The sequence below is a fragment of the Silurus meridionalis genome, chromosome 1 (genome assembly GCF_014805685.1).
Source record: "Silurus meridionalis isolate SWU-2019-XX chromosome 1, ASM1480568v1, whole genome shotgun sequence".
NCBI classification, from domain to species: domain Eukaryota; kingdom Metazoa; phylum Chordata; class Actinopteri; order Siluriformes; family Siluridae; genus Silurus; species Silurus meridionalis.
Window position 1 is genome coordinate 8,576,957 of NC_060884.1, and position 144,179 is coordinate 8,721,135.

The 144,179-nt window shown below is 36.8% G+C and overlaps 8 protein-coding genes across 11 annotated transcripts; 6 read left to right on the forward strand and 2 right to left on the reverse strand.

Annotated features, from left to right (window-relative positions):
• Positions 1 to 11,669: 11,669 nt before the first annotated feature.
• Positions 11,670 to 29,682, forward strand: vapb (VAMP (vesicle-associated membrane protein)-associated protein B and C). Of its 4 annotated transcripts, none has more exons than XM_046856359.1 (6): positions 11,670 to 11,949; positions 16,030 to 16,182; positions 21,663 to 21,766; positions 23,468 to 23,548; positions 26,454 to 26,561; positions 26,659 to 29,682. In XM_046856359.1, exons 1-6 carry the CDS (start codon positions 11,892 to 11,894, stop codon positions 26,821 to 26,823), a joined length of 669 nt encoding a protein of 222 aa, XP_046712315.1. In that variant the 5' UTR covers positions 11,670 to 11,891; the 3' UTR covers positions 26,824 to 29,682. The 4 variants fall into 4 exon arrangements, with proteins under 4 accessions (XP_046712315.1, XP_046712324.1, XP_046712301.1 ...); XM_046856368.1 differs by having other exon boundaries at positions 26,662 to 29,682; XM_046856345.1 differs by having other exon boundaries at positions 11,671 to 11,949; positions 26,382 to 26,561.
• Positions 29,683 to 32,057: 2,375 nt separating this feature from the next.
• rab22a (RAB22A, member RAS oncogene family) lies at positions 32,058 to 49,365 on the forward strand. Its single transcript, XM_046852653.1, has 7 exons — positions 32,058 to 32,514; positions 35,650 to 35,729; positions 36,483 to 36,564; positions 38,462 to 38,533; positions 41,763 to 41,869; positions 47,270 to 47,379; positions 47,734 to 49,365. Exons 1-7 carry the CDS (start codon positions 32,479 to 32,481, stop codon positions 47,832 to 47,834), a joined length of 588 nt encoding a protein of 195 aa, XP_046708609.1. The 5' UTR covers positions 32,058 to 32,478; the 3' UTR covers positions 47,835 to 49,365.
• Positions 49,366 to 55,358: 5,993 nt separating this feature from the next.
• npepl1 (aminopeptidase like 1) lies at positions 55,359 to 75,359 on the forward strand. Its single transcript, XM_046850734.1, has 12 exons — positions 55,359 to 55,594; positions 64,560 to 64,745; positions 66,188 to 66,355; positions 66,541 to 66,630; positions 66,727 to 66,808; positions 67,128 to 67,270; positions 69,064 to 69,141; positions 70,323 to 70,423; positions 71,059 to 71,182; positions 71,840 to 72,016; positions 73,536 to 73,646; positions 74,977 to 75,359. The coding sequence occupies exons 1-12, from the start codon at positions 55,445 to 55,447 to the stop codon at positions 75,139 to 75,141; spliced, it is 1,575 nt and encodes a 524-aa protein (XP_046706690.1). The 5' UTR covers positions 55,359 to 55,444; the 3' UTR covers positions 75,142 to 75,359.
• A 9,256-nt stretch (positions 75,360 to 84,615) lies between these two features.
• On the forward strand, positions 84,616 to 89,887 carry ctsz (cathepsin Z). Its single transcript, XM_046852932.1, has 6 exons — positions 84,616 to 84,777; positions 85,482 to 85,645; positions 86,126 to 86,305; positions 87,017 to 87,167; positions 88,189 to 88,351; positions 89,462 to 89,887. The coding sequence occupies exons 1-6, from the start codon at positions 84,668 to 84,670 to the stop codon at positions 89,588 to 89,590; spliced, it is 897 nt and encodes a 298-aa protein (XP_046708888.1). The 5' UTR covers positions 84,616 to 84,667; the 3' UTR covers positions 89,591 to 89,887.
• Positions 89,888 to 89,929: 42 nt separating this feature from the next.
• nelfcd (negative elongation factor complex member C/D) lies at positions 89,930 to 101,847 on the reverse strand. The gene is made up of 15 exons (XM_046852920.1): positions 101,688 to 101,847; positions 101,350 to 101,459; positions 99,504 to 99,613; positions 98,061 to 98,170; positions 97,789 to 97,896; positions 97,409 to 97,561; positions 94,434 to 94,564; positions 92,750 to 92,915; positions 92,365 to 92,499; positions 92,007 to 92,146; positions 91,736 to 91,850; positions 91,458 to 91,553; positions 90,945 to 91,085; positions 90,650 to 90,779; positions 89,930 to 90,286 (listed from the first exon to the last, which is right to left on the reverse strand). Exons 1-15 carry the CDS (start codon positions 101,742 to 101,744, stop codon positions 90,252 to 90,254), a joined length of 1,737 nt encoding a protein of 578 aa, XP_046708876.1. The 5' UTR covers positions 101,745 to 101,847; the 3' UTR covers positions 89,930 to 90,251.
• A 2,206-nt stretch (positions 101,848 to 104,053) lies between these two features.
• On the reverse strand, positions 104,054 to 119,691 carry LOC124392578 (angio-associated, migratory cell protein). The gene is made up of 11 exons (XM_046859721.1): positions 119,340 to 119,691; positions 119,034 to 119,168; positions 118,152 to 118,271; positions 117,920 to 118,059; positions 116,614 to 116,758; positions 110,697 to 110,780; positions 108,772 to 108,887; positions 108,346 to 108,440; positions 108,133 to 108,223; positions 105,716 to 105,870; positions 104,054 to 104,761 (listed from the first exon to the last, which is right to left on the reverse strand). The coding sequence occupies exons 1-11, from the start codon at positions 119,431 to 119,433 to the stop codon at positions 104,686 to 104,688; spliced, it is 1,251 nt and encodes a 416-aa protein (XP_046715677.1). The 5' UTR covers positions 119,434 to 119,691; the 3' UTR covers positions 104,054 to 104,685.
• Positions 119,692 to 121,051: 1,360 nt separating this feature from the next.
• On the forward strand, positions 121,052 to 123,049 carry LOC124388612 (small integral membrane protein 26-like). The gene is made up of 2 exons (XM_046853437.1): positions 121,052 to 121,278; positions 122,553 to 123,049. The coding sequence occupies exons 1-2, from the start codon at positions 121,164 to 121,166 to the stop codon at positions 122,732 to 122,734; spliced, it is 297 nt and encodes a 98-aa protein (XP_046709393.1). The 5' UTR covers positions 121,052 to 121,163; the 3' UTR covers positions 122,735 to 123,049.
• Positions 123,050 to 124,924: 1,875 nt separating this feature from the next.
• Positions 124,925 to 143,656, forward strand: atg3 (autophagy related 3). The gene is made up of 12 exons (XM_046852945.1): positions 124,925 to 125,178; positions 132,459 to 132,500; positions 132,604 to 132,653; positions 136,331 to 136,401; positions 136,521 to 136,628; positions 136,717 to 136,763; positions 136,880 to 136,970; positions 138,838 to 138,872; positions 138,967 to 139,122; positions 139,234 to 139,361; positions 140,171 to 140,239; positions 142,925 to 143,656. Exons 1-12 carry the CDS (start codon positions 125,107 to 125,109, stop codon positions 143,004 to 143,006), a joined length of 951 nt encoding a protein of 316 aa, XP_046708901.1. The 5' UTR covers positions 124,925 to 125,106; the 3' UTR covers positions 143,007 to 143,656.
• Positions 143,657 to 144,179: the final 523 nt, after the last annotated feature.

Sequence of the window (144,179 nt, forward strand, 5' to 3'; positions counted from 1 at the left end):
TTGCTTCAAACTGCTTCCGGTCCGAATACAGACGATTTGGCGTACTGTATGTATCCCTCCAATGCCAGTTGATGCATATTGACAGTTTTTCTCAGTTGCTTTGGAGCATTTCTCGAATCATCCTTAAGATTTGCAAATCAGTAAGTGCATTCTCAAAACAATGTGTACAAGCAGCACAATACATTGGATTTCTTGCCAAAGCCTGTTTTTTGCTCAAAATCCTTTGTACTTCTCTCAAAAGTAAGTATTTGTGTCAATGAACATATTATTGCCATCAAAATAACAAGTCCTTTTATCATTGTTTATGAACAAGATGGTCAAAATGTTCAGTAATTTTTTCAATATGACAATGCTTTATTTTAGTATTTCCTGATGTAAACTATGTTTTGGATAAGAATGGAAATTCACCAGGCTGAATTGGCAACTATGAATTTCAACAGCACAAATTCACACATTACTGTATGTGGGATGTTGATTGTAAGAGATTGGACAGGATTCACACTTTTTTATTTTTCATTACTAGTGGACTGACAAAAAAATTACAATATAATGTCATTGTGATAGAAAATAAAAAGACACAAATTAAAATTTTAAAAGGTAAACATTTCTTAGGCAGAACTGCGCATGCTGCACTATACAGGGAGTGCAGAATTATTAGGCAAGTTGTATTTTTGAGGATTAATTTTATTTGAGGATTTAATTTGAACAACAACCATGTTCTCAATGAACACAAAAAACTCATTAATATCAAAGCTGAATATTTTTGGAAGTAGTTTTTAGTTTTAGCTATTTTAGGGGGATATCTGTGTGTGCAGGTGACTATTACTGTGCATAATTATTAGGCAACTTAACAAAAAACAAATTCATACCCATTTCAATTATTTATTTTTACCAGTGAAACCAATATAACATCTCAACATTCACAAATATACATGTCTGACATTCAAAAACCAAACAAAACAAATCAGTGACCAATATAGCCACCTTTCTTTGCAAGGACACTCAAAAGCCTGCCATCCATGGATTCTGTCAGTGTTTTGATCTGTTCACCATCAACATTGCGTGCAGCAGCAACCACAGCCTCCCAGACACTGTTCAGAGAGGTGTACTGTTTTCCTCCTTGTAAATCGCACATTTGATGATGGACCACAGGTTCTCAATGGGGTTCAGATCAGGTGAACAAGGAGGCCATATCATTAGATTTTCTTCTTTATACCCTTTCTTGCCAGCCACGCTGTGGAGTACTTGGACGTGTGTGATGGAGCATTGTCCTGCATGAAAATCATGTTTTTCTTGAAGGATGCAGACTTCTTCCTGTACCACTGCTTGAAGAAGGTGTCTTCCAGAAACTGGCAGTAGGACTGGGAGTTCAGCTTGACTCCATCCTCAACCCGAAAAGGCCCCACAAGCTCATCTTTGATGATACCAGCCCAAACCAGTACTCCACCTCCACCTTGCTGGCGCCTGAGTCGGACTGGAGCTCTCTGCCCTTTACCAATCCAGCCACGGGCCCATCCATCTGGCCCATCAAGACTCACTCTCATTTCATCAGTCCATAAAACCTTAGAAAAATCAGTCTTGAGATATTTCTTGGCCCAGTCTTGACGTTTCAGCTTGTGTGTCTTGTTCAGTGGTGGTCGACTTTCTGCCTTTCTTACCTTGGCCATGTCTCTGAGTATTGCACACCTTGTGCTTTTGGGCACCCAGTGATGTTGCAGCTCTGAAATATGGCCAAACTGGTGGCAAGTGGCATCTTGGCAGCTGCACGCTTGACTTTTCTCAGTTCACGGGCAGTTATTTTGCGCCTTGGTTTTTCCACACGCTTCTTGCGACCCTGTCGACTATTTTGAATGAAACGCTTGATTGTTCGATGATCACGCTTCAGAAGCTTGGCTATTTTAAGACTGCTGCATCCCTCTGCAATATATCTCACTATTTTTGACTTTTCTGAGCCTGTCAAGTCCTTCTTTTGACCCATTTTGCCAAAGGAAAGGAAGTTGCCTAATAATTATGCACACCTGATATAGGGTGTTGATGTCATTAGACCACACCCCTTCTCATTACAGAGATGCACATCACCTAATATGCTTAATTGGTAGTAGGCTTTCCAGCCTATACAGCTTGGAGTAAGACAACATGCATAACGAGGATGATGTGGTCAAAATACTCATTTGCCTAATAATTCTGCACTCCCTGTACAGTGCAATCTGTCTCTACCCCCTGACGTCCCAGTCTGATTTTCATCCACATCACAACAGATATCATCCCTTGCAATACCATTGTGAGGCCATGATTGACAACATAGTCCACAATAGTGGCTCTAATTTAATCTAAAATGTGTCTATGTCTCTGGCCTCTTCTTCCTCTTTCTCTATCGTTCGTTTCGTATTTGTTCATCCATTTTCAACAATTGTAAATCTGTGTTTTGCTCTTTTTATATACAATCGCCAATTACAGTAAAAGTTTACGAGATTCAGCCTTGACCTATTTTAGAGAACTAGTTGAATATTGGTTGATCTGAAAGCGAACACGCCCCTTCATTAGTGACATTCAAGGTTCATCTGCACAATTAATCAATTCAAGACACATTTACCAAAAAAAGTTTAATAGAACTATGAAGAAGAAGAGTTTGACAAATTTTGATAACTGTTTTAAGCATTTTGCACGTAATGACTTGTGCAATAAACTGATGCCTAAATGTTTTTGGGGTTAAAACCATTTAGGTAAAACTACTATAATATATTTTGATCAACATGACATAAACAGCATATAAACATAATGTAGGAAAAAGCAGACATTTGTACACAATCGATTAAAAGATCTACCAAAGCATTCACAATTTGATCAAAGCAACGAGAAATGTTCTTATGATGAGCACAAATGACTAAATGATGTGAAGTTTGAACAAAAAGTTTTGAAAATTTCACTGCTGATCTGAGAAACGCTTCAAAGCAACTGAGGAAAACTGTAATACGTACTGTAGCAAATATCCTATTGGAAGCACTGGTTATGCCATCTAGCTGTCGTAGTGGAAACTACACCCACCTGATGAAAACAAAGTTTTATTGTGGCCGTGCATATGGAATTTGGCTGCTAATCTTGGGAAATTGTCCAAATTTGATCAAAGTTGTGCTAAAATTAAAAATAATTAATTGCTTTTCTTGCTGACATATCAGAATAAACTTTAACAAAAAGTTTAAAAGTTATTTGCAGATTCTGCTTTGTCGCATTTGGGATACATTAATCAATGTATGAATAATATAGATAATGAATAATATGCATATGAATAATATTGTATTTAGGTGCAATATGGTATACATTTTATTTCCTGTGCATAGATTTCAAATGTTTTGATGAATTTCGCTCTTAATGTACTTCTATTATTATTGTAAAAACAACAACAACATTCTAAAAATAGCATGTCCACCAACAGATTTTAATCCTATAACTTAACAAATCCTGTTTTTCACTATATAATTATATTAGTGTAAATATTTTTAAATAAATATAATAATTTAAGCAATATTACCTGGTCATAACACATTGGTATTTGTGGTTTATCAGAACTCTACATAAATATTTTGTACCGTACAAACTATACAGTGGCAATGCTTTATAATCAGTTAATATGTTCAATTTGTCATAAAATTTGTCATAAAAACATCTGATCCTTATCAAATTAACAAATTTACAAAATACACAATGTTTTTTTTAAATAACCTATTCCACAAAACACATAGTGTGGCTGAAAATGTGAATTTATATGTTTTTGTTACCTGAAAGTTGTAATAAGTGTTTATAAGTCTTTGTCCTGCAATTAAACTTCCTTGTTCTTGAGTCGTTCTTGAGGGTGTTGTTGAAAAAATCCTGAACATTCTTCAGTTTTCTGAAACATCTACATGGGTCATCTAGAGATTTGCCCCCTTCTTAATGGCATGATTTTGAGAACCATTTTTTCACTCTGTGGAAACAAAGCCATACACAACTCATACACAACTATTAAAAGTGTGAAAACAATAACAGATGCTCAAAGGCAACAAACTGCTTTGTCCTCCTTCAACTTTAGCACCTGTTGATGTTTAATGGGATTTGTTCAATAAAGATGAAAGACTATAATTGTTGAGGATCAAAGTGACATTGATGAGAATCATTAGATATTTTATATCTCCTGTTGCTAAGCTTTACAAAAAATATTTCCCAGTGGATAAGTCCACCTTCTCCCTTTGTTTTCCATCTGAAGTGTTTGTATTCACATGGTTTTAGCCTGTGTGGGAAAAGCTGCTGCGCATTTGTTAAGATATAAACCCTACAGAAGTTTAGCTGCACAATTTATTTATTTGGTTGTTTTCTTGAATTCAAATACAGGAAAGTGACTTCTTCAGAGGGATATCACATACTCTGTCATAAATAAACATAGTACAAGGTCAAGAAATACAGCTTTATATAACCCCAATTTCTATATAACAGCAGTGAATATGAATTATTTTATTAATTCATTCTAACATAACACATAAGCCTGTTTCGTAAGAAATTATTATAAATTAATTATTAACATATAACATCTTAAGGACATAGTGATTGTTTTGCATAAATTTGTACCATTTATATGTGATAATATACAGTATATTATAATTATGTAATAATTCTACAATGAAAAATGTAAATCCACAAAGTATGATTGTAGCAATCATTTCAGGATGCTGGAATGTGCCAATGTATATTGTGGAAATGTGTGATATTAGCATTCTTTTTAATAATGTGTTTAAAGCATTTAGTTGCACTGTTTGTAAACTATTTTTATTTATTTTGCTTTATACATGCCGGAATGTGCATAGTTTCGAATTGCATACTTTTTATTTATACATTTTCTACTTGTAATATTTTCTTTAAAATATTTTGGGAATAGCCAATAATCAACCCATGGGGCATACAACCATGGTTACAGTTTATCACATTCACAGTCACTGGCTTTCAAATTACAAACAACTAACACAATCACTATTAAACCACAAATAATGACACTAGTTGCACATTCACTCAGTGCATTCTTATTTAAACCTTCCAAACCTTTTTTCTCTGTATTGCTTTTCTGGTTTTGTGAATTTAGAGTTTGGCCTGAAGTTGATGTTTGTTGATGTCCGGACTTTTGAATCATGTCACTAGGATACTGTTATGGATCTGTTTGCCAGTTGCACTAATAAAACATCTAAACGTATTTGCATTTGCCCTAACCTCCCTCTTATGGCATATTTTAGATTTGCCAAATCTGAGTCACTGATGAATGGGTACAGGACATTCATGTTTAATTAGTTGCTGCATTGACAGAGCATTTTTAAAAAATAAGTAGCTATATACAGGGAGTGCAGAATTATTAGGCAAGTTGTATTTTTGAGGATTAATTTTATTTGAGGATTTAATTTGAACAACAACCATGTTCTCAATGAACACAAAAAACTCATTAATATCAAAGCTGAATATTTTTGGAAGTAGTTTTTAGTTTTAGCTATTTTAGGGGGATATCTGTGTGTGCAGGTGACTATTACTGTGCATAATTATTAGGCAACTTAACAAAAAACAAATTCATACCCATTTCAATTATTTATTTTTACCAGTGAAACCAATATAACATCTCAACATTCACAAATATACATGTCTGACATTCAAAAACCAAACAAAAACAAATCAGTGACCAATATAGCCACCTTTCTTTGCAAGGACACTCAAAAGCCTGCCATCCATGGATTCTGTCAGTGTTTTGATCTGTTCACCATCAACATTGCGTGCAGCAGCAACCACAGCCTCCCAGACACTGTTCAGAGAGGTGTACTGTTTTCCTCCTTGTAAATCGCACATTTGATGATGGACCACAGGTTCTCAATGGGGTTCAGATCAGGTGAACAAGGAGGCCATATCATTAGATTTTCTTCTTTTATACCCTTTCTTGCCAGCCACGCTGTGGAGTACTTGGACGTGTGTGATGGAGCATTGTCCTGCATGAAAATCATGTTTTTCTTGAAGGATGCAGACTTCTTCCTGTACCACTGCTTGAAGAAGGTGTCTTCCAGAAACTGGCAGTAGGACTGGGAGTTCAGCTTGACTCCATCCTCAACCCGAAAAGGCCCCACAAGCTCATCTTTGATGATACCAGCCCAAACCAGTACTCCACCTCCACCTTGCTGGCGCCTGAGTCGGACTGGAGCTCTCTGCCCTTTACCAATCCAGCCACGGGCCCATCCATCTGGCCCATCAAGACTCACTCTCATTTCATCAGTCCATAAAACCTTAGAAAAATCAGTCTTGAGATATTTCTTGGCCCAGTCTTGACGCTTTCAGCTTGTGTGTCTTGTTCAGTGGTGGTCGACTTTCTGCCTTTCTTACCTTGGCCATGTCTCTGAGTATTGCACACCTTGTGCTTTTGGGCACCCAGTGATGTTGCAGCTCTGAAATATGGCCAAACTGGTGGCAAGTGGCATCTTGGCAGCTGCACGCTTGACTTTTCTCAGTTCACGGGCAGTTATTTTGCGCCTTGGTTTTTCCACACGCTTCTTGCGACCCTGTCGACTATTTTGAATGAAACGCTTGATTGTTCGATGATCACGCTTCAGAAGCTTGGCTATTTTAAGACTGCTGCATCCCTCTGCAATATATCTCACTATTTTTGACTTTTCTGAGCCTGTCAAGTCCTTCTTTTGACCCATTTTGCCAAAGGAAAGGAAGTTGCCTAATAATTATGCACACCTGATATAGGGTGTTGATGTCATTAGACCACACCCCTTCTCATTACAGAGATGCACATCACCTAATATGCTTAATTGGTAGTAGGCTTTCCAGCCTATACAGCTTGGAGTAAGACAACATGCATAACGAGGATGATGTGGTCAAAATACTCATTTGCCTAATAATTCTGCACTCCCTGTAGTGAATGTTTAGCGTTAATGTTACTAGCTTCAGTTTTATTAACAGAAGATAAACATTTTATTTTACATGTGGTGTTATTCTTAACCAAATATAAAGTTCTTCTTCAGACCACTTGCTCAAACATGTCACTCAGATATAAAGAGACCGTCACATCCAAGTGTCAAGCACAGAGTGTAAGGTCAGTGGAGAACTCTGACTTTAAACAAACCAAACTACCTGCAGACAGTTGGCAGTTGCCATTGAGTTAAACTTGCTCCTGAGGTTCCAGTGACCACTGTTCCTGCCCATGTACTTGGATCTGCCTGCTTCATCCTGGCCTGCCTCTGGATAACATTAACGGCCTGGGGATCCATGAAATTACGGAGTAAGAACAGGATCTTTGAGGATGGATTTGGACTGTAGTTAATGCCAGCAGTCTGCTACACTGGCTCAGGACTACAGTTTGCATCTGATTACCTTCACTGCACACCTTCACATCATATAGCTGCAATAAATGGACATTCGGTGCCACCCAGATGAGGATGATTTTCCTCTTGAGCCTAGTTCTCATTCAGTTTTTCCTTACCACAGTTGCCACCAGCTTGCTCATTAGGGACAAACTTCTACTTATAGAGAACATCTTATTCATTCTTTATCACCACATTATCTGTGTAAAGCTGCTTTGAAACAATGTTCATTGGACTTCGATTTTGATATTTGGATTATGTTTTGGATTTGTTCACAAAACTGCCTAAACTGCAATAGTTTAGCTGTGTCAAATCAAATCCAATCAAATTTTATTTGTCACATACAAAAAATAAAATTTGTTTCGATTTGATTTGATTTTATTTGACACAGCTAAACTATTGCAGTTTAGGCTCTGTGTGTCTAAGCCTTCATTATATTAGAGATTTACTAATATATACAGTTGTACAGAGGAGAACTATTGCTTTTTGGCATTTATTATATACAACAATAAACTTAATATTTTTACGAGGTTGCCTGTTTTATTTCTTATGTATACACTCAACCTAACTGTTAAAAATTTAACAAAGCTTTCCTGTCATTTACCATGGTGCCTACATATATTTATTTAATCCAAGGCCTCCACACAACTTTTGTGATATCTACAATTTAAAAAATATTCAGTATTCTGATGAAACTTTGCAAATAATTCTTTCATTGTGCCCTGCTATTTGGCAGAATGTAAAACAAAACAATATTTGGCAGCAGTCAGAAAGATCCAGCAATACTGTTTTATCCATAGTTGAACATAGAAAACATATCAAATGTTTAAACTGAGGAAATTAGGAAACCATTATAATTTTTTTATTTGATGTCTGTAACATGTAAAAAAAACAGGACGTTTTGAAAGAAAAATATTGTTCTATTTGTGTCTGAGGATTCTAGCTGCTCAACCTGAACCAGTAAGAAATATATTGAGATTTTTATACCTGGTGAAAAAACATTTACTCGGCATGTGCTGAACAATTTGCCTATTAGGTCAAAATCATCCAAAAAGTTAAAGTTAGAGTTTAAAGTATTAACAGCATTATGCTTATGTATTGTCTTGAAAGTCATTCAGTTTTTATGATAAGTTGAATCTAAAGCTTAGATGAAAAACAAGATACTATTGTTTCTGTTTTAGTCTGAAAATTGAATAGTTGAATAGAAAATATCAACTGAAAGTTGAATAGAAAATATTATGATATGCCCTGTGGCAGCCATCAGGGCAAGCAAGAACTCCTCTGCTGGCTAAAACTCAATATTAGAATCACTGATTTATGTTTTAATATATTTTTATCAATGAATACAGTATGCCTTACATTTTTATAGTCTATACTACAGATACAAGTATATTAATAATCTAATAGTCCATACAATAGTCTATACAAGGAGCAGCACATCCAAGTGTCTGTTTACATTGGAGTTTCTATCCAATCAGATTTCAGCCAGCACATCACATGTGGCCAGGGTCAAAGGTATCTGATGTAAGGTCTGCAGGATCAGCAACTTCGGGCCTTTTTTTAGCTTCATGTTGCCTGAAGCTATTGCTTTAACCATTCAGGCTGCAACTTGGCCAGTCCAAGGCCCCCTAAAAGGCATCCAAATATGTTGGCATTTTCATGTCCTTTGATTGGATGGTCAGAGAATGCACTAGTCAGAGATTGCAACCCGATAGATAGATAGATAGATAGATAGATAGATAGATAGATAGATAGATAGATAGATAGATAGATAGATAGATAGATAGATAGATAGATAGATAGATAGATAGATAGATAGATAGATAAGGAAGTCATGTGTGCCAAAGAGGTATGTGAGGGTGGTGCAGAACATGCATGAGGATAGTGCGACAGCAGTCAAGTGTACAGTAGGAATGACATACTGGTTCAAAGTGGAGGTTGGACTGCATCAAGGTTTGGCTCTGAGCCCTTTCCTGTTTGCAGTGGTGAGGAGAGGAGTCTCCATTAACTATAATGTTTGTGGATGATATTGTGATTTGTGGTAAGAGTAAAAAGCAGATTCAGAAGAGCCTGGATGGGAGAGGTGGAAGTACTCGCTGGAGAGAAGGGGAATGAAAGACAGTAGGAGTAAGACAGAATACATGTGTGTGAATGAGAGGGAGGGCAGTGGAGTGGTGCAGTTGCGAGAGAAGAGGTGGTAAAAGTAGATGAGTTTAAGTGCATTGGGTCAACTGTGCAAAAGTAATGCTGAGGATGGAGCTGCGAGAAAGGAAGAAAAGAGGACGGCCAAGGAGGAGGTTTATGGATATGGTGAAAGTTGACATGCAGGTGGTTAATTTAAAAGAGGCAAATGTAGAGTACAGGGTATTATGTAGACGGATGCCTCTGTGGCGACCCTTAATGGGAGCAGCCTAAAGAAGAAGAAGAAGAATTTGTTACTGTACTTAAGTAGCTTTTTTGCGTATCTGTATTTACTGATTTTTTTTTCCATTTTAACTTCACTACATTTAACAGTCAAATATCGGACTTTTTACTCAACAACTTTTATTTTTAACTTAGTTATTCCTTTTTCTTTACAGTGGGGGAAATAATTATTTGATCCCCTGAAGATTTTGTAAGTTTACCCCCTTACAAAGTCCAGAATTTTTATAGTAGGTTTATTTTAACAAAGAATATAAAAAAATCCAGAAAAAAATACATTAATATGATATATAAATGTATTTGTAATTGATTAAGTAAAATAAGTATTTGATCCCCTACCAACCAGCAAGAATTCTGACTTCCATACATCCAAAGCCTTGTCCCTTTAGGAAAGTACTCCTAATATCAACTCATTTTGTGTATAAAAGACACTTGTCACAGAAACAACCTCTTCAACGCAAACTTCTCCACCACCATGGGCAAGAACAAAGAGTTGTCAAAGGACAAGCTTGTAGACCTGCACAAGGCTGGAATTGGCTACAAGACCAATTCCTCGCTTTGTGAGAAAGAGACCACTGTTGGCACGATGTTTCGAAAATGAAAGAAATACAAAATAAGTCCATTTCCCTCGCTCTGGAGCTCCATGCAAAAGCCAAATCTCATGGGGTAAGGATGATTCTAAGAAAGATGAGGGATCAGCCTAGAATTACATGGGAGGAGCTTGTTAATAACCTCAAGTGAGCTGGGACCACAGACACCAAGAAAACCATTGGTGACACACCAAGGTCTCTCTGCTCAAGAATGCACATGAACAGACCTGTCTAAAGTTTGCCAATGAACACCTGAATGATTCAGAGAAGGCTTGGGAGAATGTGATGTGGTCAGATGAGACCAAAATTTAGCTCGTTGGCATCAATTTGTGGTGATTGGAGGCAGAGAAATGCTGAAAATGACCCCAAGAACACCATCCCCACTGTTAAATATTGAGGAGGAAACATTCTGCTTTGGGCTGTTTCTCTGCTTAGGGTACAGGAAGACTTTACCACATGAACAGGGCCATGTAGATGCCTGTAGAATCTTGGATAAGAACCTCCTGGCCTCAGTCAGAAAACTGAAGATGGGTCCTGGATGGGTCTTCCTGCAGGACAATGATCCAAAATATACAGCCAAGGCAACAATCTGATGGTCCTGTAACCCATTCCAGCCTTGTGCAGGTCTACAATCTTGTCCCTGACATCCTTTGACAGCTCTTTGGTCTCTCTCTGTTAAAATAAACCCAACATTAAATCTCTAGACTGTTCATTCCTTTGTAAGGGGGTATGAGTATATAAAAACTTAACTGGCCAAGCATTCAGCAAGCTACCAATCAGGGTAGAGTGCACCCTCTGTTTTGAATTTATTTTGATTTCTCCTTGGTAGTATCTAATTAGCACAAACATACAGTTCAACGTTAGTTCAACAGCAAGTATAACATTTTCAGAGTAATAAATGATGGAAGAAACTCCTGACTATAACTTGCCACAACACCCCTGGCCTTATTAACTCGACTTTTTAAGTAGCTGAAGTGTACTTTATCCCACCACTGCTTATATAATGAAAACATTGCAGAATCAGTGGGAGCTTCATTTATCGATGCATAGAAAAAAAAAACTTGCGACCGGAACAAGTGAAGTTGGCAAAGGCAGAAGTGATCTTTTTATATAAAAAAATTCAATAAAAATGAAGTTTTTATTTGTTTTAAAGTTTTTATACTTGCTGTGCGGCCCAGTACCAAATGATTCACAGCCAGTTACCGGTGAATATGGACCCCTGGCCGCGAAGGTGTATCTTTGTGCTTCTGGCGCGGTCTCTCCAGAGGAGACTACGTCATCTCACCAGCTGTCGCTCACCGTCAGTGTGACGTCACGGTCTTACGCCGCCTTTCCTACCGCATCACATCGTTTTCAGCTGCCCACAGCTCGCGGTTTGCTGTCATCGCAGGGTGCAGTATCGTGGTGAAGGGTTTTAAACACACTAAACTGGTCCAGTGCACCGTAGTGGATCTGCAAGCGTCTTGCCAGAACTGTTTCTATATTGAGGTAACGCTTGCGCCCGAATCACGGGGATATGGCCAGGCCAGAGCAGGTCCTGCTTCTAGAGCCTCAACACGAGTTGAAATTCCGAGGTGAGTTATAGAACAGAGTCCTAGACCTAAAGCATGCGTATAGGTCATACTGAAAATAACCAAGGTGAACATTTACTGCCAGGAAAAGGATCTATGACATGGCGTTCATGACAGGCCGCAGTATATGTGGAATGCTGCGAATGTCGTGCGGTTCTCTCCGTTAGCTCATGCTCGGTAGACAAAAACGGAATTTGCTTCATAGTTGAATGTAAGAGTCATGAACACTGCTATTAATTTTAAGAAAGCGATCCTAGCTTCTGCAGCTCGCATAGCTAGCTTGGTAATGTATCTGTGTCCACAATGGAGAAACATTAGCTAGGCCCACTGTGATCTTTCCACTGGACACGCGATATTCCAAGGTCTCCATATGAGGGTTACTGGTTCTCTACACGAACACGCTTTTTATTCAAGACAGCAGTAAAACAGAGTTTAATATGTCTTACTGTGGTGTTAAAAACTGGCAGGATTAAAAACAAGAACTGATGTTTGGTTGAACACATGCATACACATGACCAATGAAATGACCAGTGAAAATGCACTGTTTGTCTTCATGCCTGAATGGATACTGATTTATCAGAAGTAATCAACGTTATCAGAATGAATATCATGGCTTGAAGGTGGAAGTTTACCTGAACATTAAATCCACTTGCTTTACCTGGTCACCTGAAACAGTGGATCACTATCTACAGGGATACAGTTTTAATCTTTCTGGGTTTTTTAATGCATTTTTTATGGAAAAAAAATCTCTGCATTGCAAGTTTTTTTTTTTTTTTTCTGGGACAGATGTGTTCGAATTCCATGTCATTTACCGTCAGATATTTTGACGTTTGAACAGTTGAGCTAGTAATTAATGTTTGCAACCATAAATTGCGAAATATCAGCTTAAATTTGAGGGTATATCCATCCAAATCAGGTGAATGCTTCAGGCACTATATTTGTGGTACTCTTTCACACCTGCTCCTTTAAGGGACTAAAAGTAATTTGGCAGTTGAAATGGTAATTGATTTCTTATTCAATATTATTTATTTTTACTTACAAGGACGCAGCTATAAGTAAGGCCTGGTGTTGATTTCAAATGTAGCATTTTAATTTAGAATCTGCTGCTTTAATATAAAACTAAATAAGAATTTGTCACAGCCATAATTTGAAAAATCCAAACTTACCCATCAGAGTTATAAAAAAAATATAAAGTATAGTTAAATCAACTATTTTGTACATTTCAATGGAGATAGATCATTCTGGTGTTCTCACGATCAGGTCTGAAAGACAATAATCAAATCATTTATTTTGCAGAATAGAGCAAAATTTCTATTTGTATTCTCAAATAGATCACTCGTGTGAAAAACTATGTACATCTTATGATTCAATAGCTGGTAAAACCACCTTTAACAGTTATAACTCGAAGTAAGTATGTCTTATCAGTCTCTTAAATTGTTGTGGAGGAATTTTATTCTTTGCAATGTTGCTTCAGTTCATTGAGGATGGATATATTTGTGGATATGTTTATGCACAGTTTTAGCTGTTACAGCATTTTAATCAGGTTGAGATCTGTACTATGATTGGGCCATTGCAACACCTTGATTCTATTCTTTTTCAGACAGATGTTGTTGGTGTAGTTAGGATCATTGTCCTGTTTCATTACCCAGTTTTAAGACAAGCTTTAGCTGTCAAACAGATAACCTCATATTTGACTCTGGAATACATTGGTTTATAGAGGGGTTCATGATTAATTTAGTGAGTGCAAAGTGTCCAGGTCCTGTGGCTGCAAATCAAGCCCAAATCATCACTCATCCACCACCATGCATGAGACTGTGCATCAAACATTTCCACTTTTCTCTTATCTCATTCATTGTTCCAGAAGTATTTTGGTTTATTCAGATGCAACTTTGTAAACCTAAGCCATGTTGTCATTTTCTTTTTAGAGACAAGAGGTTTTCTCCTGTCAACCTTTCTAAACAGACCGTACTTGTTCAGTCATTTTCTTATTTTACGGTTATAAACTTTGAGCATGCTAACGGAAGCCTGTAGAGTCTGAGTGTTTTTTTTTGTTGCAGTGTCTCTGAGCATTGCATGGTCTGACCTTGGGGTTAATTTCCTGGGATGTCCATTTCTGGGAAGTTTGTGAAATTGTCTTGAATGTTTTCCACTTGTGAATAATCTTCCTTACTGTAGAATGATTGACTTTAAATTGATTGAAAATGGCCTTATAACCCTTCTCAAATTCTCTAAGATCATTGTCTTTTCTCCTTCTTGTTGTTTTAACACTTATGAATGATCCAGCTTCGCAAACTGCTTGAGCTTTTAAAGAGGTGGTCACACTTGCAAATGATTAATTAAACAGGGACAGCACCTAGCTACTACTTAGCCTCCTATGTCCTATAGATGCAGTAAAAGTGTACTTTGTTTTTCAAACATGAATTCTCCATTTTGGCTTAATTTTAATAAAAAATATATAATGGCACAATGTAACATGCTATGTATTGTTCATCTGAGGTTGTATTTTTTCTATTATTTATTCAAAGACCTGATAAGGACCAGATGATTTTTCTTATGTTGATTCATAAAACCATAGAATTCAAAGAGGGTGTATAATTTTCACATGACTGTATGTATTTTGTTTTGTCACAGGTGAAGTGACATAAATTTATGGAAGAATTAAAGTAATCTATAAATGATATATTTTTTATTTATTTATCATCACAATAACAATTGTCTGGTCACCAGCGTCTATAAACCACCTGCTCAATATTATGTAGGTGCCAACAAAACAGCTTTAACCTGCTCTGCAAGGCCTCTAAAGGTGTAGCGTGGTATCTGACACCAAGACATTACCAGCAGATTTTTTCAGTCCTGTAATTTAGGAGGTGGGGCCTCCAAGGATCAGAATTGTTTGTCCACACATCTGTGATAGCACACATTTGTCAGAAATTTGTACTACAGTAGCTCTTCTGTAGAGTTGGACCAGACGGGATATTCTTTGCTCCTTGTAAACCTGTTTCAGATTTCTCAGGTGTCCTACGTTGGATCACGTTTGTTGGGTTCTAACAACTGCAAACTGGTAACACCCCACAAGAGCTACCATTTTGGACATGCTCTGACCCAGACCCACCCATTCAGGTCTTTCTAAGAAAATGGCCAAGATTAATTAAACATCAAGAAGTTTGTAAAACTGTAAAAGTATAACTTTTGACATTTTGGTATTCTGAAACAGTTAGGAGTCTACATCATGCCAAGAAGTAGAGATATAATATATGACCCCTAGAAAGGTGTTGGTACTAATAAATCTGGAAAGAGTTACAAGGTAATTCTCTATTCACTTTTCTACAGTTAGGAGGATTGTTTCAAATGGAAAGATTTATAGACGGCCATCAATTTTAACAAATTCAGCGAAGTCATTCCAAGTTCAGATTTATTTATTGCATTTTAAAACAGAGATGTACAAACCCAGTAGCTATATTATGTGACCTTCAGGCATCTGTTAGCACATAAAATGTTCATGACAGCACTGTCAGTAAAAGACAGAACATGTAGGGATTTTAATGGAATGGTTGCTATGGCAAAGCCAATTTTCTCCAAGAATAATATAGAAGAGTAACATATAGTAATATATTATATAGAAAACAGTAAAGAAATGTGGGCCAAAATTTCTTGGTATGTGAGTTTAGTAAAAGTTATGTTATACTAGTAAACTACAGAAAATATGTACCTCCAATTATTGCTGATTAAGGTGAGATATACATGTTAATGAATTAAAGGCTATAATAGGAAAAAAAATTCTGCACTTGATTGCTTGATGTTTAAAATTTTTCTTTACTTTTTGGGGGAAAATTGTATTACATACTGAAATCTGTTGTGTTATCACATAAGGTTATTTATTTGTCTCCAGAAGTTGGTCAGGATTGGAAAAATAAATAAATAAATGAGGAAATTCTTTTTTTGTTCATTCTATATAAATTAAATATATATTATACTAGTATTCTGAATGAATCAGAGTGAGTTGTATTGCAGGGAGATTAAATAGTGTGTTACCCAGTTGCAGCTTTTCCAGTAGTTTCTCATTGCCCTGTGTTTGTGTTTTAGGCCCATTTACAGATGTGGTTACCTCATCCCTGAAGCTTGCTAACCCCACAGATAGAAATGTGTGCTTTAAAGTGAAGACAACTGCACCACGTCGTTACTGTGTGCGTCCAAACAGTGGAGTGATTGAAGCTGGAACCTCAGTTAATGTTTCTGGTAAATATAACTCTCAATTCAGTTTTATGCATTATTTTAAATTAAAAAATATTTTTTCTTACATGAACAATTAAGGCCACAGTGTAGTAGTATTTGATTCACTAGTGAAAGTAATTTTTACTTTAATATGCATCATATCATGTCAATGCCCCTGAGCATTCATAATTTAGCTCATGGAGAAACAGAAAATAAATTTCTCACTTTTTAAAGTTTTTATTTGAAGAATACAATATTTTGCAAGTTTAATATCACCAGACTATACTTTCAAAATATAATTACTTTATTCATGTAAAAATTTACAACCTGTTTTATCATAATGACCCTTAAGGAAATGCCTGAAAACATTTTTCCTCTTTTATTCCTAGACTAATATTTTTCCCTTTTATTTTGAATCAAGACATTGAGCCAAGATGGACGTTCAAATCTGTAATTAATGTCTGATGATATCATAATTCATAATAATCACTTCTAACAAAGAACCATTTCCATGCTTTTTTTTATATATATATATACAGTATTTTAAGAAATGAGTACGAGGATGCTGCTTATTAAATTTGCATACACAGTGGATTCACGTTTATTATAATATTTTGAAAATAGCAGTTTAAAAAATAGCTCTTCGTATTCAGTTCAATTAATTTTTATTTGTATAGCGCTTTTAACAATGAACGTTGTCTCAAAGCAGCTTTACACAGATAATGTGGTGATTAAAACTGAACATGTTCTTAATAAGTAAGTTTGTCCCTGATGAGTGAGCCGGTGGCAACTGTGGCAAGGAAAAACTCCCTGAGATGGCATAAGAAAGCAACCTTGAGAGGAACCAGACTCAAGAGGGAACCCATCTTCATCTGGGTTGCACCAAATGTCTATTAAGAGCAGATATGCAATGTTGCGGGGTACAGTGATGATGAAAGGGAAAAGGAGTAAGGCCAGGAGCATTGGAGGTGGGTTTAAACTGTTTTATCATGGTGTGGATGGAAAGAGAAATGGTGTAGGGGTGATTCTGAAGGAAGAGTACAGTAAGAGTATAGTGGAGGTGAAGAGAGTTTCTGATAGAGTGATAAATGTGAAGATGGAAGTTGAAGGGGTAATGATAAATGTCATCGGTGCTTATGCAAGTGGGTTGTGAGATGAAGGAGAAAGAAGAAAGAACAAGTCTGGAGTGAGTTAGATGAAGTGGTGGAGAGTGTACCTAGGAATGAAGGTGGTGATTAGGAAGTGATGGGTAGGTATGACTTTAAGGAGAGGAAATGTAGAAAGACAGATGGTGGTAGATTTTGGTAAAAGAATGGAAATGGCAGTGGTAAATACTTATTTTAAGAAAAGGAGGAGAGTGATGACTAAGAAAAATAAGATGGTGGAAACTGAAGAAGGAATGAAGGAAGACTGTAGGGTGAGATTTAAAGAAGAGGTCAGACAGGGGCTCGGTGGTGAAGAGGTGCTGGATGATTGGACAACTACTGTAGAAGTGATCAGGAAGACAACTAGGTAGGTACTTGGCGTGACTTCGGAAAATAGAAAGGAGGACAAAGAGGCGTGGTGGTGGAATGAGTAAGTACAGGAAAGCAAAAGGATTGGGTTGGCAAAACAGAATTTGAATCGGCAAGGAGATGAGAAAAGTAAACTGGAGTACAAGGAGATGCGGGAACAGGTGAAGAGGGATGTGGCGAAAGCCAAATAAAGGCATATGAGGAGCTGTATGAGAAGTTGGAAGAAAGGTGAAAAGGATTTGTACCGATTGGCCAGGCAGTGGAACAGAGCTGGGAAGAATTTGCTGTAAGTTGGAGCAATAAAGGATGCATATGGAAATGTGTTGACTAGTGAGGAGGAGTGTGTTGGGAAGATGGAGGGATTATTTTCAGCAGCTGTTGATTGAGGAAAATGAGAGAGATAGAAGGTTGGATGATGTGGAGATGGTGAAGCAGGAAATGGATAGGATTAGTAAGAAGGAAGTGAGCGCAGCAATTAAGAGGATGAAGAGTGGAAAGTCGGTTGGACCAAATGACATACCAGTAGAAGCATGGAGATGTTTAGGAAAAATGGCAGTGCAGTTTTTAACAAGATTGTTGAACAAGATTTTGGAGGGTGAGAGGATGCCTGAGGAATGGAGAAGGAGTGTGCTGGTACCGATTTTTAAGAATAAGGGAGATGTGACGACCTGCAGTAACTGCAGGGGAATTAAGTTGATCAGCCACACCATGATGTTATGGGAAAGAGTAGTGGAAACCAGGCTGAGTGAAGAGATGACCGTCTGTGAGCAACAGTATGGTTTCATGCAGAGGAAGAGCAATAGGGACGCAATATTTGCTTTGAGAATTTTTATGGAGAAGTAAAGAGGAGGTCAGAAGGAGTTGCATTGTGGGTTTGTGGATCTAGAGAAAGTGTATGACAGGGTGCAAGAGAGGAGTTGTGGTATTGTATGTGAAGGTTTGGAGATGCAGAGAAGTATGTGAGGGTGGTTTAGGACATGTGGTGTGTACAGAGGTGTGTACAGTGTAAACAGTGTGACAGCAGTAAAGTGTGCAGTAGAAATGAAAGAATGGTTTAAGGTGGAGGTTGGACTGTATCAAGGATCGGCTTTGAGCCCTTTCCTGTTTGCAGTGGTGATGGACAGATTGACTGATGAGGTCAGACAGGAGTCTCCGTGGACTATGATGTTTACAGATGATATTGTGATTTGTGGTGATAGTAGGTAGCAGGTTGAGAAGAGCCTGGAGAGCTGGAGGTATGCGCTGGAAAGCGAGTGAATGAAAGTAAGTAGCAGTAAATCAGAGTACATGTGTGAATGAGAGGGAGGTCAGTGAAAGGGTGCAGTTGCTGGGAGAAGAGGTGGTGAAGGTGGAGAAGTTCAGGTACCTGGGGTCAACTATGCAAAGTAATGGAAAGAGTGTTAGAGAAATGAAGAAAATAGTGCAGGTAGGGTGGAGTGGTTAGAGATGAGTGATAGGAATGATTTGTGAGACAGGAGGTGGAGCTGGAGGTAGCAGAGCTGAAGATGTTGAGGTTTTCATTGGAAGTGATGAGGATGGACGGGATTAGAAACAAGTGTATTAGAAGGACAGAGCATGTAGGACGTTTTGGGGAAGAAGTGAGAGAGGTGTGATTGAGATGGTTTGGACATGTGCAGAGGAGGGACATGGGGTATATCGGTAGGAAAATGCTGAGGATGGAGCCACCAGGAAGGAGGAGAAGAGGAAGGCCAAGAAGGAGGTTTATGGATGTGGTGACATGCAGGTAGTTGGTTTGAAAGAGGCAGATGTAGAGGACAGGGGGTATGACGGATGATCCGCTGTGGCGACCCCTAATGGGTGCAGCCGAAAGAAGAAGAAGAATAGTCATTATCATTATATTTTTTTAAAATAACTGATATTTTAAAACGATGTGAGATCACTCTGCAAATACATTGTACCTTTTGTAGTACGCAATGCTAAAATATTGCATATACAGTGCTGATTTTAAGTTTGTTAACGCTATAGAACAGAGGTGCCCAAACTTTTCCCAGTGAAGGCCAAAATAGTAAATGTTGCGTTATACTAAACTGTATTAAATAAAAAATATAGCTGCCTTGGTTTCCCTTATTTATGGTTTCATAATATTTAGGAGGAAATAAATACATAGAAAACATTAATGTTGTCTATGTACATGTAATCTGTGTAACAATTGTTTTTTTTTTTGTTTTTTTTCTTTCTTTCTATTTTAAAAGTTTGGTTAGTACAATGAAAACATGCAATTTACAGTACATTTGTCAATACCTAATATAGATATTCAAACTATAATAACAATACAGCCATATGCTTATATTATCAGTGACCTGTAATGAGAGACATGAAGCTGCTTCTTATTTTTCAAAAGTTTTCTAATTTGGGCTGCGGCTGACTTACACACTAAGTATTCTGTCAGTTAGTTTACTTATCAGTTTGTTTAAATTCATCAGATTGAAAGTATTTTCCAAGAGGGAGGTATTGCCAACAATTATTCTGCCTAAAAATAAAACAAAAACCTAATTTTAGATGTTAAAATACAAATGAAAATCTGTGTCAATGGCATTTTCTTCTCGTTCCCCTCTTCTAGTACTGTATATACCATGATGGGCCATCACGGACAATGGTTAAAGGTCATCATGGGCCAACATTGATCTGCGGCCCTAATTTGAGCATAACTGCTATAGAGTTTTCTATATTTCTGCATAAATATAATCTAAAACATCATCAGATCTTCTAAAGATAGACAAAGTAAACTCAGTTAAACAAATCAAACAAACTTAAACTAAAAAAACGTAAACTTAACTCAAAAAAAATACTTCATTTATTTATTAAGAAAATTATCCAATATTATATATCTGAGTGGCGGAAGTATATGAACCTTTGCTGTCAGTATCTGGTGTGACCCATTGTGCAGGAATAACTGCACATAAACATTTGGTAAATGTTGATCAGTCCTGCACCGTGGCTTAGAGGATTTTTAACTTATTCCTCAATAAATAACAGCTTCAGCTCTGGGATGTTGGTGGGTTTCTTCACATAAATTGCTTGCTTCAGGTCCTTCCACAGCATTTCTAATGAACTAAGGAGCCAGGACTTTGACTTGCCTATTTCAAAACATTAACTTTGTTCCTCTTTGACCATTATTTGGTAGAATTACTGACAGATGTCATGACATTTTCCTTAAAAATTTGCTGGTATAATTCTGAATTTATTGTTCCATCAATGATGACAAGCCATGCTGGACCAGATTCAGCAAAGCAGGCCCACACCATCATAATAGCACCAACATGTTTCACAGATGGGATAAGGTTCTTACACTGGAATGTAGTTGTCCCTTCTCTAAGCATAACGCTTAACATTTCTATTTCGGTCTCATCTGTCCACATATCCGCTTGTTTGTCAACATAATTTTTAGCAAACTTCAGACAAGAAGCAGTGTTCTTTTTGGAGAGTAGTGGCTTTCTCTTTGCAATTCTGCCATGCACCATGGTTTTTCAGTGATATCCTGCTGGTGCACTCATAAACATTAACATTAGCTAATGTAAGAAAAGCCTTTAAGCCTTGGGTGTTTTTGTGACCTCACAGACTTTTAAATGTCTTATTGGTGTTTTGAGTTCATATTTATTTTTTTGAGGTCATATTTATGCAAAAATATAGAAATTTTCTCAAGGTTCAATACATTTCAATCACCACTGTATATTGTGATATTTATGATCATTCAAATCATTTAAATATTTCTGCAATATAATTGCAATTTGCACCCTGTTTTCATCATTCAATTTCATTCACAAATTTCTACTGTCAGAAAGCAATTGTTTATTGAATTATACTGCTTTTTTCTATCATTGGAATGACATCAGATAACAGCTACTTTAAGAATAATGCAATCTATAGCCAGGGATTTATTCTAGAATAAAAAAATATCCTGTCGTGTTGATTTATCAGTGGATAATCAAACAAACTGAAACCCATTTTCAAATCAATTTCTTTTTTCAGTTATGCTGCAGCCATTTGATTATGATCCCAACGAGAAGAGCAAGCACAAGTTTATGGTACAGTCTTTAATGGCCCCACCTGATATGACTGACATGGAGGGTTTGGTAAGTACTTAACCAGAGTAATTAGCAGTGTATAGGGAGTAGCTTTAATATTATTATTTCCCTCACAGTTTATTAGCGTAACCATATTATTGTATAATATAAGACCAGAATTTTTGGACACCTGATTCATATCCATGAGTGCTTTTTGAACATCCCATTCTAGAGTTAATCTATTTGTCTAGTATGGCTGCAACAGCTAATCGATAAAATCATTAATAATTGATAAAGAAAATTGGTTGACAGTGAATGTCATTATTGATTAGTTGGGCTGCTCAAGTTACGGGTTAGCATGACGGAAATGGCGGAGACATGACAGTTCAACGATTAGTCAGCATGCACAGCAGCTACTGGACTAGTGCAGAGCCAACAATCAGTTTCTGAATGTTGAAAAAATAAAAGAGATGGTTGTTGACACAGAGGGACTATTATCTGGGGAAAAAGCATAAATATTAGCACACACATACTCAATGAACACCATTCCACCTTCTTTGCAACTTTGCAAAGTCCTATTAAACTACTGCTAAAGGCACTAAAAATGCTGCTAACCATGTTCTACATTTACATATACAGTGGAGCCTCATTACTCATGACCTTGACAATCGCAACCTCGATAGTTTGCAACTTTTCATTTGTAAACGGACAAAGAGTAACTCGTGAAAAATCTGATAGTTTTGCGAGAAGTGGCTCGAAAGTTCGGAGTAAAATTTCAAAACAGATTTTGTACTAATGAATTACATAAAAATGTTTGAAAAACTATTATATGCTTTATATATATATATACTATAATATATTTATTGTATTATTCATTTAAAGTAGTAAATAAAATATTTATGACAAGTAATTCACAATTTTTGTTGAGTTTATGTACAGAGCATTACAATACAGTACAATTCCCCTTGAAAAATGAACATCACAAGGAGAGTCAAAACCTTGCGATGGTCATAGAACGTAACCCCCATGAGTATTGAGGTTGCACTGTATAGTATTTTATTGTTATATGGTACTAGCTTTGTACTTAACTCTTAAGTGCAAAAGCTACATTAAATTAGCACTTAAACGCTAGCTTTGTGTATTGATCAGTGCTGCACTGTCAATAACTGTCTATTGTGCAAACATGCAATTTATGTGGTCTTATGTGTAGGTCAAGTCAAGAGGCTTTTATTGTTATTCTACCATACACAGTGGTACACAGTACACAGTGAAAATGAGACAATGTTCCTCCAGAACCCTGGTGCTAGGGTTACATAGAGCTACAACACACAACATAAATCTACATAAAGTGCATCGAGTGCAACCTAGTGCAAACAGTGCAGACGAGAAACAGTACAGACAGACAACACAAGACAGTGTGGGACAATACACATAACACAAGATAGCGCCGACCACTAAACCTACTGTATACTCTGAATATACAATACTGTACAAAGAGAACTATAAAAGATTATAAAAAGGTCTGTTTAGAATTAGTTCTGTATTATTTTATGCAACGCCTTGGTCATGGATGAACATTTCACACTACCAGCTATATATGATTGAAATGACCTTGTCTTGTTTGAGACTGTGACAAAAGTCGAACGTACTGATGAGGTTACTGATAATTTGGTCCCTGGTTTGTGAAGAAAATATTCTTCACAAAATATAAATATAAAATGTAATAGACTTTTAACCCTATTTTCTCGTTTTTATGCTTTCCTTATGCAGTGGAAAGAGGCTAAGCCAGAGGAACTGATGGACTCTAAACTGCGATGTGTCTTTGAAATGCCGACCGAGAATGAGAAAACGGTAACTGTACTCTACTTGTTTAAAAAAAAAAAAAAAATCTGATCCCTCTGATCAAGGGACTTCGGAATTGTGAAGAAATATGATATACACCCAATTTCCACTTGCAGAAAATCAGGCAGTTACAGATCAACAACTTTTGGAAACATTCATATTATAGTATCAGAAGAAGAAAAATGTATCTCTGTGACCTCATTGTGGAACCTAATCTCTTTCTCTGCTGTTGGAGCCCATCCATCTTGAGGTGCAATGCTTTGAACATGCTGCTCAAGTTAATTTGGCCATTTTCCTCTGACCTCCTGACCAACAATGTTTCTACTCAATGTTTTCATCATTTTTTGTAAACTACAGGAGATCAACAGTTTCAGCCCATTTGGTACCAAAGTTAACTGAGAAATTGTTATTCTGATTTTTGATGTAAACATCTGAAGTTATTGGCCATATACACTATATTGACAAAAGTTTGCGGACACAAGTCATAAGGTCATAGGTATTGTAGGTGCTTTTTGAGCATCGCATTACACATTTAGACCTAATTTGCTCTTATAGTTGCCTCCACTTTTTTGGGAAGATGTTCCACTCCATTTCAGAGTGTGCTTGAGGACATTAATGTTCCTCAGGCATAATTGTGTTGTCAGGTACTGATGTAGGGAGAAGAGACCTGGGGTGCAGTCAATGTTCCAATTCATCCCAAAGGTTTTAAGTAGGGATGAGATCAGAGCTCTATAACAAGATCTTCCTCTCCAAAACATGTAAACCATATCTTCATGGAGCTCGCTTTGTGCACAGGGGCATTGTGATGCCCCAGTGCCCAAAGCGAGCTCCATGAAGATATGCTTTGTGCACAGGGGCATTGTGATGCTGTAACAAGTTTGGGTTATCAAGTTCAAGTGAATGCAAAGTTTTATTATACAGCATCCAAAGACATACTATACAATTGTCTGTGCCTCCAGCTTCGTGGTAATTGTTTGGAGAAGAACCACATATAGCAGGAAAGGTCAGGTGTCCCAATACTTTTGTCCATAGAGTAAATATCATTGTGCTGCTGCCATATGTATATTTGCTGCCATATGTATATATGTGGATTTGACCAGTCCATGAATCAGAATTGTAAAGGTGTTTCTAATAGACAGTGAGTGTATATTTTGCATTTCTCTCAAGTACATACAATGAGGAAAATAAGTATTTAAACACCCTGCTATTTTGCAAGTTCTCCCACTTAGAAATCATGGAGGGGTCTGAAATTGTCATCGTAGGTGCATGTCCACTGTGAGAGACATAATCCAAAAAAAAAAAATCCAGAAATCACAATGTATGATTTTTAAACTATTTATTTGTATGATACAGCTGCAAATAAGTATTTGAACACCTGAGAAAGTCAATGTTAATATTTGGTACAGTAGCCTTTGTTTGCAATTACAGAGGTCAAACATTTCCTGTAGTTTTTCACCAGGTCTGCACACACTGCAGAAGGGATTTTGGTCCACTCCTCCACACAGATCTTCTCTAAATCAGTCAGGATTCTGGCCTGTCGCTGAGAAGCACAGAGTTTGAGCTCCCTCCAAAGATTCTCTGTTGGGTTTAGGTCTGGAGACTGGCTAAGCCATGCCAGAACCTTGATATGCTTCTTACAGAGCCACTCCTTGGTTATCCTGGCTTTGTGCTCTGGGTCATTGTCATGCTGAAAGACCCAGCCTCTGAGGGAAGGAGGTTGTTCCCCAAAATCTCGCAATACATGGCCCCGGTCATCCTCTTCTTAATACAGTGCAGTCGCCCTGTCCCATGTGCAGAAAAACACCCCCAAAGCATGATGCTACCACCCCCATGCTTCACAGTAGGGATGTGTTCTTGGGATGGTACTCATCATTCTTCTTCCTAAAAACCCGTGTAGTGGAATTATGACCCAAAAGTTCTATTTTGGTCTCATCTGACCACATGACTTTCTCCCATGACTCCTCTGGATCATCCAAATGGTCATTGGCAAACTTAAGACGTGCCTGGACATGTGCTGGTTTAAGCAGGGGAACCTTCCGTGCCATGCATGATTTCAAACCATGACGTCTTAGTGTATTACCAACAGTAACCTTGGAAACGGTGGTCCCAGCTCTTTTCAGGTCATTGACCAGCTCCTCCCGTGTAGTTCTGGGCTGATTTCTCACCTTCCTTAGGATCTTTGAGACCCCACGAGGTGAGATCTTGCATGGAGCCCCAGTGCGAGGGAGATTGACAGTCATGTTTAGCATCTTCCATTTTCTAATGATTGCTCCAACAGTGGACCTTTTTTCACCAAGCTGCTTGGCAATTTCCCCGTAGCCCTTTCCAGCCTTGTGGAAGTGTACAATTTTGTCTCTAGTGTCTTTGGACAGCTCTTTGGTCTTGGCCATGTTAGTAGTTGGATTCTTACTTATTGTATGGGGTGAACAGGTGTCTTTATGCGGCTAACGACCTCAAACAGGTGCATCTAATTTAGGATAATAAATGTAGCGGAGGTGGACATTTTAAAGGCATACTAACAGGTCTTTGAGGGTCAGAATTCTAGCTGATAGACAGCTGATTTGCAGCTGTATCATACAAATAAATAGTTTAAAAATCATATATTGTGATTTCTGGATTTTTTTTTATTTTTTTTAGATTATGTCTCTCACAGTGGACATGCACCTATGATGACAATTTCAGACCCCTCCATGATTTCTAAGTGGGAGAACTTGCAAAATAGCAGGGTGTTCAAATACTTATTTTCCTCAATGTATGTTGCCATTTTCTTTTTTCTTTTTGGATGAGCAGACTTAATGTCATTAGTCCACTTTGTGTGTGTTTGTGTGCAAACTGTTAATAGCATGACATGGACACCAGTAAGATGATTTCATCTAGTTTTTTAAAATCGGATTCATCCTCGTTGTCCATGAAGATGGGGTCTGGAAGTCTGGATGATGGAGAGGTAAAGAGGATAATGGAGGAGTGCAGAAGACTTCAGGTGGAGGTGCAGCGACTAAGAGAAGAAAACAAACAGATTAGGGTAATGTTTGTGTCTTACAGACTAGCTATTGGATAGGTTGAAAGCTGAAATACTCTGAAACACTGCATAATTTGCCATTTTTATACTTCCTCCATAGCAGGAAGATGACTGTCTGCGGATGAGGAAGAACACAGTGATGGCAGCTCAGCATTCCACACCTACATCTGTCACAGTGAAGGAGGAGGGCTTGAGCATCAGGGTCATCGCTGTAATTGTGTTGTTCTTTGTCATCGGTGTCACTGTAGGGAAGTTGTTCCTGTAAAGTTCATGGAAAGATTAGCGACAGCATGCGTTGTGAATGAACAAACTTAACTAAACAAAAAGTATTGGATGCTGAATGTCCAGTTGCAATGCCATATCTTATGGATAGTGCTGGATCATCAAATTATATAAAATAAAAATAAGAAATTTTACCTTAAATATTCCACCTTGTGCAAAGAAAAAGTTGGGGAAATACATTAAATAAGCACTGTCCCTGTATTGACAAAATGCTGTCATTCAAACCATTCACTGAACTATTTTAGAAACAGTAGTGCTAAAAAATTCATACCAAGCTGTTATCTGATATACTGTCATCCGAACTGCAGAGTTAAATTAAGGTCAGTTAAAAGTTATGCCTGTTTGTTTAGACAGAGTGCAGAAATTGCAAGCTTATTACACTTACACTAAAAGCTCTTTGAAGAGTTGCATATGCATATTTTACATAGACCTTCAAATGTACAAATTCTCACGCACACACCTATGATCTGTCCATAAACTCGACTCTTGTATATCAAGTTCTTTATTTATGTCAGAGAGGAGTAGGGCATAGGCATGATGTCAGAAAAATGCTTCCAGTGTTGCTATTGTGTTATGGGCAGATCAACTTCCCTCTAATGTTGGTTTCAATATTTCTTTATCTTTTATTCTTTTAAAAGTGTGGGATTGTTGATGCATAAACTAGAGCATAAACCTTTTTTTTATGTTTGTCATTATGCTGTTTTTGCTGCCCCCCATAAATGGAATATATAGGTTTTTATTTGTTTATATATTATAATGTTTATACATTGTCTTAGCGATGACAGAGCTGTAGTTTCTGATTTATTAAAAGAAGTATGGTTGACTGGAGCTACCTTTGGGGACGCTCATCAAAAATAAACTTGTCCTTCGAAAAGTATGTGCAATACTTTGCAAACTAAGAAAACCTATAGGTTTATACTGTAGCTTTGACAACCACTACCCTACACAGTAATACCACCTGTATTAAGCACTGTTCATGTATAGTCAGTTCTATGAATATTCGGAGATTGATAAAGTTGTCATTTTGGCTGTTTACCACAGTAGAAATTAAATAATTAATAAGCACAACACTTTAATTTAAGGGTAATTACGTTCAAATAGATTAAACAAACCACCATATACTGGTGAGGCTTTGCCAGGCCTTCGCCAAATCTGTCTGTTCTAATTTTGGGGTTTTTATTGTACATCATTACACTTCTTTGTCTTAGAAAAAGTCTTGGATTTCTTCGAAAAGTGTTGTGATGGGTTATTATCTACCTACGCTGTAAAGCAGACTTCTGTTTGTTATTGAAACATTCGGCTGAATCAGAGCATAGAATATAACCAAATATTATTCAGAAATCGTTCTGCTGCAGTTTTATTATCAGTAAAAACTAGGGAACGAGTTCTACTGGTAACCATATATGTCCATGCCAGTAGATGAGGTGGTATGCTTCAGATTATGACCAGTCCCTTGCTTTCTCTATATTTTTCTCCATATTTTTTTATCTTTTTCCATCATTTTTGGAACAAATTGAAATTCATCTTGGAACTGAACAGGCTTTTTTTGTAGCTTTTTTTGGTTAAATCTGATGGTTTTTCTGTTTTCAGAGCTAAAGACAACCCTGATACACTTACCTTTTATGGCCAAAAATTTTGAGATACCTGACCATAATACTTGTATACATGAATAAGTATTATATATATATATATATATATATATATATATATATATATATATATATATATATATATATATATATATATATATATAAACACTTATATACATAAAACATACACACTTTTCAAACATTCTATTCAATTTATTCCATTCTATTAGACATGTTTATGCTTTTTGAACATTCTATTCCATATTTAGTTCCACACTTTACTGATGAAATAACTCGACTTTACAGTATGTTTTTTTCTCATTCAGAATTATTGAGATCAGGCAAGAAAGCCTAGGGTGTAGTTGGTTTTTCAGTTAATCCCAAATATGTTCAGTGCGGTTTAGAGATCTGTATAACCCATTTGAGTTCTTCCACTCCAACCATAGCAAGCCATGTCTTTTTGTGCTCTTAGATTTGGACCCTTTCTCTTTATGTGAAGAAGAATTGTAATTGTACAGCGTACAGGGACATCTGCTTCAGTTGTGTGCTTCCAAAGTCAGGTGTCCACAAACCATAGGCCTTATAGTGTCTGAGGGTGTTCTTGGTTTAGCCAAGTTGTGAAGTTTTTTTTTTCCACCAGCAAAATAATTCATGTCTGTGACTATGCGGAATTTTGTATTCATCATTAGCCATCAGTCTGATGATTGCTTGGTTGCCTTGTAATGATGACTGTTTGGACTTATAATGCAAATGCTAGACTCAAAACCAATTTTACACTTTTTTATTCACTCGAGTCTATTAGAAATATTGAGAGAATAACACCTGGTCATAGAACAGCTAAGCAACTACTTGTCCCTAAACAATAACACTATGAAATCACTATTTGAATGTAAATACCTTCAAAGTAAAATGAAACACTGCACTTTGCACTCTTATTCATTATTTAATTTCAACTCCATTATGGTAGACTGCCAAAAGACAAGCATTTTTGGACCTGAATGAAGTTTTAATCCAACGGATTTTCAGACAATTGCATGACTCATAATTAATCTTATGGCGTGTTTCTGTTGTATGTTATACACTGTTTATTCTGTTGCATTAGGCTTAAATGTTGTACTATTGGAAGACCTTTGATTTGACCATTTTCCATGTGTTTTTTGAGAGAGCCTTTCATTTAAGCTATGAATAAAGCCTTTTATTGCACAGCACTGTTTCTGTAAAAGAAATGCACTATATAAAGAATATTTTCTCAGTATCTGTCCATGAAACAGTTTTTTTTTTCTTATTTATTTAGTTTTTGAGACATGACATTGATCTATGACATTGTTTCTTAAAGGACAATTTATTATCTTTATTGAGCATCTTTTTGTGGGGGCAACTCTTGCAGTCCTTAATTCCACTTATTTTAATAATGTGAAATCTTTTATAAAGTAGTCTCATGTTGAGAGACTTACATGGAGTAAAGGTTGTAATTGATGTCTGCATTTTATTTGAATGGCTACATGGGCTGACTTGCCCACTCATGTGGCTCATACATTCTGTGTTCTAGTGCCCCCCACCATAATCATATAAGGAATTAGGTTAACTGTTTTGTATGAATGAATTGAACATTAATATATATCTATATAATGTGAAAAAAAAATTCCTAGTCAAACAGTCTATTATGGTGTAAGACTTCAGAATTTGTTGGAAAACAAATTGAATAAAGCCACAGGTGTTACATGGATTGTGTTCCATCCTTACAACTTCACAAACATACTATAATGCGAAAGGAAATTGTCTATTTTTAATTTTAATTTCACTCACTGGTAAAATAAGCAACAGAGAGATCTGTAATTTTCATCGTAGGTACACCTCAACTGTGAGAGACAGAATCTAAAAAAAAAATTAAAAATCCAGAAAATGATTTTTACATAATTAATTTCCATTTAAAAATGTATTTGATACAAAAGATAAAAAGAATTTAATATTTGGTATAGAAATATTTGTTTACGATTACAGAGGTCAGACATTTCCAGTATTTCTTGACCAGGTTTGCACACACTGCAGCAGGGATTTTGGCCCACTCCGCCATAAAGGTCTTCTCCAGATCTTTCAGGTTTTCGGGCTGTCACTGGGCAACACAGGGTTTCAGCTTCCTCCATAGATTTTCTATTAAGTTCAGGTTTGGAGACTGGCTAGGCCACTCCAGAACCTTGAAATGCTTCTTACGGAGCCAATCCTTAGTTGCCCTGGCTATGTGTTTGGGGTCATTGTCATGCTGGAAGACCCAGTCACTACCCATCTTCAATGCTCTTACTGAGAGAAGAAGGTTGTTGCCCAAAATCTCACGATACATGGCCCCATCCATCCTTCCCTCAATACGGTGCAGTCGTCCTGTCCCATTGCATTAAAAGAACTCCCAAAGCATGATGTTTCCACCCCCATGCTTCATGGTTGGGATGGTGTTTTTGGGATTGTACTCATCCTTCTTCTTCTTCCTAAAATGCTGAGTGGAGTTTATACCAAAAAGCTCTATTTTGGTCTCATCTGACCACATGATCTTCTCCCATGCCTCCTCAGGATCATCCAGATGGTCTTTGGCAAACTTCAGACGGGCCTGGACATGTGCTGGCTTGAGCCGGTTGGACCTTGCATGCGCTGAAGGATTTTAATCCATGATGGTGTAGTGTGTTACTAATGGTAACCGTTGAGACTGTGGTCACAGCTCTCTTTAGGTCATTGACCAGGTCCTCCCGTGTAGTTCTAGGCTGATCCCTTACCTTTCTCAGGATAATTGATACTCCACAAGGCGAGATCTTGCATGGAACCCCAGTCAGAGGGAGATTGACAGTCATCTTGAATTTTTTGCATTTTCTTGTTGCCTTCTCACCAAGCTGTTTGCCTATTGTCCTGTAGCCCATCCCAGCCTTGTGCAGGTACAATTTTGTCCCAAGTGTCCGTAGACAGCTTTTTTTTTTACCCATAGTGGAGAGGTTGGAGTCTGATTGATTGAGTGTGTGGACAGGTGTCTTTTATACAGGTAATGAGTTCAAACAGGTGCAGTTAATAGAGGTAATGAGTGGCAGATAGGAGGGCTTCTTAAAGACGGTTAAATGATGTACAGTTGTTTTTTACTTAGGGTGTACTCACTTTTGTTGCCAGCTATTTAGACACTAATGGCTGTATGTTAATTTATTTACAGAGGACAGTAAATCTGTGCTGCTATACAAGCTGCACATTGACTACTTTAAAATACTGTATTTCCAAGTTTCATTTCATTTCATTTTAGTATTGTCCTTTTAGAAGATATACTAAAATAGTTGCTGAAATGTGGGAGTGTATTATATATTATCTATACATATAGTATTATATGTTATATAATATATATATATATAATATAGTATATAATATATTATATGTATATATATATTAACATATGAACAGAATAGAGCAGAGAGATGATTCAGTTTACCTGCAAATCACGCAAACCTGCAATACCTTCTCACACGATAGGGGGCACTCTATTTTAATATATCCGCTTTACGGTTTTTTTTTCTAACGTTAACTAACACTTCCGTCATAGATTCAGCGTTGACCACTTACAAAACACACCTCCCATTATAAATGTAAACAATACCCTTTATATGAGCTGTTCATATTGCCAACAGAGTAGAATGCTGAAAACAGAAAGAAAAAAGTCAATCTGGTAAAAAAAATAAAAAATAAAATAAAAAAAATCGCTATCACGTGACCAGCGCTTCAAGATGGTGGACACTGTATTGTTGTGTCTGCATGACGGGTTTATAACGAAACTGTTTCGGATCTAAGCGTTTACATTTGTCGATTTATTTTTCGTTTCGTTAATAAAACGTTTTGGTACTAGGGCATATTTCTATATCAGTGCTATATTTTCATATTTGTTGGAACGAGTTGCATTGTTAGATATGTGGCTGGTCTGCCGGACAGATAGTAATAGCTTACGTCAAAACATGGCAGTAGTTGCTGACGACTTTTATCAAACAGTCTGGGATGTTTAGGAACGCTTTTCTTTTTTTTGACGACTCGAAATGTCGCTCAGAGAGTTGAAAGTGTGCTTGCTTGGGGTAAGACTCATTTAATAATATTTTTGTCTATTTTGATTCTGTCTTTTGTTAATACGTTGTTTCAGTAGGAGCAACAATTTGTTGCTGATCATCAGCAATTCTTGGTATTTGACGGGTGCAGCTCCGCAAGCAGATTTGCTAGTGGGAATATCCACTCCTTAATATGAAATATGTCTTTGTAGAAAGCTATTTCAAAATTAGGATTTAATAATTAATGACCAGAAAACAGTGATCACCAGATCTCTTTTACATTTAATGTAATTAATGTTGCTGACGCCATTCAAACATTCGCCATTATATTCGTTCATTTACCCATCCTTAGTAATCAAGTTATACCATCGTTTACATTTAAGTACACCGTTTAGACATGTAGACGTTTAGACATTATGTAGCATTCAACCACCTGCCTAATATTGTGTAGGTCCCCCGTTTGCCACTGACGCAACTCACTTGTCAAGGCACAAGTGAGACTTCACAAGACCCTTGAAGGTGTGCTGTGGAATCTGACACTAAGACACTAAATACAGATCCTTTTAGTACTTTAATTTTTAAGGTTGCTTCATGGATCGGTCCTGTTTGTCCAGCACATCCCCCAGATGCTGATTGGATGAAGATCTGGAAACTTTGGAGGCCAAATCATGTTAAATTCTGTCATGTTTCTCCAACTATTCTCTATTTCCTCTTAAAACTGCTGTTAGGGAGTAAAATTGCCAAGAAGGGAGTGTATTTGTTCTTCCGCAATGCTTAGGTGGGTAGTAAATGTCAAAGTAACATCCATGTGATTGCCAGATTTGCCCAGCAGAAAATTGGCCACAACATTACATAACCTCTACCAGTGTGATCTGGTGTCTGGTTAGTGATGCACCCAGTCATCTACATTATGTAAAAGACGGTCCATCAGACCAAACTTCTCTCTTCCATTGATCCATTGTGCAGTTTTGATGTCCATATGCCTATTGTAGGATGTCATCAGCAGTGGGCAGGGATCAGCATGGGCAGTCTAAATGGTCTGCTGGATACACAATAGGCTGTGATGCACTGTGTCCTTACACCTTTCTATCATAGCCAGCATTTGCTTCTTCATCAATTTGTGCTACAGCAGCCCTTTTGTGGGATTGGACCAAATGGGCTTGCCTTCTCTCCCCAAGCAGATCTATGAGCCATGGAAGCAAATGACCCAACTTACTAGTTGTCCTTTGGAACATCTGGTCTGTGGCAGAGTTGTTCATGTCCAAATGCCTTCCTATTTTACCTAAATCAACATCAGAAATGGCTTTTCATTTGTTACCTAATATATCCCATTGCTTTCAGAGGAGCTATTTTAACAAGAAAACTAATGCAATTTACTTCAAGTGTCAGTAGTTTCAATGTTGTGGCTGATAAATAAAGTTTGGGGTATATTATTAAGCTAAACTCTATAGAACAGCAGGTTGTGCAATAAAAACAGCAAAGAACACCACTGTTTCTGAATGTAGTTCTTGCTTAGAGAAGAAATTCTGTTTCCTCTATTCCAACATAAATAATAACCTAAATATTAATATATAAAAAGAAATTGCAAGGTAAGCAAATGAAATAAACTTTAAAAGGACAACTTGAGTAATCCTTTAAATGATTTTAAGTTCTCAGAGTGACCGTGTCATTTGATTTGCTTTCACTCTGGGAGGATTCCTTTTCCTTAATTAACTAAAGTGTGAGCATCTGTGTTTATTTGTTTGGGTAAATTCAAAGAATATACAGATGAATTACCAACTGACAAAATACACCTAAATGTAGCTTAGTATGAAATGTAAGTAACATTAAATTGCATGATATCCAACAGAAGCCCAGAAAGACAATGCTTCATTCTTGTTTCTTTGTTTTGGATCTAATGATCGAAGTGAAAGTTGTTTCTTTAGGATAACAATAGAGCCAACTTACTGTAATACTTGTAATGAATTTGTCAATAAAGTGCATATGTCTAGATATTTATTTAATTATATATTTGTCATGTCTAGACAGTTTCTACAATTTTGTCCATTGCATGAGATCACTACTCATTGGACACTCTACTGATCCATAGTATCACATATAGTTTGTGAAATCCAGCTGACCATTCATTCAGTATCACTATAATATCACTACTTCAGTGAAAGATGCTTCATTTAGTGCTTTCAAGGACACTAGATGGATGGATGGATGGATGGATGGATGGATGGATGGATGGATGGATGGATGGATAGATAGATGGATTGACAGACAGACAGATCTAAGTAAGAAATTATTGTAAGTAAGTAAATACTGGGCCAACGACTTGCCAGCCATATGTACTTCTTCCAGAGTTGGAAACACAACTTTGTATAGGATGATCTTGGATGCAATATCATTAAATTTCTTTACACCTGAACTAGAAGACCCAAACCTGTTCCAGCATAACAGTGCCACAGTACACAAAGCAAGCCCTGTGAAGATATGGTTTACATGGGGTTGAAGTGGAAAATCTTAAGTGGCCTGCTATAGAGCTCTGACCTCAACCCTGCCAAAAACCTTTGGGATAAATTGGAATGCTGACTGCACCCCAGGCTTCTTCTCCCTACATCGATACCTGACTTTTTCCTTGCCACAGTCCCCACCGGCTTGCTCATCAGTGACAAACTTACTTATAAAGAACATATTCACTTTTACACACCCCATTTTCTGTGTAAACCTGCTTTGAGACAATGTTCATTGTTAGAAGTGCTATACAAATAAAAATGAATTTAATTTAATTTAACTTTAATAATTCCCTTGTTGCTGAATGAGTACAAATCTCCACAAGCACACTCCAAAATCTACTGGAAGGTTATTATATCAAAAGTTATAATGCATGCATGAATCTTATGGTTGGGTACCCACAGCTTTTTATCCATATAGTGTTTAGTGTATGTGGAACAATAGTTGTTAATCATGAGAAAACCTTTATCAAGAGAAAAATTATTTGTAATCTCAAAAATAACTTTGATTAGGTAAAGCAACAAAAGTTATCTTTAGATCATTAAAAAAGGCCCTTTAGACTTCAGTAAAACAGAGATAGATGAGGGTAATGTTTTTTCTATCTGAACTGAAACTTCTGGTTAATGTGTATTTTGTTAGAGTTGACTATATTATATCATGTTCTAGGACACTGGGGTTGGAAAGTCAAGCATTGTGTGCAGGTTTGTAGAGGATAACTTTGATCCCAACATTAATCCTACAATTGGGTAAGCTCTTTGCACAAACATTTCCTTATTCATGTTGAATGTTATAATAAATCTTGAACATATTTATTTTATTTCAGCTTTTAGGGAATTGTTTCATAAACTCACACTCTACTTTAATAAAACTGTTTTTAAACCTGCTAATTAATGCTGTCAGCCAATCATGTGGCATCAGCACAATGCACAAAATCATGACCTTCAGTAGATATTCACATGAAACATCTCTGTGACTAACTGTTGCATGGTGTTAGGTTTGTGCTAAAAGGATTTCAGAATCTGCTGGTCTCTTGGGATGTTTACCTACAAATGTCTTTAGAGTTTACACAGAATGGTGCTTTGTAACCCATCCCATCTCAAAATTCAGTCATTTTTGCATGCTGCTATGCTTTTCTGCTCACCATGATTGTGAAGTGATTTTTTTTTAGCTACTGCGTCCTTTTTAAACAGCAAACAGTCAGCAAGGCATTGTTTTACCAAAATACGTTTTTAACTATTCTGTGTAAACTGTTTTGTATGTAAATCAGAGGAGTTCAGCAGATCACGGATCACACTTTTCCTGCCTTGTGATGTTTGGTAGTAGTGAAGTAAACAAGGTGTCTTACTTATGCAGGATTTCTGAAATGTGCAGAAGTTTGCGTAGGAGATGGGGGAAATGTTTTTATTTTTTCCCAGTTTTTTTTTAATGCTTGGACACAATAGAATGCTGTTTAGAGAGTCTAACGTTGTACCAATTAATTATACTTTTTTTTTTTGCAGTGCATCATTTATGACGAAGACAGTACAATACCAAAATGAGCACCATAAGTTTCTTATTTGGGACACAGCAGGACAAGAAAGGGTAAACAAATGCATTGAATAGAATGAATTGAAATGTAAATGAATAGATAGCAAGGAAATAATTAAATCAGAATGCAGAATGTATTTTATTATATGTTCTTAAGGGAGAATACTATAGAAATGAAAACTATATACAGTGAGGAAAATAAGTATTTGAACACTCTGCTATTTTGCAAGTTCTCCCACTTAGAAATCATGGAGGGGTCTGAAATTGTCATCGTAGGTGCATGTCCACTGTGAGAGACATAATCTAAAAAAAAATCCAGAAATCACAATGTATGATTTTTTAACTATTTATTTGTATGATACAGCTGCAAATAAGTATTTGAACACCTGAGAAGGGCAATGTTAATATTTGGTACAGTAGCCTTTGTTTGCAATTACAGAGGTCAAATGTTTCCTGTAGTTTTTCACCAGGTTTGCACACACTGCAGAGGGATTTTGGCCCACTCCTCCACACAGATCTTCTCTAGATCAGTCAGGTTTCTGGCCTGTCGCTGAGAAACACGGAGTTTGAGCTCCCTCCAAAGATTCTCTATTGGGTTTAGGTCTATAGACTGGCTAGGCCACACCAGACCCTTGATATGCTTCTTACAGAGCCACTCCTTGGTTATCCTGGCTGTGTGCTTCGGGTCATTGTCATGTTGAAAGACCCAGCCTCGACCCATCTTCAATGCTCTAACTGAGGTAAGGAGGTTGTTCCCCAAATTTTCGCAATACATGGCCCCTGTCATCCTCTCCTTAATACAGTGCAGTCGCCCTGTCCCATGTGCAGAAAAACACCCCCAAAGCATGATGCTACCACCCCCATGCTTCACAGTAGGGATGGTGTTCTTGGGATGGTACTCATCATTCTTCTTCCTCCAAACACGTTTAGTGGAATTGTGACCCAAAAGTTCTATGGCAAACTTAAGACGTGCCTGGACATGTGCTGGTTTAAGCAGGGGAACCTTCCGTGCCATGCATGATTTCAAACCATGACGTCTTAGTGTATTACCAACAGTAACCTTGGAGACGGTGGTCCCAGCTCTTTTCAGGTCATTGACCAGCTCCTCCCGTGTAGTTCTGGGCTGATTTCTCACCTTCCTTAGGATCATTGAGACCCCACGAGGTAAGATCTTGCATGGAGCCCCAGTCGAGGGAGATTGACAGTCATGTTTAGCTTCTTCCATTTTCTAATGATTGCTCCAACAGTAGACCTTTTTTCACCAAGCTGCTTGGTAATTTCCCCGTAGCCCTTTCCAGCCTTGTGAAGGTGTACAATTTTGTCTCTAGTGTCTTTGGACAGCTCTTTGGTCTTGGCCATGTTAGTAGTTGGATTCTTACTGATTGTATGGGGTGGACAGGTGTCTTTATGCAGCTAACGACCTCAAACAGGTGCATCTAATTTAGGATAATAAATGTAGTGGAGGTGGACATTTTAAAGGCAGACTAACAGGTCTTTGAGGGTCAGAATTCTAGCTGATAGACAGGTGTTCAAATACTTATTTGCAGCTGTATCATACAAATAAATATTTTTAAAATCATATATTGTGATTTCTGGATTTTTTTTTTAGATTATGTCTCTCACAGTGGACATGCACCTATGATGACAATTTCAAACCCCTCCATGATTACTAAGTGGGAGAACTTGCAAAATAGCAGGGTGTTCAAATACTTGTTTTCCTCACTGTGTGTGTGTGTGTATATATATATATATATATATATATATATATATATATATATATATATATATATATATATATATATATATATATATATGTGTGTGTGTGTGTGTGTGTGTGTGTGTGTGTGTATTCATGAAAATGCTTTTATTGTAATTAACCCTCTGAATAAAATTGTGGACAAAGATAATTTGCTCAAACTATATTGCTAATTATGTCTTTTTCTACCCATAGTTTCGTGCCCTTGCCCCTATGTACTACAGAGGCTCAGCTGCAGCTATCATTGTTTATGACATTACAAAAGAGGTATTGAATCATTTCATAATCCTTTTATAAACAAAACTGAACCAACAACAACTGTAGCCCATTTATATAGTGCATGTAATATAATTATAATTATATAATATAATGATCTTAGAATGCAGATTTGATGTTCATTAAATGTTTTATCAACAATCCCATTAAACATTTTATATAAGTAAGTAATATATATTCTATAGTATCGATCTATCTGTCGGTCTATATGGACAAAAGTATTTGGACACCTGATCATTAGTCCAACAGGAACTGTAATGACACTGCATTCTAAATTCATAGATATTAATATGTAATATGTAACTGATCTCACTCTTTTTGGAAGGCCTTACACAACAACCTGGAATGTTTGTTGGATTTTTTGCTCATTCATCCAGTTGAGTATTTGTGAGGTCAGGCACTTGCAATCTCCATTCTAGTTCATTCCAAAGATGTGGGCCAGTCAAGTTCTTCCAACTTCCAAATTCATCCAACTATATCTTTATAAACTTTGCTTTGTACACTGGGCATAGTCATGATGGAATAGAAAATGGCTTTCCCCAAACTGTTCACAAAAAAATGAAATCATAGCATTGTCCAAAATGTATCGGTATGCTGATGCATTTAGATTTCGAATCACTGGAAGTAAGATGTCTAGGTTATCCCCAGAAAACAGCCCCAAACATTTGGCATTAAGCAGTGAGGCAGGTAACATTCTTTTGGCATCTGGCCAGTCTCAAAAAGAGAAATGCAATTAGTCACTCCGAAGAACACATTTCCACTGCTCCAGGATCCAGTGGTGCCCTGCTTTACATCACTGTCCAACATGTGATATTGGACTTGTACTTTGATTCATACATTTGCTATTCACACAAGTCACTCAAGTGCTTATTTTTTCTTTTGTCTTTCAATAACTGAACAGCTTGCTTTCTGCAGGCCTGCAACATTTTTCCTTTGCAGTTTCACAACTTGATTTAACCTGCATATACGTGTCCACATCACCCTATTTTTACCTTCTGTCTATTGATACCACACTCCTCCCATACACTCACTCCTCATACATGCAGGACTAAGCTATTGCAGCAAATTGTTTATATTAATTATAGTTAAAACTTTCCAAATCTATCCAAAAAAGATCATTTTTGAGGTGCAGCATTGTCAAAGGGTACAATCAAGACACATTACAAATACTTACAAATGAAAACCAATAGTAACACATAAGAGTAGAAAGCCGGTAAAGCCTTCTGTTTTTCAGTTGTAAAAAAATGCCTGGTTGTACAAAATGCCTACCCAGCACAGGAACTGGATTCTTTGCATAGATGAAACCAAAGAGACTAGAATTTTAAAAAGAGAAAAATGAAGGTCTTCTAATCCATCAGTCATCTGTTAAACATGGAGGCAGTGTTTTGTCTGTATGGCTACAAAATTTTAGCAATGCATTTAAAGAAAGAAAAAAATTCATTTGTTGCTTCAATGGATAATAGACTTCATGCTGTAATTGATAAAAAAAAATCCCTATATTTATTAGTTATTAGTATATTTGTTAGTTTGTAAAATATTACTGTAATTTCTAAATGGTTAATGCATTATTTAAAAACCTGGAATTAAAGCTGAAAATCTACAATTCAATTGTAATGATGTACAGAGACAGAATTATTAAAATTGTGTGACTATCCAAAAGTCTCAGTATATGCATGTTTATATATTTAATTTGGTTTTAGATTAAACAATAATAATGAGACTGCAGGTGGTTCATTTTGCCAGGTATAATGGTTGTTTTTACTATTAGAATAGAATTCAGAATAGAATTTCTATTTTGTCCTTTAACCCCTGCATATTATTATTATTATTATTATTATTATTACATTTACATTTGCGGCATTTGGCAGATGCTATTATACAGAGCAACGTACAAAAGTGCTTTGAGTCTCTAGCAATGAATAAATCTACACTGGTACGCCAGATTATAAACTTAATATAAAAATAACTCTTGAATTCTACAAAGCAAACTCGGAAAGTGCTAATTTAAGTGTTTCAGGAAGAGGTAGGTCTTCAATCATCGCTTGAAGATAGCCAGGGACTCCTCTGTATGGACATCTAGGGGAAGTTAATTCCACCACGGTGCCAGAACAGAGAAGAGCCTTGAAGTATACTTACCTCTCATTCTGAGAGAAGGTGGTACCAGTCGAGCAGTGCTGGAGGCATTCAGACAGCTTATTATTATTATTATTAAAACAATTTTCCTATAGGATCAATAAAGAATTCTGATTCTGATAAACGATAAACCCACATGGAGACCAAAGAGCTGTCTATAGAGAAAATAAAGCAATTTTATAGATAAGAAAAGATGGAAAATCAATCAGAGTTATTGTACATGCACATGTCAATACAACAGTTTGGAATGTTCTGAACAAGGAAAAGGCTACTGGTGTTCCTTAGCCAAGGAAAACAACAGCATTTGATAATAAAATGAAAGAGCTGTTGAGGAAAATCCCAAATCAATAGTCATGGTGGGTGAAGTTGTCACAATCCACTAATTCAAGAAGGTTGACCATACCACAGGCACCATTCAACATGATTTTGCGAGAATTTTCAAAGAAATAAAGAGCTGAGCTGCAAAAGATCTTCAACTAATAACCACTATCAAAGTGATAGAAAGGCCAAAGTGTTGAAAAAGAGATGATCTGCTCATGATTCAAAACAAACAAGCTTATCAGTCAAAGATGCTGGAGGATCATGGCTAGGGTTTACATGGCTTCTTCTGGAATGGATTAATTAATAATATTTATGATTGAGCTCATGATGGTAGCAGCATAATTAATACAGAATTCAACAAACTGTGCCAATTTTCAAAGAAATGTGTCCAATCTAATTTCGAACTTGATTGTGCAGCAAAAAAACAGATGACACATCAATGGACTTCATTACAGGAAAGGTTTAAGGTTTTGAATTGGTCTAGTCAAGTCAACAGACCTGATACATGAGCATGTCTTTAACCTCCTGTAGAGTGTAGTGAAGGGAGAAAATCCCCTAAACAAACATCAAATTGAAGAAGCTGTGATGCAAGCTTCACAACAGATAAATGCAACAAATTGTTTAGATGCATATATATTAAATTCATAATGATAAAAAAAATGGAAAAGTATGAAATAAAATTGGAGTCAACATTTTATTTCAAAAGTATAAAAGCATAAAACTTTATAATCAAAAATAATAATAAATGTATTTTTTTGTCTCTTAGGAGTCCTTTCTAACTTTGAAGAACTGGGTAAAGGAACTTCACCAGCATGGACCCCCCAACATAGTGGTGGCCATTGCTGGCAACAAATGTGATCTCACAGATTCCAGGTAAACTTCTTTTATTAATTCCGCTTCTCCATTTGACTGTCAGTTTTAGTATTACTGTAGGTGATTAACAGCTCTTTCTTGTGCAACTGTAATCTCACTGGATTGCTGTGTGCCATTTTCCCCATGGCTTGCACATTGATGGAAGTTGGCCTGTTAACTCTACCTATCAACTAATACAGTGTAAAGACCCAACCGGTCATGTCTGTCATTCTAATCTGTATTTTAAATTAATTAATTAATTAAACATGATCATGACATTCAACATGATCTTTTTAGCTGGGATTAAGTTTTAATCCTTAATGGTTCAGTTCTGATGCTCCATTGCAGAGACTTTTAGAAGTGGACTTGGGTCAGCAGAGGCACTCTTAACGTAGTCGGCTTGTAATTCTTTTTTTTTTCCCACTTTTTTTGTTGCACAGTGCTTCAGGTATTTGTTTTGATTATGTTTTTGCCCAAAGTTCCCCTTGCAGGTTGCCTTAAAGATAGCAGGGACTGTGATAAGGATTGAACTACATGGTTGGCATGCCATTTAATTTTAAATGGATGCTATGGGTCTGTAGCTGAGAGTGTGAGGGCACAGCCATGTATATTATATTCGTAGTACATATACATCTGTAACTTATAATAATACAGTTTTTCTCAAATGCTAAAACACATTTCACAAACGTTTCCTCCATGTTCCCCAATGTCTAAACACAACACCCTTTTCTAAAGCTACATAAACACAACCACACCTTCTTACTTCAAAACTCAAACTTTTACACCAAAAGAGCAGCTCGAAGCTTTCAAAAATGTAAACACTATACACATCATTACACACTACAGCAAAACAATTGAAAACACAATGCTCAATTTGTGAGAAGGTTCTTTGTTTCATAACTGCCAATGCATATTTTTTAAACTTTACAGTAATGGATGTTCTTAGATCTCTGCAGAGGATTAGGCATTTAGATTTGAGAGTTTCATATGAAGAGTATAAATCTATAGTAAATTCTGCATGTACACTACTGTAACACAACTCAATGCAAAAACAGAATCTATTGCACACAACAGTACTCTTGAAAACATGATCAGGGTGTGAAGTTTTTTTATTTACTTTATTCACACCACACACACACACCACAATCACTTTGCGGCATCATGTCGCTGAGCTGCATCAGGCCACATCACCTCATCCACATCGCAGGCTATATTGTCTCTTGCCAGGCACCGTGGGAAAAACGCCCTGGAATGGCGCATCCATCTTTGGAAGGCCTCCACTGGGATGTCAACACAGGCCAGCTCCATTGCCCTTAGGAGGTCCTCTCTAGTGTATGGTGGTCTGTCATAAACCTTCCATCTCCATGATGAGAAGAACTCCTCTATAGGGTTCAGGAAAGGGGAGTAGGGTGGCAGACAGACGTTTAAAAAGTGGTTACTGTTGGTGGTGAACCACTCTCTGATTTGGTTTGTTTTGTGGAAGCGTACATTGTCCCAAATGATCACATAAGTTTGATGCCCGGGCCCAGGATGGTGTTGTTGGCAGTCCAGGAGGATGTCTTTTACCTCCTCTAGGAAGTTGAGGAGACGTTGGGTGTTGTAAGACCCAAGGACAGCATGCCGGTGGACAAGCCCCTCCAAACCCATGGCCGCACAAAGAGTAATATTACCCCCCCCGTTGGCCAGGAACCTCAGTGATGGCTTTTTGGCCAATGATGTTACGGCCTCTTTGCCCTTTGTTTCTGCAGGTTAAAGCCAGCCTTATCCAGGAAGAGGTACTCATGAGGTCTGGCCATCGTGTCCAACTGTAATATCCTCTGTGAAAATGTAAAAGTGCACAGGTGTTCAGAACAACAGTCAATCAGGTAGCACAGTATTGTCCAGAAGTAATGTAGGCCACTGAGCAACACAGTATGTCCACTAACTGTACTGTGAACATGGATGTATACTTACTTGCACATACTCGTAACGTAGGTCTTTGTGTCGCGCAGAGTTGCGCTCAAAGGGAACCCTATAGACCTGTTTCATCCGCATCTTTTGGCGCCGGAGAACTCGGTCTATTGTGGCCAAGCTGACATCATCAATGCTCTCAAAGTTGACATTATCGGCAATCACTTTGTCTCTAATCTCCCGGAGTCTGATGAGGTTGTTCTCATGAACCATATCCACAATGAGGGTTTCTTGTGCCGCTGTAAATATGGCAACCCTCCCACCTCTATGTGGCATTCTTTTAACTCTAAAGAAAGTAACAACTGATTTGAAACTAATAGACTACAGTGGAACCTCGGAGCTCGCGAGGGTTACGGACCAAGACCGGTCGCGAGTTCCGAATTTTCGCGACCTTTGATCGCCCTTCCAACCCAGTAAAAACCCAAAGAACACTATACGAAATCGATTTAAATGAGTAAATAACACTATTTCACTCCATAACACTTAATTTTTAGACTATTTTAACAATACTTTATGTAAATTAACAGCAATTACAATGCTTAATTAAAAAAAATAAAGTACAGGTACAGTAAAGTATGCAGTAGAGAAGTACAGTATAATAATACATAATAAAAATAGTTTTAAAGCATTTTTTAGACAATTTTAATGAGATAAACGTTGATTAGAAATGTTAAAACTAGCGTTTTGAGCAGCTCGCGAGCATGCGAGGTCGCAAACGCTGAGGCCGCGAGCTCCGAGGTTCCACTGTACTTTCACAGGCTTGTAAAATTGTATTATGACAAAGAAAGCAATAGAGTACAATACCTGTTGTGTTGTCTGAATGCCCTGATAATGGTGGCCACGGTGAACCTACTTAGGTTTGGACGGACTCGTAGTCCTCCTTCAGCCATTGTCATGCCATGGACAATGACATGGTCAATGACTGTTGCTCGCATCTCGTCCGTAATGATGGTGCGAGGTTGTCTTGCTCTCCCTCCTCTTTCTCTTTGGCCTGCTCCTCTTCTTCCATGGCCAGCCTTTCTCCCTCCTCTGACTCGAATTCCTCTTCCCCTGACTCTGCCTTCATCCATTGTGTTTGTTTGGAATCTTCAGCAAACTGTGCACTCTGAACTTGCTTTTGTACATGTGGTCACAGCATTAGCAACAAGTGTCTTCAATTTTGAGTCGTTGTGTGTAATGAATGACGCCAGGTGTGTTCATTGTGTTTAAATATTGCTGACTGTGGCAAGCATTTTGCATCACATGAGCTTTCATTTGAGAATATGAGCAGAGTTCTTTTGCAACTTTTGTTTTAGCAAAAAAAAATGTGTTAAGATTTATGAGAACGGAGGATTGTGTTTTGTGAATTGTGTCTTCATGTGAAATGTGTTTATGATATTGGAAAATGATGGCTAGATTTAGTAAATGTGTTTAGACAACTGGTCATTTGGTTTAGAGGATTGGCTTTTGTGTTTTAGCATTTGAGAAAAACTGTAATACAGTTCTATTTAACTTATGTAAATCATGTAAACACTGTATATCCTGCACTTGCTGATATTGCACTCTGGTTAGACCCAAACTGCATTTCGTTGCCTTGTACTTGTACATGTTTAATGGCAATAAAGTTGAATCTGATCTAATCTAATCTAGCCAGGGTTTGTTGTCTAAGCTTCTGTGCATGGATTTGACCCGGGGCAGGTTTAAGATGGGCAACAAACTCTCTCTCCTTTAGCTAGTTATCTTTGTTCTCAGGTGGGAGTGTGTAGTAGGCCGTTCTCCCTCTTAGGCCAGTTATTGCAGGTGTGCTCAAACATGGAAAACCACAGCATTGTCACCTCTTTCATCTTGGGAAAGAAGTGTTTGGTGTCCCAGCAGGGGTCAGGAAGCGGGTTGGTGGCAGCCATTTTTAACTTCTAAAGGCCAAGCAGTTTTCCAACATAACTTAAGAGAGCTGTGCATAAACAAATGTAATAAAAATAAACAAGTTATTGCTGCTAAATATTGTCCTAGATATTAAATCATAAGGGGACTTTTCACCCTTTTAGGTATTGGTTTCTTCTTTTTGGCTTGATTTTTGTAAAAGGAGATTATTACATGGTGTGTCATGTATTGTTGTTTATCTGAGGTTGTATTCACCTAATTCTTAGACCTGATAGTTAGTCATGATTTTTATTATGTCCCGATAAATAAAACCATAGAACTCAAATAGGGTGTACTTTCCTTTTTTATTGTATATCTAGCATCTCTGCTTGTGTAAAGAGAGTGTTGAGAGAGCGTCATTATCATTTAAAACTGCTATTTCAAAAGTTCCAGGGCAAAATTGCTAAATAATATGGCTCTGTGATCAACAAAAGTGATAGTGTTGTTCCTTGACATAGAATGTTTTAACTTTTTCAGTATTCTCCAATGATGGACGACATACACAAACAATTTACTTGAGTTAAAGTAGAGATACACTTGGTAAAATATTACTAAAGTAAAACTTTCAGTTGAGCAAAAGTAGTAAAGTATTTGCCCTCAAATGAACTTAAGTATCAAAAGAACTATGATTTATTATGGCTATAATGTTCCTTTTATTATTTTTATCACAAGATTCTTGTTCAATCAACTCAGTTTATGTGAAAAGACTCCAATGTTACTCTTAGCACACAAATCAATTAATAGAATGATATTAATGAGTCAAACACTGATTTATGTCTATTAAAATGATCATGAGCCCAAAACTTTCAAGAAATCGCACAAATATGGCTAGAGGTGTTGTGGCAACTTAGTCAGGAGTTTCATCCATCATTTATGACTCTAAAAATGTTCTGCTTGCTGTTGAACTGATGCCAAACTGTATCTTTGTGCTAAGTAGATACCAGCAAGTGGTAGGTTTTAAACAATGTCAGTGTGAGCTCTACCCTGACTGGTTGCTTTGCTGCATGCTTGGCCAGTTAAGTTCGCATCCACTAGTGAATAAAAAGAAAGAACTGATTTTGCAAAATGTAGTTGAGTAAAAAGTAAGATGTTTGACTTTGAAATGTAGTGAAGTTAATGTGAAAATAATTGAAACCACTGGTGAACTGTAACGAAGTCAATGTTCTTTTCATTTAATTTTAAACAGGTACTGTTTGGCTTTAATTTAATTTAAAAGAGAATTATTTGGTAAATCTGTATTTTGTGCAATACATACCATAATATTCAATGCATAGCACATTTATAAACATTGTGAAAATATTTTTCATTTATATTATTTTAGGAAGAGTCATCAAATATTAGCTTTGAATGTCAACATTTGCCAAATTAGAGCCAAACAGTACCTCCTTAACATTAAATTTAAAGAACTATTAAATAACCTGTTTAATTTATGTCATTTATGCTCAATATGGTTAAATTATTTGATTACATAATTCTCCTTCTATTTCAATACATTTTATAATGTGCTATAATTTTATGTAAGTTAAATGGCATAATTTTGTTTTTTTTCTTTCTCCATCTTTTATTTTACAGGGAGGTACCAGAGAAGGATGCCAAGGACTATGCTGACTCAATCCATGCAATTTTTGTTGAAACTAGTGCCAAAAATGCTATTAACATCAATGAAATCTTCACTGAGATAAGTAAGGACATAAATTATGCAAATAGTCTCTTTACCTCTGCTGCATTAAGTGTATAGTCTCAGTCAAAAAGTCTAAATTAAAACCAAATAATTTTCAGGGTGCTAATTGTGTTTGGTAGAAGAATGTTATTAGTCTTAGACTACAAGATTTAGCCCACAGGTTAGTCTAATTGTAATTGGTTATAATATATACTAGTTGCTTGCACTGAAATAGAGTGGTCTTACTGTAACTATTACATTATATTGCCAAAAGAATGTAGAAACCTGACCAATCACCAAATTGCTTATATAAGGGCTTTCTATTTCATCTAACTATCTGAATGAAATCATGTTTTTTTTTTTTTCTTGTTTTTAGGCCAGAAAATTCCACTTTTAGTAACGAGTGACTCCGGGCTGAAGGGCTTGAAACTGCGACGTGATCAATCAGACTTAACCAGGGAACGTGCTTGCTGCTAATGCATAATTTGGCCAAATCTATTTTTGCTTTTCACCTCTACATTACTGAAAACAGTATCAATAACAGTGAAATTATAATAAGAGCACAGTAATAATCTTATGACTTCACCATTTTGGAATACTTCCTTTGTCTAAACCCATATAGAGCCTCTGCAAAAAAGACAAAAAATCTGTTAATCGCATTGCTGTCTTGAAATGATGTTGCAACAGAAATTTCTACTCCCTGCTGTGGATAATTAAAGTGGAGTACACATTGGAAAACTCTGGTCTCTCAGACCTTATGGCACTCTATATTTAACTTTTGGAAATCACAAAAAAGGCACTGTTTCATTTGAGCCATGTAGATGTAGAGACATGAAAATGTTGCTCTGGTTCTCTGTTCCTCTATAACCCAGATTAATACTCCTTTGTGTTCATACTTAAAGATTCACACGTTTTCATTTATAGATTTTATACTAAATCCAAAACAAAAGGCATTTCCTGGCTGGTGGTATATGAGAAATAACTAAACAAATTGTACAAGTTAAAGACACTATCTATCTTAACTACTTTTACAATGTGGGGCAACATTTATCTGAAGAATTATTGCTGATGTTTTTTCTTTGGTAGAATAATTTTGCGGCTTTATGGAATACTTTTTTCCTTTCAGAATGCATCAAGATAATTAACTAGCCTGATCAAACTCTATGATTCATACAGATTGTGTGCTCTATTTCATACAGTTCCAAAATATGTTACATATCATTATAGTTATTTTTTTTAATTATGGTTATATGTTACTATTGAATGAATGAAGTTGATGTGCCATCTCAGTCCTGTGAGATGAATGCCCTCTGTTTTGTTGACTGTTTTGCCATTGTCTGTTTTATCTGCACACTTGTACTGTGATCATTCACTGATCGATCCACAAGGAAAAGGACTTTTGAACTTTTGAAGTGATTAATAGGAAATTTTCATTCTGGACTTGAATAATGTACATGACTGTTAAAAATATCTTTGGAATCTTAAGAACCCCTAAACCCACCCTCCACCCCTGATGAGCAGAATTAGCATTATTTAACTATAATGTGTATTTTTTTCATCATATAAAAAGAATATTAAAATAATTGGTAACCATTTAGCAATCTACTTGAATTCCAATTTAATTTCCGTTTTGTCTTTTGAACATGATCACTGTAGCCATTATGTGATTTAGAAAAAATTATGTTCTTGAAGTTGATTCATTTGAACCAGGAATAATGGGCAAGCATATGGATCTGAGTGACTTGAAGGAGGCCCAAATTGTGATTGCTAGACGACTGGGTTGAAGCATCTCCCAAATGGCAGGTCTTGTGGGGTGTTTGTTTCGGTCTGCAGTTAGAACAAAAGTGTTTCAAGAAAGGACAAACAGTGAATCAGAAATGGCAATGGATGCCTAAGGCTCAGTGATGCATGTGGAGAGCTGGTCCAATCCCACAGAACAGCTACTATACCACAATTTGTTGAAAATTGTAAATATTTGTTGGCTACAATAAAATAGTGTCTGAACACACAGGGCATCACAGCTTGCTTTGTATAGGGCTGAAATGTATCTGATTGGTCAGAGTGCCCTTTCTAACAACTATGCTGAAAACGCATATAGAGCAAGAACATCAAAACTTAAGCATGGAGCAATGAAATAAAATAGCCTGGTATGAGGAATAGTAGCAGCCCCTTTTAGCAGGATAACTGACCCTGATGCCCAGCAAAAAAAATCAGGAATGGCCCCACCTAAAAAAGGCCTACCAGAGCCACAGCACACCTACAGAGTTCTTTTGAATTCCATGCCTCAATGGGTCAAAGCTGATTTGGTGGCACACAGCTGGTTTTGGTTTTTAGGAAAGATTTGTTACTGCTGATCTATTGGGATTTTCATGTCTCTCTCTAGAAAGGTCAACTGGAAATGCACAAACTTCTATAAACAAAAAATAATCCCAGGTGACACACACACACACACAAAAAAAAAATTCTTAAAATTCAGTAACATTTTAGAGCCGCCCTGAAAAACTATAACTCAAACTTCAATAACTGGAAGTTTGGAAGGAGTTTATCAGTCACACTATATTGAAATTTTTTCTTCTTTACAGCATTTCATTTCACTTCATTGATGTCCGATATCCTTTAGCATAGCTATATTTGTAAAGATATAGTTTTGCACACCTCATACTGCCTAATAATGTATTGCGACCTATCTAAAATTAGCTTTTAGAAGTCGGACAATTACAAATTATTGGAAATATCAAAGATACATTTTGTATTATAATATTTTTTTATGTTATTAGGAGTCATAATCAGGCAGTCCTGAACAGGTTTGTCTTTAAATTTTTCATCTTTTTTATTTCCCAATAAGGCTGCCCTATTAATAAAAGATTTCCCTATTTATTTATCGCCACTCAACAAATCAGCATTGTGTTGCAGATTATATTCTTAGTTACAACATTAGAATATTACTCAGTATTTTCACTTACCAGGTTTCCTATTACAGTTAATGTGTGTCAATTTAAAGAACCTCTAACATAGCATTGAACTACTGAAATGTCAGTTTTGCAAACCAGTTTTCTGTATTACCTAGATTAGTAACAAGTTTGCAGTCTGAGAAACAGAACTTTGATTGCGATCATTGTGATGCTGCAAAGTTTTCCCAGAAGGCAGAGCTTGTCCATGTATTATAACATTGCAATGTATAAAATTGCTGAACATTTTTTCTTACTTGGTAACCTGATGAATTAGAATATTTAATCCAATATAATTGTTCCATACCAAGAGGCATTAATATAGAGTTCACAAACGCTGTTCCAGTTCATTACAAATGGTGTTCATTGTGGCTGAGGTCAGCATTTTGTATAGGGTGCTGTAGTTTCTCCTTATCAAACCATGAATTTATGAACCTTGCATTGCTCATACGTACATAAGAAAGGGAATAGGAAGAGAGCGGTGTTCCCCAAACTTTTGTAACAAATTTCAAAGCATACAATGGACTGAAATATCTTTGCATTTTACTGGAACTAAGAGACCTAGCCCAAACCATGAAAAACAGCTTATACTTATGTATAGCTGTTTAGCCATGGAAACCAATTTCATAAAACTCCTGATGCATACTTCTAATGCTGATGTTACTTTGTAAGTTTGCAATTTGACATACCTGCTGTGAGTTTTGTGAGGCCTAAAGCTACAAACTGTATATGAGATGTTGTTGCCCCTAGACACTTTTTTATTTCCATATACATTTGACAATGTAGCGTACATAAAAGACTCAGCACTACTATGTGCAAGTAAAACTCACAGCACTCTGGCATTGATTCTTTTCCATTACACTTCCCAATAGACTGATACATCAGTGCAAGGAATGTTCCTCTGGTTTTTATTCATATTACAGTGTAACAGTGCATATATTACTAACATAAACACAACACAATATTTAAATTGTATTATAAAAGACTATATTACACTAATGCAAAAGCCCATGCTTTTAGTTTTTTTTAGCAAAAAAAGAACAAATACAGATATACAGTGGTGTGAAAAAGTGTTTGCTCCCCTGTTAAAATGTGGTTGATCACACCTGAGTTCAATTTCTCTAGTCACACCCAGGCCTGATTTCTGCCACACCTGTACACAATAAAGAAATCTATTAAATAGGACCTGCCTGACAAAGTGAAGTAGAGCAAAAGATCCTCAAACGCTAGACATTATGCCAAGATCCAAAGAAATTCACAAACAAATGAGAAAGAAAGTAAGTTAGATTTATCAGTCTGGAAAGGTTATAAAGCCATTTCTAAAGCGTTGGGACTCCAGTGAACCACAGTGAGAGCCATTATTCACAAATGGCAAAAACATGAAACAGTGGAGAACCTTCCCAGGAGTGGCCGGCCAACCAAAATTACCCCAAGAACACAGCGACGACTCATTCAAGAGGTCACAAAAGACCCCACAACAACATTCAAAAAACTGCAGACCTCATTTGCCTCAGTTAAGGTCAGTGTTCATGACTCCACCATAAGAAAGAGACTGGGCAAAAATGGTTCCAAGATAAAAACCACTGCTGAGCAACCACTGTAACCACTAAAATCTGACCACTGTAGCTATTGGAGCTTTAAAGCGATGTAAATAAATTTTTACACATAAATGAACCCTGAAAAATGGAGAAGCGTTGTATTTTAAATATATATATATATATATATATATATATATATATATATATATATATATATATATATAATTATTTATACTTTCACAAATTATAGATAATTTTAATTGTTAATCAAACATCAAACTCATTGTGGAAAATAAAATATTTTTGCATTTGACATTGAGTTGCAGAAGTATATTGCTATGTACGTAACACAAAACAGTCAGGATTTCCATTCTGATACCTATTCCACCCCTAAAAGCTTTTAAAATGGGAGAGCATCTGAATTGGTACAGTATACATCCTGTAAGGGCCAGAAAAAAAGGTTACCTTTCTGATAAATGTATTTCTTTTACATCATGTGGACAGCTGTTTCACTCATCTTAACAGTAGCATAAAATTGCGCTATAGGAAGAAGGCAAGCCATCAGACACTATATGATACTCTGCAAATGGAATTTGGTTTAAGAATAGTTTGATGAATGGTTTGAGGAACATGCCACTGAGTTCAGGGTGTTGACTTGGCATCCAAATTCCTGATATTTCAATCTCAATCTAATATCCGTAGGATGTGAAAAGAAACAAGTCTGGTCTAAGGAAGCCTTGCCTCACAACTTAGAGGTTTTAGTGGCACAAGGGGGACCTGCACAATATTAGGCATTAATTTTATGACTGAGTTTTAAGTTTTCAAGTTTATTTGACATTGATATCTTTAATATGAGTTTTTTAATGATTGCATAAGACAAGACAGCTAACACAAGTGATTTCATAACAATTTTCTATTAATTCTATGGCCATATCTGACACTCAAAATAGCTTGTTAAGGTGAGCCAGTCAATCCTTCTTAAACATATATAAAATTCACTTCACTATTCAGTTGTAGTATCTGGCCTCAAGATATTAGCCACAGACCCTTTATGTCCTGTAAGTTTTGAAACAGGACCACATTGTATTTCCACTGATGCTCATTCAAATTGAGATACTGGGAATATAAACATCAATTCAACAACCTAATTTATTTAATGTACTTTTTGTCAAATATTTCCTAAACAGTTTTTGCAATGTGGCAGGGCACGTTTCTATCCCACAGTGCACTCTGGTGCCGTTTATAACACAGATAACAACTTATTTGCTCATGGCCATTCACATGATGTAAAAACAAAAGTGATTTATCAGACCATGTCACTTTCTTCCACTGCTCCATGCTCCAATTCTATCACTGATCTACCAACTGTAGAGACTTTTGCCAGTGAACATTAATCAGCATGGGCACACTGACAGGTTTGCAGGTACACAACCCCATAGCTGTTTGAGACACAGTGTCCACAAATGTACACACCAATCAGTCTTCCTTGTGCCATCAAAACAGGTTTGACCCTCCAGGTCAGGGACTCCACAAGACCTCTGAAGCTGTGCTTTAAATTGAGTACAAGGAGATACGGCAACAGGTAAAGAGGGATGTCAAGAGGACTGTATGATTAGTTAGACTCTAAGGAAGGAGAAAACAATTTGTACCAAATGGCCAGGCAGCGGGACCAAGCTGGGAAGGATGTAGATGGAAATGTGTTGACTAGTGAGGAGAGTGTGTTGAGAAGGTGGAGTGAGTATTTTAAACAGCTGATTAATTAAGAAAATGACAGAGAGAGAGAGAGAAGGTTGGATGATATGGAGATGGTGAAGCAGGAAGATGACATACCAGTAGAGATGTTTAGGAGAGATGGCAGTGGCGTTTTTAACCAGGTTGTTCAACAAGATTTTGGAAGGTACAAGAATGCCTGAGGAATGGAGAAGTTGTTTGCTGGTACCGATTTTTAAGAATAAGGGAGCTGTGCAGACCTGCAGTAACTACAGGGGAATAAAGTTGATCAGTCACACCATGAAATTATGGGAAAGAGTAGTGGAAGCCAGGCTGAGAGTGAGGTGACCATCTGTGGGCAACAATATAATTTCATGCTGAGGAAGAGCACCACAGATGCAATATTTGTTTTGAGAATGTTGATGGATAAGTATAGAGAAGGTAAGAAGGAGTTGCATTGTGTGTTTGTGGATCTAGAGAATGCATATGACAGGGTGCCGAGAGAGGAGTTGTGGTATTGTATGAGGAAGCCAAGTGTGTTAGAAAAGTATGTGAGGTTGATGCAGGACATGTATGAGGATTTTGTGACAGCAGTGAGGTGTGTAGTAGGAATGACAGGCTTGTTCAAGGTGGGTGGTGGGACTGCATCAAGGATCGGCTCTGAGCCCTTTCCTGTTTGCAGTGGTAATTAACAGGTTGACAGATGAGGTCAGACAGGAGTCTCCATGGACTATAATGTAAGCGGATGATATTGTAATTTGTGGTGAGAGTAGAGAGTAGATTGAGAAGAGCCTGGAGAGGTGGAGGTACGCGCTGGAGGAAAGGAGGAAGACATGCAGACAGTTAATTTGATATTATGATTGATATTAAGGTATGGATTTCCATTAAAACAGTATAATCGCTAGTATAACCATTAAACCCCTTACAAATTCTCTGAGGGTTTCTATACATTTTTTTCAGCAGGGCTTTTTGGTGATTTACATCAAGAATTAAAGCAGAGGTGGATACTGTACTGGTGTCACATCTTCAGTCCTGATTACAGAATAATTTCTGTGCAAATCATGATTCATACTTCAGCTCTAAATTATTTTTACTTTTCATTTGAAGGGAAGTGGACCGTATATTTATTTATGTATTTATTTATTCGTGTTTTTTGTTAGTTTAATAACATCATTATTACCTGAATTAAAGCAAATCCCTCAAAATGATCTTCAAAGCTTCAAATGTAGAGTACACATGAATATTTCATATCCATATCCTACATATTTCCTAGCATAATAATAATAATAATAATAATAATAATAATATACAATTAGATTTGTTTAATCATTAGATTGTGCGCACCCCCAACATAATTGATTAAATAATTTAAAAAGCAGTCGATTGCTGTTCTGTGTACCGCTCACTTTCCTCATCACAACTGGCTTTATACCTTTATCCTGTACCAAAAATCACAAACAAAGATGCGACTTGAATTGTGTATAGTACAGTCCCGATTGCAAAAAGTGGTTATTACGGGCATTAGATAATTTATACAGCACAGTCTATTTTCAGCAGACGGTTAGCATCGGTTTCCAGCGTTAATCTAAAGAGCGGGTTTTAACAGTCGTCTCCCGACGTTTATTTAAAAGAGCCGGCTTTAAAAGTCGACTTCCAACATTTATTTAAAAGAACTGGTTGAAAGTGTCGACACACAACTTTTATTTTAAAAAGTACGTTTAAAAGAGTCTGTTCTAAGAGTCGACTCCCAACGGTCGTTTAAAAAGGCAGTTTTAAGAGTCCCATCAATACCTTAAATAGCCCGTTGTAAGGGTCGACTACCAAAGTTCATTTAAACGATGCAGTTTTAAGAATCGACTCATTCGTGAACGACAACACTGCTGGAGAGAAGATGGCGAATGTGGTCCTCGAGTTCAAGGCTTCTGTCAGTGACTTCGAGCCACAGAGTTGCCCTGTGCTCATCATTGGGCAGCTCGGATACTTACAACAGATAAATTGGACTCAAGTGAAGGGGAAACTGCTGCCGGTGGTGACCAAAGAGGCAAGCAACGCTAGCTAGGCTATTTGACATGCCACTCAAACAGGCTACTGTATAGTATAGTATTATATAATATAGTATAGTTTAACATCTATTGCATTAAAACTATTATCTGCTTCCATTGTTATGTTCACAATGAGGACCGCACTGCTGGCAAAATACTGTGATCTGTAGTCACTGATGTTATGATAATTAGCACTGGCCTTCAGTGTGGGTTAGCCTTCCGGTTAGCATTGGTTAGGCAGCCGGTCAGTCTCTGCACTTCAGATAGCCGAGGTCAGTTCCTCCGCGCTCGTGCACGTGTACGCGGCGGTCCGGCAACTGGTGACTTTAATGCGCTTCACAATGCAGAGGGCGCGAGACCCCGGCGCGTGTATAAAATTATTCATTCAATCACTGGTATATAGAAAAAGCATTTAATGACTGTAATGTTCTATTCAAAATCTGTACTTCATGCTTTAAATGATTTCACGTCTGCATGTAAAAAGCAAATCAAACCAAAAATAATAGGTTAACATACCTTACTTTTTTGTTAATAAATCAGCCTGTTCAATCAATTAAATGTGAACAGTAAGTCTAAAAGCATTTAGATGGGTTAATATGTTTGGTTTATATCGGTTAAATATACAATAAATGGCCAAAGGTGTGATCAGCAGGCTGATCAGCAGATTTATCATTCAGCCTAAAGAGCATTCGTCTGTGTTCACACTACACTTCTCACTCTTGGCCTCCATCAACATATATTTATGGAAGACAGCAGAAACGCAAGCTCTGTACAAAGGCGTTTCATTTTTCATTGCACTCCAAAGTTCAGGTTAGCTGAACTCCTTATCTGCAAACTTTTTCTGAACTATTATGTAAAGACACATCAGCATGACTTCTTCAGAGAATACTCGATAAGGAAAGTGCTGATTATAGCTGTGTTGCAGTATGAGTATTTTTATACAACACAACTTTAAGATAACAGTGCAAGCATTTCAGAATCTATGACGTCTATCCTGTTTAATAGATGCCACCAGGTTGCTGCTCATATGTTGGGTGAGAAGACCTGGTGTGCAGAAAGGTTCAGTTCACCCCAAAGGCTTTCGGTGGTGTTAAGGGAAGGGCTCTGTTTTGCAACCTTAAACAATGTCTTCATAATTCTACCTCTAAAGTGTGCTCTCATTTTTTTGGCAAAGAAATTGGGAAGGCCCACATATGAATGTGCTGTTTAGGTGTCTACGAAAATTTAACCATAATGTTTATTATGTTAATTAAATCTATATTATACATGTTAATAACATGTTGGAGGTTAATAACTAAATTCTTTGTGGATGCACATTAAATATTAGAGGCTAGCTCATTTTATTTTAACTATATTGATTCATAACATTTTTCTGGAAACTATTGGAACAACAGGACAAATGTATCTGTTTTATTTATAGACTGAAGACATTTGAGTTAAAGATTAAAATACAAATATGAGACAAGAGTTTAATATGTGTTATTTACATGTAGATGTGGGATTACATTTTTTAAGCAAGCAAAGGTATAGGAACAGATCATTTTAACGTAAATTAAGGTCAGTTACATTTAACATTACAGTGTTAAATATCCTTTGCTTACAGTAACTGTCTCAAACCTGCAGTATTCCGACATCACCAACTTCTTTTGGTTCTTCTTTTGTGATGCTTTACCATTCTTTACTGTCCCTTCCAGTTTTTTCCAGTTTTTCGGGGGTTGTCTCTCCAGTCTTTTTTCATGTGGTGAAATAGATGCTCAATTGAAGGAGCAGGGCTCCAGACAAAAAAAAAATCAATGAATGAGCCATTGGCTCCTATAAGAAGCATCATGCGCCAAATTATGTTTTTAAGTGCCACACAGGAATGAACACACATAAAAATGTAAAACACTTACTTCCATTTATCTTGTCGTGTGTACACCATTTTACAGCATGCCATGGGAACTGAAGCGATCATATAGGCGGTGTTGAATAACATTTTTTGAGCTCTTTTTATTCTTTCAGCACGCAGTCCGCGTGCACGAGACACTGCGAGCGCTCTCGGTGCTTTCTGTCGCGCGCTTTTCGCGATTTTGTGATCACGAGCATTTTAATGCTTTTGACTATCGCCGTGTTTTCACACTGTGTTTTCTTAAATGATCTGTTCGGGAATTGTAATCAGTTTTCCCCGCAATTTCTCCACCCGTTTTAGAGCAGAAGTCGCAAAACATTTTCTGCGTCTCGTGATCGTACCTCAGCCATGAAAACACTTGAATCCAAGAAGGTTTTTAAATGTATTTTGGCACATTTATTGATGTTTTCACTGACTGACATACTACTACAGGTGTGTCATCAGCGGAAGAGTTAGACAGAGATAAAGACTGCTTTGAAAAACGTCTCATATTTTAGTTTCGACATGTTTTTTTTTTTGATGAGGAAAGGTGAGTTGTGATTTAACTGTCCGGTTATTTTTGCGCTTTAACTCAAGCGCAGGCGGCGCATGCGTCTCTGTTTATTACGTCATAACATGCAGATTATACGGTCATAACGTGTACACTTATGTGGTCGCAGGTGGCGATCTAGGCAAAAATATTAGTCGCAATTTATTATTTTGTGTCGACCATTTTAGTCGTAGTCTGGTTCCCTGAGGAGGTTATTGTCATTGTTTTGGCCAGTCTAAAAACCTCCACTTTTTCCTCCTAACGAAGTGTTTTATTTTGACTTGGCAGTGTGTGCTGCTTATTGTTTTCAATTGGCAAACAACTATTCCTTGAAACTTCTGAATTCATTTTATATTTATGTCAGTGCTCTGATTGTTTTCCTTTATTTTCTAAGCTTGCCTTTCTGCCATAGACAGTGCTTTGGTTTTCATGTTAGTTTATCAGGTTTTTTTGGTTGTTTGTTTTTTTCTGGGGGTTTTTTTTTCTTTTTCTTTTTTTTTTTTTTTTTTTTTACAATAATGCAGTTGCTTTATTGTGGGAACCAAGGGCTTAACAGAAGGTTTTTTAATAATTGTTTAATTAATTAATTTAACAGGTCACAACTAGTTCCAGGAAACATACAGTATGTAAGTCAAATGTTTCTGTATTTCTGATCACTTGAAAGACGGGCGGGTTTGAAACATAAGTTGCCATGTTTTAGATTGTTTAATACATCAATATGAAAAATTTGGAAATTATTGTCTCATCTTTTAATCCCAAACCGAAATGTCTTCATTGTAACAAAAACAAATAAATAGACCTTGCCGTTTCTATCATGTTTAGTGGGTTATATTAAGGTTTAATAAGGTATTTATTAGAATGTTTATTAAAATGCTTAACAATTTTATTGATTCTGTAGAGAAGGAAGGTCTTGATTCTCTTTATGCTCATTTTTAGCTTCTTATATTTTGATTTATTTTAGTGACAAAATTCTTCAGATTGTTTATTAGACATCCATTTTGTGGAACTGTATCTTTTTTCTTTCTTTTTTTTTTTTAAGTCAAAAAATGAAATTCATATTGGTGGTTGAGGGTTTATCTGATTGTTGTACAGTCTAATGTATTTTATTTATATCTTCATAATGCTTCTGTCAAATTCTGTCTACTCTGTACAAGAGTAAGACCTCCAGTGTCTGTTTTGATTGGGAGCATTGTTATACTTCTTTTTTTGATTCCTTTATTTCTATACAATGTTGAATATCCACATTTTTATGACAGAAAGACTGGAGTCATAATTTTTTTTCTCTCCTAAGTTAATTTGGAGCACAAGGAATATAGACCATGAAAACTTGTTTTCAAAATGATCAGCTCAGACAGCAGCATTTGGTTTAAAACACATTTTACATATATAGAATGGTTTAGGGGACAGAGATAGTAAGACTACTCCAAGCAATAAAGAAATCGACATAGGAACAGAATATTTACACTGGACACTCGACCATTATATTGTAACACAATCAGGGAACTTTTGTGGTTAAATTCTTTTAAAAGTGAGAACTTCGTGTTCTAATGTGTATTGGGTTTATTGCATGTAAATTGATTTTGCACAGGTGTTATTTAGACAAAAATCATCTTCCTCTTTCACAGGGTAGTGGAGAGTCCTGAGCATTATTGGGAAATTTTTAAGAATACCTTACCAAATGTGTGTGTGTATTTTTGGTTCAAACCACTGAATACACAGCTAGGTTTTAATCGCTGTTCTACATTATCTGCTGCCTTTTTAAAAAAACTAGTAACATAGTACTCTAATAGGATAGGATAGAATAGGATAGGATAGAATGGGATAGGATAGAATAGGATAGGATAGAATGGGATAGGATAGAATAGGATAGGATAGAATGGGATAGGATAGTATAGGATAGGATAGGATAGGATAGGATAGGATAGGATAGAATGGGATAGGATAGAATGGGATAGGATAGAATAGGATAGGATAGAATAGGATAGGATAGAATGGGATAGGATAGAATAGGATAGGATAGAATGGGATAGGATAGGATAGGATAGGATAGGATAGGATAGGATAGGATAGGATAGGATAGGATGGGATAGGATAGAATGGGATAGGATAGGATAGAATGGGATAGGATAGGATAGGATAGAATGGGATAGGATAGGATAGGATAGGATAGAATGGGATAGGATAGGATAGGATAGAATAGGATGGGATAGAATAGGATAGGATAGGATGGCACCTTTACAATGTGTCAGTGTCACAATTTTGGATGAAGTACCACAGAATATATGAGCCAGTCCTTCTATCCCAACATCAATTCTTGTCCTCATAAATGCTTTACTGGATAAATGGGCAAAGATTTCAACAGAAGCATTCCATAATGTTGTGGAATGTCATTTCAATCTCTGTTGTTGTAATGGTCAGGTGTGTGTGTGTGTGTATATGTGTGTGTGTGTGTGTGTATATATATATATATATATATATATATATATATATATATATATATATATATATATATATATACAGTGCCCTCCACAATTATTGGCACCCCTGTTTAAGATATGGTCGTGGACTTCAAAAAATTCTCCTTTTTTTTTAAAACAACATAGAACCGAAATGCAAAAAAAGAGAAAAATCCAACTTTTTATTTAAGTACATTACTTTGGTGGTAAAAAAATCACACATTTAGAGAAAATCATGTGTGCCACAATTATTGGCACCCCTGATGTTAATACTTTGTACAACCTCCTTTTGCCAACAAGACAGCACTTAATCTCCTCCTATAACATTTCACAAGATTGGAGAACACAGAGAGGATTTTGACCATTCTTCTTTGCACAATCTTTCTAGATCATCCAGTGTCCTGGGTCCTCTTATGCACTCTTCTCTTTAGCTCGCCCCACAGGTTTTCGATTGGGTTGAGGTCTGGGGACTGAGATGGCCATGGGAGGACCTTGAGTTTGTGACTGCTGAACCACTTTTGTGTAGATTTTGCCACATGTTTTGGATCATTATCCTGCTGAAAGACCCAATGACGACCCATCTTCAGCTTTCTGGCAGAGGCCATCAGGTTTTTATCCTGGTACTTCAAAGCGTTCATAATGCCATGCACCCTAACAAGGTTCCCAGGGCCTTTGGAAGAGAAACAGGCCCACAGCATCACAGATCCTCCACCATACTTCACGGTGGGCATGAGGTGCTTTTCGGCATACTCATCTTTTGTTTTACGCCAGACCCACTTAGAGTGTTGGTTGCCCAAAAGCTCAATCTTAGTCTCATCTGACCAAAGCACACGATCCCAGTTGAAGTCCCAGTACCGCTTAGCAAACTCCAGACGTTTACGTTTGTGAGTGTTAGTGAGAAAAGGCTTTTTCCTTGCATGCCTCCCAAACAGCTTGTTGGCATGTAGAGAGCGTCTGATGGTTGTTTTGGAGACTCTGTGACCCCAAGATGCCACTCTTTGATGCAATTCTGTGACGGTGAGCTTGGGAAATTTTTTTACTTCTCTTACCATCCTCCTCACTGTGCGTTGTGGCAAGATAAACTTGGGACCTCTTCCAGCCTTGTTTGTCACTGTTCCAGTTGTTTTAAACTTCTTAATGATTCCTCTGACTGTAGATACCGGCAAGTTAAGGCGAGTGGCTATTTTCTTGTAGCCATTGCCTGACTTATGAAGGTCGACACACATCTGCCTTACTTGAATGGTGTGTTCTCTTGTCTTTGCCATGTTGACAAATGGGTAAGAGAATTAGGCCTCTGTGTCACGTCATATTTATACCCCAGGAAACAGGAAATCATGAATTACTAATTAAAAGTCCCTAGATACCCTGACCAACCTTAGCAACTACAGAAAATATATATAAAAAAAAAAAAACAATTAAATTTTTCAGAGGAATTGTTAGGGGTGCCAATAATTGTGGGACACATGATTTCAAGTTTTTTTTTCTTTTTTCTAAATGTATGATTTTTTTTTACCACCAAAGTTATGTACTTAAATAAAAGGTTGGATTTTCTCTTTTTGCATTTGGGTTCTATGTTGTTTTAAAAAAAAGGAGAATTTTTAGAAGTCCACGACCACATCTTACACAGGGGTGCCAATAATTGTGGAGGGCACTGTGTATAGTGTATATATATATATAATATAATATTACACACGCGCACACTATATGCGTGGGTGTGGGTGTGGTTTTAATGTTATTAATGTTTGTAATGAATATAACATATGAACACCTACCTAACACTGTGGTTTCCTTTTAGATTCTAGAGAAACCGGTAAACATTCCCCAACTTAAATCTAATCATGGATATGCTGCCTATAAGCAAACGTTCATAAACATCAACAAACTGAAATAATTTAGGAGATAATCAAGTTATTGTTACTCTATTGTGTGTACTTCTTTTTTCCCATCTGGATTCTGAATGAAGGTTTAGTTTGGGAATAATGACGTCATAATAAATTGTAAGGTTTTTTTATTATTTTATTTATGGTAGTTGATGAGGATCACCTAATTGTTATTCAGGTGCTGATAAATTGTAATATTGAAGGAGGATTCGTTTATTTTTCAACTAAATGCATGTGGCCTTTGTCAAATATAAGCCTAGTATTTGAGTGTCTATTTCTTCCTGTTTAAACAAACCTATTTTGTTGGTTTCAATTCCTGAAGCATACAGATGGGTGTTGAAACACGTGATGCATATTGGAGAGGTTAAAATGTCTATAGAGCTGCACTTCAAGGCTCCATAGATAGAATTTTTGCCTGATGATTATTTGTACTACAATATTTAACATTTCAGTTAGATTCTAAACAATAAATTATAAGTAAAACTCACATGAACTCTTTTCCTGTTAAGGTGCCATCAATAAGAAATTTGAGCCTTTCTAAAAGTCACTAACCTGAAGTTCAATTAAAAATTTTATTTGTCACATACACATACATACAGAGTACGACATGCAGTGAAATGTTTTATATGATCGTCCGACATTCTAAGCATGAAAAAAGGAGTAGAATATAAGGTTAAAAAAAAATAGATACATACATAAAGTATAAACTAATATACAATATATTTTATAATATTATATATATTATAATATTATATAATATATTTTAGTATAAACTAAAATATATGTATATACATGAATCTAGATGGGGATGGATGCGTATGGCAAATATTGACAGTGCAAATTAAAGTGATTTAGTGTGATTGTCCTTGAAGTGTCCACATGCAGTATGGTGTGGTATAAAGTGACAGTGTTGTGCAAGTTCAGAGTTAAAGTGACAGTCCAGAGTTAAGGTGTCATTTAATAGTGCAACAAAGTCATGAAGAAATAGTGAAGATGGAGAGAGAGAGGTCCAGTACTAGTTCCTGGGTGTTTCCAGGTTTAAACCCTGAATGGCTTGCGGGAGGAAGCTCCTCCTTATTTTCTCTCTGTTTGTCTCTGGTCCGGCACCACGTGCTGTAGATGTCCTGCAGGTTAGGGATCTTGGTGCGGATGGTACGTTCAGCTGACCGCAGCAGCCTATAGAGGGCTTGCCTGTCCTGCATGGCACTGTTCCCGAACCAGGAAGTGATGCTACCCATCAGGACGCTCTCAATGGTGCAGGTGTAAAAGGTTTTTAGCACATGAGGGGGTAGTTTAAAGTCTCTTAAACGTCTTAGATGGTACAGACGCTGCCAGGCCTTCTTAACCAGGGTGTTGATGTGACAGGACCAAGACAGATCCTGTGTGATGTGAATACCTAGGTACCGGAAACTGTCAACTCTTTCCACTGTGGTCCCGTTGATGTTTAACCTTGTTGAATCCTTAGCAGAAGATCAAGTCTTTCTCCCTCTTCCTCCATTTTTTAAAGATTATTAAGATCTTTTAACATGCTTAGAACCGTACTCATAAAAAGACATACTTTATAGTCCCTCAGTGGGAGCAGGTTACCCCTGCTGTGTCTGTGCTCATTTTTTTTACATAACTTTTATTAAGAACATTCATGCAGTGGCAAGGCTGTTTTGAGTGCTTTGGGCTGGTTAATGTTTTTCGAAAAAAACTACTGATCTTTAAAGATTTTTACGAACCAGTTAAGCAGAATGGTGCCTAAATAGATCAAGAGCCTTGTTGATTAGAGCAGTTAAAGAAAAATGGTGGAACTGGTTTCAGCTGACTGTAAGGCCACAATAGCTCAGCAGTTTAACATAAAGATTCAAATATTAAAATTGTACTCAAAACATGGAAAATAAATCTGTTGATGGAAAAACCCTGGTCATGTAGTATATTAATAAGTAAGTCAGCTGACCAAAATTTTTGGAAACATAACATTGCTAATCCAAGACCTGACTAACTGAAGCAACCGCAGATTAAAACACTGACCCCATGGCCTTGCACTCAGTGCATCATTTAGGGATTAAAAAAAACTTTTTTTAACCAGCTGAAACATATTAACCCCTTTAGTAATTATCCAATTGAAGGCTCTTACTTATTTGCTTAGTTAAATCCAGGTAGTGTATTTTTTTTGCGGCTAGGCAGTGTATGTCTGTATGCACAACTGACATTCATTTCTTACAGATATGGCAGTCTGCTTTGAGCAGTCTCAATCCCAACCCTACAGACAGCTGCCCGCTGTACCTGAATTATGCAAGTGTGGCGGCCCTGCCTTCTCGTGTAAGTCGTCACAACAGTCCTTCATCTGCCCATTTTATTACTCGCTTGGTTCGCACCTGCCTTCCTGCGGGCAACAATCGATGCATCCTGGTAAGTTTTGTTTCCTCTGCCTTCATATGTTAAAAAAAGAATTTTATTTTAAGTATATACTGTTTATATAAATATTTGTGTATGTCTGTGTGTGTGTGTATGTACCCATAATTGCTTGCACAGGGGCACAAGATATGATAAAGTGTAAGCTTCTGGTTTTAATTCAATTCAATAAAAGTGGTATATAATGATTCATGTACCTCCCTGAGAGTGTTATTGACTTGTCTAGTGTTATTTTTTCACCAAGGAAACAATTTTGTCATTTCCTTAGCCACATTAGCTCCACTTCAATTGCTGACCTGGCCAAGTTTCTGCAGTTTCTTTGATAGGTCTGTTTTTTTGTTTAGTTTTTTGTTTTCTTCACAAGTGATGGCCATTTTCACGTCTATTGACATCTCTATAGACTTCATTGAGAGAGTTGGATTTAAATCCAAACCATTTTATTGTCATAGTTTGTAATTCCGTAATGAAAACTGGCAAATACCCTATTGTTTTTGGTCTGCTGAAAAGGGAGGTACTGGGTTAAAATAGCTGTAGTTAACAGTTAAAGCAGGTATATACCATATTATTATAATAATAATAATAATAATAATAATAATAAAAATAACTTAGACTTATTTGTTTTTTTAATAATAATAAATAATTATAATAATTCTTTGTTAAACACATTATGCACTAAATAAAAACATTTTGATTTGCAATCATAAGATGAATATAGGACGATGAATAGCTGTTTCCTTAATTTTATGATATTTGCTTTTAGACTAAATAACTTTTGAATCCACCTATTTTTCAAATGATCAAAAATATATAAATAATGTGACTGACACATGCTTTTTCTTGTCTGGATGTGCCCTGTTAATTTCCTTGTTTAAACGTTTGTGAGATTTGATTATTTAATCTTGGTTTAAACTATGGGTTTCACCTTTTGCAAACTGCATTTGTTGTCGAACAGCAAGCCAGTAAAGCACATTTGTATGGCTGCTTCTGAAATGCGCTCAGGATGTTAGCAGCTCACTGAATTCAAAAGTTAAGAGAAATGCATCCAATCAAATTGGGAGAACTTTATCATGCGGCAAGCAAATGACCTAGAACATACATTGATAAGGTGATGAAAAATGAAAAGTTTTGACCAAGTCAATTACAAGCCCATTACCCGACTAAACATTTATTTCACATCTTAAAGTGTGAAACCAACCCAAGCAAACAGCTAAAAGTTTAGATCTGGAAAATAGTTGTGAAAAGAAAGTAACAGACTTGTCATGTTTTATGCTGTTTAACACATCTACATGTAAATTGAATTGAACCATCATGTCATAGTTTGCAAAAGGATTGTTCCAATACTTTTGGAGGGCACTGTGGGTGAATACAGTTTATGGCCTGTGTTGCATTTCAGTCATGGAAGATTAACATTGACATTGTTGTCTTTTATCCTTGATCAGATGCTGTGTGAACAGTCTGATGTGTTTGCATCAGCGTGTGCCATTGCCCGTGCTTTCCCACTCTTTACTCGCCGCTCTACCTCATGCACAACAGAGAAGAAGCATGTCACTGTGGAGTTTCTCATTGTTGGCCAGGACGGTAACCATTTGGATCCGTTCATGCTGGAGGTAATTCCTAATAACTATCTAGGCTAACTATATGCAAGCTTTTGTCCAACCCAGCTTTTTAAGATCACCTTATTTGGATCACACCTTTTTTAACCCGAAACTTTTTTATGACAAAATCTTAAAAATTGTTTGATTTTCATTTATCATACAATACAAATATTTTTACAATGAATGTTTGATTGCAGACTCTTAATAGCACAGCAGATGGTGTTCGTCTGGCAGCACGAATTGTGGACACTCCTTGCAGTGAGATGAATACTGACCATTTTCTGGAGGCAAGATATCTTTCTCTAGTTTAAGTGTGGAAATATTTAACTAAAATAGAGATTTTATTTTTTGACTGGAAAGGATGTCGTTCTCATTGTGTGTAGGAGGTCAAAGCCGTGGCATGTGAACTAGGTATCTCACCAACTATAATTCGAGGCAAGGAATTAAAACAAAGAGGCTTTGGAGGTAAAATGTGAAACACTACTTCAGAAATGGTCATATAAAAGAGAAACATGCATTGTAACAAAAATAAACAAGGGAATTTTTAAAACCACGGAGGAAACCTAGTGCCTTATTGGCTTGAACAATTTTTGTTTACTCAGCACTTTAGTAATTATAATGTGTTAACATTTGAAAAGCCACATTAAAGAAAAGATATTTAAAGAGCTTAAATATGCCAAGTATACTTTGACTCATGAAAATATGATGTGAATTAGAAAAAAAGATTTGTGCCATCTTTAAAATTCAAGTCTATAATTAAAAAAATTGGATTTTCCCATTTCAGGTATATATGGTGTTGGGAAAGCAGCTGAACACCCACCTGCTCTGGCTGTGCTTAGTCACACCCCCACAGGTGCCACTCAAACCATTGCATGGGTTGGCAAGGGCATTGTATACGACACGGGAGGCCTAAGCATTAAGAGCAAAGTAGGTATTACTTTGACCTGCTAAACACTCAAGTTTGAGCTGTAATGGAATGTAAGTGATTGCATAACATATTCAAAACTGCTTCTGTATTCAGTCCACAATAGATTTTGAAAAGGCAAGAATTGAGAATAAGCTACCTTTTTAAAAAGTTGAAATATCTAAAACTACCCTTGCAGGGATTTACGTTCACACACAAAGGAGCCTCCATACCATACAGTAATGGAGTTGGTCAGGATGCTCTTAATAATGCATCAGTAAAAACGTGTCAGAATCCCTGGGGATAGATAAGCTTTCTTAAATACAGGCGCTGTTGTGCCTTCCCAACCAGAGCTGAAGTGTTCTGGTGCCATTACAGATCCTCAGAGATGTAAACTCTCAAGAACTTAAAGCTGGAGACCCTCTGAACCTCAGTTCCATTGATGTAGACTAGGGAGTGTCCCCTGCTGTTAGATTTCCAAAAGTCCACAATGAGCTATTTAGTCTTCATGGCATTGAGGGTCAGGTTGTTGGTGTCACACCACGTTGTCGGGCTTCAGATCTATTCAGTGGGGGCAGATTTGTCATCGTTGCTGATCTGGCCAACCACAGTGGTGTCATCTGGATACTCGATGATGATGCTGGAGTTATGCAGAGACGCACGGTCATGGGTGAACAGGTAATAGAGCAGTGGGCTCAGAGCACAGGCCTTTGGGATGCCCGTGTTTAGAATGAGGGTTAAGGGTTTCCCCAACCTAACAGATTGAGGTCTGTTGGTGAGACAGTCCAGAATCCATCTGCATGTGGAGGTGCAGAGACCCAGGTCACTGAGCTAAGTGACCAGTACAGTGGGGAGGACTGTATTGAACACAGAACTAAAGTCAATGAACAGAATTCGGCTGTAGGTGTTGTTTTTATCCAGGTGAGTGAGGGCTGAATGAAGAAATGTAGAAACTGCATCCTCTGTTGACCTGTTCGGGCAAAAATGTATGGGTCCAGTATATGTGGTAGGCCTGCAGTGAGGTAATTCAGTACCACTTTCTTAAAGCACATCATAACCTATAGGGTGAGTGCAACTGGGTGAAAAAAATTCTGCAGCTGAATGCTTAGGCACTGGTATGATGGTTGTAGTCTTCAGGCATGTGGGAACCATGGCTTGGGCCAGTGACTGATTGAAAAAGTCAGTGAAGACCTGTGCCAGTTGTTGTAGAATCTGTGCACTATGATTTGTTAACATAAATGCACAGACCTCCATCCTTGCACATTCAAGATTCCACTACTGTTCTGTCCGTCCGGAAAACTCTGCGACCCTTGAGCTTAATGGCGCTGCTGGGAATGTTGTCGTTGAGCCATGTTTCGCAAAATGGATGAACTGCTGCTCTGTATGACATCAAATAGTGTGGATGCTCTGTAACTATATTCACATGCTGAAGGAAAGTGACAAGTTTTTGTAAATCTAAAGCCAGCTAGTGCCCTTTGTGTTTTCTTACTGTGGTTAGCAACTTTTTCACCCTATATTGACTAGTGGCCATTTAATTCTAGTCCTTTAAAAAGCAGGATCACATATTAAACCAGTAGCAATTCCTGTGTCTAAAACTTGTACGTATGTAAATTTGTATGTAAATAGCTTCAAATTAAAACATTACTTTGTCAAAGTCAGATATTTATGAACAACACTATAGATCATGTTGTAAAGTACAACTTTCCTTTGCATGTTTGGTACAGAATTATGAAACAGTGAAATGCATTGCAGCCATTTTAGTCGTCATTTTTATATTGTTTTGCAATCTATAAGCCCATTTTACCTTCTGTCACAGAGCACAATGCCAGGAATGAAGAGAGATTGTGGTGGAGCAGCTGCTATTTTGGGAGCTTTCAAAGCCGCGGTCAAGCAGGTGATGAATTGCACAATAGTTACATATGTAGTTGGGGTGAGCATCACCCATATACCATCTTGTGTGGGTGAGCAGACAAATAAAATAACAAAGTTACAATTGACAAATATTTGCAATAAATGCTCAGAGATGACCTCTGTAGACACAACACGAGGGTTGTCGAACCTTGAAAAACCTGAAAATGTGCTCAGTATCATCTAGATAGTAGCAATACAGAATTCTTGGAGGATGATGCCTTGAAATAATGGTCATTAAGATTAGATAATAGAGTATCATGTTGTTGATGTCCATCACCTATGACAGGCTTCTCTTAATCGAATGAGGCAGGAATGCATGCATGCAAAAAAATATATATATATTTTATAAGAAGCTTTTTCAGTTCAGCATTTTGCAGAAGCTTGAAAGAAGGTGCCTCCAACAAAATGTAGACTCTCACATCACAAGACATGTATTGCCAAACTCTAAGGCAATTAGACCAAATGTGGAAGTAATTGATGGTTAGTGGGTTCAACCCACTGTTGCTGCACTTTCGTTCCACAAAAGAAAAAACATTTTACTAAATTATAGGAGGAGGCATTTTTTTATTTGATTTTCTGGGGTAGGGTTCTGAAAAGATGTCGACTGATCGAGGCACAATCATGTAATGGGCAGGAGCATGGCCTCGGATAGAGGATAGAAAAGTTGGATGTTTTTTCTTTTAAACTGTCACGCTAATCTTATAGAACACCGCATTGAGGAGGTTATATGGGGGGTAATCAAGGAGTCCCAGAGCTACAGGTCTGGTCTAGTGGTCTTGGTTCCCAAGGCAGATCATTTGTTTCAGTTCTGTGTGGACTTTTGTTTTGTTTCAGTTCGGTTTAAAAAGGGCAGCACAGTGTTTATTTTTGATGCATACTGTTCCTAGATTCAAGTAATTATTTCAAATTTTTCAGTAAAATGCCTAGCATTGGGCGTAAGTTTGAGCACATAATTTTAAGCGTTGCTAATGAGAAAAGACCAATCAATAGACGCCATGACGTTCCAACGTGTTCTATTATGAAAAAAGCACTTGTATGAAAAATGACCAAGGTTAAGGAGATTATGGTCCACATTTGCCCTATTTAGTTTGTTGATGAATGTATAATAATTTATTTGATAAAAACTGATTTTTTTCAAAAATGTTTTATTGCTTTTCTTATTAGGGGTTTAAGGATAACCTGCATGCAGTGTTTTGCCTGGCTGAGAACGCAGTGGGGCCTTCAGCCACTCGGCCAGATGATATCCACACACTCTACTCTGGAAAGTAAGTATGCACTTCACAGTATTACAGTATATTCTAAAGATGCTATTACAAAATGCTTTTTTATTATTCGCTTAAAAAGAGTCACGTATAGGCCAAAGGAATGTGGACACCTGTTTTCACACCAATATGTTTATAGTATTTGACATCCCATTCCAGATTAACCTATTTCCAGCTAGCCTCCAGACTTTTGGAAAGGATTTCTAGTACACTTTCGAATGTGTTTATGGAGATGTGTGACCAATCAACCATAAGGGCACAGTCAGCATGCCTGTTCATCCCAAAAGAGTTTAACATGGTTTTATGCAGGCCACTTGTTATTTTGCACCAACATTGAAAAATTATTTATTTTCTGACCTCACTTTGTACATTTTTCTTTCTGGAAAAGGTTTGAGCATCATCGTTATAGTGATTTTTAATCACACATGGGTGTGATATTCTGGGGTCCACATACATCTGGCCCTATTGCGTGTTTATGAATTTATAATGACATTATAATGCAATAAGTATAATCCAATAGTATAATATATACAGTATAGTGTAATAAAGTATTGAAGCTAGGTGTGATGTTAGGTCAGTTTTGGTTCTGTCCTAATGAAAGTGTTGGAATTGAGCATATATCTGTTTTATGTCTTCAGGACAGTGGAAATTAACAATACTGATGCAGAGGGAAGGTTGGTGCTTTCTGATGGTGTTGTATATGCCAGTAAAGATCTCTCTGCAGATATTATCCTGGATATGGCAACTCTGACTGGTGGTCAAGTGGGTATATTTTAGTTATTACACTTAAATAGCATTTCCTGCATGTATGCTAACTACTGACTATTTTAAAATAAAACATTCATGCCAAGGTGGCTAGACAAAGCAGTTGTATTCTAGTTCTGAATAAAGTGCAAAGTGCAAACATCAGCATTGAAGTAGCTGATGATAGCATTTTTGATTGCTTAACTATTTATAGGTTTATGAGTAATCCTGGAAAAATCATATGGTATAGAAAAAACATTAGTGAAGGATCTGTAAAAGAATATGCTGAATAAGTGTCTGAAACACGGTATGAATGCTTTACCACTTAGACTTAAGTTGTTCTATTAAAAAAAAAAAAAAAAAACTACTTAAATGATTTAATCTAGTTTCTAAAGACATGTTTATAACATTGGATATAAGCCTCTATTAGTAACAAGTGTTATACTGCATTTTTTTAATGGTCTGTGCAGTTTTTCAGAAAAGCTGAAATGAACCAATTTCCCAATTTTTATGTTTTGCTTTAATACAAGAGTTAAAATAACTTACTAAATAAACAGTAAATATCACTGCTATTATTGTAGTGATGAATAGAAAGAATAGAATACATTTGTTATTGTGTGTAAATCTGAATTCAAAGGAGTCTCTTTAATGCAATGTTGGTATGTTTTGTTTTAGGGAATCTCCACTGGAAAATACCATGCAGCTATTATGACTAATAGCGAGCAGTGGGAGACAGCATGTGTGAGAGCAGGCCGCAGCAGTGGTGATCTCGCACATCCTCTTGTCTATTGCCCTGAACTACACTTCAGTGAATTCACCTCTGCAGTTGCTGACATGAAGAACTCTGTAGCTGTAAGATAAGATAGGGTCTTGCATAAATGGATGAGAGACAATTGAATTATAATTCTTTTTTTTTTTTTTTTTTTTTGTCCATAAATATTTGGACATTGATAATGTTCTTGTTGTTTTAGCTGTCTACCACAGAATATTAAAGAGGTTTAAATTAATCAATATGATCACCAGGTGCAGAGGTTTTTGAGGTTAGTTACATCCAAATTGTGTGAAATCTGTAGGAATTACGGCACTTTCTACATGTTGTGCTCCCTTTTTTAAAGGAACAAAAGTAATTGCACAAACAACCAAATTTGAATTGCTATTATATTTCTTGGTTGTAAATCCTTTTAAGTCTGGTAATGGAAATAACCAGATGATTTGTGCCTCTGCCAGGCCTTTAAAGCAGTTTTCTCCCTGTATGGTATTGGAGCATTTTGCTTTCAATTTTGCCTTTTTCAAGTTAAATGCATTCTCATTTGGATTCAGGTTTGTTGTTTAATTTTGCCTACTGGTTGCTGGTTAAGGTGGCTCTTAGGACTGAAAATACGAGCTGTAGGTTTCCCAGAACTAGAAACACTATGAATTATTTGTATGTTCATCTGCTTGCTATGGTTTTACTGATAAATTAACTGCATATGGTGTTGCTTTTGTCAATGCTGGTGAACTTGGTTGATTTATTTGCGCTCACTTTGTGGATCTATAGTATGGAGTTGTGTATACAGTAGATTTATGTGCAACTACCTCACTGAAATTATATCTTGACAACTTTTATAGAATGTTCATTTTGATAAAGGTGCTATATAAAATTTTTTTTTTCTTATTATTGTTATTATTATTATTATTATTATTATTATTATTCCAATCAATCTTGTATCAACCCTATAAAGCCTGGTAAAGCCTTCTGTTGATTGTTGACCAGCCTATCCCCTGGTTGTTTGTGGACACATGATCATCACCCCGTATGTGAATTTTGAACATCCTATTCCAACTTCAGTCCCTGCTTGCTGTTTTATTAACCTCCACTTTTCTGGAAAAGCTTTACACTGTAAACCATGGCTGTTGGGATGTGCTTATTCCTCATTAGTGATGTCAGGTACTGACGTAAAGGAAGGAGACCTGGGGCACAATTAGCATTCCAGTTCATCCCGAAGGTATTCAGTGAGGCATGGATTCATCTATGTGCATACTGGCAATGTCAGGTTGTTACATGTTTAGTCTTGGTCCCTTATTTCCAATGAAGGCTTTGTGACAGCAGTTTGCACCCTTAATTTGGTATGAAAGTCAGGTGTCAACATACTTTTTGTCCATATAATGTAACTAATAAAAACATACTTTTGGCCATGTAGTGTAAATAGTGTTCATATTGGTTAAGTTAAATAGGAAAATTAAATTGATAAAATGTATGATACACTGATGCAGGCATGAAAGGTGTATATATGAATTACCATTCAGAGAAACTTTACCTTTTTCACACATATGACAAACTCATGTCTAATTTTTACATGTACATTTAAATGAGAGAGTTTCTTCCCTGCAGGACCGTGAGAATGCTCAGAGCTCCTGTGCTGGCCTTTTTATTGGTTCTCACTTGGGGTTTGACTGGCCTGGTGTGTGGGTGCATGTGGATATTGCCTCACCAGTACATGCTGTGAGTAGAATGTTTTGAAGGATAAATAACAATTGTGTAGTTCCCACCAGCTTTCAAAAACAATCAAAAACTAATTTTACAATACAATATACAAAATATTTTTATTTACATTTTTAAAAATGCAATGAAAATTTGCATCCTGGAATCTACCTTACTTACATCACAAGAATGATGGAGACTGATGTGTGAGACAGTAGTGGTACAGATTCTGCTGAAGTTGAGGTAAATGAAGTGAAACCCTGGCCATATTTAAGGTTTCCGATTTGGCTTCAAGTACAAGAAAGGGTTTATTGTGCAGTGTGACATCAGTGCATGACATTGCTTATGTTTATTAGCACTAGCATCCAGCTTGTGTTTATTTATTAATTACGCTATTGCTAATGATGTGTTATTAAAATTACCATCAGTTTTGATGTAAATAGGAATATGTCTTCATATAGAGCCACATCAAATAACAATTTTACACATTCTTGGCATCCAGACAGTTAGTTTTCTTCAAACCTTCAGCTGAAATACTATGAGGTGCCTCTTGTGAAACTTGCCAGGGGTGTCCTTTGTTAGTTGAATATTTAATCTGACCTTGTGATCCAGTTAATTGTTTTTTCAACATTTAAATTGCATGTATCTAAAGAGTTAGCATGTTCCCCAAATATAAACAGACACTTGTGAATTGGAAGGTGACATAACTAGATGCATTTCATCCACAACCCTCTGTTATTTCCTAATTTAACAGTTTGATGAAAATTAAAACCTTTAAGTTGCCTAGTTTGTTGCATTTAAATAAAAGACAGAACCATAGAGACCCTGCTGAGCACAAGGACAAGGAGAAGTGAGACCTCTTAGAGAAGGATAAATGTTTTTTGTTTTTTCGTTTTTGTTTTTACTGTTTTTTGGTTTTTTTTTGTCCCTGTGCTCCAAACAAGAAAAGTGCTGAATACTGTAGGTAAAACACTAACTAGGCATATGCAGCTGCAACCCAACTTAAAAAAAAAAAAAAAAAAAAAAAAAACTATCCCTTTTATATGAATTTGCCATTGACTGTAGTATATGTTTATATCTTCTAACTATAAACACAACTGCTGCTCAAACTTAACAGGAAGTTCTGAAAATAATGCTGTGATGGACAAACAAATAAAGGAAATGTAATCTAGATACAGCAGTGCAAAGCAATTGTAAAATATTTTATAGCAGCTTGCATAGATTTTTTTAAACATCTAATTTTACTCATACTTAACTCAAATTTCATGAAAGTAATAGTGAAAGTAAAGCAGTTGGTTTTGTAAAACTTCTGTGTAGGTGTCTAATATACAGTTCATGTTCTGTTTTACAGGGTGAACGTGCTACGGGCTTTGGCGTAGCATTACTTTTGGCTCTGTTTGGTCAGGCATCTGAAGACCCGCTTTTGAAAATGGTGTCTCCATTGGGCATTCCAACTGCAAAAGTTTCCTCAGGAGACCAGATGGAGAGGGACAGCAAAAGGAGAAGATTAGTCTGAAGATCACCTCAAACTGCTCCAGTTTCTAGATTTTGAAACCAGTACAAAAGCATCAACATAACATTGAATGCATAAATATACACACCACTCATTTGACTATCAAGCACTGATCATCAAAAAATTACTACTTTTAATTCACCAAATTAGACATAACACATGCAGTAGTGATGTACTTAATAAAGTGAAGGTCGCAAAATAAATGTATAATATGCCAGGAATGATTACATGTACGTTATTTCCACCCACATACTGTAGTGGCAATATTTCCGGGGAATTTGTTTTTAAATCGCCTGCAATTTTGTGCAGAAAAGAATAGTGGTGCAGATACAAAGTAAACAACACAATTCATTGTTATTTGTGTAGCATTGTTATTTGTGTAGCATTGTTATTTGTGTAGCATTGTTATTTGTGTAGCATTGTTATTTGTGTAGCAAAGAGATAAATAGGTTAAAATTGTTTGTATTTATGTCACTGCCTATACGTTTATCCCTAATAAGTTTATCCTTGATAAGCAAGCCAGTGGAAAAAGTGGCAAGGAAAAAACTCCCTGAGATGGTAAAAAAAAAACCTTGTGAGGAACCAGTCTCAAAAGGAAACCCATCCTCATCTGAGCGACACTGAACATCCAATCATTATAGTGTTATAATTGTTATGGTGTTCTGTTCAGTGATGGATGGGCACATTAATGAAGACCTGCCCATGCAAACTGCAGTCCTAAGCCACTGTAGCAGACTGTGAACATTTATTACAGTCCAAATTCATCCTTATAGTTGTTGAGTTGCTCTTTATGGACTTTAATGCAAATTGCAGATATAAGCCATAGTTCTAGCACAAACATTGTGTTCATGCGTAATATTTGTGTGTCAAGTGTAAAAGATGTGCAAACGCAGTGAATGGGGGTGGGGTCATCATGCTGCTACTCCAGTCATGCATAATTAACACAACATGAATATTATTATAGTGATAAGTAAGTAAGTAGTGAACTGTTGGGAAACTTGGCATGGCAGGTAACAAACCCACATAGTTCTACATGAGTCTCTAAGTGAAACTAAACTGTTTAGAATATATCTTTATGGAACGTGGTATTATGATGCACAGAATTGCATGGCCTGCAGTTTAAACTTTACATTTTTTCTGTTTCCACCGGAAAGGTACAATACCAAGAATCAACACTGGCTATAATTGGCTACATAAACACCACTACTGACAATTCATTACGGAACAGCTACTGAATATATTGGGATTCAGTGCTGGGAATAGTCGGTGTGTAAAACAGTATGTACGACTATCAATTACGACACGGGACACGTCGCTTCCTCATTCTCCCATTACATCAGAAATAAATGACAGTGTTGCAACAAAGTCGCTTTGATTGGCCAACCAGAACCTCTGAGACGCGTCCTAAAACCTGGACAAGTCAATATAACAGGAACATATGTGCTGCAATAGCGGATATATTTCAGTCTAATTTAGATGCTGGGAGTCAGGCAAAGCCCACACACACAGACATATATATATATATATATATATATATATATATATATATATATATATATATATATATATATATATACATACATACATACATACATACATACATACATACATACATACATATATATATATATATACCAGCTGATAAATATGCTCAATTTATATTTTTCCTGTGATCTGTATTGTATTGTATTGTATTATAATCACACTCTCTCAGGGTTTCTTCCTCATACCATCTGAGTTTTTTTTCTTGCCACAGTCGCCAAAGTTTTGCTCATCCGCGATCAATACCCTTAATTCACTTATATTAAACATTTTGTTCTATAATACTGTAGTTTTAAAATAAACTATAATAACATTTTATAGTTCTGTGAAGCTGCTTTGAGACAATGTCCACTGTGAAAAGCGCAATAAACTTGAACAGTGTATTCAGAAACCACTCAGACCCCTTCTTCTTTTTTTTTTTTTTTCTTTTTTTAGCAATTTGGTATGCTGTAGGGCTGCACGATTTGGGGAAACGGTCATGGTGCAATTATTGTGGTCAGTATTGCGATTGCGATAAAATAAATAGTATCATGAGTTGATTTGGTTATCAAGGAAATTGCACACAAATTAGTTATAATGCTGAAATGTGTATTTGTAAAACTATAAAGGTTTTCGAAAGTAATATTTTTTTACATAATGAACTAACATTTGCGTTAATGTAAACATAAACTCTCCAAGGTACAGCTGAATGAAATAAAAAAAAACAAGTGATATATACATTTTTACAAAAATAAGATATTTGAAACATTTTATCGAAACAAACAGGGAACGCCCTGTGACGATAGGAATTTTGAACAGGGTTCCAAAAGGCTAAAAACAGCCCTGTTTATGCAGGAGGAAACAGACATAAGAGATAAGAGATAAGATACGATATTCTGATAAGATAAGATAAGATAAGATAAGATAAGATAAGACAGACAGACAGACTGCTTGATTGATGGTTGATTGATTGATTGATTGATTGATTGATTGATTGACTGATTGACTGATAGACAGACATTAGACCTTATATTTATTATTTTCAAATTGATTAAAAAAATATATATCACGCTGACATAAATGAGCAGACCCTTTTCTGTGACACTTAAAATTCAGATGCATTTCATTTCTCTGCATTATCTTTCATTTGCTTATGATTTGGAAAGGTATTATAAAAGCTAACACATAAAACCAACCCAGCCATTAGGGGGGCACAAGCCAGTGCACTCTTAGTGCCGGTCCCAAGCCCGGGTAAATGGGGAGGGTTGCGTTAGGAAGGGCATCCAGCGTTAAACATGTGCCAAATCAAATATGCGGATCACAAAGGAGAATTTCATACCGGATCGGTCGAGGCCCGGGTTAACAATGACCGCCACAGGTATCGTTAGCCGACAGGGTACCGGTGGAAATTGGGCTACTGTTGGCCGAAGGAGGAGAAGGAGGAGAGGAGGAAGACGTCTACAGAGACGGCAGGAAAAGGAGCAGTGTAGGAGAGTAGAGGTTCGGGTTGGTACTTTAAATGTTGGTACTATGACGGGTAAAGGGAGAGAGGTAGCTGATATGATGGAGAGGAGAAAGGTAGATATGCTGTGTGTTCAGGAGACCAAGTGGAAAGGGAGTAAGGCCAGGAACATTGGAGGTGGATTTAAACTGTTTTATCATGGTGTGGATGGGAAGAGAAATGGTGTAGGGGTGATTCTGAAGGAAGAGTACAGTAAGAGTGTAGTGGAGGTGAAGAGAGTTTCTGATAGGGTGATGATCGTGAAGGTGGAAGTTGAAGGGATGATGATAAATGTCATCAGTGCCTATGCTCCACAAGTTGGCTGTGAGATGGAGGAAAAGGAAAGATTCTGGAGTGAATTAGATGAAGTGGTAGATGGTGTACCTAGGAAAGAACGATTGGTGATTGGGGCAGACTTTAATGGGCATGTAGGTGAAGGGAACAGAGGTGATGAGGAGGTGATGGGTAGGTATGGTTTTAAGGAGAGGAATGTGGAAGGGCAGATGGTGGTAGATTTTGCTAAAAGGATGGAAATGGCAGTGGTGAACACGTATTTTAAGAAGAAGGAGGATCATAGGGTGACATATAGGAGTGGAGGAAGGTGCACACAGGTGGACTATGTGCTATGCAGGAGATGCAACCTGAAGGAGATTGGAGACTGTAAGGTGTTGGCGGGGACAGTGTAGCTAGACAGCATCGGATGGTGGTCTGTAGGATGGTTTTGGAGGCGAAGAAGAAGAGGAGGAATGTAAGGATTGAAAGAAGAATAAGATGGTGGAAACTGAAGGAGGAAGAGTGTAGTGTGAGGTTCAGGGAAGAGGTCAGACAGGGGCTCGGTGGTGGTGAAGAGGTGCCGGATGATTGGGGAACTACTGCAGGAGTGATGAGGCAGCTAGAAAAGTACTTGGTGTGACATCTGGAAATAGAAAGCAAGACAAGGAGACGTGGTGGTGGAATGAGGAAGTGCAGGAGAGCATTAGGGGAAAGAGGTTGGCAAAACAGAAGTGGGATCGACAGAGTGATGAGAAAAGTAGGCAGGAGTACAAGGAGATGCGGCAGCAGGTAAAAGGGATGTGGCGAAAGCCAAGGAAAAGGCATATGAGGAGCTGTATAAGAGGTTGGACACTAAGGAAGGAGAAAAGGAGTTATACCGATTGGCCAGGCAGAGGACCGAGCTGGGAAGGATGTACTGCAAGTTAGAGCAATAAAGGATGGAGAGGAAATGTGTTGACTAGTGAGGAGAGTGTGTTGAGAAGGTGGAGGGAGTATTTTGAGCAGCTGATGAATGAGGAAAATCACAGAGAGAAGGTTGGAGGATGTGGAGTTGGTGAAGCAGGATGTAGATAGGATTAGTAAGGAGGAAGTGAGAGCAGCGATTAAGAGGATGAAGAATGGAAAGTCGGTTGGACCAGATGACATACCGGTAGAGGCGTGGAGATGTTTAGGAGAGATGGCAGTGGAGTTTTTAACCAGATTGTTTAACAGGATTCTGGAAGGGGAGAGGATGCCTGAGGAATGGAGAAGGAGTGTGCTGGTACCGATCTTTAAGCATAAGGGAGATGTGCAGACCTGCAGTAACTACAGGGGAATTAAGTTGATCAGTCACACCATAAAGTTATGGGAAAGAGTAGTGGAAGCCAGGCTGAGAGAAGAGGTGACCATCTGTGAGCAACAGTATGGTTTCATGCCGAGGAAGAGCACCACAGATGCCTTATTTGCTTTGAGGATGTTGATGGAGAAGTATAGAGAAGGACAGAAGGAATTGCATTGTGTATTTGTGGATTTAGAGAAAGCGACGACAGAGTGCCAAGAGAGGAGTTGTGGTATTGTATGAGGAAGTCAGGTGTGTCAGAGAAGAATGTAAGGGTGGTGCAAGACATGTATGAGGACAGTGTGACGGCAGTGAAGTGTGCAGTAGGTACGACAGACTGGTTCAGAGTGAAGGTTGGACTGCATCAAGGATTGGCCCTGATCCCTTTCCTGTTTGCAGTGGTAATGGACAGGTTGACGGACGAGGTCAGACAGGAGTCTCCTTGGACTATGATGTTTGCAGATGATATTGTGATTTGTGGTGAGAGTAGAGAGCAGGTTGAGAAGAGCCTGGAGAGGTGGAGATATGCGCTGGAGAGAAGGGGAATGAAAGTCAGTAGGAGTAAGACAGAGTACATGTGTGTGAATGAGAGGGAGGGCAGTGGAGTGATGCGGTTGCAGGGAGAAGAGGTGGAGAAGGTGGAGGAGTTCAGGTACCTGGGGTCAACAGTGCAAAGTAATGGAGAGTGTGTTAGAGAAGTAAAGAAAAGAGTGCAGGCAGGGTGGAGTGGGTGGAGAAGAGTGACAGGAGTGATTTGTGATAGTAGGGTATCTGCAAGAATGAAAGGGAAAGTTTATAGGACTGTGGTGAGACCTGCGATGTTGTATGGATTAGAGACAGTGGCATTGAGTAAAAGGCAGGAGGCAGAGCTGGAGGTAGCAGAGCTGAAGATGTTAAGGTTTTCGTTGGGAGTGACGAGGATGGACAAGATTAGAAATGAGTTTATTAGAGGGACAGCACATGTAGGATGTTTTGGTGACAAGGTGAGGGAGGCGAGATTGAGATGGTTTGGACATGTGCAGAGAAGGGACATGAATTATATTGGTAGAAGAATGCTGAAGATGGAGCCACCAGGTAGGAGGAAAAGAGGAAGGCCAAGGAGGAGGTTCATGGATGTGGTGAAGGAGACATGCAGGTAGTTGGTGTGAAAGAGGCAGATGTAGAGGACAGGGTGGTATGGAGACGGATGATCCGCTGTGGCGACCCCTAATGGGAGCAGCCGAAAGAAGAAGAAGAACACCAAAAAACCTGATTATCAAAATAAATAAAAAAAGTCATGAAGTCAATGGACAGAATTGTATTGAGGAACAGGTTTTATGGCTTAAAATATATTTGCCACACCTTGTTAAATAGTTTAACACAGCTAATACTCTTTTTTTTTTTTTTTGCAATGGCTGCCTGGTAAGCTGAGCAATAGCAAGAGAAAGCCCTGGAGAGAAAGATGACCAATAACATGTTCGTTACTCTGGTTGAGGACAGTGGACAGTGGACAGAGGTCAGTGGAAATAGTAGAAACATGCAGAATTTCAAACATCACTGTAACACTCCATCCACCAACTGGGGCCACATGGAAGCTGGCCACTATGAGATTTACTCGAAGAACTATGAAAAATTATGTTTGTTTTCATGCATTTTGCTACTAGGCAGATGGCCAATAAGACTGTTAACACAAAGATAACTACTTATGTAAAGTTGCTAGCAAATATTATGGAAGTTACTTGTGTTTAGCATCAGTTATTAGGACGATGCTACAGTAATTATTCGAAAGATCTTCATTGCTCTCATTGCAATTTCTATTGCTCTTTTCACTGGTGTAGATGTAACAGTAACTCAAATGTACGCAACCACTGAGTCATTTCAGTCAGTAACTTTTGTAATCATTTACTATTAGCAGTAGGCAGATACCTCAGCTGACTTCGCTGCATAAACCATCATATAATGAGCACATACCCCCATTATCCACATATTCCCTTCTCCTCACCATCTCGCCACCATTTTTGTTTGTTTGTCTGTTTGTTCTGTCTACATCAAAGATATTTAGTCAGGAGGGGGTTCCCTAAAACTCAAACTAGGAAATCTTGCCATATAAACTGCTGTCACTGCTGCAAGACACAAGAATTCATGAGTTCCACAGATGTATCACTGGTCAGATTTTGCCCGAAGTGTCCCTTTAATCTATACACATTTATCATTGCGTACAGTGTTCTGTCGTTTTAACAACTCAAGTTTTAACAAATAAAATAAGTGATGATTTCAGTTTCATTTTGACGATAGCGCCACTCAGTGTTGAAACCAGGAACTTTGTAGTTTGTGTCTTTTGACAGTCCTGCTATACGATTATGGTATAATGCCTTGTTGGCCTGGGAAATCACCAGGACACCAGGTGAAACATTTGCTGTGTTTCCACACGGACGGTTTTAATTGCCGGATATGTATGCATCATGGCGGATTTTGGTGCTTGATTTAAATTTTAGGGCATCAGTAAAACAAATGTTTAGTAATTAAAAATTATTTGTTTGGTGGGGTTTATTTATTTATTTTATATCTAAGTAAAGAAAGGACAATGTGAATGTGTGTTGCGTTAAAGGTTTTAATTTCGACTCTTTTATATTTATTTATTTAGATTTCTAATGGTCAAATGAAAATGGTCATACAGAAATGCACACTGCATTAATCCCGAGTTAATAAAATTAGTGCTGCTAAAATGAATTTGCGTTTTAAAAGCCCTAATATATATCATGGTTTGGTTGTTATGTGTGTGTATACATACATAATACATCGATACACGATACGCCTAATCTCTGTATGTGTATATATATATATATATATATATATATATATATATATATATATATATATATATACATACATACATATATATGTATATATATATATATATATATATATATATATATATATATATATATATATATACATATATATAAAATATATATCAGAGGTGGGGAGTAACGTAGTAGAAATACTTTGTTACTGTACTTATTAACTTTTTACTTTCACTTATTACATTTTTACATAAATATCTGTACTTTCTACTTCTTACATTTCCAAACCATATCACTGGTGTATTATTTCCTGGCTATCAGACGTAGACGTAGGCAAGTGGAGCAAACAAGGAGCAAGGCAACAAGAGGAATGGTTAATGTGAATTCAGAGGGATTCACCGATGTGAAAATAAATAAAAACAAAGACATTCCTCAACACCCATGGCCATATATAAGGGAGATGTTCAAAACTATTGGTGCAAAAAAGTGCAGGCTCTTAATTTCTGTAGTATGTAGCTGTCATTTGAAATCTTAGGTTTAGTCAGATAGTTTCTATCTGTTGTAGAACTGCTATACAGGTAAAGTATAAATTATAAACTTCCTGTTTGAACTTCAATAAAATGCACAGGATAACTCACCTTAAATTTGTCATTCATAAAGCATCATAATAACTTTAAGTTGTTTTCAAGGACAGCTGGAATAACCCTACAATCTGGGATATGGCCTGGTGATGGCAAATAAGTATATATATATATATATATATATATATATATATATATATATATATATATATATATATATATATACTCACCGGCCACTTAATTAGGTACACCTGTCCAACTACTCGTTAACGCAAATTTCTAATCAGCCAATCACATGGCAGCAACTCAATGCATTGTCAAGACGATCTGCTGCAGTTCAAACCAAGCATCAGAATGGGGAAGAAAGGTGATTTAAGTGACTTTGAACGTGGCATGGTTGTTGGTGCCAGACGGGCTGGTCTGAGTATTTCAGAAACTGCTGATCTACTGGGATTTTCACGCACAACCATCTCTAGGGTTTACAGAGAATGGCCCAAAAAAGAGAAAATATCCAGTGAGCGGCAGTTCTGTGGGCACAAATGCCTTGTTGAAGCCAGAGGTCAGAGGAGAATGGCAAGACTGGTTCGAGCTGATAGAAAGGCAACAGTAACTCAAATAACCACTCGTTACAACCGAGGTATGCAGAAGAGATTTGGGATGTTGTGGAACAGGAGATTCGCATCATGGATGTGCAGCCGACAAATCTGCAGCAACTGTGTGATGCTATCATGTCAATATGGACCAAAATCTCTGAGGAATGTTTCCAGTACCTTGTTGAATCTATGCCATGAAGGATTAAGGCAGTTCTGAAGGCAAAAGGGTGTCCAGAGGAAGATCTTGAGTGGCCTGCTATAGCTCTGATCTCATCCCTACTGAACACCTTTGGGATGAATTGGAATGCTGACTGCACCCCAGGCCTCCTCACCTCACCTACATCAGTACCTGCCTTTTGTAACACCCTTGTGGCTGATGAACACAAATATTTATAAGCACAATTCAAAAATCTAGTGGAACATATTCCCAGAAGAGTGGAGGGAATAATAAGAGCAAATTGGGACTAAATGTTGAATTCAATGCTCAACGATTACATACCATACTTATGACCAGGTGACCCAATACTTTTAGAAATACTAGTTTTTGTATTAATACATTGATATAATGTGAGGTTCAGTTACCAGCGTGACACTAAAACAGGTAGTAGTAACGGCTACTTTTTACATATCAGTACATGTCAGAGCCCAAACTTCTTTACTTTACCTTGAGTAAAAAAGTGTAGTCAGTCTTTTAAAACATCTGTACTTCTACTTAAGTAAACGATATGTATACTTTTGCCACCTCTGATATATAAATACGGAGATCAGACGTGTCGCTGATGTATTATATAAAAAATGTTGTTATTCAGATTATTCATATCTCCTGCACACGTAAACATCGCCAGGGGGCTTTCGAAGAAATATGACCACGCCTATGTAGCCTAAATGTAGCCACGCCCCTAATGCTATATGAAGCTCAGGTTTGTCTCGCGCGCTAATGTGACCAGTAGAAGAACGTCATGGTTTGGTTGTTGCTCTTTTATCTGTCCGGCGTTTTTGCCGGACGCTTTTTTAACGACGATCATCCGTGTTTCAAACCTCTACCGAAAAGAAGTCAGCTGGGAGTCAAGTAAGGATGTGTATCTGTTTGATTCACTTTTTCAAAAACAATTCAGAGTGACTATCGGTATGTGACGTTATTTCGGTATTAGTTTTACAAAAACGAAACTTAGCGCTCGTGGAAAATATGATTGTTCTTCAAATATGGTGCTTTTGTATGCCGATCGACAGACTTAAAGCCCTCTGTGAACGCGAGATTCGTGATTGACGAGCTGTTTAGCACGCTGATAAAATACCCTCAGTAACACTGTAAGCGGTCACAGGTTACTGTGGAGTGACTTTAATAAAGAGAGAGAGAACACAGAGATAACAGAGAACATGAAGGATTATAGTTTCTCTCTAAAGTGTAAGAGAAAGCGAGAACATAAAACACCCGTGAAGCACAGTATGGCATAGAAACCTGAACAAGATTAGAATGACAAAATGTAGTTTATTGTGGATCACATTTCAAAATCATGCAGTTCATGTGTAGAAAAAGATGACACATCATGTTTTCTGTGCGTTTCCCCATATACCAGAAGCCAAGATTTTTATTCCCGTATTGTTCATCTGTTGCACAATTTACTTCCTTCATTCACTTCCTTAGCTGAGCTGCATCATGATTTTTGAATGTTGGAAGGTGTTTTTTCAGCTTATTGCCAAGGGTCGAATGGCGTTTTATACTCGCTCATTTACTCATTCTGGTTGGACTTTAAAATGTGTATATTTTCTCAGGACCAGTCCACGTCCCCATGAATATTTGACTGTTGCGGATCTCCCCAAAGCCTGGGACTGGAGAAATATCAATGGCACCAACTTTGTCAGTACAACTCGCAATCAGCACATCCCCCAGTACTGTGGATCATGTTGGGCTCATGGTAGCACAAGCGCACTCGCAGGTACACTACTGCTTTGAGACAATGTTCATTGTTAAAAGCGCTATACAAATAATAATAATAAAAAAGGTACAAATACATAATATCGGAGAAGAAAAATGGAAATATATTTAGATTTAATTTTGTGTACAAAACTCGAGGTTATTTGTTCCAAAAAGCGTTTGATAATTAAATAAGATTCAGTAAAACTTTCAAAATGTACTTTTAAAAAATGTACAGCTGTGTGCGGGGTGGAGATTCGTTTCCCCTTGATAAGTCATACAACACATGACTTCCACCTGATCTGGCAGCACTACATGTACTTTTTTATGTACAAGGAAGTGGTAAAGGAACCACTCGTGCTCTGCTATTATGATCAATTATTTTGCATAGAAGGATAAAAATGGCTAGATGATTGAGAAGTGGTTCCTCAGTACAGTGTTTAATATAGACTTTGTATTTCTAATTCTATAAAAAGGTTTTACTTTGTGTTATTTAATACAGATCGCATAAACATCAAGCGAAAGGCAGCCTGGCCTTCTGCATATCTCTCAGTCCAGAACGTTATTGACTGTGGGAATGCTGGGTCCTGCCATGGTGGCGATCACTCAGGCGTGTGGGAGTATGCCAACCGTCATGGCATCCCTGATGAAACGTGCAACAACTATCAGGCCAAAGACCAAAGTAAGACTTTAAATGGAAACACACAGAATGAAATATGATGCATGTATGCAGTATGGCAAAATTAGTTATAACTGTTATACATTGCTAATATGATTGTCTGAAATTAGAAACTATTCATGAATGCTTTTATTTTATAGATCTTGTGATTCAGGCTATTTTAAAGATGTAATATGATGTGGTACAATTAACTCCAAATTATTGCCACACTTATCCAAACCTTATATAGTGTATTTTAAACAAAGTCCTTATGTGCCAGTAACAGTAAATATAGATATTTTGTATTTAAAAAAAAAAAATTCCATCATCTTTCATTTCTGCATTTTAAAGTCTTTTCCATATTGAAGCATGATTAGGGAATTTGGCCATTCTGTCAGATAATTTTTATAGTGGTCAAACAGAAAGTCATGGATGATTAAGTTTGAGGACACTTGATCATCACATGCATATGTGGGTCTTTCCCTAAAATATTTAAAGTACACAAGTTGTGTTTGTGTCCTGTAACAAGTTATGTAATGTTAGTTTTATAATATATATAAATGCTCTATGACATGCCCCCTGCACAAAATACTGATCCATACTTGTGTAGTATATTTAAGATTAGACACCCCAGCCAAAACCTCAAATTTAGTTTTCGTTTGTAAACTAAGTGGATCTGCTGGAAAAATGCCTGCATGCATTATATGATAATGCTTTCATGATGCTTGCTTTCAGAATGTAATCTATTTAATCAGTGTGGTACGTGTACTACATTTGGCCAGTGCAACATTGTGAAGAATTACACTCTGTGGAAGGTTGGAGACTATGGCTCGGTCAATGGCCTGGAAAAGATGAAAGCTGAGATTTATGCTAGAGGACCCATCAGGTACATAAAGAGTGTATTATTATTATTATTATTATTATTATTATTATTGGTTTGTTTTTATGTCAACAAAAAAGACGTGTTGATGCATTAGTCGGATTCTGATTGAATGCTTATGTGTATTTTTCAGTACAGAAAAAAATCTAATAGTATTTACTCTGAATCAGCAGTGAAACTAATGGCTTTATTATGCAAACAAATATATTTTCCTGGCATATGATTGCATTCATGTGTCCTCTTAGTGGAGAGTGTAATGTGTACACAAATCCATACAATACCGATTGGTTTTCAAATCGAGGAAACATTTTAATTTAGTTGCGATCGGTTTCTTTCAGATCAACACTACCCCCACTAGATATAAAATAATAGTGTAATTCATATATTTTGGCCTTTACCCTCCCTAGACCTCAGCCAAATGAAATAGGTTTTTGGGGGGTTTTTTTTTTTTTTTAGACAGTCATGTTCAACAATTAAATTGCCATTATCTAAATACCAACTCGGAGATGATCTTGAAGAAAAGCATTTATTACTGAAGTACGTTTCACAATTCAAATCTATGCCTAGGTGCATTGTTTTATTTGCATATGGAATTTATTATGGCACATTACCAAAATGCAGCCCTACCAACCAACCGATAGAGATAGGTGTATACATACATAAAAATAAGTTAAGATATTATTATATTTATGAATTAATCCACAACGAGTAAGCAAGGAGTGCTGGTACATACAAAAAAAAAAAAAAAAGACTCAAAAGAGAACCATTGCTCATTATCCTTATAAATAATTTTCTTCTTTTACTATTGTCAAGTGTAATTGTGTAACCAGGACATTCCATATAGTTTTAACATAAAGTCTACTTCCTTGAAGTTATCACCTCTTTGTAATTGCAGTCTACAAACTACAACTGCTATTGTAGCTTTTAATTCATCATAACATTATTGCTTCCAGTTACTTACATAACATTATTGCTTCCAGTAATATACTATTTTATATATATATATATATATAATTTTTTTGTTTAGTTGTGGAATAATGGCCACTGACAAACTGGATGCATACACTGGGGGTGTATACTCTGAATATGTAGCGGATCCCTTTATTAACCACATTGTGTCCGTGGCTGGCTGGGGTGTTGAGAATGGAGTGGAGTTCTGGGTTGTCCGTAACTCCTGGGGTGAGCCATGGGTAAGTGTGATGCAATACGTTTTATTTTTTAATCTTCTATTTATATGATCATATTGCAATGTTTAAGTAAATGTAACTAAGAAAAAGTATTGCTTGCATTAGTATTGTCCATAGTCAAGAGTCAACTGCATGACTGGATGGTATGGACAGAATGGCAAAAAAAGCAATTACTTGCAGTTTCCCCAGAGAGCATGAAAGTTACCCAGCTGCAATGTAGGAAAATGTAGGTTTTCTGATCTGATGACCACTTTCTATATCTTAAGATGCACCATTCTGATGGTGATGTATGCTGGTGGCTCCATACTTTGGGGATGCTTCTCATCAGCAGGGATCTGGTCTTATCTTTATAAATAATAAAATGATAAACATTTCTTTAGAACCTGCTGCAGTCTAAAGAAACTCAAGCTTGGGTGGAAATTCACCTTTCTGCAGGGCAGAGAGCCCAAGCACAATGCCAAAGCAACATTTGAGTAGCCTAAGGACAAAAAAAAAATAATCATACAGTGGCCTAGTCAAAGTGCTGATCCCAGTCCCATTAAGAACATGTGGCACAATTTTTGAAAATTGCACACCACAAGCATCACCTGAACAACCCTAAAATGGCCCCAAATATTACAAAAGTTACAAAGAATAGCCAGATGGGGTTCAAGCTGACAAAGTTCACATTAACACTGATTAAAAACTATGGTGAACAGAAAAGCATCTCAGAATGCACACATGTTGAACCTTTAGGGAAAATGGGCTACCACTGTGAGTTCCACTTCTATTAGACAAAAATCAGAAAGGGTGGCTACAGAGAACAAAGGATCACCAAAACTAAACAGATAACCTGGTTGAAATAATCTCGTTTTCTGCTGAGGCAAACATCTGGCACCAACAACATGACTCTGTGCTTTTGTGTAAACAATTCAGGCAGGTGGCACAATAACTTGGCACACTTTAAGCCTGTGAATACAAATAATCACTTGAATAAAAGCCTATTTGAGTATTATTGCTGACTGTGTGCATCCCCCTATGTCCACCAATATCCCTACTTTAGTTGTATTGAGCTGGTCTGTGAATTTTGACGACAGACATGGAAAAACACTAATTTATCTGTTCTCCTTCCAGGGTGAAAAGGGCTGGTTAAGGATCGTGACTAGTGCTTATAAAGGTGGCAGCGGGAGTCAGTATAACCTGGCCCTAGAAGAAGACTGTATGTATGGTGACCCAGTTTTGCCAGAAGGATACATGCATTGATCTGGGGAAGACAGAGACAGCACCCAAAAATCTACTAAAAAATTAATTCATTTGATTCAGCTAATGAGTATGTGTGTAGCCACTCCTATTACTGCTGACAATAGCACAAGATAATGTTTTTACTAATGTTTAAATCAGACCCACAAATCTTTGCCATTATGCAAAATGTTGTTTGAATTCTTTTTAACAATGTATTTTACACTGAAAATTTTCATGTACAACATGGACTTGAAAAATGATTTAAAATGTAAATGAACAGATTTTTTTTGTCTTAAATATAGCTCTGAATTATTTTGAGTCCAGGATTTGCTTCTTTTACTATGTCACAGTAAACTGACGATAAGTCAATTTCCTTTTTTATTGACTGAAAACGTCATACAAAAAGAAACATCAATCATCAAAATAGTCACACAGGATTCTTGCCAGAAAGCACATTTCAGTAACAAAAGGCAAAACTTTTTTATAACTTACATTAAGTGTTTCACAAATGTAATGGGTAAAACACTAATACAACATCAGCTCTATTATCTGTAAAGCCATCCTCACAGGATCTGACAATTAAATGGTGACTGCATGTATTAATGCATGTGAGCTTTTCACCAACTTTTTAAATTGAACTTTATGATCTTGAGCTTCTTTAGTTTGGAAGTGTTGGCTGGTCTCAGTTGATCATGATGAAATTGGATTTGCAGTGTGCTAAAAATAAATGGAATTAAAGCATATCAGGTTTTGAAAGGGTACTTGAAAATTAACAAATAATAACACAACATATATATATATATATATATATATATATACACCATAAAATGGCAATCAGAACGTATCATCTAATTTCAGTAAGTATTAGACTGAAATAAAAGGGCAGCAATTCCTGCCCAATATTCAGAATGTTAACATGATTACAGTAATGTCTTTCAAGTCTTGGCTCACTTTGGGCAAGTGTAAGAAGCTTTTACTATTTAAAAAATAAACTTATTTATTTGATCTACATCAGAACCCCATTAGGAACATTATTTAGTTATTATATTTAGTTTTTGACTGCAGCAGCAGTTTACTCACCAATGAATTCAGTTACAGGATCATGCTCCCCTTCAGTGCGTATAGTTCCAGCTATACTGTCATTCTCTAGGATTGGTAAAAACAGCTGAACAAAGTCTGAGGTATATGGTGGCGTGATCACATCCAGAACCTCAAGTAGGAAAAAAGGGTAGTGGAAAAATGGTTTGATAAAAAAAAGTTAAATGAAAGCTTTTATACAGGGAACTTGTTTTGATACATTCATTGCATTGTTTAGAAAAATCCAAAGTAATCAATGCTAGACTGATGTCTAGCATGACTGAAATATCAGTCTCACCTCAGTTACAAAATATCTGATGAGCGAGATGTCTGTATTGAGTTTCTCCAGGCATTTACGTATGTAGCTGACAACAGGCAGGACATACCCTCGACTTAAAAGGTGAACCATGCGGTCAAGCAAAGTTTTCTTCAGCTCCAGCTATAAATGTGTACACACACACACACACACACACACACACACACAAACACAGGAATTTAGGAAATAAATATTGTGCATGCTGTGTGGCATTCTTTAAATAAAATCAATGTGCACTGATTCTTTTTGTTAGCTGAATTAGCTGTACTTGTGTGTACGATTGCAGCAAATATAAACACACCATCCACACATTTATGCAGTATAATGTCTCAAATTAACCACTAATGGGTATCTATCTTTTTATGTACATTAATATGTCTGGACAAAGTTTTATGTGAATTGCTGTACTGGAACTGTCTAATAAAAGGAAATGTTGACATGTTGAAAACCTGTCAACCTGACCTGTTGAAAAACTGTATGCCATTATAAATGTACCTGTTCCATAACATCAAGTTGGGAATGTTCCGTTTCAAACAGTTTGACAAGCAGCTGCAGCACCTGTGGGTGTAGGAGCTGATGGCATGTACTGATCTGAGGAGGAAATACACAGAAACAAATAAGTGACCTTTTCATACAGTCATTTGATTTTATAATCCTGTTTTAACACACACAAAAAAAGAGCACGACCTCTTGAACTATACCACAAAAACTGCAGCAAAAGATCAGTAAGTGATATATAAAGAAGTAGTGTATTAACAGAGCAACAATTTCACCTCATCCAATAAAGCCAAATGGATGGGGGTGTGATCTGTCTGCAGTTGAAAATAACGAGGTTCTGACACAGTCCAGTCTACCCACTTTAACACCCCCATTGCCACTACTGGAAACCTGACAAAAAATAAATAAATCAGGTTACAGAACAGTGATCTACCTTGCACGTTATTACACTGAATATTAAGAGCAGTTGTGTCTTTAGAGTGCATGTTCATGTATATACTAAATAAAAAAAATAAAAAAAGAAAACCGTATATGCAATGTATTCACCTGATGCACTGGTACAGAGTGCTCAGTTCTGCCACTAGCTCTGTAGCTCCTTTATTCTCATTACAGCACAGATTATGGACAGTCTCTATTGCCTTGGAGGTGGACTTCAGCTCATCTTTATTGATATTTACACGCTTGTTCTGGATTAAAAACAAACACAAAAACAAAGTAAGCGACAGATACTGTAAAATTCTATCAAAATATCAAGCAATTTTGTTTTAAGATTTTACTTTTCAATGAAACATCAATTTTGGTTTATAAATATCATATCAATTATTTTTATTGAAAAGTATTTCATGAAATAAACATATGAAGCATGATATGTGTGTAAAAATCTTTAAACATATTCTATTAATACCTTCTTCCATGTTTCCACCACACTGGCTGCATAGGCCAGAATGTGAATATATTTGTGTTTGTGGTCCTGGTTTATCTTGGCTCCAGGTTTAAACAACGACTGCATAAAGAGATCCAGGAAGGCTGGAACACGGATCTAAAAAGCCAATATTGTGATTTTATTTAACCTTTTTTATAAATCAACTTTGTACTAACACTTAGTAGTAGTTTTCATGAAGGAAATAAGTAACATGGAAAGTTGAAGCTGAGAACTGGCTGAACAGACAGCAATGATGACATTTTAACATTATAATAATTAGCTTTTAGTTTTGATGAGTAAAAACACAAATCTGTTTTTAAAGTGAACTCAAAACAGTCATATTAGCTTGGCTAAAGTGGATTCTGACCAATTCCACAGGTGGAGGGTCCATACTGCTGAACATCTTGAAAAGAACTGTGATATCTGCAGGATTAAGTGCCCCTTTGGAGAGCATTGCACCGAGAGCCTGGCATGCACGTGGGTACGCTGCCGCTGTTCCCAGTGCCAACGTGATCTGACTTGCATCATGACCACTAGGAACACAACAAAGCACACAAAATAGGTTTTAAAATTAAATGTTACAATTCACACATAAAATCTAAATCTACCCAATTTAGATTTTTTTTATTTTATTATTCGTTTCTAAATTTAATTAAAATTGTTGCAGTAAAATTTTATTAGGATTTGAAGGTATTTAAGCACCCTTCTGTAATTGTATGCTTCCTCTTCTACAACTTTTTATTATCATATATGGGAGTCTCTTGCAGCCTGTAAAGAGTGAGTGATAAAAAGCTCATTTATTTAAATTCAGGTCAATGAATTTTATTTGTGAAGCACTTTTAACAAAGGACACTCTCAAAGCAGTTTACAGAGATAAAACGGTTAGAAAATAATGTAGAAGTTTGTTCCTTGCAACTAATGAGCAAGCCAGTAGTGATTAAATGCAACCCTGAGCCAAATGTAGTCCTGAGCCATTGTAGTAGACTGTTGATATAAATTACAGTCCAAATCCATCCTCAAAGCTCTTCAGTTGTTAATTAATTTCATAGATCTAACTAAAATGAAAAGATGTAATTTAATACTAATAAAAAAAGGTGTAATTTATAGTGGAGAATTCACTAGGATTATGCTACAGAGTGCTGCACGAGCTTCACATTGCACCAGCTGAATAAGACAAACAACCCCAAAGATATAGGCAGTCACTTATATGTAACACCTGCAACTTGTGAAGAAAAAAAACATCACAAATGTGTACATGCCATGGTGAGACATTTTTTGCGTTTCCGTTTTTCTCCCTTTTCCAATTCCAAAATGTTTTATTTTCAGTCTTTTTTTTTTTTTAAACTAATAAGCATCTTAGTGCTGGCTCCAAATGAAAATTAAAGCTCCAAATATCACGAGATCTAAATGGGCATGTGTTAACATATGACAGCATTGTTTGGTAGTAGATGATTCAATGGGCCATCTTAGCAAACCTTTACCTAACCCATTCCATATGAAGTCCATCTGAAACTCATCCCACCAGTACCAAAGCTGGCAAATGCACTCAGACTGAAGTTACAAGTGATCCTGACCAAATCTACTCTCCCCACCTGCCTTATCAATCCTGATGCTCTACTTATCAGTGAAATCCTCATTAATAATTTCTTCCTCTGAAGACAGCTTCACATGGATAGCCTAAAGATTCATGAGATCTGTGGATCATTCCAATTAGCAACCATAAAGATGGCTTTGGACTATAATATAAACATGAGTTTGGAATATAAGCCAATTTGGTTTGGGACTACAATTGGCATGAACAGTTTTGCAGTCAAGAGTTGCTTTTACAAGTGTGCAAACCTTCTGTACTTGTCCCCCTAAAAATAATTATAATATTAATAATAATAATAATTGTTAATTTAAAACTACTATTAAAATGATGCAACATTGGAAATGTTTAGTCAACTCATTAAATCATTCTTTAAATCATCCAGTATTTGTACTTTTTTTTTTTTTTTTTTAAGTATTAACCTGTATATTAAAATATGACTATTATAACTATTATACTGCACCTCTGAAGGGCAAACTTTTGCACTTCCTGCCCAATGCGACGCACAACCGATCCTCCCTGCTCCTCCTGTGCCAGAATGGACATCATAGCCTGAGCAAAAAGGTATGTGTGCTCACCATGACACACCATCTTCTGCTCAACAGACAAAACACACAAGCAATTAATGCAGTAGATTTGACAAAAAAAATATACGAAAATATATATTTAAAAATGGGAGCAATTAAGGGCTTTTCTTATTTTCCATTCCATAAACCCCTGAGTAAAATATAGGACTCTGGAGTTAGCTGTTTTTATTTAACAAGCGGAGCTTGCTAGTTAGTTATGTGCCATGCCTAATTTATATTGCCAAGTAGCACATCAAACTAAACATAAAGAAACTAGAATAACATGATAAATATGCTAAATCTAATGCTCGACAAATGTAGCTATATAAAAACTTCCTTCAGTAATGGATTATGTCATCTTTGAATTATTATTTTATTTATTTATTTATTTATTTATTTTTTGGGGGGGGGGGGGGGGGGGGTTTACAGCCCATGTGCTTTTATTACATTTACATACACATACAGTACTGTGATGTAAAGTGAGTGAACAGAAGAAAATATGATCTAAATCTAGATCAGATTCATATATCAAATTGATGATCATTAGCACCAGCTTAGTATAATTGGTTAATAAGTCATTAACTGAAAAAGAAACAGCTGTGAATGAGGATTAAAACTGAGGAACAGCCAAACTCCTACTCTATGGCAAGACCAGACACAGAAACAAGACTCAAGGTAGTTAAACCGCTCAAGGTACTTAAACAAAAACAAGACCCATGGTAGTTAAACTTTGGAGAGACAAGGTCTCTCCCAGGGAAAGATTTAAAAACAAACTGAGGTCTCAAGATGTGCTATTGTCTTAAGCGAAGCACAAACAAATGGGCGATGCTTAGGACCGTAGATACAGTGGGCAGCCAAGGAAACTTAATGCAGTAGATAAAAGACACAATGTTTACTTCCTTTTTAAACATTGCAAGATGTCCTGCAGCACCATCAGCAAATATCTGGTGGAAACCAGTGGTACAGTCTAGAGAAGTCTGTCCGGAAGTGGTCTTCATGGCAAAGTGACTCAAATATACATGAAAACATAGGTCCCGAGGAACTGGACTGGTGAGTCAAGATGTTTTGCTTGAAGGGCTGGAACGTGGGACAATAATGATTGGCAACAGTGAAGCAAGGTAGAGGTTTCTTGCAAGTTCGAGCTGCATTTTTGCATATTGAGTTGGAGATTTGGTCGAGATAATGTCAGATACTGATTCATCATGCAATTCCATAAGGGAGGTGTCTGATTAGGCCAAAACGACAACAAACTTAAACATACAGCCAATGTCAATAAAAACTATCTTCCACATTTAGAAGAAAAAGGAGTCCAGGAAGTAATGGTTTTGGCACCCACAGAGCCGTCATCTCAACATCATTTGTACAGCATTTTTATATGGAAACACTCTTTTAACAATGAACATTGTCTCAAAGTAGACAAAGCAAACATCATCATGTCTGTCTAAAATTACATAAAGAGAGAGAAGGATTTGAGGCAACCTACATCCACAAAAGATTTGCGGTTCTTTCTCCAAGATGTTTGTAACAAGCAGCGGTTTGTAAATGGAGGGTGGGTCCGGGAGCAGATAGGCAGGGGATTGCTTTACCTGAAGTTAATGTGACCTAATGATTGTTCTCTCTTTTCAAGTGATCGAAGGGTGCATTTAAGGAGGAGAGTGTGTGTGTGTGTGCGCGCGCGCACGCGCAGACCGACACAAAAAAAAAAAGTGGCTCCCGTAGTCATATGCTCTCCCACAGTAACTTTTTTTAGTTTGATATTTTTATTTTACTAGAAATCTTAAAAAATATCTCCCAAGAAAATCAGTGATGGTGCTGTGAAAACGAAAGTAAATAGAATTACCATGGAAACCGAGGAGGTTATGAGCGTGGTGCGCGTCTCACACTCGTAATCAACCACTACCACATGCGTAAGTGTTAAATTATGTTTATATTACGGTCATTTGCTGTGTATTTGTTTTTAAAAATAGGCTACAATTACTTTTTAAGTGCAGAAAGTGATCGGATGACATGTCGGAACGTATTAAATCACTTTTACATTCATTCCTATGGGGAAAATCAGTTCGAACATACGAGCAATTTTCAAGAACGAATTATGCTCGTACAACGGGGTTCCATTGTACCGCGAAGTATTGATGCTGTTTTGCAGGTTAAGGGTGGTTACAGCAAATACTCATTTGATTTGGATTTCTCCTCTGTTCGTTTATTCTTCTTTTAACAGTTATTTTCAAAAGCATTTTTACTTTACAGTATTTATACCAATTGCTTAAAACTTTTGCATAGTACTGTATACAAAACACTCAACTGCCTGGCAAAAAAAAAAAAAAAAGCTTATGCAATGTGACAACATTTATTTCCGTCCAGAGATACACTGATTTCTTTTCAAGATCTTACATTGATGATAGGGAGCATAAGACAAATGCATAGATTCTCAAAAAGGATTAAGGACTGAACTTGATGTTTTATGTTTTCTGAACCATTATTTGGCTAAAAAAGCCAGATGAATTCAGACTTAGACCACATGACCATTAGCCATTGCTTCAGAATCTAATCATTAAGCTCCCTACCAAACTGAAGACTTGTTTCAGATTACTCTCTATTGTGAAAAGAATGTCCAAAAGTATTGGAATAAATAGTTTAAAAAATATTTTATATTTGGTTGTGTGTTGCCTGCTTGCAACACATAACCAAATATAAAATATTTTTTAACTATTTATTCCAATAATTTTGCTCACTGAAGAAGCAGCTGCCTTGCTATTTAAAATAAATAGCCATTACATACAAACCAACAGGAACAGAATGTGTGTGTTTCTAGTGTTGCCAGGTTTTTAAGAAAGTTTAACGGATAGAATGCAATGCATTTTCTCAGACTTACAGCAAACTCAGGTAAGTTTTTCTCTAGGTTTTGTTCTCCTCCATCAAGCAGCGTGGACAGCGAGGTACGCAACACTCGGGAGAAAACTTCCAGCTGCTGACAAGCTGTAGACACACTCGTGATCTCCCCTTGGTATCCTGCATCTGAGATCAGCTGACCATCAGGAAAAACAATGACCATAAAAAGTAGAAAGAACAGGATCACTTATGGTAATGGTAACTTTGCTAAAGCATACAAAACAAAATCAATTAACATATAGTTGAAAGACTAGCTACTTTTAAAAATAGTTGTAATACTCCTATATAATCTCTATAATAATATACTGTATGTAATAGAGTACTATATGTAATTTAAATTTTTACAAAAGGGTTTTGTGTTACCTTGACTGTGAAGTTGAGCATCAGGCAGTCTGGATGAGCTTCAGCTAATTTGTAAAAGAGATCTCTCCATGTAGTGTGAGCAATCATCTGTTCTAGCCATGCTGGTGTCTGAGGGGGAAAAAACACAGCAGATTACACACGTTGAATATTTACATATAGAACACAGATATATAAAAAAATAAATCTAACTGACATTCAATTTAAGATGCCTGATACTTGCTATCATTTAATCACAATGCTAATTAATTATATACATTTTTTTTTTACTTTACCTCTCCCTCTACTGTGAAAATAGAGTCTGCTTTTTGTGGATCAAAGTGTTTGATAAGAAGGCTCTTCAGATGATTCTCTACTCGTTCCTGCACCTGAGCTGGCTCCACACCTATATACACATGTAAGGAAGATGGTTTATACAGAAAGCGGTAGAAATGCAAGCTAAATACCATCAATAAATTGTGCTTTAACTGTTAAAGTAAGTTAACTAGTCTCATAAAATGATAAGTTTCAGAATAATGAGTTTACAGTTTTCAAAATTAAACACAAAAATATATGCTTTTAGTAAAGTCCAACTCAAAATTTGCCAACTATTGTCACTGCCTACATTCGCACACATCATTTGATGTGCCAACTAAAACAAAACCACCTGCCTAATGATTTATATCTTTCTCCACATGCTCCTGAAATGCCAGTGATCCTGACTCCTCTATCTTCTTTCTGGACCTGCCTGATACTCCCTAATGCCCTAACTATGGATACAGTGCTCATAAATTGGAAACACTCACTTCTGCTGAGGATGGTTCCAAATAAACAGCCTAAAGATAAATAAAACTACTGTGGATGGCTCCATTTCGGGAACCATGAAGATAGCTTAAGGCAGTTAACAATTTGTTCAAATGTCTTAGGGATGCAGTTGCCATCAAATTTCCTCAGTGAACATCTGATAACCTCAACAATTAAAAACTAAACAATTAAAAACTAAACAATTAAAAACCAAACTCAACATTTAAAAACATAAACTGACATTTGGTGTCACCCAGATGAGCCTGGTTTCAGTTTTGAGTCTGGTTCCTCTCAAGGTTTTCATGCCATCTCAGTGAGATTGCTCTTGGCCACAGTCACCAGGGGCTTACATATAAGGAATAAACTTATAAGGATAAACTAATTGGGTCTAATGTTTTACATACTCATATTTCTAAAAGCTGCTTTGTGACAATGACCAAAGTGCTAAATGTGCTATACAAATAAATTGTAACTGTATTCTGAAATGAATATTGTGTAGGTTCCTACTTAAACAGCTCTGATGCCATTCACATAACTGTGTGTATGACACAAAATTCGTGGCAAAGATCCAAACACTTTATTGAAGCTAGTGTGTAGTGTAAATGACAACTTCAAGAAACGAATTGATGTACATATGCGGAAAAAAGGGCCTGAGGCAGGCGTACTTAATCTGCTCTACACAAGAAATAATCGTCATACACAGCAGTCTTTTTTTTTCATGTATTGCTTCGGCTAGCATGAACGTTTCTTTTTACGAGCTGTGGGTGGGCCCAACTGGGAACCGGGAATGTTTTCTGATTGGATGCTTCAAATTTTTCAGATAATGCTATAATAAAATATTGCTCTTCACTATTTATTTATCTTTCAGTATTAGCTTGTGTGTGCTAGTCATCATTTATTTTATGTTATTGTCAATAATCTTGTTTGAATCTTACCCATCTGAATGAGCCACTCAGCCAGCAGGTTCACCGTTTGGGCGACAGCAGAATAATTCTCTGACAGGAGCTGAATAACGTGCTCAGGGGAACCACCTGCCTGGAAATAGCTGGAACAGTAAAAAAAATTTAATTGCAAACAACATGTATATTACTTATATTATAAGTTGTCAATGGCAAAATGTTAATTTTCTCTTGCAATATCACACCACGGATAAACCATCCACTCTTTTTAGAACCACATTTAAAAAAATAAAACAAATAATAATATTATGATTGTTAGTGTTATTACAGATCAATCAACAAATTTATTTTAAGTAAAGATGGTTTACATCACAAAGAAATTTCCAACAACAAAATATTCATAAATAGATTGAACACTTGAAGTCCATGCATCATTTCATAGTAAAGTTCCCTATACTCAAAATAAAGATTTATACATTTATTATAAGGTAAATTTTAAAGTAATTGCAATTTCATATTGGTAGACAAACCGTCCGACTCAAATCAATTCACTAGAATTGATTACTGCAGAATTATGAATAATTTTGGGTCTACATAAAATGTGGATAGAATCTTAAAGGGTGAGAAATTTTTTTTATCATTTATATAATAATAATATATTATCATTCCATCCATATAAAAAATATTCAAAAGGCTGTTAAAAAAATGTTAAGATTTAATTAGCTTAAAAAGAAAAAAGGAATTGGCTATGAGGTGATACTTCATGAACAGAAAATAAAAAGAAATGATACTATAAATTTTTTTTTTTATCTGTAATGTTACATTTGAAAATAGAATTTAGCAACATTGTTGTTGTCTGTAATGACAATGGAATCAAGATTTAACATTGTTTGGTGTAATAATTATCAAATTAGGTCATTTGAGTAAAGTTTTAATCTATGCACACAGGACCTGACTGTGAACTGATGTGAATAAACTTTAATCATCAGACATGCAGGTAGTTGGTGTGAAAGAGGCAAATGTAGATAAATGGGAGAAGTCAAAAGAAGAAGAAAATCTACCATTTTTTAATGTAAATTTTACAATGCATCAAGATCAAGCCTACTTATTCAATTCTATTGACAGAGCCTGTGACTCTGCAAAGAAATTACTTTAAAGTTCTAACATAAATTTAATGTTATCTATATTTTAAGCAGAGAGGTTATTGTTAACTGATAATAAGGAGGTTTGGTTCTGTTCCAGTGGCATGTTATCAAAATAATCTACAGGTTTGTGACTCTGAATTGTAAAATTTTTTAAATTCTACAATAAAACAAATTGATTTCTATCTTCAAAATACAGTAGGTCACTCTGAACTGTTGGAGATGGAAACTCTCAAACCCTCGCACATTGTATTTCAGCAGGAAGCAAAGCAAAAACTTATACTATATATACTACTTATATGTCTGTGAAATTAACCATTACCATTTGACAGCTTTACTGCATATGCATTTATAATTTTTATATTATTATTATTATTATTATTATTATTATTAACAATGACGATTCTTAAATTAAGTTATTAGTCAGTTTTATTTATATTTTGCTTAATGTTTACAACTTAATTTCACTTGATTGATTTTGCCCATATTGAATGCAATTACAAAATGCATTGAAACGTTTAGTTGGTATGATAAAAACTGTAGCTATTTGTGAGTTTTGTTATTCGTTTGTTTACAGCTGTGATGTAGACAGATCAGCTGGGTACGAGCTCTCGAATGTTTGCCGTTATTAACGTCAAGTGTCTAAAAATCGCGTCGTATTTACAAGCAGCGAGATTCATCTTGGATTCCGAAAGAGCTGCTGCATAACCGCATATTTTCCTGCTTGCCACACTACTCACCTTTTCAGCGTGTTAAACACTGTGGGCTCCATGATGTAGTCCCTACTAGAGAACTTCTTCAAGCACTCCTCCTGGACTTTATCGTCTGACTCCGCGTAGCCGTCGTCCTCCTACAGAAAGAGGTAGATGGTAAAGAACAGTGGTACATGGTACATGGTAAGAAACATTGGTTAAGTTATGAATAACCGTGTTAGCTAGCGGGTGTTGCTTCTATGTCCTTTAACTGTAAAGCGTCCCTGGTTTCCACACGAATTTACACTGCGACTGAGAGCAGCTGCAAGAAGGACAAGAGCAAACAATAAAACGACTGTCGCTTTACAATAAGTAGTTCTATTCACCACATTCGCCTCTTGTCCATCCCAGTCTGCTGCACTGCTGTAGTATTCTTCATCCATAATTACGTGCGAGTCATAAACCAAAGCAACTAACTTGTTTCCTAGGCGCTTGTATGGACTCTAAACAGTTGGCGCACACGTATGACGTAATTTGACGGCATATTAGCGTGTCCTTAGTTATAGTGAACATTTGTGCCACCATCTGGTCGTACTGACAAACTAAAACTCTAAGAAGATAAAACTCTAAAGCCCTTTCTCCCTGTTTCCTCTTTTAATGAGCAAGTGGGAACCATAACACACTAGGTCTAAAACCTTCAATTATTTTATTTTAGGCTGCTGCTTTCCTATGGACCTATACCTTGAATATATATTTGATTACTTACCAAGTAAGATAGGCACAATCAATTTCAGGGCACAGTTCATCCCATTATGTTACTCAAAATTGTCTTTGGAACAGCAGAGTGTGGGAAGAACAAACACATGCTGCGAAATATATAATCAGATACTGTAAATGTAATTTATTAACTTATATCCAGTTTATCCAATATGTACTTATATATTTATGATGTCACTATGATATATGGATTACATTATTACTAAACATGACCTGTGGAAAATAAAATTTAAACATTGTTTAGATGACCAGGTTTATTTTACATGATCTCTAAAGGGGTAAAAGAGAGGCTTTTTACTTGTCACATGTACATTACAGCACAGTAATTTTTTTTCTTTCTCCACATATCCCATGGTCTGACTGCAAGGTCAGTGATGATAAAGTGCCCCTAGAGCACAGAGGGTAAGGGCCTTGCTAAAGGGCCCAATAATGGCAGCTTGGCAATACGGTGGCTTTAACCCCTGAACTTCCAATCAGTAACCCAGAGTCCAGTATTAATCAAATCCAATCATCGTACTGCCACAATTTATAAATCTGTTACATGTGACATAGACACCAAGCAGAAAGTGTACAAGACATATCTTAGAAACAGTGTCATGAATTCTGTTTCACTGTGACAAATTTGTGATTTCCTTCCAGCACTGACCCATCATCACTGCTTGATATGTTCATATATGGTCTCTTTATTGTGCTATGTAGATCACATCTAACATCTAACATAGATGTTATCTACTGCTAAGTGTATAACACCTACTGTTATCTATTGTAAATAGGCCATTTATGCACTTCTGGTTAGATGCTAACTGCATTGCATTGGCTCTGTACATGTACCTTGCATGTACCACTTATTTTATAACATTATTTTTTTGCCACATTTATTTATTTGAGATATATTTTTTGTTGTTGTTAACTATTCTTTTAATGCCATGCCAGCATTAGAGGCTATTTTCCTGGGTGGATCAAGGTAGATGGGATGATACTGTATACAGCAAAAGAGCCTTACAGTGTTTCAACTGTGGCAAAATGAGTAGTTATATAGAGTCCTTTTTTTAATACTCATTAGGAATAACGGGATTATTTTTGGTCAATAAAATATTAAATCTTGTATTAACATTATTGCAGGCTGTTAAATGTTTGATGGTCATGTTTGTTTTGCAGTGGTTCTTCTTTAAGAAGCCTTCAAACTGATTTTTATTCAAATATTTTAAAACATACAGAACATTAAAATATTTAAACTTTTATTGCCACATGTTCATAAAGTTGGTCAAATTACTGCTGTATTAGTTTCTTATTATATGAACTATATGGAATGTTTGTAGACAATCAACCATAAGTTATTTGCGCTTTTTGAACATTGCTGTTATAATAACCTCCAACACTCTTCTGGGAAGATGTTCCACTAGATTTTTGAATGTGATTGTGTAGATTTGTGCTCATTTATCCACAAGGGCATTAGTAAAGTCAGGTACTGGGGTTCAGTCAGTGTTCCAATTCATCCCAAAGGTATTCAAGTTGAGTTCTAAACTCTACAGCTGGCCAACCCAAGCTCTCCAAGGGAACTCTAAATGTCGACAGGGTTCCAGGTTCACTTTTGTTTTTAGCGCTATGCACAGCACAGTTTTTCACTGTGGGTTAACTTAGAGTCCTAGGTGTATCTTGAAAAATGCAGTTATATTTTCTTTTAAAATCTTTATAGAGTTTTTATGGCCTTCACTATCACAACTCCTTGTTCGTGTGAATTTGTTTTTGGGGGCTTTACTCCCCCTACTGCTATCTAATTCCCAAACTAGTTGGGGGGGGTGACAAATTTTTGAGTAATCATGCCTCAATAGTATTGCCATGCAAGCTAGCCGTGTTTAACCTTGCATCTCCTGTCCATGACATAAAATGAAAAGGCATAGTTTGTGGTCGTTTAATAGTGCTTCCTACCCATCATAGATTCTAAATAGTCAGATATCATAAACAAACTCACAGCTTATCTTAAAAAAAAAAATATTTTTAATGAAATAATTCAGGAAAACATATGATCACGATATGCTTTTCCATATAAATGTTTATAGATTCCACCAACAACTGCTGTCCTTGTTGTGATGTACTGAGAAGAACATGTCAAAGTTGTCATGTGCATGCATGACAAACAGAAAAAGATTAGGCTGAAAAATACAGCTGTATTTTTTTTTTTAAATCAGTACATAGACAATATGTGCCTTATGATTTTCTGATAAATGAACTAAACAAAAGTCAAAATGGGTTGTATTGTAAGTAAAAGAATTCAAAGTTCATGAGCAAAAATTAATCAGCAGGAATCAACAAACTCATTTTGACTGTTTACTTTGTCATGCAAAGTGGTAAAATTAGTAATTTGAAATGTAATACATAACAGATTAGACATAAATTAAGCTTTTTTGAATGACAGTTGTCAGGATGTCTTAAGCTTCTGAAGCTAGTCTGTCCAAACAAGTTTGTGATCACCAAATTACACGTAATTTGTCGAACTGAGAAGCAGCTGAAATCACTCTATAAAATATAAGAGGACAAAACCTTTCTCTGGGTATCTAAAAACAGTCTAACTGGTTATTTCACTTCATGGGGAGAGTCACTCTTAATCTATCGATCAGGTCTCTGAAGACAGAAGACTTTTGCTTTGTGGTCCCCACCTGCTGTCACAGCCATGGAAGAGTCTCTGGAAAACAGAAATGTAAAAGGTAGAGGGGTTAGATTCTGGCAAACTGTCGGTAATTGTATATTTACCATATTTAATCTTTATCCTCTTTCTTCACCTTTAACATATACTTTCTCCAATCGCTGTTTTGTCATTAACTTAGATGTGCATTTGTTCTCACAAAATAAAAAACTGTAGTCTGTAGTCCCTACCTGTATCCTTACCATACTGTACACTGTATTTATATAGATTGTACAGAAATCATTTTCAGTGAAAACAGTTTGCCGTGCCATCCACAAACACAGGCTAAAGCCATATGATACAATGATCCAGAAATGCTGATCATTTAAAGATCATTTAAAATTCACAAAGAACAAAGTGAAAAACGCTGAAAAGAATTACATTTGAAATACATTTTGAAATCCTGAATGCAGAGACTAAAAAACATAGACAGACTATTTGGCTTGCTATCCAAGCTTAGTTCAAAAGCCTGAATCTCTGATGGATTAGGGTGCAATAGCATCAATGGAAAGGGAAGGTTGCACATTTGAAAAGGCAACATTCTTTTTTAGGGAAGATCTTGCAAGACAATGCTAAAGACAATCCATACTGCATTAATTACAGCATGGCTTCATAGTAGAAGAGTTCGGCTGCTTTCACCAACTGCAACAAACATTTGCCGCATTATGGAACAAAAGATATACACCATAGAAGACTCAGGACTGTTGAGGAGCTGTATCAGACATGTATGGGACAACTCCAGCAACTGGTCTGCTGGGTTCCCAAGTGTATACAAAGTGTTCAAAAGAGGGGAGGCTACATGAATACATTTGTTAAATGTACAATATTTATGGACCTAACTCCACAACATTGGCAGTTTAATTTGATCTGCCTTATTGATTTAACTGCATACTTGACACTCCTAGTAAATAATGACTAATCCTAATAATAATAGCTAGAAACCGGAATGGTCACCGATTGAGTGTGAAGTCCAGGATCTCTGCTGTGTGACCACGGTATTCAGCCACCATTTTTCCTGAGCGAGCATCCCACAGAGTCATAATTCCACCCAGATTACAGGTAGCCACCAATGCCGAGGTCTGCTCCCACTGAAGATGGACAATACCTACCTAAAAGAACAGAACACAAATAAAACCTTTATTATACATTGATCAAATGTAACATTAAAACAAACAAACTACAAAATAATGTGTAGGTCTCTTTTGTTTCACTAAGACAGATCTGACCAGTTTAGGCATGGACTCCACAAGACCTCTGAATGCGTACTGTGGCAGCAAGACATTAGATGCAGGTCCTTTCAGTCCTAAAAGATTTGAGTTGAGACTTGAGGCACTAAACTTGCTTCTCAATCACATCCCAGAGAGGCATAATTAGAGATTGAGATCTGGAGTACAGTGCATCTAAAAAGTATTCACCGCGCTTCACTTTTTCCACATTTTGATGTTACATGATGCTACAAGCTTGGCACACATTTTTTTTGGGCAATTTCTCCCATTCTTCTTTGCAGAACATCTTAAGCTCCATCAGGTTGGATGGGAGCGTCGGTGCACAGCCATTTTCGGATCTCTCCACAGATGTTTAATCGGGTTCAATTCTGGGCTCTAGCTGATCCCTGGGCAGCTACGCTAATTCCTCTCCACTGCTTCTCTTTCTCTCCCCATCCCGAGGCTTCCTGAGATTTGGCCAGCTCCAGTCACGTCCCACCACATGAAGATTATGGACTTTAAAGAAGTAGATGCCAAACTCGCAAACATCCTGAACCATCTAGAGACGTACCAGTGCCAATTGGATCCCACTGCATGTGTGGAGTTTGACATTGGACCTCCTGGAGTGTTTAAAGGCTCTGGCATGGAGAAGCTGATGCTGGATCTGTGATGATCACAAATGTTGAGCTCAGCAGCTCCTACTTTTATACCAAAGACTGTTGAAAGAACATTTACTTATAATCTTATACTCCAGTGCTCATGTTAGTCTCACTCTCCAGTGTTCTGTATTGTTGATTTATTTATGATCAAACTCTTGATGTCACCCAAATGAGGATGGGTTCCCTTTTGAGTCTGGTTCCTCTCAAGGTTTCTTCCTCATAACATCTAAGGGAGTTTTTCCTTGCCACAGTCACCATGGCTTGCTCATCAGGGATAAATGCACACCATTCACCTTGACTGTTGATTTCTGTAAAGCTGCTTTGAGACAATGTCTGTTGTGAAAAGCGCTATAGAAATTGACTTGACTTGATCCACTCAAGGACATTCACAGAGTCATCCTGTAGCTACTCCTTTGTTATCTTGGGAGGGTGCTTAGGGTCTCCCCAGATAAACAGTCACTATCAAGGTTTTCATCAGGGATGTCTCTATACATTGCTGGCACAAAAAAAAAATAAAAATAAAAATAAAAAAAAATAAAAAAATAAGATAGAAAATCCCCCACAGCATGATGCTGCCACCACCATGCTTATAGATGGGATGGAATTGTCCAGGTGATGAGTGGTGCCTGTGTTCCTCTGGAAATGGTGCTTGGCATTTAGGCCAAAGAGTTCAATATTTGTTTCTAAAAGTCCTTCGGGTGCTTTTTGGCAAACTCCAAGCAGATTGTCATATACCTTTTACTGAGGAGTGGCTTCAGTCTGGCCACTATACCATACAGGCCTGATTAGTGGAGTGCTGCAGAGCTGGTGGTTGTTCTCCTCTCTCCACAGAGAAACGATGGAGCTCTTTCAGATTGACCGTGTTCTTGGTCACCTCCCTGACTAAGGCCCTTCTCCCATATCGCTTAGCTTTAGGAAGAGTCCTGGTGTCTTTTTCCATTTACGGATGATGGAGACCACTTTGCTCACTTTGACCATCAATGCTGAAAAGATTTTTCTGTACCATTCCCCAAGTTAATCCTGTCCAATAAACTGAATTTACCATAGGTGGACTCCAATCAATGGAAACAGGATGCACCTGACCTCTATTTTAAGTGTCATAAGGCAAAGGCTATGCTATGTTTTTTTATTTTTAGTACATTTAAACAGGCTAGCTTTTACTCTTCATCTGTGTTTTTTCACATCAGTGTGCCTTAAGGTCCCATGACCCTGTCATAGATTCACTTGATCACTTTTTTGGACCATTTTTGATAGATTCAAAGCATTGCTTACCGGGAACATCCCACAATACCTGTCGTTTCGGAGATGCTCTGACCCTGTGGTTTAGCCATCACAGATTGATCAGATTCTTACACTGACCATTAATTCATCTCACCTCTATGAAGATGCCATTGTAATTCAATAATCAAAGTTTGCCCTTCAGTAGTTTTAATGCCATCACAGTTTGGTGTTTGCCAAATCACTTGTATACACAAAATGAACAAAATACAAAGTAATCAGCTCTTACCTCATGTTTACACCTGTGTCTAAGGCTTTGTGTGGTCAAGTCAAATATGGCCAGAGAACCATCTAGATATGCCACAGCAATCAGGGGCAACCTAATAAAGGATCACAAGTTACCACATTAACATGAAAGCAATATCAAAAGTAGTCGACTTTCAAATTAAATTAAAATTAGTAAAAATTTAGAAACAGACACTTCCAAAGAAGCATAACTTACACATTGCAAAATCCTACAGACTCTACTGAGATGGAATCTTGCTCCTCCATCGTGCTTTTCTCCTCACTTTTCTCATTCAAAAACGAACCCAGTACCTAAATCAAAAGCATTACTTTCATCACTCTGCAGATATTTTTTCTCCCAAAAGCTGTCATTTCAAAATTCATTAATCCTCAACTGTACTTGGATTGTATTCTACTTTACTTTACACAGTTCATAACATAAATGTCAATATACAATTGATCATACAACCGAGTACTTTATCTACCCATATTTAACTATGGGTTTTTACATATCTGTAAAAACCCATAGTTAAAAGACTCATACAAATAAAATAAACTGAAGTGGATTTTATGATTACATACTGATTCATTATGGAATTGGATACAAAAGAACTCCCATGTAATGCACCACACATGTCCTTACCTTGCCTGTTGATGTGTTAATAAGTTTAGCCTGTCCATCAGTCGATCCTGTGAGAACCAAGGTTCCATCCTTGTTGCACTCTAAGGATGTCAGTGGCCCCTGGTGGCCATCATAACCTGAGAAATCAATACAAACTTATAAACTTAAAAGGGATTTACCTTTTTTACATTTGACTCTATACAGTGGGGCAAAAAAGTATTTAGTCAGCCACCAATTGTGCAAGTGCTCCCACTTAAAAAGATTAGAGAGGCCCGTCATTTTCATCATAGGTACACTTCAACTATGAGATACAAAATGAGAAGAAAATCACATTGTCTGATTTTTAAAGAATTTATTTGCAAATTATGATGTAAAATAATTATTTGGTCACCTACAAAAAAAGCAAGATTTCTGGCTCTCACAGACCTGTAACTTCTTTAAGATGCTCCTCTGTCCTCCACTTGTTACCTGTATTAATGGCACCTGTTTGAACTCGTTATCAATATAAAAAACACCTGTCCACACCTCAAACAGTCAGACTCCAAACTCCACTATGGCCAAGACCAAAGAGCAGTCAAAGGACACCAGAAACAAAATTGTAGACCTGCACCAGGCTGGGAAGACTGAATATGCAATGGGTAAGCAGCTTGGTGTGAAGAAATGTGGGAGCAATTATTAGAAAATGAAAGACATACAAGACCACTGATTATCTCCTTCGATCTGGGGCTATTACCTGCAGAGAGCTGGTCCCAAAGTAACAAAGGCTACCATCAGTAACACACTACGCCGCCAGGGACTCAAATCCTGCAGTGCCAGACGCGTCCCCCTGCTTAAGCCAGTACATGTCCGGGCCCGTCTGAAGTTTGCTAGAGTAAACTTTGAGATTTGGATGATCCAGATGAGGATTGGGAGAATGGCATATGGTCAGATGAAACCAAAATAGAACTTTTTGGTAAAAACTCAACTTGTCGTGTTTGAAGGAGAAAGAATGCTGAGTTGCATCCAAAGAACACCATACCTACTGTGAAGCATGGGGGTGGAAACATCATGCTTTGGGGCTGTTTTTCTGCAAAGGGACCAGGACGACTGATCCGTGTAAAGGAAAGAATGAATGGGTCCATGTATCGTGAGATTTTGAGTGAAAACCTCCTTCCATCAGCAAGGGCATTGAAGATGAAACGTGGCTGGGTCTTTCAGCATGACAATGATCCCAAACACACCGCCCGGGCAACGAAAGAGTGGTTTCGTAAGAAGCATTTCAAGATCCTGGAGTGGCCTAGCCAATCTCCAGATCTCAACCTCATAGAAAATCTTTGGAGGGAGTTGAAAATCAAAACATCACTGCTCTAGAGGAGCTCTGCATGGAGGAATGGGCCAAACTACCAGCAACAGTGTGTAAAAACCTTGTGGAGACTTACAGAAAACATTTGATCTCTGTCATTGCCAACAAAGGGTATAAAACAAAGTATTGAAATGAACGTTTGGTATTGACCAAATACTTATTTTTCACCATAAGTTACAAATAAATTCTTTAAAAATCAGACAATGTGATTTTCAGGATTTTTTTCATTTTGTCTCTCATAGTTGAAGTGTACCTCTGATGAAAAATACAGGCCTCTCTCATCTTTTTGATGTGGGAGAACTTGCACAATTGGTGGCTGACTAAAGACTTTTTTGCCCCACTATATAAAGTACTTGCTGAATCATTTCTAGTTTGCCCTGGAAATTGAATATAAATTGCATAAAAATTGTTAAAAGGAATTAAATTAACACCCATGTGTAAATACTTGCTATTACCAAGTAAGAAATTTATACGGCTACATCAGCAAGCATACCTACAATTGTAAAATTCATCTGACTATAATTTATTTTGCTAAACAGTCATTGATGGAAAACAAATAATATTCAGAACTGTTCAGATGTAAAATAATCCTTTTGAGATTTACCTTTGATGATGTGGATTGCATTGCCTTGCTTAAGATCCCACAGACGCAGGGTCCCATCCTCATAACCCACCATTGCTCTTTTTCCTTTGTGTTGTAAAAAGAAACATACATAGAGAATGCAGTAAATCTTATTTATTAACTTCTTTAACACTTCTTTAACACTCAGGAATATGTGCATAGCAATATGCAATTATTACAGCTATGTTCAGCTATTACGGCTTGATAAGGCGTTTCTTGACTACATTACAGTTAAAAATTACTTCAAGTTACATATAATAATGGAAAAGTTATCCTGCTGTACACCACTGCAAACAGATCTAAAAAATGAATCAAAATCACATATTGCTAATCACAAACAGACATAAATAGGACAGCATTCCTCTTCCAAATCTCCTGTCTGGTCAGACCCCATAGGTGTATGGACTGTTATTAAAAGAAGAGGGGATGCTACACAGTGGAAAATATGTCCTCTACCCACTTTTTAGTAACATGTATGGTATTTTTTGTGCCAAATCAAACATGCGGATGATCCGCTGTGGCTACCCCTAACGGGAGAAGCCGAAAAAGTTTTTTTTTTTTGTAGCACACAAAACTTTTTTGTATTATTTCTTTTGTATTTTTTGTAGCACATTTCAGTATTATTTCTTTTGTTATTCTTTTGTTTATTTTATTATTGTATCAGATCTTACATTGTTATTTATTTTTGTTTATTATATACTTTTTGATATTTAAACCCAGCCATTAGGGGGGCACAAGCCAGTGCACTCTTAGTGCCGGTCCCAAGCCCGGGTAAATGGGGAGGTTGCGTTAGGAAGGGCATCCAGCGTAAAACATGTGCCAAATCAAATATCACGGATCACAAAGGAGAATTTCATACGGATCGGTCGAGGCCCGGGTTAACAACGACCGCCACAGGTATCGTTAGCCGACAGGGTACCGGTGGAAATTGGGCTACTGTTGGCCGAAGGAGGAGAAGGAGGAGAGGAGGAAGACGTCTACAGAGACGGCAGGAAAAGGAGCAGTGCAGGAGAGTGAAGGTTCGAGTTGGTAATTTAAATGTTGGTACTATGACGGGTAAAGGGAGAGAGATAGCTGATATGATGGAGAGGAGAAAGGTAGATATGCTGTGTGTTCAGGAGACCAAGTGGAAAGGGAGTAAGGCCAGGAACATTGGAGGTGGATTTAAACTGTTTTATCATGGTGTGGATGGGAAGAGAAATGGTGTAGGGGTGATTCTGAAGGAAGAGTACAGTAAGAGTGTAGTGGAGGTGAAGAGAGTTTCTGATAGGGTGATGATCGTGAAGGTGGAAGTTGAAGGGATGATGATAAATGTCATCAGTGCCTATGCTCCACAAGTTGGCTGTGAGATGGAGGAAAAGGAAAGATTCTGGAGTGAATTAGATGGCGTGGTAGATGGTGTACCTAGGAAAGAACGATTGGTGATTGGGGCAGACTTTAATGGGCATGTAGGTGAAGGAACAGAGGTGATGAGGAGGTGATGGGTAGGTATGGTTTTAAGGAGAGGAATGTGGAAGGGCAGATGGTGGTAGATTTTGCTAAAAGGATGGAAATGGCAGTGGTGAACACGTATTTTAAGAAGAAGGAGGATCATAGGGTGGCGTATAGGAGTGGAGGAAGGTGCACACAGGTGGACTATGTGCTATGCAGGAGATGCAACCTGAAGGAGATTGGAGACTGTAAGGTGTTGGCGGGGACAGTGTAGCTAGACAGCATCGGATGGTGGTCTGTAGGATGGTTTTGGAGGCGAAGAAGAAGAGGAGGAATGTAAGGATTGAAAGAAGAATAAGATGGTGGAAACTGAAGGAGGAAGAGTGTAGTGTGAGGTTCAGGGAAGAGGTCAGACAGGGGCTCGGTGGTGGTGAAGAGGTGCGGATGATTGGGGAACTACTGCAGGAGTGATGAGGGAGGCATCTGGAAATAGAAAGCAAGACAAGGAGACGTGGTGGTGGAATGAGGAAGTGCAGGAAAGCATTAGGGGAAAGAGGTTGGCAAAACAGAAGTGGGATCGACAGAGTGATGAGAAAAGTAGGCAGGAGTACAAGGAGATGCGGCAGCAGGTAAAAAGGGTTGTGGCGAAAGCCAAGGAAAAGGCATATGAGGAGCTGTATAAGAGGTTGGACACTAAGGAAGGAGAAAAGGAGTTATACCGATTGGCCAGGCAGAGGGACCGAGCTGGGAAGGATGTACTGCAAGTTAGAGCAATAAAGGATGGAGAGGGAAATGTGTTGACTAGTGAGGAGAGTGTGTTGAGAAGGTGGAGGGAGTATTTTGAGCAGAATAGAATAGAATAGCGTTTATTTGTCACATATACATTACAGCACAGTGAAATTTTGTTCTTCGCATATCCCAGCTTGCTTAGAAGCTGGGGTCAGAGCGCAGGGTCAGCCATGATACGGCGCCCCTGGAGCATAGAGGGTTAAGGGCCTTGCTCAAGGGCCCCAAGAGTGGCAGCTTGGCGATACCGGGGCTTGAACCCCCGACCTTGCGATCAGTAACCCAGCGCCTTAACCGCTGGAGCTACCACTCCCCCATGATGAATGAGGAAAATCACAGAGAGAGAAGGTTGGAGGATGTGGAGTTGGTGAAGCAGGATGTAGATAGGATTAGTAAGGAGGAAGTGAGAGCAGCGATTAAGAGGATGAAGAATGGAAAGTCGGTTGGACCAGATGACATACCGGTAGAGGCGTGGAGATGTTTAGGAGAGATGGCAGTGGAGTTTTTAACCAGATTGTTTAATAGGATTCTGGAAGGGGAGAGGATGCCTGAGGAATGGAGAAGGAGTGTGCTGGTACCGATCTTTAAGCATAAGGGAGATGTGCAGACCTGCAGTAACTACAGGGGAATTAAGTTGATCAGTCACACCATGAAGTTATGGGAAAGAGTAGTGGAAGCCAGGCTGAGAGAAGAGGTGACCATCTGTGAGCAACAGTATGGTTTCATGCCGAGGAAGAGCACCACAGATGCCTTATTTGCTTTGAGGATGTTGATGGAGAAGTATAGAGAAGGACAGAAGGAATTGCATTGTGTATTTGTGGATTTAGAGAAAACGTACGACAGTTGTGGTATTGTATGAGGAAGTCAGGTGTGTCAGAGAAGTATGTAAGGGTGGTGCAGGACATGTATGAGGACAGTGTGATGGCAGTGAAGTGTGCAGTAGGTACGACAGACTGGTTCAGAGTGAAGGTTGGACTGCATCAAGGATCGGCCCTGAGCCCTTTCCTGTTTGCAGTGGTGATGGACAGGTTGACGGACGAGGTCAGACAGGAGTCTCCTGGACTATGATGTTTGCAGATGATATTGTGATTTGTGGTGAGAGTAGAGAGCAGGTTGAGAAGAGCCTGGAGAGGTGGAGATATGCGCTGGAGAGAAGGGGAATGAAAGTCAGTAGGAGTAAGACAGAGTACATGTGTGTGAATGAGAGGGAGGGCAGTGGGTGATGCGGTTGCAGGGAGAAGAGGTGGAGAAGGTGGAGGAGTTCAGGTACCTGGGGTCAACAGTGCAAAGTAATGGAGAGTGTGTTAGAGAAGTAAAGAAAAGATTGCAGGCAGGGTGGAGTGGGTGGAGAAGAGTGACAGGAGTGATTTGTGATAGTAGGGTATCTGCAAGAATGAAAGGGAAAGTTTATAGGACTGTGGTGAGACCTGCGATGTTGTATGGATTAGAGACAGTGGCATTGAGTAAAAGGCAGGAGGCAGAGCTGGAGGTAGCAGAGCTGAAGATGTTAAGGTTTTCGTTGGGAGTGACGAGGATGGACAAGATTAGAAATGAGTTTATTAGAGGGACAGCACATGTAGGATTTTTTGGTGACAAGGTGAGGGAGGCGAGATTGAGATGGTTTGGACATGTGCAGAGAAGGGACATTAATTATATTGGTAGAAGAATGCGGAAGATAGAGCCACCAGGTAGGAGGAAAAGAGGAAGGCCAAGGAGGAGGTTTATGGATGTGGTGAGGGAAGACATGCAGGTAGTTGGTGTGAAAGAGGCAGATGTAGAGGACAGGGTGGTATGGAGACGGATGATCCGCTGTGGCGACCCCTAATGGGAGCAGCCGAAAGAAGAAGAAGAAGAAGAAGAAGAAGAAGATATACTTTTTGATATTTAACCCAGCCATTAGGGTTGCACAAGCCAGTGCACTCTTAGTGCTGGTCCCAAGCCCGGATAAATGGGGAGGGTTGCGTTAAGAAGGGCATCCAGCGTAAAAACATGCTAAATGCAGATCATGAATATGGATGATCCGCTGTGGCGACCCCTAATGGGAGAAGACGAAAGAAAGTTTTATTTACTTTTTGATATTTGCACCACTCAGTATAACCAAAGAAAGCGTACTCAGTATACCCACAGTAAGGGCTTAATGTGTACGCATGAGTCTCATTTATGGTCAGTAGTTCTGTTGCTATCTTATAAGTTTCATTTCTGGTCATTTCTGTAGGTGCAAGGCCTGCACGTGCTGATTCTTTAAAAAATAAAAATAAATGAAAGGGCTTTGCCACCATTAAATCATTACTAGGTGGTTGTCCTGCATCATTAATAAACAAGCTACAGTTAGTCCAGAATGCAGCAGCCAGACTTCTCATGAAGTCGAGAAAATATAACAATATAACCCCAATCTTATAATGCCAGTGTAGGGATTATAAGATTGGGGTTATATGGTCATATTTTCTCGACTTTATGGTTTCCAGGTATCTATTCAGTCTTCTAACATGCTACAATCAGTCATGTGCTTTGAGATCTTAAAAGTCTGGACTTCTAGTAGTTCCTAGCATAACAAAGTCCACTATAGGTGGTAGAGCATTCTCACATCTAGCTCCTAACCTTTGGAATAGTCTTCCTGACAGTGTTAGGGGCTCAGACACACTCTCCCAGTTTAAGCGCAGATTAAAAGACGCATCTTTTAAGCGGGTCCTACACATAACACAACACATATCATAATCTTGTGCTCCATTACATCTGTTTAAATGCACATTATTAACATGTGCTTGTTAATATCATGAACAACAGCTATGCTTATTCCTCTCCACTGCTTCTCTTTCTCTACCCATCCTGAGGCATCTCAATGTTGCGCCATCTCTGGTTGTGTCTCATGAAGATTGTGGACCTTTAAAAAAGTAGATGCCGACCCCGAAAACATCCTGAACCATCTAGAGACGTTCCAAAGCCATTTAGATCCCACTTTATGTAGAGTTTAGACATTGGATTGCTTTGAATTTTTAAAGGCTCTAGCAAAGAGGAGTTGGTGTTGGATCAATGATGATCTCAAATGTTTAGCTATTTTATGAGTTGCTCAGTAGCTCCTGGTTCCACAATGTCAGCTGACTGTATAAAACTGTAGAAAGGACATTACTTATAATCACACACAGTCCGGTACTCATGGTAGTTCTCACTCTCCAGTGTTTTGTATTGTTTTAAAATTTATAAATCACACCCTTGATATCACCAAATGAGGATGGTTCCCTTTCTGAGTATGGTTCTCTTTCCTGAGTCTCAAGGTTTCATCCTTATTCATCTAGGGAGTTTTTCCTTGCCTCATCAGGGATAAATATACATAATTCACTTTAATCCTTAAATTTTCTTAAGCTGCTTTAAGACAAGGTCTTATAGAAATCAATTTGAACTTGAATTAAATCATTATACTGACAAAGCATTGTAAATTTTGGAGATAACGGTGGCAGATGATGTACCTGTTGTCAAATAAAAAAATGAGATGCGGTAAACATTGACAAATAAGGAAGGGAGATGTTACCTACACAGTAAGAAAAAGCATAAAAGGCTGTGTTTTTCCATTATTTTTGAACACTTCCATGGAACGGTCTGACTTTGTTTCTGCGGGAATAACGTCTGAAGCTTTGAGCTTAAAGATAATTAAATATAAATTCTACAATTAAGAACAGAGACCTACCATCAGGAAGAATTCTTCCACTTGTTGCCTGACAGTTGGGTCCCTGGAAAGTCTTGCATTCTCCACTTGGTATCTTCCACATCCACATATTGCCATCAGCAGTACCTGCAAGCAACACTGGTGCACAGGGGTGCCACTGCAGCCACTAACAAAGACACAATAAAGAGCATTGAAGCTCAACAAAGCAGCTCAAGTTATAAAAAGTACATGGCATTCAGCATGTAGGCTGATGTGGATAGTGGTGTTCACTGATTGGCTCAAGAATAGTCAAATCTCTGGCAGCAAATATACTGGTTTCATACATTGGAGACACATCCACCATATTATAATGATGATTGGATTAAATTAAAATTAAAATTTTATTTGTCACATACATCAGTGGTCCCCAACCCCCGGGCCACAGTCAGGCACCGGCCTGTGGGTAAATTGGTACCGGGCCGCACAGAAAGAATACATAACATTATTTCAGTTTTATTTATTATCTGATTCTGAACGATGTTTTATTTTGGAAAACTACCGAATTCTCATGTCTTACCTACAGCCACTACCTTCTTAAAGGGGCTGCTCCGGCCGCTAACACATAATACATCACCGCTAAATTAAAACCCCCATGCTAGCAAAATGAACAAAAAACAACAAAGTGGATTTACGTTTATTATTATATTTAGAAAATAGAAGTTTTTATGCTGGTCGTATCATTTTATTTTGATGTATTTATCCGCCACACTTTAAAGGCCGGTCCGCGAAAATATTGTCTGACATTAAACCAGTCTGTTGCGCAAAAAAGGTTGGGGACCACTGACATACATAACCAAGGACCATGCGTCCATGTGTGCAGTGCAGTGAAATGGTTAAACATGAGTGGTTCTGTCCATTCATTATATTTCTTTTCTGAAACTATTTTAGATGTTTGAACTCTAATCTGGTCATCCTGATTGTGACTTTGAAAAGAGATACGCCTGCCTCCTGGAAGGTCTTCTTAAAATGTGGTCGGGCTGTAATTTGTTATTAAATTTTCAAAATGTTTAGTAAGTCCTACAATAATGATCTGAATTAGATGCACATACCTTTAAATTAAAGTTAAAAGGATAGAAATATTCATTTTTAATTTCAATGCCTATATAATATTGTAGACAAATATTTATTACCTTAATATAACTATGGACTAAATATCACTTTATACCACCCTTTGATGCAGTACATGCTCAGAGGTAAAAGCCTAGGAGGTGATTAAGTCCGATTTTTGGTCTGACCCTGTGGTTTTGAAAATACTTTGAGCCATTTATTTACCACTTAATTTACATACCTCTAGATCTCCTACTTCAAAAGACCAGATTTCTTCTTTGGCTTCAACCTTCCAGACTTTAATCAGTCCACTCATGTCCCCAGATGCCACCAGCTTCGAGTCATGGCTAAATGTTGCACATGTAACAGAGTCCTTATGACCTAAAAAAACAAAACAAAAAAACTGTGGATAAAATAAAACTAATTAAAAAATGGCAGCATATTGCCTAATGTGACATGTTGGCAAACAGCACCTGTGCACTCAAACATCATCTCTCCATCAATGATGTTCCATACATAAGCTTTGTCATCCTCACCACCTGTGATGGCCAAGTTGTTTGACACTGGGTCCAAGCTGACACAGAAAACAGAACCTGAACCAGAGAATTTATACAGTGAAATAGCCTGTTAATACAAAGTGTATACATTATCAACGTAACCACAACAAATAAATTATTCAGACTGCACATATCAGATGTTCTTATTAAATTCAGATACCAACAAGAGTATTGCCTTTTTTTTCTTAACATTTCACTTTTTCTGCCTTCAGTAAGTGAAAAGAATGATCAAATAGATTGCGGTCCAGCCATTTATTAACATTGATTTGCATTATAAAGCTCTTGGGTTGCTCCGAGGATGTTTGGGTCATTATCAATCTGAACTGTACACACAGAAGAATCAAGGTACATGAATGTATCTAAAAGAGTACAAATGCTTTCTCCCTCCCGCTGAACCCTAGCAGGGTACAGCAATGTACTTCTGAACATTTATACACCCCTAGTGATAGAAATGTAGCTTCCTGTCCTGGTATGGTTTAAAATGATATCATCATACATCCTGTGTGCAGAACATAAGTAAAATGAAATAGGAAAATATCAGGATGTAGTTTTAAACCATGCCAGGACATTAATTTCTATCACTAGGGGTGCATAAATGTTCAGAGGTACATTGCTGTACCCTGCTGGGGTTCAGCTGGAGGGAGAAAGCATTTGTACTCTTTTAGCTACATTCCTGTGTATAGATTTTTCTGTGCGTATGTATCACGTGCATTGTACAGACTTATGCAAAACATATTTGTTTGTCATGTACACAAATAAGATCGGAAAACCATTAGTGTAGAGTGAAAATAACCGTACCAGTGTGTTTATTGAACGTGAGATCGCTGTCATCATGCTCTGCGTCCATCTCATCCTCGGTCTCCCAGCCTTCATCATCTGGATTCCCTTCAGCTTCGGCGAAATCCACATCTTCCAATTCCTCCGCAAGATCATCTATACAAACACACAATCCACAGAGCTGCTTTAAGATAGCCGTTCACTAAATAAGGTTTAGTACATGGGAGATCTTTAACTTGAATGCAGTGTTGCGGTCTGTATACCGCAACCAAATTTGCGACAGTGAACCGATCCGAAAACATGGTTAATATATTAAAGTAGACCCACCGGTAGTTGTCTGTTCTGTGTCATTCAAGTCAATGACTTCGATGATTTCCTCGTCCCCATGAAGCTGCACGGTGTCTTCTTCAGGATTCTCCATGGCCTGTGGGATGTTGTCCAACTAAACTTAGTTAACGTGGTGCTTGTCTCTAGTTTTTCTAGGGCACTACAGCACAAACAAGCGCTTTACGAAAGACCGAAAACTCCACCAGCGAATCCTCATTGGATTAAATGTAAGTAACAATGTTTTATTGAAAAAATCATTGGTTTTAAAGAGTAGCTAAAGATCAGACTCTCAATTTCACGTGTTTGCCGATAACCAGGAACCAGCGGGGATGTCGCTATGGCTGACCTGTCCCAAACCACTTTCAATTGCATAAATAGTACACTACATAGGACACAAAGCTCATTATGTCGTATGTTTTGCAGTGCACTTAAACAAGGGTGGCGTTTGGAATACGGATTTTCACAGCCATGAAATGCTGCGTTCGACTTGAGACCTCAACTTGTAATTCCTTATATTTAACCCGTCGAGTTATAAACTCTTCAGTTTGGCAAAGACTTGTCAACTTACCAGTTTCTTTTCGCGTTTCTGGAGTGGCAGCAAATCAGCCGTGCACAAATGTGCATTGTAAATGGTATTTTACAAGTTGTAATAACGTAATTTCCCAATTTGACACGATTACCGTGGCACGTGCGACGTGAAGAGGACGTGCCACAATTCTTCAAGGAAATTTTAAAATAAATAAATAAATAATCTATCGTTTCAAATATAATTATTATAAGTATTAAAAGTATTTTTTAAAACAAGTGTTTTTTTTGGCTTGTTTATTTAAATAAAACGTGATACTTTAATCAAGTTTTGGAGCTGTGTTTTTAAAAGCAGCTACATCATAATGCAGTGTACATAATAGTAATACAGCGATTTGTATTAATCAGTATATCACATCCCGCTCTCTTTTTTTAAGTAAAAAAGCATAAATTATAATCAGGGCTTTTGTTTTTAGTATTCGTGTCAAATGTGTAATGAATATATAGATCTATCGAAATTTTCTTTAACATTAGATGTGCTTTACAATGTGCTTTACACAAAAAGTCTTTATTATTACCTATTGATTTGGGGATATATATATATATATATATATATATATATATATATATATATATATATATATATATATATATATATATATATATAATGTATAATGCAGCTTATTTTTTGGCCCAAACCCCTTTTTCGCCCTTCATAGAAAAAGTTTGGGCATCTTTGGCATGTGATCCTAAATGTACATTGTGTTCAAATGTATGTACATCACTGAGCTGTCATATAATCTGTATCCCTATTAATACTCATACTGTCTATATTGTCTCGTGTAGTCTGTTTTTGTCTTGTTTTGTCTCGTATAGTCCAAGCTGAATGTATAGTTTTATTTAGAGTCACTAACAGATGGAACAAAATTCCTTGTATGTGTCAACACACTTGGCCAATAAACCTGATTCTGATTCTAAACCTTTTGGAACAACAAATTAAAAAAAAGACTAAAAACATTTTGTGTTATTTTGTGTAATTAAATAAATACATTAAAATAATTATTGAGAGAAAGAAAATAAGAATAAAAGACACCTCGAATGTTTGTTTAAAAGTGACCAAATGCGCTATAGTGTCGTAAAATGACGCATGCGCAGTACAGGCAGGTCAGGGTCGTAAAACAATGAATTGACTGCGCATGAGCAGAACCAAATATCTTGTGTACATAGGCATGCTAAGAAATCAGACACGTCTGCCGAGCCAAACCTATTAATATTAACACCGTAAACTGGCAATACAGCATGTCATTTGATGGACTAAAGTGGTATAAGCGCACGGCACTGATGTATGCAATCGGAACTTGGACTTTGCTTGGGTCTTGTGCATATTACACATTTTATAACAGCGACCCACGAGGTAAGTCAAAGACAATACCGTCCTTGTTAGGAACCTGAACACATTTGTTAACAGTGACGGGCTTAAAACTACTATTTTACTCTCGTGGGTATTATTAGTTATAGTCCAACCCACTCTTCAAATCAAACCGCCACCAGAAAGATCGTTCATCAAGTGATAAACAGTGATGGGAAGGTTACAAGGATGGCATCGGCAGCTCGACAACAACAAATAAGAATTATTGAAGATAATTTACACACATTTAATGGATACATGGATCTATATTGTTAATTTCTTTATTTTGTTGTGTTTCAAGTCTGTAATGTTTGATTGGGTTCCAAACAGCAAAATAGCATTTGGGGAAAACGAGAAAGATGCAAAACTAGTGCAGTTCTACTTTTACTGACCATCCCAAACAAATATGATTTGAAAGAAACACTGAAACACTATATCTTGAATAACTACAATTTTCCCAATTCAGAGATGGACAAACTTTGGGGTAACCTAATGTAGATCAAATAAGTAGATGATAACACTAAAAGCTGCAAGCTACTGTATACAACCTTCAAATATATATTTAGAAGAAAATAATTTAAGAATTATTAGGTTACCAGGTGTGTCCTGTTTCTTTAACTTTTTAAATAATTTTACCATTTATAATAATTTCCTTGGATTGAGCACTGAGTTAACCTATAAATATTGCATTTGTTGTTTAAAAAAAGAGAAACCACCATGAAGACTTGAGTAGTGTCTGAGGGAGAAAAGCAAGTAATTCCTAAGTTATAGAGATAAAGTTACCTTCATTTTTTCATTAAAATACAATTCAATTCAGCTTTATTTGTACAGTGATTTTAACAGCAGACATTGTTCCAATGTTGCTTTTAATTTATGATTTGTTTAACACTAAACTACATCCTTTATGTGCATAAGCTCATACATGTGAGTCAGTGAGCACTGACTCGTGTCAAGTTTGCCATGGATTTATATATATATATTTTTGACATCCCTATTAACCCCTTAGCAAAGTAGTATTTAACCATGTTAAGTGTCAGCTGCATAAACAAAGCATCCAGATACAGGTTCTGACATCCTTTTCCATCATGAAATATCAAGTGAAAATTATTTAAAAAATCTAAAATTAAATGTGCATTAGATGTAGCTTTTAACAGTGTAAGTAATATTTATACTGCAGTATGAAAAGATTTTCTTGTTGCATAAAAACAGTTGCACTGTGAAATTATTGCACATGATTTGAGTTCCTTTCTTAAACTGTAATGTTTTTGTTGTGGTTTTAGTTGTTTTGCCTAAAAAGGAGGAGGAGAAGGACCCATCACCAAATGTGAGAATAATTAAATCATCTCACATGACATCAGAAATAACCTACAAGGAACATTTTGTCCCATATTCCACAAGATTTCTGGAATTTTTCAGACCCAGAGCTGATGACACTTCTGGAAGTCGAAATGATGAAAAATAGCATGCATGTCATGTTAAATTGAGCTGCTGTACAGTATATTTCATTACATTGTCTTTGGACAGTTTTCCAGAACCTTCTTTAAATTAAAAAGAAAGTATCTGTGATGATTTTCTTTGTTTTCAACAGATAAAAAAATATAAATGTTTAAGATTAAAAAAATATTTTGCTTTCATGTATTTATTTCCTTCTGTAGAGAGAATGTTAAAAGAAGTGATAAGGTTATTACTATTAGCATATTGTGTTAAGGTTCTTGTTAAGATTTCAATATTGTCCAAGACCCACAGGTTTAAAGTTGAATACATTTTTTTCAATATATATCATGCAGAGTAATAACACCACTTTACGTTACACATTGTTACATATACTGATTTCTTCATTGTTCAATCAATTGTGCTCTTTAGTCTTTTTGGATTATAGCGTAAGAAAAGGGTGGAAATATTACTACTATTATATTTACTTATGAGGCCTGTCCTTGTGCTGATTTATGCTAACATTGTTCAACTGGAAAATATTACCTTCTGATTATAAATGTATTATTTTTTTATTATTATTATTTTTTTAACTTAAAAAAAGAAACTTAATTGACTCCAGGGTAATGTGTTTCTTCCCATTACAGCTGGGGAGAAGAATGTACCTTAGCTTTACATGCAATTATATAGTTCACAACACAGGGTGAGCATTCCAATATTGGTTACTTGTAGACAAAAAGCATCATGCTTAGTAAATGTTGATAAAAACTTAATCTGAATAGACCTTAATGAGTTTACAATTAACAGATAAGGAAATGCATATATGGTTAAAATCTTTTGCAACATTAGGACTGGGAGAATTCCTTTATCTCAACCTCAGGTTACAAGTGTATTTAATCTAGCATGTGTACATGGCATGACCACAACTTTGATTCTCACAAGTGTCTTTAATCAATCATGATGGAGCAGGACTCTTCCTGTGCTTTAAAGAAGAATGATCTTTCTACATTTTTTCACATGATAGCCTAAATAACAAGAAGCAGATGCAACAGGGTTCTGTTTACCAACATACACTTATTAGCAAAAACATTAAATCCACTCACAGGTAGAGTAAATACAAGTGTCATTACAATGGCACTGAATAGGGGATAGTGAGGTAGTATATATCAGGCAGTAACTTAACAGTCCTTGAAGTTTTGTTGGCTAAACAACTGGATCAGTGCATATCCAAAACCATTAGTCTTCTCTTGTGGGATGTTCCTGGTATACAGTATAACAAAAATGCTCTAAGAAACAAGTGACAGGTTCATCTTTGCCCAAAGCTTAATTTGCTTGATGCAAATGCTAACCTGTGTGGGCCAATCCAACCTGAAGAGCTACTTTAGCACAAATCCCTGAAAATGTGCTTGCTATGAACAAAATCAAACTTATGGGCACTAACATAAGTTGAAAATATAACCTCTTTATCTCTGTAAAGCTGCTTGGGTTAATGTGTTTTCTAAATGTAGAAATACTAAACTGTAATACTAGTGAAACCCCAATCAGCAGCTTCATGTCAGACAGGCAGCAGATAGCGGGACTGGGCAAACTCCAAACATCCAGGACTCTCACTATCAGCACTGGTGCAAGATCTTCACTCATCCAGAGTGAGGAAAAGAGGTAAAGAAAATCATTTTGGACCCCACACTCCCAGACCACTCTCTCTCCGAAATGTTGCCTTTTGGTCGGCGCTACAGAGAACCGTCCACCAGACCAGCCAGGCGCAGGTTTTTTTTCCCCTGAACAATTAAAATATTCAGAACTATACACTGTCCATCATAACTGACCCATTTATACATAAAATCCGAATGGTACATTTGTAAAATGTACTCTTGTAAATAACATCTCTGTGTAATTCCTATGTATGTATGTATGAACTATCATATGTTGCACTATGTCTGTAGTCTCTCCTGCACTGGAAGCTCTTGTCACTAAGTCAAATTCCTTGTGTGTGTAAACAAACTTGGCAAAATAAAGCTATTTCTGATTCTGAGATATAGAAATTAAAAAATGTAAATAGCATTAATTTAATTTTGACCAAAATGTGTTTGTATTTATTTAATTTTTATTTTATACAGTTGTACATTGATACATTTATTGATACTTATGCAATTTTCTGTCCTCCGTATCATTTTGTGGGAGGACTTACAAATCTTCGCCTCTTCCCTCGACACGCTATACGCATGCGCCATGTTCACGTGACTTTGAGGTCGGAAGTGACAGTCGGATGACTTGGGTCACGTGGTTTTTGATAGAGGCTTGCTAAACAGAAAATCTGTAAGTAGTAGTTGGAACTAGAAGACTTGAAAACTCAAAGCATTAGGACGAAGGCGGCTTTTATCACCGTGGTATTTAATTGTCACCATGCAGAACGTCATCAATTCTGTGAAAGGCACAGCTCTAGGGGTAGCTGAGTTTCTAACGCCCGTCCTGAAGGTAAGCCCGTAACGTGTACGCCAGTTTGCTAGCTCTTTATCGACTAAAGTAGACATCTTCGATGATGATGAGCAGCATCATTTACTTTCTCTTTCTGTCAGGGAGAAGATGTGAAATTCAGACGCAGGCTAGCGCATAGATTAGTTATTAAACCTTATCCGGTGTTATAAATAGTGCCACAAAGTCCGTTCCGGCAAGTGTAAGTGCTATAAAAATATATCAGATCAATATCTTTTCTACTTTTTTCACTTAAATCTGTTAATCAACCTCAGTTCTGATTACAAAAATTACTAAATTATTTTTTTTATCCAGGACTTTTAATTTTTAATTACCAATATCATTTGTGAAGTCACAGATAGGGAAAAACACATAGAATGACTGAAATTGTATATAAAAAGTAATTGTGGACTTGATTATTTTTGACTATTTACCACAATCTTGGATGTGTCAAAGATACAAATATAAAAAAAACCCAAAAACTGGATAACCACAAATGAGGATAAAATAATTTAAGATGATGCTGCAAAAAAAAAAAAAAAAAAAAGAACAATGCATAAAAGTCAGTTTTGTTTCTAATCTTTGACAATAACTTTGGCTATTATTATTATTATTATTATTATTATTATGTCTTAGAAATGTATTGTGAAATGATTGTTAAGACGCTTCCGATGTGTCGCAAATGTGGGCGCTTTCTAACAGCCAAAATATTCTCCACACAAACCTAAAAGTGATGCAACTGCCTACAAAACATGCATTGTATAACCCACAACTTAACCTTTTAAAATATTAATTTTAGTTCATGGTTTCAACTTCCATAACCTACATTTGTGAAATATATGGATATTATACAGCATAACACTGGCGATCAAAATTAGAGAACAATTTATAAACAATTGAACAATTCTGAAATAATGTTTTCTTCACTGCTCAACAGTTGAAGGAGTTTTTGTTCTGTCTCTACCATGCTACCAGAACCCCTTTTCCACAAAATAACTAAGGCATTTAAAAAATAAAAAAAACATTATTTTGCAGAAAAAACACTGATCAAAATTAGAGAACAACAATGACTTTAGCATGGAAAAAGATTACAACAAAATTTTCTGAAGGTTACAACAGTCAGCAATCAGTAGGAAGTGTACAGGCCTCTGCTCTGAATGACTTCAGCACATCTGCGACCACAGGACAGCACTGGTCTCTCACACTGCTCTGGTGTGATTTTGGTCCACTCTTCTTCCAGTCTCCTCCACAGTTCGGTGACTGTAGTGGGTTTCTTGGCCATAACTTTGTCACCAAGGATTTTCCAGAGGTTCTCTATTGGGTTGAGATCAGGACTCTGGGCAGGCCATTTAATTATTTCAATATTTTCAGTTTCAAGAAACTGCTTTACTCGTTTTGCTGTGTGACATGGAGCGTTGTCCTGCATGAACACTGCAGGCTGATTGGGTGATGAACGCAGGGAAGGAACCATATGTTGTTGAAGAAGGTTCTGATAAACATTTGCATTCACTCTGCCATGTAGCTGTATAAGAGGCCCAACTCCTGCTGCAGAAAACATGCCCCAAACCATGACACTTCCTCCTCCACCTTTCACTGACTTCTTTACACACTTTGGGTTCAGACTTTGTCCAGTTTGTCGCCGAACATAATGTTTCCCATCGGACCCAAATAAATTAAACTTGCTTATATCACTGAAGTGAACTTTGTACCAGTTCTCCTCTGTCCACACAACATGCTCCTCAGCAAAGCTTAGTCTAGACTTTTGATTCTTTCTGCTAATGAGAGGTTTGGTCACTGCAGAGTGGGCTTTCAGTCCAAATGCTCTTAAACGTCGAGACACTCTATGACGAGACAGATCCTTACCCTGTTCAGCGCTGAACTGGTGAGCAATTCTAGCTGTGGAAACGATTGCCCATTGAGATCCTCCGCAGTATCCTGTCCTCTCTTGAATGAGTTTGTGATGTTGTAAAGATTCAATATTCTTGAAATCACAGATTTGGAATGACCAACTTGTCTTCCTATGGCTGATAGGGTCATCCCTTTGGCCTTCATCTGGACAACCTGCTGCCGGAGGCTTTCAGTCACTTTAGAACGGCCCACCATCTTGCATAGTCAGTGAATCTGGAAGTTAGGCTGCCAGTTAAATAGGGGTTGACAGATAATCAAGGAAATTAGCACCAGGTACCAGATTAACACCAATAACTGGGAGGTATCTGAAAGTGTTCTCTAATTTAAAATAAAATAATGTTTTTTTTTTAAATGCCTTAGTTATTTTGTGGAAAAGGTGTTCTGGTAGCATGGTATAGACAGGACAAAAACTCCTTCAACTGTTGAGCAGATGACATTATTTCAGAATTGTTTAATTGTTTATAAATTGTTCTCTAATTTTGATCGCCACTGTACATAGAGAAATAAATACATCGGCCGAATTTTCACCTAACTAAAAATCCACCTATGTTTGGATTGTGGGAGAAACAGAGAAACCGGAGAACCCAAACGAAGCAAAGATGAGCATGTGAAAGCATTTAACATTTTACTTTCCAGTTTTACTTTTATGTGAGCCAAGATTGATCTTGTCTTGGCTCAACTGATTTACTGACCTTTTAATTGTAAAGGTATTGAACCTGTTATTTTCCATCATAGTGTTGCTCACAGCAAACTCTTATAATGGAGTTAAATTATCTTCCTCTTTGTCTGGTTTATAATCAATAATATATAAATAGCCCTTATTTAATTGCCAGATTTTGTGATTGTGAATGGCAAATACTACAAAATTCTAAAGTGTACTTTATTCTTTTTTATTGCAAGCATAGAGGAGCTCACTGTGAATCATTGTCAATCAACTGTTTTTCAGTTGATTGTCCTAGCTCATTTCCATAATAATGGAAGATTTTGGTGACTTTGAAGAGGAACTACTTTAAAACATTTCCGTAAAATGATTTCATTGTCATTGTGATCTTAGAGTTGGATACTATAAACTGACATGAGTTGATTTGATTAGCTACCAGTTTGAAAAGTCCTGTATAATCTATCAAAATATCCCACTAGTTCAGTTGTATAGATAGGACTTTAAAGAGCAGATAATTTTAAATTCTGCAATAAAAATTGATTTACTTTTAATGTTACTCAGACCTTTCTTTGATTTGTCTTTGAAATAAGGAGAGAAAAAATCCACAAATGGCCAAAACTGCTTAAAAACACTTAAGAAAGGTTGTTATTGGTAATGAAAAATATTACGAATGCTATCACTGAAAAGGCTTTTTTGTTAACTAAAGAAAATTTCCAAATGTTTTATTTTTTTTTGGGTCGTCTCACTTATGAAGCGAGTTTGTACGGCATAGATCCATCATTGTTGCTGAATCACAAATGACTAGTAGACTTTTACTATTATTCGACAAATTCATGGGAAGATGTGTGAAGAGTTTAATGGACTTTTTTTATTGACCATGACCTTAGAGACACTGTAGACTTCTAAGAAAAATCATGACATGTTTTTTCAGTCCTGGGTGCTAATAATATGTATTTTATTTGCTCTGAATTGACAAGGCAGCCTGCTGAAATTTATTGGCCCAGATATTTACTTGTGGTTTGACCTAGCTGTGTTTTTTTATTTTATTTTATTTTATTATTTTTTTTTTATACACGCACCCACCCACCTATTTCTCCGCCAACAAATTGCTAATTAATTTGCTCTTATTAGGAGCCTTAAATGCCTCCAAGTCGCACAACACAACTTAAAAAAAATCTCTTGATAGTCAGGAAATCCCTGTAGCATTATTATTGTAATTGTTCATCAAAACTATCAGTAAAGCTATCAGTTAAAACATTTTTGTTCATTTAAATACATATGAGTTTTTAAATGTCACCTTAATAAACTTAATATACTTTCTGAGAATAACACCTCCGTTTTTGTTTTTGAATTCTAGTATATCTGACTTTCTGAGGGAGGAAGAACTGAGTGCTTTTATTACTTTTGCAGAATCATAAATAACCAATAGGTGGCAGAGTAACGAGTATTCAAGGTCAATGGGACAACAGTGAATTAGAAACAGTAGCGCACTAATGGCGCTGTAGTACCTATTACTGTAAGTTGTTTTTCATATGCGACATTGGGGGAGGGAGCATCACAAATGCATGAAATCGCACGCATTATAATTGTGTTTTTTTCTATTTTGTATGTATTTTATAGCATTGTCGTTGTCATGTTTTGGGAATTGTCATTCATTAACAATTGGTGGTTTTTAGTGTGTATAATGCTTGTTATTGTTTAAACATGACTACAGCTGTAGACAGTAAATCAAGTTAAAGATTTTATACTTTTAATGTCAACAAGTTTAGAAATAGATAAAGACATCAGTTTATTTAATTAGTTTTAGAGTATTCATTTAGTTATTAATTTGGGTCATAGTTGATCATCTTTTTAGCAGAGGCAAAACAAAACGAATTGTGTGTTGAACGTTTTATTAAATTATTTGCACAGAAATGACATAAAAATTTTTAAACCATAAAACTCTATATACCTTGTTGAAAACTATTACTTTAACCAAATTCTACAAGCTATACCCACAATCAAATAAATAAGGGAATGGATTTTTCTGTTTATGTTTTTGGAGTCTAGTTCTGTATCTAAAAAGTATGTTTATGGCAATCAGCAACAAAGGAAACATTTGTAGTGTTTTAATTAAAAGAAAGAATCTAGTGAACTTGAAAGTACATTCAAGAAACTCGCAGTAAAACAAATGTGCTTTGGACTAGAGAGATATATGTGCTTGATTCATATAAACTGAAATCGGATGAGATTAAGGTTCGAAATGTGTGTGGTATAAATAGCTATGATGTTTTCATTATCAGACAGTGATGCAAGGTATTATGTGGTTTATTTTTAATTCTACGTTTACCGTATTTTTCTGACTATAAGCCGCTACTTTTTTCCCATGTTTTAAACAACGAAGCGGCTTATTTATGAATTTTTCCTGGGTTTTTCCCGGTTTCACAAACTTCAAGCCAAAAAACTGAACCCCATAACATTAGACCAATGAAATTTCCGAACGGAAACGAAAAAACGCACCTCACCTGTGTTCTGAGCTGCACAGCATCGGGAGTAAATTATTTTTTTTTAAACGCATGACCTTGCCAAAAGATAAACTCCCGAGAGAAATAGTTGTGAAAGGAAGGAGGAAGACAGTGAACAATTACTTTCTTGGAAGGCTACTGTTTAGATACAAGCCGTTGTAGCGGGTTGAGTCTGGGTGAAGGGAGAGCTCGCTAACTCCAGTTGCAACAGAAATCATATAAGCATAGGCAGGTTTCCAAAACTCGTGCTTTTTTATTTTTCTTGGCAACAGCGTTACGGGTTAGTCAAAGAAACCTAGAAATGAGCATCAAAAAATAATAAGGACATAATCCTCATCTTGAACACATGCAGTAATACCGGAAAAATACAGTGGCAGTCTATTCCCAAAATACTGCTATGCTCCTAATAGAAGCGCAACATATTGCATTTAGTGTCTTTCGTTAAAGCCTGTGTAAAGTTCATTAGTTTTAGTGTAGACATATAGGCTTATAGACAGGTGTGGCTTATTTATGTTAATAATAAAAATCTTTGTCAAATTCAGTGGGTGCTTATATATGGGTGCGCTTTATAGTCCGGAAATTATGGTAATTCAAATACAAAAATGCATCAAGGCAAATTATTTGCCTCGATGTTTCATTTAGTCCATTTAACTACACACAGAGCACCATGTTTCCCCATGGACTATTATTACTGATGCACCATCCTCCAAACTCCGGAGCGCTTTTAACAGGTAAACACTGGAGGCCCGTTTCTGCCACAATAAAATTTTTTGCCTAATTTGGATTTTTTTTTCGCAATTCAGAATTTTTTTTTTTCTTGCAATTCCGATTTTATTTCTACCAATTCCAACTTATTTTCTTGCAATTCTAAGAAATATTTGTCGCAATTCCAACTTTTTTTTAGCCAATCAGAAAGCGTCACCCCCTCTGTAGTGCCAGAAAGCTTTACACATTGAAAATGAAATGGTTTACAATCAATAGAATCACATGGTATATGTGCTATGTACTAAGCCTCTGATCCCTGGAGAGAACTCTGCTTAACCATCAGCTCTGATGAAGCAGAAGAGGCATAATTTATTTGCAAACAGGTTCAAACTTTAGGCCAAAAACATGGTTACTGGTGAATGCATGAGAAATGTTGGTTATTTACGAAAAATAATTGTAATTGAATTGTAATTAAAAAAGTCAGAATTGTTAGGAAAAAGTAGTCAGTATTGTGAGGAAAAAAGTCTGAATGGCAAGACATACGAATTACTTAAAAAAAAGTCGGAATTGCGATAAATATAGTTGGAATTAGGCCAACTTTTTTTCTCCATGTTGTGAAAACGGGCTTCCATACAACACAGAAGATGCTGCAGAATGAAAAATGGAGGAATGACAAGAAAATGGCGAGGGGTGAGGAGAAGATTCAGACTACACGACAGAAACTTTCCAAATTAAAACATAAAGAAAACACCATACAGTGTGTTTACCTTTTTAAAAAAAAATTAAGTAATTTCTAATTTTTATATATTATTTATATATTTGTATTTGCATTTTGATGTAATATGACAATTAAATGCATTAAATAGGTTTAGTTTTTAACAGATATTCTTGTATGCAATTAAATTTGTAATTTCTCTTGTATATTTAATATTGCTCTTTAATAAATAAAAAGTTCTTCTTATCCGAATAATCAATGCCTTAATTTGGACATTATATTGATTGGCTATTGACAAATGACCCCCAGATATTTAGCTGAATCTATGCTCATAAAACAGCCTGCCCTCCATTCATATGCTGCTATATTTGGTCATATTTGAATGACATGTATTATTTGTCTTCATTTATGGCTGTTTTTTTGGTTTACAGTCCTTTTTCATGTTCTTTAATTAATGTCAAAAGTATCAAATGACTGGGCTTCACAATTTTTATGCAGTACAAATAAGTAAATACATGCAATAATATAATTTATATGAATAATATGATTACATGTCACTGAAGTAGATGCTTATGATAACAAATATCTTATTTATAATTAAAGTTGTCTATATGCATTTTAATAAATTAGGATTATACCTCAAATGCAAGTGCAGCATTAATATAGCATTACTATAGGGATGTCACTGATATTAGTCTTCATGGCTTCTAGCATAATTTAAATTGTTTCCCAAGAAAATTATGATCACTACAATGTTTGTCTTAATTCATTGTTTCACTGCTTTTTGCAGGAATCCAAGTTTAAAGAAACTGGAGTTATAACTCCAGAGGAGGTAAATTCTGTATTGTGATTTAAAATTAATATATTATGTTATTTTATGTGCTATTAAATGGTCATATTGGATTTTATTTCACTAAATCAAATACTTTATACAGTTTGTTGCTGCAGGAGATCATCTAGTTCATCACTGCCCCACATGGAAATGGTAAGATCTCTTAAGTTCATTTTCTAGTGTTCATACCAAAGACTGCATAACGAAAGCAGAAAATTACATGCTTTCTACAGCACTAGAAGAAATGAACAGAAAAATAAAAGTAATCAACAAGCAAGGGGAAGAAAAATAAACTGGAGAAATCTAAATCTAGGGGAGGCTGCCAGTAACAAAAAAGTAGGGGAATGGAAGTGAAAGTGCAGGAAATTCTCTAAAAGAAGCAAAGAAAAGAAGGAATGAAATGGATAGGTTTAGAAATTACCATCAAAATTACTATTTATTTGGATAATAACTGTTAGGTACATTGGTTTAAAACTTATTTAGACCACTTTAACTTTTACACACTTTGTATCCTAACATAATAGTTAAAACTGTAATAACAAAGTAAAAGTAAAATTTTTGTTAAAAACTTTATGGAAAATTACAAACTAATCTTTTACTTTCTCCAAAAGACTCTGGGCATGACCTGAGTCCATTTGTGTCAAATGTCAAAGAAAATATTTTGAAAAGCACAATGTGAGCAAATGATAAGCACAGTTTAATAGACAGAGATTATGTAAAAAATAAAATAAAATAAAACTGCTCCAAAACATGCATGAATTCACAATATGGTACTCACAATAAGTAGTTTACTGTTCATAAGAACAACATTAATCAATCCAAAGCATTTTGGAGAGGCTTTGGACAAGTGTCTGATTGTCCTTGAGTGGCACAGTTGAATCCTGTACTTAAACCATAGATAATTTGTAGAAAAAATATGAAGAATTTGCAGATACCTCACATCTGTTCTAAATCAGAGGATGTGAAAAGGAAAAAATGTAAGACATTCAGCAAATCCAGACCTGCATTTTTGTGAAACATTTGGGCATTTTTTTTTTTTTTATTAAGAAGAAACTTTTTAAAAAGTAAACATTTACGGGAATTAAGCAGACACCCCCATGGAGCCAAGTGTGACTGTGGAAGATGTGTAACTGCCAGTTCTTACCGCCTGGGGTAGACCAGTCAGGAAGTCCAGAATCCACTTACACAAATGACTGCTAAGTCCTAGATCTTTCGACTTGAAAAAGATTGGTATGGATAATGGTATTGAATGCAGAGCTGTAATCGATAAACAGCATCTGCACATAGGTGTCTCTTTCCTCCAGGTGTTTTAGGGCAGAGTGCATGGCCATTGCAGTAGCACTGTCAGTGAATTAATTGGAATGATAAGATATGGTAGAGAAGTGCAGAAGTGGGATCTGGCAATATGCTCAAAACAGTTCATGAACACTGATATCATTGCTACAGGGAGGTAGTTGTTCGGGCAGGAGACAGCTACATGTGATTCTCACATGTAGCCCCTGGAGCACAGAGGGTTAATGGCCTTGCTCAAGGGCCCAAGAGTGGCAGCTTGGCGAAACCGGGGCTTGAATCCCACACCATCCGATCGGTAACCCAGAGCCTAAACCACTGCTACTACCACTCCAACAGGTCCCCAACAATGATAAAGGCAGAATTGGTTGTCTTGATCAGTATCATTTAAACTACATTTAAAATGTTGCGCGCGCACACGCACACACACACACACACACACACACACACACACACACACACAAACTGTTTGCTTCATAATTGCGTTTGTTTTAAGGCTGGTAGAACATGTTGACTAAAGAATCTCCATAGCCATCATGTAAAGATTACTCTGTGGGATGCCTTAAACCTATGCAGGCAGATGATGGATCATATGCTTGTCCCTTGTCATTTAGTTGATTGTGTGAGTTGTCCAAGTTGGGTCTTAGGTGAGATGCACCCTGAGGTTTTTAAAGCTGCCCACCCTCTCAACTGTGGCCCTGTTGATCAAGCAAGTTCCACACCTGCTTTCTATCATAATTATCTGCCTTCTCATATTCGTTCATGATAATGCTGTGTTTAAATTAGATCGAAGCTTTCAATCACTAGTGATGTGTTCAGATATATTGTTTGTAGCAATGTCCCTGTACTGCATCAATAAAGCAGTGTCTGTGTGGGCCTGAGATGAAATTTAACAGTCCTACTTTATTAAAATGATATGGTGGTAACTTACTTTGATTATCTGTCTGTAGGTTAATCTCTTCTTATTCAGAGGAACAAACATTGTCTTGGCATTTAGCAAATAAGAAGTCTGAGGAATGGCTAGGTGTTGTGCTACTCCCTTAGATCTGTATGTTGTCTAATGGCTACGGCGGGGTATATTCTGCAATGAACTTTCTAGGCCTTTGTAGACCAAGGTTGATCACCTAGTTAATAGATTTGAACTGTAGAGTCTATTTTTATTATGAGTTTTTTGGACTGATTTGTTAATGTAATCATCAGTACATAGACTGTGTGTAGTAGTGCCTGTTTTAGAAAAGAATATTTTATGAAATCTTATTAAGGGGTTCCAACATGTGCCCTAAATGTATCCTAAATGTGATTCTTGTAAGAGCCTGCTTTTACAAGACACTGCTATGATGCCTCTGTGACATATCATGCCCACTTTGCTGTGGTGGGTGCATCGTGACTAGTACTTTAGGTGTTGTGTGATGCACCTGCTCAACCAGTTGGGGATGCCCATTGCTAACATTCACATTTTGCTAGGGAGTGCTAGGTAGCTGCTTGTTGAGGAGTGCATGTGGGGTTTCTCCTTTAACAAATTAATTATTGCTGGGTTTGTTTCTGTAAAAAAAAAAAAAGCAGCATTTCAGAATACAAGCCAAAACAATTTGTGTAGATGAAAGTGCAGATAGCAAGTTAACAACCATGCCTAAAAAGTATATAAAATATAATACAACATTGTTTTGACAAATTTTGTGTATATATATATATATATATTTTTTTCTTTTTATATATATATATATATATATATATTTTTTTTTTTTTATATTTATTATTTATATATAAAAATAATGTATGTGTGTGTATATATATATATATATATATATATATATATATATATATATATATATATATATATATATATATATATATATAAAATATACATTCTAAATTTAGAATGTCTATTCTAGAAAAAAATTGAAACAAACAACCCAGCATAAATGAATTTGTTAAAGGAGAAATCACATGCCCTCCTCAACAAGCAGCCACTATAAGCTTTAAAATGTCAAAATTAAAGATAAACTTTATTTTTCAAAGTACACTTTTATACATAATTTATATATCCAATTAATCGGAGGCGGCAAAAAATCACCCGATTAATTAATTATCAAAATAAACATTAGTTGCAGCTGTACTTGACTACTACGACTGCTGTCGGTTGACCTGTACTCTCTGCCATTTCACAAGTGACTGTGTTATCTTGCCATCACGGTAACCCATAATTTGACCAGCCCAACTAATCGATAATAGCATTCATTGACAACGAATTTCATTATCAAACATTATTGTTTTTTTATTGATTAGTTGTTGCAGCCCTAGTTATTATGTTCATTAAAATATAGCTTAATTACATACTCATTAGTTTAAGTGTTCAGTGGTGTTTAGATTAAATGACCATCAAAAGGTGTTGTTTTATATAATCGTTCTCTAATCTTTCCAACTCTTGTTCAGGTTGTGTTAGACTGATTATTGCCATACTAATGGCAATCTTTTTACTTAAGGATATTTTCCTTCTTGTGAGTTCTTGAGTTCTTTTAAATCATTTTGTTTAATTGTAGGGCATCAGGAGAAGAAGCAAAGGTGAAACAGTACTTGCCAAATGACAAGCAGTTTCTGTTAACCCGTAATGGTATGTAACACCTAATTTGAGTGCGGATATTTTAATTAATAAATTCATAAATAATTTAGTTTCAGATAAATTACAGTCTTAAGATGTCAGAATTCATGGTGTAGCTTCATCTGTCTCAGTTCCATGTTACAAGCGTTGTAAACAAATGGAGTACTCCGATGAGCTGGAGGCCATTATAGAAGAGGATGATGGAGATGGAGGATGGGTTGACACATATCATAACTCTGGTAAGGTCAAAATTCAGTACAATTATTTTAAAAAGTTACTTTTAAATATTTTAAGTAATAAAAGTATTTATCACTATTGCATTGCCAGTGGCTGGTGTGACTGACGCAGTTCGTGAAATCTCATTGGATAACAAAGTAAGTTGGAAGCTGTACATAAATTCTCACAACATATAAATTTCAATTTCATTACTTACCTAACACCTGGGTTTTTTTTAAGCTGAACCAAATTGTTTTTTTTTTTTCTTTTGAAGGACAATATGAACATGAATTTGCACATGGGCAGTGGAAATAGTGATGATGATGATGATGATGATGATGAAGTAGAAGCAGCAGATATGAAAGGTAACTAAAAGAAAATATGAAATCAGTAAAGAATTAGAATATAAATATGTTAATTCTGTCCAGTTTGGCATAAATTTTTAGCCAAGATATTGTACTGGTGATGGGAGATTCGCAGCTGTGCATAAAGTTTGCTTTAGCACATCCCAAAGATTCTCAGTTGGGTTAAAGTCTAGACTCTGTGGTATTAATGCTCCATGAACCACTCTTTCACAATTTGAGCCCAATAAATCATGGCATTGTCATCTTGTAATATGCCCAGGGAAGACAAAAATACATTAATGAAAAAAAAGAAACCTGGCTTTTTGGGCACAACATGTTGTTGAACCCAGATCTAACCAATTGAAACAGCCCCATATTGTAACAATGCCTGTATGCTTGTATGGTAGGCACAAGTCATAATGGGTACATAACTTCTCTCTTTTTAACCCGATGAACCCATAACTCTAGAACAGCGTGGTCTGATAAATCCAGATTTACGTGACCTTTTTCCATCGGTCCAATATTTAAGCTCCCTAGCATTTGGACTTTTTTTCCTGGTTAGCCTCATTGAAAAGGTTTTCTTTCTATGCAGATTTGGTTTTCTTAAGTCTACACATCTGCTTACTCCAAGCTTCACAGCTGTTTGCTCCCAATCCCTTTCTTCTCATTGTATGTATGAAAATGCTTTTACGGGGTTTTTTTTTGTTTGTTTTTTTACAAAATGAGTGATATCTGATCATTATAATTCTTTTTTTTATTTTTTTTTATTTTTATTTTTATTTTTTACCAACCACATTTGTTCCTTGAAGGTGATTCCACTATCCTTCCAGGCTTTAGAAATGCATTGTACAGTTCTTAACCAAATTTTAAAGTAGCATCTTTTCCAAAACCACAAGATATGTCTCCCGACAAAGTTGTTTGAGAAGCTACCTGCATCATCAGTTAGGGTTAAATAACTTGATGCTAGTTGAAACATATTAATCACAGTCACTCTCGGACTTTTACTTACCGTAATTTCCGGACTATAAAGCGCACCCATATATAAGCCAATCTGACATTGACTGACAGATTTTTATTTTAAACATAAATAAGCCGCACCTGTCTATAAGCGAAACTAATGAACTCTACACAGGCTTTAACGAAAGACAGTGTCTGTTACACGGTGTAACGGGTGAAATAAGTTGCGCTTCCTTTAGGAGCATAGCGGCATTTTGGGAATAGCCTGGGACAGCATTTTCCCGCTATTACTGCATGTGTGGAGGCCGAGGATTATGTCCTTATTATTTTCTGATGCTCATTTCTAAGTTTCTTTGACTAACCCGTAACACTGTTGCCAAGAAAAATAAAAAAGCACGAGTTTTGGAAACCTGTCTGTGCTTATATGATTTCTGTTGCAACTGGAGTTAGCGAGCTCTCCCTTCACCCAGACTCAATGCGTTACAACGGCTTGTATCTAAACAGTAGCCGACAAAGAAAGTCATTGTTCACTGTCTTCCTCCTTCCTTTCACAACTATTTCTCTCGGGAGTTTATCTTTTGGCATCGTCGTGCGTTTAAGAAAAAAGTTTTTTCTCCCGATGCCGTGCAGCTCAGAACACAGGTGAGGTGCGTTTTTTTCGTTTCTGTTTGGAAATTTCATTAGGAATGTTATGGCGTTCAGTTTTTTGGCTTGAAGTTTGTGAAACCGGTAAAACCCAGGAAAAATTCATAAATAAGCCGCTTCGTTGTTTAAGCCGCAGGGTTCAAAACATGGGAAAAAAGTAGCGGCTTATAGTCCGAAAAATACGGTACTTGCTTCGATGTTTCCTGTTTTTACAGAGGCACTCATGGATCTTATGAATACAATAATTGCTGTGCAAATATAAATCTAGTAAATTTGTATATTTTAGAGTATGAAGAAAGTGGGCTTTTGGAAACCGATGAGGTGAGTTCTGTAAATTATTTTTCTCTCTTCTTGTAAATAGGGGACAAATAGGAGAATAAATATTAATATTTGTATTGTTTTACCATTTGTTTAGGCCACTCTTGACACAACAAAAATGGCAGATACAGCTAAATGGAAGGCTGAGGCAAGCGGAGAAGATGCCATTCTACAGACAAGGACCTATGATCTATACATAACTTATGACAAGTACTATCAAACTCCTAGGCTGTGGCTGTTCGGATATGATGAGGTTCATGCACAATCCAAATGGCACAAAAAAAACTACACACACGATATTTTGGATTAAAGCACAGTCATTTTTATCATTACATTTATACCTGTGTATTGTGCTATTTCCTAGGAAAGACAGCCTCTCACTGTTGATCAGATGTATGAGGACATCAGCCAGGACCATGTGAAGAAAACAGTCACCATTGAAAACCACCCACACCTGCCTCCTCCTGCTATGTGCTCTGTACATCCATGCAGGTAATAAAACTTTAATCACCACACAAGGTGAAAAGGTATGGGGTTTGTAAAGGTTTGGCCCATATCTTCTTGTGAAATAACAAAAATGGCTTCCTAAGTCACAGTAGGCATAACAAAAAACTCTCTTCCCCGCATAAATTAATGTACATTTTTTTACTTAATAAATTAACAAATTTAGTAAAATAAAATATATTGAATTTCTATATCCAGTAGGTATTCAATAGTCCCAATTTAGTAAACCCTCATTGTAGTGTAGAAAGTGCAGTGTTTTAGCATGAGATTGCTGTATGAGACCCTTTCTGTTCTTTTCATATGTTGCGGTGGATTATTGCTGCATCTTTCTATCATTGTTTCATTATGTCAGAATTAAAACAAGAACATCATGTTTGTCTCTTCACAAAATATTGTTTGATTCTTACAGTAAAATTCTATTTTTTTTTTAAATATTTTATTAAATCATTCGGCACCTTTTTTTTATGACATAGGTGAGTTTGTGAGAGCTGTTTAGGTAAAAACTGGTGTCTGTTTTTCCTACAGCATTTGTTAAACTGTCTTTTTGTAGAATGTTATCTTTAAGGCAGAACAGCTAGTTGGTATTAGAAATAGAATTAAAACATTTCACTGTAGTTTTGTGTAAAACTATGGTTCCTGAAAGCAGACATTTCCCAAAGGTTTCCTAAAGCTTCATTTTAGACATAACATTTTTCGATTGTCAGAAATCAGTTTAGTCCTTTTATTTATTAATTATTTAGTCCTTGCTAGCTTTTATTTTTATCTCAATAAAATATTTGTCTTTTTATTTTCTCCAGACATGCTGAAGTGATGAAGAAGATCATTGAAACTGTGGCTGAAGGTGGAGGAGAGCTTGGGGTTCATATGTATCCTTACTTTGCAAGTAATCTCTTATTGTTGTTAAGAGACACATGCATGTTCCTTTTGTTTATATGCAACAAACAAATATACAGATGTTAAACTTTATTTTCATTGAAAACAATTCTTCCTTTGCATAAATAACAGTTTTATACACTCTTGACATCTTGACAGTTTCTTCAGTTATTCAGCTAAAATGCCTCTTGTAAAGCTTGCCAAAGGTGGTCTTTGCTCGTTGGATATTTCTTTCTGACCTTGCGATGTAGGCAGACCATTTTATGATAGATTACACCCCAGCTGACTGTTAATTATGCTTACAGAGCTTGGATGTATATTTCATTTGCTTTGCCTTATTGCAATTGGATCCAATTATTCCGTTGGAAATGTATGTCCATCCATAAAGTATGGTTTGCTAGCCATTTTCTTTCAGTATTCCTTTTACCTGTAATAAGTCTCCAACCTTTCCTGCTCCAAAACAACTTCAAAACATTAAGCTTCAGCCTCCTTGTTTGACTCTGAGTATGGGGCAATCTGGTAACATTACTGTTCTCTCCTGTTATAATCCCTGGTAAATTCTCCTGATGTCTATATTACGTTCTTCTGTTAGAGCCACAAATAATCAAATTTGAACTCTGTTCACAGAACCTTCTTCCAGTCATACACTGTCCACACATTTTTGCCTTTTATCTAGTTTGTTGTGTATAAAACATGCATGAGTTTTATAATAGTTTTTAAACTTTTGACATTCACTGGTTCACTGCTAAAAATGGGTTAGAAGACATTCTATTAGATTGACTGTAAAATCTTAAATAATTGCTTTTACAAAATGTACTTTTATCACTGGTTTTAGATTTCTTTGTATAACAGCTATTTCTTAAGATACAGTGGTGTGAAAAAGTGTTCAGATCATCAAACTAATTTAAATATTAGTAAAAGTTAACACAAGTGAACACAACATGCAGTTTTTAAATTGTTATTGAGGGAAAACAAAATCCAAGACTATGTGTGAAAAAGTGTTTGCCCCCTAAACTTAATAACTGGTTGGGCCACCCTTAGCAGCAACAACTGCAATCAAGCATTTACAGCGCTGTGGAGGAATTTTGGTCCACTCATCTATGCAGATTTGTTGTAATTCAGCCACATTGGAGGGTTTTCGAGCATTAACCGCCTTTTTAAGGTCATGCCACAGCATTTCAATAGGATTCAGGTCAGGACTTTGACTAGGCCACTCCAAAGTCTTAATTTTGTTTTTCTTCAGCCATTCAGAGGTGCACTTGCTGGTGTGTTTTGGATCATTGTCCTTCTGCAGAACCCAAGTTCGCTTCAGCTTGAGGTCAAGAACAGACATTCTCCTTCAGGATTTTTGGTAAACAGCAGAATTCATGGTTCAATTTATCACAGCAAGTCTTCCAGCTCCTAAAGCAGCAAAACCTCAGCCTCTGACCATCACACTACCACCACCATATTTTATTGTTGGTATGGTGTTCTTTTTCTGAAATGCGGTGTTACTATTATACCAGACGAAATAGGAAACACGCCTTCCAAGAAGTTCAACTTTTGTCTTGTCAGAGTATTTTCCCAAAAGTCTTGGGGATCATCAAGATGTTTTCTGGTAAAACTGAAACTAGCCTTTATGTTCTATTTGCTCAGCAGTGGTTTTCGTCTTGGAACTCAGTCTCTTTCTTATGGTGAAGTCATGAACACTGACCTTAACTGAGCCAAGTGAGGCCTGCAGTTATTTGGATGTTGTTGTGGGGTCTTTTGAGACCTCTTGGATGAGTCGTCGCTGTGCTCTTAAGGTAATTTTGGTTGGCCAGCTACTCCTGGGAAGGTTCTCCACTGTTCCATGTTTTTGCCATTTGTAAATAATGACTCTCACTGTGGTTTGCTGGAGTCTCAAAGCTTTAGAAATGGCTTTATAACCTTTTCCAGACTGATAGATCAATTACTTTCTTTCTCATTTGTTTCTGAATTTCTTTAGATCTCAGCATGATGTCTAGCGTCTGAGAATCTTTTGGTCTACTTCACTTTGTCAGGCAGGTCCTATTTAAGAGGTTTTTTTATTTTTATTTTGAACAGGTGTGGCAGTAATCAGGCCTGGGTGTGGCTGGAGAAATTGAACTCAGGTGTGATAAACCACAGTTTTAACAGGGGGGCAAACACTTTTTCACACAGGACCATGTAGTTTTGGATTTTGTTTTCCCTCATTAATAAAAACCTTTATTTAAAAACTGCATGTTGTGTTCACTTGTTATCTTTTACTAATATGTAAATTAGTTTGATGATCTGAAGTGTGACTGAATATGCAAAAAAAATCAGGAAACTCTTTTTCACACCAATGTAATTGCATTCACATTGTATGAAATGAATCTGAAATCTTGCCTCAGTTCTAAATCAGCATTAATCAGATTATATGATGAATGTCGTTAGAATTATAGAATTGCATAAATGCTATAGCAGCAGTTACACTCTCAGATTTGAATCAACGTTCTTAAGATTGCGGTATACTTTTATTTATATAATCAGAAGTCATGCTAGTGGTTGCTAAAAAAAAATTATTTAGTGTCTGCTGTCCACTGTAAAACAGTGTAGCCCATTTCAAATTTATCTTACTATTTAAAAAAAAATATGAATTGCAGAAAATTACCCAGAATTATTTTCCCTTATAATGCTTCCTTAATTATGTTCTCCAGGTACCTCTTGATTTTCCTCAAATTTGTGCAAGCTGTTATTCCAACAATAGAATATGATTACACAAGACACTTCACTATGTAACTTTCCAGGAATGTAGCTGGAGTTCTTCTTCAAAGTGGGCTGAATGGAATTGAGGCAGAGGCCAGCAACACATATATACAAGCAGTTTTACATAGTTAAACAACGTTATGGGAAATTGCATTGGTAAAAGGTTTAAATGATTAACTCCCAGCTGTAACTCCATATGGCATATTCCTTTTTCATTTTAACCCCTTCTCATGCTTGCCTCATGCAAAAAAGGTTTAATATTTACACTGGATTGGAACACCAGTTCTATATTATGTATTAGTGGTTTCAAAAAGGATCAACCGTTACTTCTGCTTACTGCTATTTCTGACTAGGTGTGGAATAAATAATGTACTGTGTTGCACCTGTTGATTCTTGTGAGATAGTGTCATTTATGACAAGTTGTTTAAATGATTTTGAGTTTTGGAATTACTGTCCATTATATCTATTTCTGATCCAAAGTAAGTGGCTAATAGGTTTTTAAGTATCCTTCTCAACAATGTTGATCAAAGTATATCGCAGTCTTTGACTCTGGCATGTAATTTCTCTGTTCTCTTGTTGTATATTGCTGCCTGAGGCATAACATTTTCACAGTGAGTGCCTGTGCAAGCATCATATTCAGGCGCTACTAATGTCTTTCCAAATAAAGTATTTGCATACTTGCATATTCTTAATATTTTGTAAACAGCCAATAACCTGCCATTTTTGTTATAACATGTTAAGCCTGTGTTTTTACAGTTTACCTAGGTAATAAACATTCTTCTGAAGTATAATATCCCGTTATGTATTAGCAAAGAAAACAGGATAACAGCAGGAGAATAATTGATTAATTAACAGTTTTAAAATTTCCCCAAACTACAATATTATACATGAATTATATAAATGTAAAAGTTAACATATCCACTAGTTTATCAAGTTTGTTTAAATGAAGCATGCACACACTTGAGTTATTACAAATTTCTCATTTAATAATACACATATCATTTCAGGGTTTAAAAAAAACCAAAAACATTTGAACACTCTGTAACCTGCACCAAAACTAACTGATGTTGAACAGTGTACACTGTAAAACATTTCTGTAGAATTTACAGTAAATAACTGGCAATTTTGATTGCCAGTAACACTGTAAAAGTAACTCCTGTTAAACATGAGTACTGTAAATCATAAACTACAATTGCACTGCAAAAA

What these genes read in the sequence shown, in the direction of transcription:
- vapb (XM_046856345.1), top strand. Translation starts at nt 11,892, where the DNA reads ATGGCCAGGCCAGAGCAGGTCCTGCTTCTAGAGCCTCAACACGAGTTG. An exon ending in AACCTCAGTTAATGTTTCTG is followed by an intron (nt 16,183 to 21,662) that starts GTAAATATAACT and finishes TTCTTTTTTCAG; the next exon opens with TTATGCTGCAGCCATTTGAT. An exon ending in TGACTGACATGGAGGGTTTG is followed by an intron (nt 21,767 to 23,467) that starts GTAAGTACTTAA and finishes TTCCTTATGCAG; the next exon opens with TGGAAAGAGGCTAAGCCAGA.
- rab22a (XM_046852653.1), top strand. Translation starts at nt 32,479, where the DNA reads ATGTCGCTCAGAGAGTTGAAAGTGTGCTTGCTTGGG. An exon ending in TGAAAGTGTGCTTGCTTGGG is followed by an intron (nt 32,515 to 35,649) that starts GTAAGACTCATT and finishes ATCATGTTCTAG; the next exon opens with GACACTGGGGTTGGAAAGTC. An exon ending in TGAAATCTTCACTGAGATAA is followed by an intron (nt 47,380 to 47,733) that starts GTAAGGACATAA and finishes TCTTGTTTTTAG; the next exon opens with GCCAGAAAATTCCACTTTTA.
- npepl1 (XM_046850734.1), top strand. Translation starts at nt 55,445, where the DNA reads ATGGCGAATGTGGTCCTCGAGTTCAAGGCTTCTGTCAGTGACTTCGAG. An exon ending in TGCCGGTGGTGACCAAAGAG is followed by an intron (nt 55,595 to 64,559) that starts GCAAGCAACGCT and finishes CATTTCTTACAG; the next exon opens with ATATGGCAGTCTGCTTTGAG. An exon ending in TCAAAGCCGCGGTCAAGCAG is followed by an intron (nt 69,142 to 70,322) that starts GTGATGAATTGC and finishes TTTTCTTATTAG; the next exon opens with GGGTTTAAGGATAACCTGCA.
- ctsz (XM_046852932.1), top strand. Translation starts at nt 84,668, where the DNA reads ATGGTTTGGTTGTTGCTCTTTTATCTGTCCGGCGTTTTTGCCGGACGC. An exon ending in AGAAGTCAGCTGGGAGTCAA is followed by an intron (nt 84,778 to 85,481) that starts GTAAGGATGTGT and finishes ATATTTTCTCAG; the next exon opens with GACCAGTCCACGTCCCCATG. An exon ending in ACTCCTGGGGTGAGCCATGG is followed by an intron (nt 88,352 to 89,461) that starts GTAAGTGTGATG and finishes TTCTCCTTCCAG; the next exon opens with GGTGAAAAGGGCTGGTTAAG.
- nelfcd (XM_046852920.1), bottom strand. Translation starts at nt 101,744, where the DNA reads ATGGATGAAGAATACTACAGCAGTGCAGCAGACTGGGATGGACAAGAG. An exon ending in GTGTTTAACACGCTGAAAAG is followed by an intron (nt 99,614 to 101,349) that starts GTGAGTAGTGTG and finishes TTACTGTTCCAG; the next exon opens with CTATTTCCAGGCAGGTGGTT. An exon ending in TGGTGGAAACATGGAAGAAG is followed by an intron (nt 92,147 to 92,364) that starts GTATTAATAGAA and finishes TTTTTAATCCAG; the next exon opens with AACAAGCGTGTAAATATCAA.
- LOC124392578 (XM_046859721.1), bottom strand. Translation starts at nt 119,433, where the DNA reads ATGGAGAATCCTGAAGAAGACACCGTGCAGCTTCATGGGGACGAGGAA. An exon ending in TTAACACATCAACAGGCAAG is followed by an intron (nt 108,441 to 108,771) that starts GTAAGGACATGT and finishes CTTTTGATTTAG; the next exon opens with GTACTGGGTTCGTTTTTGAA. An exon ending in GACACAGGTGTAAACATGAG is followed by an intron (nt 105,871 to 108,132) that starts GTAAGAGCTGAT and finishes CTGTTCTTTTAG; the next exon opens with GTAGGTATTGTCCATCTTCA.
- LOC124388612 (XM_046853437.1), top strand. Translation starts at nt 121,164, where the DNA reads ATGTCATTTGATGGACTAAAGTGGTATAAGCGCACGGCACTGATGTAT. An exon ending in TTATAACAGCGACCCACGAG is followed by an intron (nt 121,279 to 122,552) that starts GTAAGTCAAAGA and finishes TTGTGGTTTTAG; the next exon opens with TTGTTTTGCCTAAAAAGGAG.
- atg3 (XM_046852945.1), top strand. Translation starts at nt 125,107, where the DNA reads ATGCAGAACGTCATCAATTCTGTGAAAGGCACAGCTCTAGGGGTAGCT. An exon ending in GGCTGTTCGGATATGATGAG is followed by an intron (nt 139,123 to 139,233) that starts GTTCATGCACAA and finishes GCTATTTCCTAG; the next exon opens with GAAAGACAGCCTCTCACTGT. An exon ending in GGAGAGCTTGGGGTTCATAT is followed by an intron (nt 140,240 to 142,924) that starts GTATCCTTACTT and finishes TATGTTCTCCAG; the next exon opens with GTACCTCTTGATTTTCCTCA.